The sequence below is a fragment of the Macaca nemestrina genome, chromosome 9 (genome assembly GCF_043159975.1).
Source record: "Macaca nemestrina isolate mMacNem1 chromosome 9, mMacNem.hap1, whole genome shotgun sequence".
Lineage (NCBI taxonomy): Eukaryota > Metazoa > Chordata > Mammalia > Primates > Cercopithecidae > Macaca > Macaca nemestrina.
In genome coordinates this window covers 137,903,541-138,020,526 of record NC_092133.1, presented here as the reverse complement: position 1 = coordinate 138,020,526, position 116,986 = coordinate 137,903,541, and the positions used below count along the sequence as shown (strand labels likewise).

At 47.5% G+C, this 116,986-nt stretch overlaps 2 protein-coding genes across 6 annotated transcripts; one reads left to right on the top strand and one right to left on the bottom strand.

Moving 5' to 3' along the window:
• Positions 1-32,097: 32,097 nt before the first annotated feature.
• On the bottom strand, positions 32,098-52,936 carry LOC105494367 (ankyrin repeat domain 16). 5 transcript variants are annotated; one of them, XM_071070511.1, is made up of 8 exons: positions 51,961-52,927; positions 50,788-51,008; positions 48,667-48,709; positions 47,215-47,323; positions 46,252-46,413; positions 43,067-43,145; positions 40,561-40,751; positions 32,098-32,288 (listed from the first exon to the last, which is right to left on the bottom strand). In XM_071070511.1, exons 1-7 carry the CDS (start codon positions 52,272-52,274, stop codon positions 40,594-40,596), a joined length of 1,086 nt encoding a protein of 361 aa, XP_070926612.1. In that variant the 5' UTR covers positions 52,275-52,927; the 3' UTR covers positions 32,098-32,288; positions 40,561-40,593. The 5 variants fall into 5 exon arrangements, with proteins under 5 accessions (XP_070926612.1, XP_070926613.1, XP_070926614.1 ...); XM_071070512.1 differs by lacking the exon at positions 40,561-40,751 and having other exon boundaries at positions 51,961-52,933; XM_011762722.2 differs by lacking the exon at positions 32,098-32,288 and having other exon boundaries at positions 40,011-40,751; positions 51,961-52,928.
• Positions 52,937-56,267: 3,331 nt separating this feature from the next.
• FBH1 (F-box DNA helicase 1) lies at positions 56,268-104,414 on the top strand. The gene is given in 24 exon segments (XM_011762724.3): positions 56,268-57,465; positions 58,012-58,043; positions 58,045-58,064; positions 58,066-58,142; positions 65,831-65,986; positions 68,919-69,520; positions 71,815-71,945; positions 72,047-72,182; positions 74,098-74,288; positions 77,196-77,288; positions 77,630-77,721; positions 78,853-79,021; positions 79,678-79,900; positions 83,675-83,762; positions 83,845-83,931; positions 84,596-84,732; positions 88,113-88,212; positions 88,303-88,424; positions 90,457-90,532; positions 91,145-91,342; positions 92,185-92,310; positions 94,266-94,372; positions 103,277-103,408; positions 103,931-104,414. Coding segments are annotated over 24 exon segments (3,288 nt in total). The 5' UTR covers positions 56,268-57,443; the 3' UTR covers positions 104,102-104,414.
• The last annotated feature ends 12,572 nt before the right edge of the window (positions 104,415-116,986 follow it).

The window sequence follows — 116,986 nt, the reverse complement described above, 5'->3', positions numbered from 1 at the left end:
AGTAGAGATGAGGTTTTGCCATGTTGGCTAGGCTGGTCTCGAACTCCGCCCACCTTGGCCTCCCAAAGTCCTGGGATTACAGGCATTAGCCACCACCTCTGGGCTAGAAAGAGCTTCTGCTGTGTAGCCTGGAGAGGGCTTTGGCTGACCTTGTTTGGGTCACATCATTAAACCCATAAGGGAGCATTTGATGACCCAAGTCTGGCCAATGACCACTGTTGGACAGCCCCACCTGAACCACACAGAGTCAGCTTAAGCCACTCTGCTCTCCATGTCATTGCCTGTCAAGTCCACCTAGTCCCTGCACCAAGCCCCAGGGCCCAGTGCTAAGAGTTGGTGCGGGTAGGAGAGAATGCAATGAACGCTGTGGGTGAATCCCATTTTGCATCACAAGATCACCTAACAACTAGTATTTATTCATGCCACAAATTGTTTTGCACACATTACTTAAGCTACGCTCTGGGCAAGGCACTATTCTAGGCCCTGGGACTAGCGATCTTTTGCGGTTTTTTTTTTGTTTTTTCAAGACGGAGTCTCGCTCTGTTGCCCAGGCTGAAGCGCAGTAGCACGAACATGGCTCACTGCAGCCTGCCAGGCTCACTCAACCTCCTGGGCTCAAATGATCCTCCTGCCTCAGTCCCCTGAGTATCTGGTGCCACAGGTGTGCACCACCATGCCCAGCTAATTTTTAAATTTTGTGTGGAAATGGAGTCTCACCATTTTGCCCAAGGTGGTCTCAAACTCCTGGGCTTACCCAGTCCTCCCACCTCAGCCTCTGGAGTAGCTGGAATTACAGACACACACCCCTATGCCTAGCTAATTTTTCAGATATTTTGTAGAGACAGGGTTGGTCTGGTCCAGTCTGGTCTGGAACTCCTGGGCTCAAGCAATCCTCCTGCCTCAGCCTCTCAAAGTGCTGGGATTACAGGCATGAGCCACTGCTCCCAGCTTCTAGAGGTTTTTGTTATTGTTGTTTGTTTGTTTTGAGATGGAGTCTCTCTCTGTCGCCCAGGCTGGAGTGCAGTGGTACAGTCTCGACTCACTGCAACCTCCACCTCCCGGGTTTAAGCAGTTGTCTGCCTCAGCCTCCCAAGTAGCCAGGATTACAGGCACCCACCACCACGCCTGGCTAATTATTTTTATTTTTATTTTTGTATTTTTAGTAGAGATGGGGTTTCACCATCTTGGCCAGGCCAGTCTTGAACTCCTGACCTTGTGATCCACCCACCTCGGCCTCCCAAAGTTCTGGGATTACAGGTGTGAGCCACTGCACCCGGTCTGTTTTTTTTTTTTTTGAACAAGACTTTATTTATTTAGGTATTATTTATATTCAATAAAATGCATAAATCTTGAATATTCATTTTGATGAGTTTTGATTTGTTTTTTTTTTGAGACAGAGTCTTGCTCTGTCACCCAGGCTGGAGTGCAGTGGCGCCATCTCAGCTCACTGCAACCTCTGCCTCCCAGGTTCAAGCGATTCTCGTGCCTCAGCCTCCTGAGTAGCTGGGATTACAGGCATGTACCACCATGCCCAGCTAAATTTTTGTATTTTTAGTAGAGACAGGGTTTCACCATGTTGGCAAGGCTGGTCTCAAACTCCTGACCTCAGGTGATCCACCTTGGCTTCCCAAAGTGCTGGGATTACAGGCGTAAGCCACTGAGCCTGGCCTGTTTTTGTTTGTTTGTTTATTTAAAAAAGGCCCAGGCCCTGCTCTTAAGGAACTCCCTGTCTAGTGGAGGAGGGAAGCATTTGAAAAATCAGAATGTGGTAAAAACAGCCGAAGCCTATGAACTCATTCATGTATAAAGAGCTCTTATAGGCCAGGCGCAGTGGCTCACACTGTAATCCCAGCACTTTGGGAGGCCGAGGCGGGCAGATCGCTTGAGGTCAGGAATTCAAGACCAACCTGGCCGACATGGCGAAAACAAAAATACAAAAAAATTAGCGAGACGTGGTGGTAGGTACCTGTAGTTCCAGCTACTCGGGAGGCTGAGGCAGGAGAATCACTTGACCCCGGGAGGTGGAGGTTGCAGTGAGCACTTCGGGAGGACGGGGTGGCAGATGGCTAGAGCCCAGGAGTTTGAGACCAGCCTGGGCAACATGATGAAACCCTGTTTCTACAAAAAATACAAAAACTTAGCCAGGCATGGTGGTGCATGCCTGCAGTCCCAACTACTTGTGGGGCTGAGGTGAGAGGATCCCTAGAGCTCAGGAGGTCAAGGCTGCAGTGAACCGTGATCACACCGCTGCACTCCAGCTTGGGGGACAGAGCAAGACCCTGTCTCAAACAAACAAACAAACAAACAAACAAAATCATTCTATAATCCAGCATCCCACTCCTAAAGAATTGAAAGCAGGGACTCAAACAGATACTGTGCACCAATGCTCATAGCAACACTGTCAACAGTGACCAAAAGGAAAACAAGCCAAATGTGCATCCGCGGACGAGCAAAGAGAGAAAGTGTGTCCATCCATACAATGAAATAGGATTCAGCTATAAAAGGGAGTCGAGCACTGAAGTATGCTACATCATGGATGAACCTTTGCAATATATATATTTTTTTTTTTTTTTTTTGAGACGGAGTCTCGCTCTGTCGCCCGGGCTGGAGTGCAGTGGCCGGATCTCAGCTCACTGCAAGCTCCGCCTCCCGGGTTCACGCCATTCTCCGGCCTCAGCCTCCCGAGTAGCTGGGACTACAGGCGCCCGCCACCTCGCCCGGCTAGTTTTTTGTATTTCTTAATAGAGACGGGGTTTCACCGTGTTAGCCAGGATGGTTTCGATCTCCTGACCTCGTGATCCGCCCGTCTCGGCCTCCCAAAGTGCTGGGATTACAGGCTTGAGCCACCGCGCCCCGCCACCTTTGCAATATTAAAATAAGTAACAGAAGCCAGACACAAAAGGTCACATATTGTGTAAGTCCGTTGATATGATATGTACAGAATAATTAAATCCGCAGAGACAGAAAGCAACTTGGTGGATGCCGCAGGGACCTTTGTTTGAATCCCAACTGCCATTTATTGGTGGTCTAACCTTGAGCAAGGTATTTAACCTCTCAAGATTCCAGTTTGTTCATCTGGAGAAGGGGGATGCCTGCGAAGCCCACCTCAGCAGAGCACTGTATGGGAACTCTGAGCTTGGACCCGCTCAGAACTTTTTTTTCTTTTTCTTTTTTTTCTTTTTTTTTTGAGACGGAGTCTTGCTTTGTTGCCCAAGCTGGAGTGCAGTGGCACGATCTTGGTTCACTGCAACCTCTGCCTCCTGGGTTCAAGTGATTCTCCTGCCTCAGCCTCCTGAGTAGCTGGGATTAAAGGTGTGGGCCACCACGCCTGGCTAATTTTTGGATTTTTAGTACAGACCGAGTTTCACCATGTTGGCCAGGCTGGTCTTGAACCCCTGACCCTTCTCGGCCTCCTAAAGTGTTGGGATTACAGGCGTGAGCCACCGCGCCGGGGCCCTGCTTAGCACTTCTGTCATAGGCTCCTGTAACGGGTGCCATTTCCAGTTGTTTTGTATCTGGATGTCACGTTAGACTGGACCCCACGTTGGCAGGGACTGCAGCTGCTGTGTTGACCACTCTACCTCTGCCCTGATCACAGTCCCTGGCACGTTGTCGTCACACAGGCTGGGAGGGGAGAATGGAGAGTGACTGTATTTGGGGTGAGGAGAACACTTTGGAGCTAGATAGCGGTGGTGCCTGCAGAGCACTGAATGTTTTAAATGTCACTGAATTCTTCATTATATTTTATTTTATTTTTACTTTTTTTTGAGACAGGGTCTCTCTCTGTTACCCAGGCTGGGAGTGCAGTGGGACATTCATAGCTCATTGCAGCCTCAACCTGCACCCCCAGGTTAAGCCATCCTCCCACCTCAGCCTCCGGAGTAGCTGGGAACACAGGTGCACACTACTATGCCCGGCTAATTTTTTTTCTTTTTTGGGGGACAGCATCTCACTATGTTGTCCAGGCTGGTCTCAAACTCCTGGGCTCAAATGATCCTCCCACCTTAGTCTCCCAAAATGCTGGGATTACAGGTGCGAGCCTCTGCACCCGGCCTGAATTTTTCTCTTTAAATGATTCATTTTACGTTACTTGAATTTCACCTCCGTAAAAAACAACAAGGCATCTGAAGTCGTCCAGAGGCTGCACACAGCATGTGGAAAGGTGGGCCGGGGTGACTCACCCCTCTGGGGGTCAGGAACGCTGTTCTGGATAACTTGGATCCCCCTGGGGATATGAGTCTGAACTGCCCCAGCGAGTGCAGCTGTGTGCAGGGCCCGCAGTTCCTGTTTCCTTCCAGCCTACAGCCCAGAGAGGCGTGTGCTTCTCCCCACGGAGGTGGGTCTTCATTTCAGGGTCAGACCTGAAAGCATCAGTTGCATTTGCTGGAGTTGTCAGTATGTTTGCAGCTTTGATTTAGAGGCCGGGATAAAGGGCGATTATCAAAGGGCTGCATGTTCCCGGCATGGCCACGATGGGCCTGGGCAGTGTCCCTGGAGGCAGCAAGCTCACTGGCCAGGAACAGAGGTGCCATTGTGTGTGGCTAAAGCAGCTGGGAAGTCAGTGCTTCCCTGCTGCACTGGGAGGCAGGAAGAAGATGTATTTCCACCTCGCGGGGCACCTCGTGTCCTGTCTGGGGGGTCTGTGGGCACCGGGCTCCACCTAGGTCCTGCTGCAGAAAGTGGGGAGGCCAGTGGCTCTGGAGCCTTCATTTAGATTTTTCTAGGATTCCTGCCTCCATGCTTTGTCCAAAGCTCTCCTGAAAACCCCTTGGAAAGTCAGGCACAGCATAGTGGAGGTGCTGTTCCCACGGTTCATGTCACGCGGCCCTGGAAGGTCTCACTCGCTGCAGGTGACTGGGCAGGAGGACATACAGCAAGGCTTCAGCACCATAACTGCCCTGGTGACACGGGCCATGTCCTCACCCTCACGCCCCCTTGTTGCCCCTTTATTTCTGGCATTTCCTTCCTCGATGGGAGACTCCCTCTCTGGTGCCCCAAATAAACACCAGACCCCGCCTGTCAATCACACCCCTTCACTAACACAATGTCACCCTTTCTGTGCATCAGTGCCCTGTGCTGTCAGAGCTTCGTGACACAGACTCAAACTGTCTGGGGATTCTATGTTGGCCAAGCACTGCCCAGGTATTTGACGTGCATGGATTCTTTTAACCCTTGTAATTACTGCATAGAGCAGGTGTTACTAAATCCATTGTACAGATAAGGGCACTGATCAGAGAGATTGGGATTGGCCAAGGCAAAAAGCTGGTTAGTGGTGGGGCAGGATTCAAACGTCTGAGTTACTGTTTTTTAAACTGTAACTCCAAAAAACAACAATAACAAAAATCAAACAAACAAATAAAAATAAATAAATAAACTGTAAGTTCAATAAGCTGGCCCTATAAATAAACCAGTTACTGGAGGCATTATCCCTCCAGAGCAAAAATAAGAGGTTTCTGTGGCAGCTGTCATATATTTGTAGAGATGGCAGTGATTTGGATAGATTTTTTAAGGTAGGGGCGGGGTCTTCGCACAGCCCCTAAATCACCAAATATGACTGCCTGGTCTACCTGCACCAGAAGCTGCTATTTGACAGCTTTACTTAGCGAATGGCTTAATCATGGCATTTCCCCCTTGAATTGATGTAAAGGTGACTCCAAGAGCACAAATTCATTGAAGGTGTTTCTGCCACTGTCCCCTTCATGTATACATATCAAAGAAAATCAAGAGTAGGACGCCCTGGAGGCCCTGGCGTGAGCTGGAATGCTCTTCTCCAACTCATGGTGCTGTCTTCTGTATTAGTCTATTCTCTCATTGCCAAAAAGAAATATCTGAGACTGCATAATTTGTAAAAAACAAGGTTCAATTGGCTCACGGTTCTGCAGGCTGTACAGGTAGCATAGCACCGGCAACAGCTTCTGGGGAGGCTTCGGGAAGCTTCCAATCATGGCGGAAGGCGAAGGGGAGCAGGCAACTGACATGGCGGGAGAGGGAGCGGTGGCGGGGGGCGCGTTTTTGAACAACCAGATCTCATGACAACTCACTACTGTGAGGGATCCAACCCCATGACCCAAACACCTCCCACCACGCCCCACCTCCAACACTGGGGATTACAATTCAACGTGAGATTTGGTGGGGACACAGACCCAAATTATTTCATCTTCTGTGAAGCCCAACCGGATCCCTCATCCCTGACACAAATTGCTCCTTCTTTGGTATTTCTCACCTCCATTAGACTGTGAGAGCCTTGAGCTCAGGCACTGTGTTTTAGCTTCCTTTTCAGTGCTCTTTCAGTGAGAAAAACATTAAAGAATGAAGAAAGGGAGGAAAGAGGAAAAGCTTCCAGAAGGCTTACAATTCAATATTAAAAAGATAATGTAGGGCCGGGCGTGGTGGCTCACGCCTGTAATCCCAGCACTTTGGGAGGCCAAGGTAGGCAGATCACGAGGTCAGGAGCTCGAGACCAGCCTGACCAACATGGTGAAACCCCTGTCTCTACTAAAAATACAAAAATTAGCCCAGCATGGTGGTGCACACCTGTAATCCCAGCTACTCAGGAGGCTGTACTCTCTTGAACCCGGGAGGCAGAGGTTGCAGTGAGCCAAGATAGCACCACTGCACTCCAGCCTGGGTCACAGAGGGAGACTGTCTCAAAAACAAACAAAAAGACAAAAAACACAATTAAAAATAGGCAAAGAATCTGAATAGACATTTCTCTAAGCAAGATATGTAAATGGTCAATGAGCTCATGCAAAGATGCTCAGCTGGGCGCAGTGGCTCATGCCTGTAATCCCAGCAATTTGGGAGGCCGAGGTAGGTAGATCACCAGAGGACAGAAGTTCAAGACCAGCCTGGTCAACATGGTGAAACACGCTGCTACTAAAAATACAAAAGAATTGGCCGGGTATGGTGGTGCATGCCTGTAGTCCCAGCTACTCAGGAGGCCGAGGTGGGAGAATTGCTTGAACTCAGGAGGTGGCGGCTGCAGTTAGCCAAGATTGCACCACCGTACTCCAGCCTGGGCAACAGAGTGAGACCCTGTCTCAAACAGAACAAAACAAAACAAAAAACTGTAAGTCACTTATTTTAGCTGTCTTTTTTGGGTGGTTTTATTTTAAAATCTAAATCTTGGAACTTGTGATAAAGTTGAGGCTTACACACATTAAATTTTAAACCAGAACTGTATTTAGCTTTGTTTTAGCTTCGAAGAAGTTATCTATCTTTCACCATGGAAAGAGAAGCTATACTATCAAAATAGCTCCTCCCCGCTCTCCGCTAAGTGAAAATGTGAAATCTCCCAGCTGACTATTTTCATCTGCATAAGTAATAATTTCCTGCTCTCCTTCTCTCTTCTCTCCTTTCTGTGTAGGGGGACAGAAGCTATATATATATATATACACATATATATATATATACACACACACACACATACAGTTTAGCTGTGTTTTGTAGTCAGAAAGAATACTGACTAACTTCAGAGGAGATAAAATAAGAAGCTCTCATATCTTTAAAAAAAAAAAAAGTCAAATGTGAGTCTTGATTGTCCTAGGAAACCCCCATTTTCAAGTCGGTGGTTTCTAATGATCTCCTCATCTTCCACGAAGCTCGGCCCAAAGGAGCCACGTCGCTCAGGACTTTTGCTCTTCCCTCTTTGGAGACAGAAGCAAACAAAGAGACTCTGATTTCTTTTTTTCTTGAGGGACCACCTTTTACAATATTTGCTCTAAATACATACTCTAAATCATAAACCTCAAGCCAGGCACAGTGGCTCATGCCTGTAATCCCCACACTTTGGAAGGCTGAGGCGGGAGGATTGAGTGAGCTTGGGAGTTCAAGACCATCCTGGGCAACATACGGAAACCCCGTCTCTACTAAAAATCAAAAAAATTAGCCAGGTACAGTGGCATGCGCCTGTAGTTCCAGCTACTGAGGAGGCTGAAGCAGGAGTATTGCTTGAGCCCCAGAGGTCGAGGATGCTGTGAGCCGTAATTGCACCACTGAACTCCAGCCTGGCCAACAGAGTGAGACAGTGTCCCGAAAAAGAAAAACCATACACCTGGTCTAATTTTGATCTAAGGTAGTTTTGAGCCTCACTATAGGAACAGGCATTCCATTTGTTATATAACATATCATTGAAGATCTTTCCTTGCCTATCTGCCCAGGAGGACAATCTGTGTAGTCATTTGCCCTGTGGCGACACAGGCAGCCTGAAATGTGCCTGGTGGAAGTGCTATGCTACAGAATGGTATTTTGCTGCTTGCTGAAAATAACTTGTAAAGAAGAAGAGCTGGTCCCAGATGTTTGTGGGTGAAACACGTTGAAAGACCTCTCTGAAAGCCTGCAAAATGATTTGCCTGTGAAGTGGACCACTTCATCTTTGGGTGAAAAGAGGAAATTATTATTTACCCCTAAGGCCTGGCAGGAGTTCTTATTTCAGCTTGTCTCATTTTTGGATGCTGGCAGATGGGAAAAGCCAACAAAATAAATTGGTCGAGGGTGTTGCAATAGGTCACAGAGCTGAGGACGTCTGAGGGGTGAATTCATGTCACTGTCAGTTGCTTCTCTCCTTGACCACTCCTGTCACTTGGAAAACTACGGTAAAGATAAATTAACCCAGGCAGTGAAGAGCTGGCCATGTAGATCTATAGTCCCAAGAGCTCAGGGTCTGCTGCTGGCTCACTGCCATTTCAGCCTCTTTAGTAACTTCTTTTTTTTTTTTTTTTTTTGAGATTGAGTCTTGCTCATCGCCCAGACTGGAGTGCAGTGGCACGATCTCCGCTCACTGCAAGCTCCACCTCCCGGGTTCACGCCATTCTCCTGTCTCAGCCTCCCGAGTAGCTGGGACTACAGGCGCCCGCCACCGCGCCCGGCTAGTTTTTTGTATTTTTAGCAGAGACGGGGTTTCACCGTGTTAGCCAGGATGGTCTCGATCTTCTGACCTCGTGATCCACCCGCCTCGGCCTCCCATCTTTTTTTCTTTTTTTTTTGAGACAGAGTCTCGCTCTGTCACCGAGTCTGGAGTGCACTGGTGTGATCTCGGCTCACTGCAACCTCTGCCTCCCAGGTTCAGGCGATTCTCCCATCTCAGCCTCCCGAGTAGCCGGGACTACAGGTGTATACCACCATGCCAGGCTAATTTTTGTATATTTAGTAGAGATGGGGTTGTACCATGTTGTCCAGGCTGGTCTTGAACTCCTGAGCTGAGGCCATCCGCCCACCTCAGCCTCCCAAAGTGTTGGGATTACAGGTGTGAACCACCACACCCAGACTAGTTCTTTTTTTTTTTTTAATGGAGTCTCGCTCTGTGGCCCAGACTGGAGTGCAATGGTGTGATCTCAGCTCACCGCAACCTCCGCCTCCTGGGTTCAAGTGATTCTCCTGTCTCAGCTTCCTGAGTAGCTGGGATTACAGGCACCTGTCACCATGCCCGGCTAATTTTTGTATTTTTATTTTTTATTTTTTATTTTTTTATCTTTTTATTTTTTTTGAGACGGAGTCTCGCTCTGTCGCCCAGGCTGGAGTGCAGTGGCGCGATCTCGGCTCACTGCAAGCTCCACCTCCCAGGTTCACGCCATTCTCCCGCCTCAGCCTCCGGGTAGCTGGGACTACAGGCGCCCACCACCACGCCCGGCTAGGTTTTTTTTTTTTTTTTTTTTTTTTTTGTATTTTTAGTAGAGACGGGGTTTCATCATGTTAGCCAGGATGGTCTCGATCTCCTGACCTCGTGATCCACCCTCCTCGGCCTCCCAAAGTGCTGGGATTACAGGCTTGAGCCACCGCGCCCGGCCTGTATTTTTAGTAGAGACAGGGTTTCACCATGTTGGCCAGGCTGGTCTCGAACTCCTGACCTCACGTGATCCACCTGTCTTGGCCTCCCAAAGTGCTGGGATTACAGATGTGAGCCACTGGGCCTGGCCCCCGCATTTTTTTTTTTTTTTTTTTTTGCAATGAAGTCTTACTCTTGTCACCCAGGCTGGAGTGCAGTGGTGCAGTCTCAGCTCACTGCATCTTCTGTTACCCAGGCTCAAGCAATTCTCCTGCCTCAGCCTCTTGAGTAGCTGGGATTACAGGCGGCCGCCACCACGCCCAGCTAATTTTTGTATTTTTAGTAGAGACGGGGTTTCGCCATATTGTCCAGGCTGCTCTCAAACTCCTGACTTCAAGTGATCCATCCACCTGCCTCCGCCTCCCAAAGTGCTGGGATTACAGGTGTGGGCCACCACACCTGGCCTCTGTTTTTTTTTTTAGACAGGGTCTTGCTCTGTCACTTGGGCTAGAGGGTAGTGACACAATATCAGCTCAGTGCAACCTCTACCTCCTGGACTCAAGCAATCCTCCCACCTCAGCCTCCCAAGGAGATGGAACTAGAGGCAAGCCCACCACGCCCAGCTAATTTTTGTATTTTTTGCACAGACAGGGTTTCGCCGTGTTGCCTAGGCTGGTCTCGAACTCCTGGGCTCAAGCGATCTGCTCACCTCAGCCTCCCAAAGTGCTGGGATTACAGGTGTGAGCCACCATGCCTGGCCAGCAAGTTCTTTGGTCATGGCAAAATGAAACCAAGTTGAAAACTGAAAAACAACGCAGGGGAAAATGTGGTCCTTGCCGGTGATTTGTTCATTGTCATTAGCAACCCACTTTTGGTCCAGATTGATACGGAACAGTACAAGTGTCTGGTTGTTATTGAACGGGGTGCTTTGTGTGTTGGAAAATGTGAGTCAGACCCAGAGGGGAAATTCAGCCCCACTGAGAAGTCAAGCATGGCGTCAAGCCAATGAGAAAAGGTCAGTAAATTTCTAGAGTTTTCTTTCACTGTACTCTCTTCAGGAAACTGGAATGGGAAATTAAAATTCCGGTCTAGGCATAATCGTCACTGATATTTAAGAGGCAGAAAGAAAATTTCCCAACTCTTTGAAAGAAGTTGCAAACGCAGCCTGATCTCTTTATGTCAAAATGGTCCAGGTGACAGTGTGAGAAGGTGACACTGTGTTTACTAAGAGGGCAGGGGGCCAGGTGTATTTTAGGATCCTCATCTATGTGATCTCAGACAAGTCACTGAGCTTTGTTGAGCCTCAACTGCATTGGACGGTTTTAGGTCTTAAATCATTTTTTTTTTTTTTTTTTTTTGAGATGGAGTCTCGCTATGTCACCAGGCTGGAGTGTGGCGGCACAATCTCGGCTCACTGGAACCTCCGCTTCCTGCCTTTAAGCAATCCTCCTGCCTCAGACTGCCGAGTAGCTGGGACTATAGGCGCATGCCACCGCATCCGGCTTATTTTTAGTAGGGACACGATTTCGCCATTTTGGCCAGGCCAGTCTTGAACTCCTGACCTCAGGTGATCCACCCGCCTTGGCCTCCCAAAGTGCTGGGATTATAGCCATGACCCACCTTGCCCGCGTAGGTCTTAAATCTAAGATACAAAATAATCTGATACTACTGTTACATGTTCCTATTGGGTAAACCAAGACCCCCCCCTACCAGCAAGCCACGGAATTACCTTTAATGACAGATTACAAACAAAATAATACTACAGTAACGACTTGTCATCATGTACCTTCTCTGTGCCAGGCTTTCCTCTCATAGCCACGTGGCAAGGTAGGTATTGTGACCTTTTTACAAGCGAGAAGATTGAAGGTAAGGGGCTAATCCACCTGGGCTGTGATTTATTTGTTTATTATTAGTTTTTGGACACAGGATCTCACTCCTGTCGCCCCAGGCTGGAATGCAGTGGCACGATCTTAGCTCACTGCAGCCTCAACTTCCTGGCCTCAGGTGATCCTTCCTCCTTAGCCTCCTGAGTAGCTGGGACTACAAGCACACACCATTATGCCCAGCGAATTTTTGTTTTGAGACAGAGTCTTGCTCTGTTGCCAGGCTGGAGTGCAATGGTGCGATCTCGGCTCACTGCAACCTCTACCTCACAGGTTCAAGCGATTCCCCTGCCTCAGCCTCCCGAGCAGCTGGGATTACAGGCGGGCACCACCATGCCCAGCTACTTTTTGTATTTTTAGTAGAGACAGGGTTTCACCATTTTGGCCAGGCTGGTCTCAAACTCCTGACCTCAGGTGATCTCCCCACCTCAGCCTCCCAAAGTGCTGGGATTACAGGTGTGAGCCACCGCACCTGGCCTAATTGTAAAAGTTTTTGTAGAGACAGGGTCTTACTGTGTTGCCCAGGCTGGTCTCGAACTCTTGGGCTCAAATGATCCTCCCTACTAGGCCTCCCAAAGTGTTGGGATTATAGGCTTGAGCCACCACGCCAGGCCAGGCTGTGATTTAAACACAGAGCTCTCTGGTGCGGTCCATCCATTCTGCCAACCTATCCTTTACCACCCAGAGCCCTGTGGCATTTTTTTTTGTTTTGTTTTGTTTTGTTTTGAGACAGAGTCTCCCTCTGCCGCTCAGGCTGGAGTGCAATGGCACGATCTCGGCTCACTGCAACCTCCACCTCCCGGGTTCAAGAGATTCTACTGCCTCAGCCTCCTGAGTAGCTGGGATTATAGGTGTGTGCCATCACGCCCGGCTAATTTTGGTATTTTTAGTAGAGTCGGGGTTTCACCATGTTGGTCAGGTTGGTCTTGAACTCTTGACCTCATGATCTGCCCACCTCAGCCTCCCAAAGTGCTGGGATTACAGGCGTGAGCCACTGTGCCTTGCCAGATTTGTTGTTTTTAGAGGCCACATATGAGTGAGATCTTACAGTGTTTGTCTCTCCGTGCCTGGCTTGCCTCACCCTAACATCACATTCTGCAGCTTCATCCACGTTGGCACAAGTGACGTGACAGGAGTTCAGGAAGGGTTTTTAGAGCGGAATCAGCGATGGTGCCTGTCCAGGGAGAGACATTTAGGCTGGGGGCAAGAAGAATGAACAGGAATCAAACTCATGACAAGTCGAGAAAAGAAATTTCCAGGAAGACACTGAGGTGGAAGGAAATTGGCTTGGTCTGTTTTGTTTGAGGAACTGAAAGGAGGCCTGGGGCGTGAAGAAAGGTTGAGTGAGAGGCGTCTGTGGCAAGAGACTGGGCTGTCCGCCTGGCTTCCTTGGTGGTTCGACCCTGAGAAGTAAGAGGCAGGGAAGGGCACAAGCTAATCTGTTTCTGGTTTTCCCAGGCTGCTCTGTGAGAGCCACAGAAAGGGAAGTACAAAAGTAGAAGTAGGCTGGGTGTGGTGGCTCACGCCTGTAATCCCAGCACTTTGGGAGGCTGAGGCGGGCGGATCACTTTAGGTCAGGAGTTTAAGACAAGTCTGGCCAACATGGTGACCCCACCTCTACTAAAAAATATACAAAAATTAGCCAGGCATGGTGGCAGGTGCCTGTAATCCCCGCTACTCGGGAGGCTGAGGCAGGAGAATCACTTGAACCCAGGAGGCGGAGGTTGAGGTGAGCCGAAATCACACCACTGCACTCCAGCCTGGTGACAAAGCGAGACTCTATCTCAAAAACAATAACAACAACAACAAAGTGGGACTGGGCACGGTGGCTCACGCCTATACTCCCAGCACTTTGGGAGGCCGAGGAGGGCAGATCACCTGAGGTGGGGAGTTCGAGAACAGCCTGACCAACATGGAGAAACCCCGTCTCTACTGAAAACACAAAATTAGCCGGATGTGGTGGTGCACACCTGTGATCCCAGCTACTCAGGAGGCTGAGGCAGGAGAATCGCTTGAACCCAGGAGGTGGAAGTTGCAGTGAGCTGAGATAATGCCATCATACTCCAGCCTGGGTAACAAGAGCAAAACTCCATCTCAAAAAAAAAAAAAAAAAGTGTAAGTAGCAAGGCCAGTGATGAGGCCATTCCAGTAACTCAGGAAAGAGAAACATGGCAGAGCCCATGTCTGAAAGGTGCTCCCACATTTCCACTCCCACCTCTTCTTGCAGAACTTTACCGCTCCCATCAAGAGGTAGAGTCTACTTCCCTCCCCTTGAACCGTTTGACTGCCTTGACAAATGAATGTGGCAAAGGGACACTGTATGACTTTCTTTCTTTCTTTTTTTTTTTTTTTGTGGAGACAGAGTTTCACCAGATCTCAGCTCACTGCAATGTCTGCGTCTGGGTTCAAGTGATTCTCCTGCCTCAGCATCCCAAGGATGTTGGGACTACAGGTGAGAAAATAGTAGACCTCACCATGGTTCCACCACGACTTGAACCCAGGACCTTCTGTGTGTAAAGCAGATGTGATAACCACTTCACTATAGATCCACATGCCATGTGAGTTCCAAAGCTAGGCTATGAGGCTATGAGGCTGGGCACTGTAGCTCACTCATGTAATCCCAGCACTTTGGGAGGCCAAGGTGGGTAGATCACCTGAGGTCAGGAGTTCAAGACCAGCCTGGGCAAAATGGTGAAACTCCATCTCTACTAAAAATACAAAAAAAAAAAAAAAAATTAGCCAAGCTTGGTGGCACGTGTCTGTAGTTCCAGCTACTTGGAAGGTTGAGGCAGGAGAATTGATTGAACCAGGGAGGCAGAGGTTGCAGTGAGCTGAGATTGTGCCACTGCACTCCAGCCTGGAACAGAGCGAGACCCTGTCTCAATAAATAAGTAAATAAATAAAAAAGTAAGTTAGGCTATGACAGGCAATATGGCCTTGCCAGGCTCTGCCTCCCTCTCTCTCTCTCAGCTCACACCAGCCGACATGGAGAGACCCAGGGAGAGGCCCACATGAGGAGGAACTGAGGTTGTCAGCCAGCAGCATCTGCCAGACATGGCTGATTTCAGGCTTCAAATCTTCTACTGGCAATCCCCAATCCCGGGGAGCAGAGACAAGCCATCACTGCTGGACCCTGTCTGAATTCCTAGCCATAGAATCCGTGAACATAACAAAGGGCTGCTTTACACAGCTAGATTTGGGGGTAATCTGCTGTGCAGCCACAGTACCTGGAACAAGAGGACCATGACTGGAGCTTGCCTGGTGGCGGTTGGGGGGCTTGCTGAAAGTGGACCTATTTGAGATGCTGAATAGAACTTGAATTAACAACATGTAGCCATGAAAGGGACAGAAAATGTCTTACTTATAAAAAAATTATAAAGACCCATCCGGGTGTGATGGCTCACACCTGTAATCTCAGCACTTTGGGAAGCCGAGGGGGGTGGCTCACCCGAGGTCGGGAGTTTGAGATCAGCCTGACCAACATAGTGAAATCCCGTCTCTACTGAAAATGCGAAATCATCTGGGCGTGGTGGCAGGTGCTTGTAATCCCAGCTACTCAGGAGGCTGAGGCAGGAGAATTGCTTGAACCCAGGAGGCAGAGGTTGCAATGAGCCGAGATTGTGTCATTGCACTCCAACCTGGGCAACAAGAGCGAAACTCCATCTCAAAAAAAAAAAAAAAAAACAAATATAAAGATACAGACTGGGCACGGTGGCTCGCGCCTGTAATTCCAGCACTTTGGAAGCTGAGGCGGGCGAATCACTTGAGGCCAGGATTTAGAGACCAGCCTGTCCAACATGGTGAAACCCTGTCTCTACTAAAAATACAAAAATTAGCTGGGCGTGGTGGCACACACCTGTAATACCAGCTTCTCAGGAGGCTGAGGCATGAGAATGGCTTGAACCCAGGAGGCAGAGGTTGCAGTGAACCGAGGTCGTGCCATGCACTCCAGCCTGGGTGACACAGAAAGATTATGTCTCAAGACAAAAAACAAATACAAATAAAGATATGAAGGAAGGCCCAGTTAGAATACATTTTTGAAAATACTTCTTTACATTTTTAATGATGCATGCATTTCATATTGAAAGCTTCATTCTTTTGGTTTAATAATTTGATCCTTGATAAAATGCAGACAATTGGCTGGGCATGGTGGCTCATATCTTTGGGAGGCTGAGGTGGGCAGATCACTTGAGCCCAGGAGTTTGAGACCAGCCTGGGCAACAGGGTGAAATCCGGTCTCTACTAAAAAAATACAAAAATAATTAGCTAGGTATGGTGGTGCATGCCTGTGGTCCCAGCTACTTGGGAGGCTGAGGTAGGATGATCGCTTGAACTCGTGAGTCAGAGGCTGCAGTGAGCCGAGATCACGCCCTTGCAATCCAGCCTGAGTGACAGTGAAATCCTGTCTAAAAAAAAAAAAAAAAAAAAAAAAAGCAGACAACTCAGGGATTGATAAAATTTGAAACTTTCATTAACATGAAATGAAGACTGAAATCTAGTGTTCTTTTTGATAAAGACAATGGAGGCACCCAAGGGCTAAGGACATACATCCCCAGGGAGGGAAGGAGAAAGAGAACAGTAGGAAAAAGGGCTATAAATGGTGCTTGTCTCACTGCTTTCTTCAGTTGAGCTCTTCTTAGTCTTGGACTGATGCTGACTTGATGATTTTCATTCGCCTTTGATGACTCAGTCCATTAAGTCAAAGAGGCTCACCTGGTGCTACTGTTACTAACAATGGCTCACGTGTGTTGGGTGCGTGTGCTTGGCCAAGCATCATGCACACTGTAAGGCACCATAAGGTACCTGGATGTGCTTTGGTCAAGGTAGAGGCCAAGGCAGATATCCAGGCCTGCACGACTCAGGGAGTTTGGTGCACAGGCGCACACCTCCACTTGTTACATAACCTGTTTGTGTAAGTTCATACTTGGCTGTAAGGCACTATTGTCTGTAAAAGGTATAACTGCCCCGCTGACGCTATACAGGTGCTCTTGAGGTTCGGCTCGGCTCGACGTGGCTTAATGTGGTGGTTGTGCTTGTGCCCAGAGAAAGGGAGACAGCCAAAACTGTCCATCTTGTAGACAGACAGGAGAGAGCCAGGACACAGCTCTGCTTGCTTGTGCCAGAGAGAGAAAGAGTTAAGCTGCTGACCCTGAAGGCAAGGGAGAGCCGGCTGTGCAGCTGCAGGCGTGGGGGTCGCAGGAGCTACAGAGTGGAAGCAAATAGCCGAGGTAAAGGTGGAGAGGGCGAGAGAGCTAATGTGAGTAAGCTGCTAATGAAAAGCCACTGATGAGAACTGCTGCTGAATAAAACCATATTCACCTGCCTAGGCCCCCCTGCCCAAAAGCGTATCTGCTTATCTGCTCATCCACCCACTCCCCTCGGACTTCAGCATCGGCTGGCCCTGGACCGGGATCTGACACACGCCAACTCAGTTAATCCTCACAGTAAATCTGGGAAGGAGGCGCCATTTGGCTCATCATTTACCAGGACACTGAGAGGCAGAGGGAGTGTGACCTGCATGAGGTCACTTGGAGCGTCATTGCGGGGGACTAACACCCTACATGTTCTCTGCTCCGAATGCCATCTTCACAGATTGTTCTCATGTCCCTTACAACTGCATGTCTATAAATAAGTGGATTTGCTCTCTGGCCTCTAAAACTTTAAAATCTAAGGTTAAGGAATGTGTGTGTTGGGGGAAGGCTGGGGACAGCAGCAGACTTGCACGGATCATTGTCCCCAAATAGTCTCAAGGAAGGCACCTCTGATAAGGGCATATGGCAAAGCCCTGTACCGTCCCTAAATTTCAATTTTCTTCTAGCAGTCATGTGACTGATCTATGGTCAGTAGGATGTGAACAGAAATGATCTATGTGCCTTCTGAAAAAAAGGGGGCATGCGTGGCCTCCCCTTCATTCTTTTTTTTTTTTTTTTTGAGACAGGGTCTCACTGTCTCCCAGACTGGAGTGCAGAGAGGCAATCTCAGCTCACTGTAACCTCTGCCTCCCAGGTTCAAGTGATTCTCCTGCCTCAATCTCCCGAGTAGTTGGGAATAGAGGTGTGTGCCACTATGTCCAGCTAATTTTTGTTTGTTTGTTTTGAGACAGAGTTTCGCTCTTGTTGCCCAGGCTGGAGTGCAATGGCACGATCTTGGCTCACTGCAACCTCCGCCTCCCAGGTTCAGGCGATTCTCCTGCCTCAGCCTCCCGAGTAGCTGGAACTACAGGCATGCGCCACTGTGCCTGCCTGATTCTGTATTTTTAGTAGAGACGGGGTTTCTCCATGTTGGTCAGGCTGGTCTCCAACTCCCAACCTCAGGTGATCCACCCACCTTGCCCTCCCAAAGTGCTGGGAGTACAGGTGTGAGCCACCATGCCCAGCCTAATTTTTGTATTTTTAGTAGAGACAGGGTTTCACCATGTTGGCCAGGCTGGTCTTGAACTCCTGGCCTCAAGTGATCCACCTGCCTCAGCCTCCCAGACTGATGGGATTACAGGTGTGAGCCACTGCGCCGAGCCCTCCCCTTCATTCTGTTCCCCTCCACAGGTTGGGGAGCAATCCTGGACCAATGGAAAAGGTCAACCTACTCAGGACAGCAGAACAACCAGTAGAAGGAGCCTGGGGGGCTGACACGTGGGGCTGGTTGAGCTCATCTGTAGTTGGCTATGCCCAGACTCTTATATGGGAAAGAAAATACTTTGGTTTAATCCGTTGTTATTTTTTGGTCTTTATTTAGAGACAAGGTCTCCCTCAGTCACCTAGGCTGGAGTGCAGTGGTGTGATCATAGCTCACTGCAGCCGTGAACTCCTGGGCTCAAGGCATCCTCCAGTCTCAGCCTCCCAAAGTGCCGGGATTACAGGCGTGAGCCACCCCACCTCCATCTAATTTTTTTTGGTTGGTTTGTTTGTTTTGAGATGGAGTCTGGCTCTGTCGCCCAGGCTGGGGTGCAGTGGCGGGATCTCGGCTCACTGCAAGCTCCGCCTCCCGGGTTCACACCATTCTCCTGCCTCAGCCTCCCAAGTAGCTGGGACTACAGGCGCCCGCCATCACACCCAGCTAAGTTTTTGTATTTTTAATAGAGACGGGGTTTCACCATGTTACCCAGGATGGTCTCGATCTCCTGACCTCGTGATCCACCCACTTCGGCCTCCCAAAGTGCTGGGATTACAGGCCTCAGCCACCACGCCCCGCCACCATCTAATATTAAATCACAAAATGGAATTATCTAAGTCTGTATCAGCTGGAAGACAGGAGAGGATGTGGTAGACCCAGGGCTCTGTGTTCAAGGGGCAGGAGGAGCCTGCCTAGAGGTGGAAGCTCTAGAACTCCGAGAGCTGCTTTAAAAGTACCACATACTATAATCTAAATAGAAACGTCCTATTATATCCAAGGAATCTGTGCCATCCCACTCCCAGCATTTTAGTTAGTGCCTGTGTTTGCTTGTTCACAAGAGCCTTTTTTTTTTAAGGAGCTATAAAGGGGATTATTTCTGCTGTGCTGCAGTCTGCTTTTTTTTTTTCACTTATAAATGTATAACCCAAATTTTACTGTCATTATTTGAAGTTATGTGTAGAGCTAATTAACTCAATATAAAAAGGACTCTTAAAAATCAACAAGACAAAACAGTGGTCAAAAGATAACGCAAGAACTGGTTTCATTAATGACCCCAGTCAATGGCCTCTGTGTCCAGTCCTGTGGGTTCTGCCCCCCTACACTAATTCTGGGCATGACCATGCCTTGCTTTGGCCAGTGGGATGGAAGCATCTACACAAACAGAGCTGAGACTGGAAAACACATTCAAGTCTCTGTCCTCTCTTGAATCTCTGCCACTGTCATGAAAATCAGCCTGGGCTAGCCTGATGGAGAGACCATGGGGAGCAGAGCCAGCTGGATCCACCCAAGGCCATCCTATACCAGCTCAGCAACCCACTAGCTGACGGGACACAGGAGTGAGCCCAGCTGCAAGCAGCAAAGCCACCCAGATGCCCTACAGACTCCTGTTTCAACCCACTGAGCTTTGGGGTGATCTGTCATTTAGTAACAGCTAACTGATACAGGTAAAAATAGGAAAAAGAGCTATAATGGCCAAAAAACAAATCTAAAGATCTTCAATTTGATTAAGAAATGCAAGGCCAGGTGTGGTGGCATATGCCTGTAATCCCAACACTTTGGGAGGCCAAGGTGAAAGGATTGCTTAAGGCCAGGAGTTCGAGACCAGCCTGGCCAACACAGTGAGACACCCTACAAAAGTGGGATCTCTACAAAAATTTTAAAAATTAGCTGGGTGAGCTGGTGCGTGCTTGTGGTCCCAGCTGCTCAGGAAGCTGAGAAGGGAGGATTGCTTGAGCCCAGGAGGTCGAGGCTGCAGTGAGCTATGGTCACACCACTGCACACCAGTCTGGGTAACAGAGCAGGACCCTGCCTCTTAAAAAAAAAAAAAAAAAGAAAAGAAATGCAAAATTAAAATCATGAAGTATTATCTCAAGTTAGTGGCCATTAAAAGTGTGATACCGTGGCTGGGCACAGTGGCTCACACCTGTAAGCCCAGTACTTTGGGAGGCCAAGGCGGGTGGATCACCTGAGGTCAGGAGTTTGAGACCAGCCTGGCCAACATGGTGAAACCCATCTCTACTAAAAATACAAAAAATCAGCCGGGGGTGGTGGTGGGCACCTGTAATCCCAGCTACTTGGGAGGCTGAGGCAGGAGAATCACTTGAACCCAGGTGACGGAGGTTGCAGTGAGCTGAGATTGCGCCCCAGCACTTCAGCCTGGACGACAGAGTGAGACTCCGTCTCAAAAAAAAAAAAAAAAAAAAAAGGAGTGATACCACACAGCTTTGGTGATGGGTATGCCTGGGAAGAAACCTTGGCAAAAGCGAGTGACGTGGATGTCTGTGGCGCTCGAGACCCATCCCAGCCTCCTGGGCATGTGAGCCCCACACTGCAGACACAGGGAAGTTACCAGCTACATGCCCCGGGCTCCCGTAGGTTCGGATTTTGAGATGTGACTTGGATTCTGCTAATTGCTTGAGTTTCGGAAGGCAGAAGCGAAAGCCGTATTTCTGCTTCCACTAACAATGGCTGCAAATGATTTTCTGTGCAGCGTTCTGATCATTTTGGCCTCTCGACTGCAGCAGATGAAGACAGCAAGCTTCTGGAGTTGGAAGCGGAGGCAGCAGCTTCCTAGACTGGCAAAGATTTTCCTGATTGAAAAGGAACTTCTTTTTGAGGCCCAGGTCTGAAGTACAGCCCTTGATACCGTCCCTGAAAGTTCAACGAGATTTGTTTTCCAGCCTTCCTGACAATTCTGTGCACCATCAGGACCCTGTAACAAATCTCCTCCTGCATAAGCTGGCTGCAGTGAATGCTAGTCGCTGCTAACTGAACTGTAACTGATACAGTTGGCAACCTAAAAAAAGGGACAGATCCTCTGATCCGCTTCTAGGAATCTATCTTTCAGTCATTCCCAGAAGGACACAAAGATGTATCCATGCCACTGCTCTTTATAATAACTTAAAAAACCCTAGAATGTCCTACAATGTCCAGAACCAGGGAACAGCTTAGAAAGATTGTGGCACATCTGAAAGATGGAATGTCAGAAAGAATGCAACATTATGCAAAGTTAAAAAGAATGAGGTAGATTGTTAAGAACTAATGAGAACATGAAAATAACAAAACAAAAAGAACTAATGAGAAACAATGCACTCAGTTTAAAAAGTTGCAAGAGTATTATATGATCCTATTTGGAATAATCTTTATTTGTACTGTCTGAATTATTTTTCACCAGGAGTAAATATTTTAGAATATAAACTCACTAAAAATGAAATAAAGCACATGAGTGTTACATCATATATAACCTTATTCAAATCCATGGGTAATTCCTTGAAGGTGTACCACGTGCAGGAGCTGTGTGCAGCCTTCTGGGGTTTGTAAGGTAAGATATAGTAACTGACTCAGGCTGGGTGCAGTGGCTCACACCTGTAATCCCAGCACTTTGGGAGGCCGAGACAAGTGGATCACCTGAGGTCACGAGTTTGAGACCCACCTGGTCAACATGGCAAAACCCAGTCTCTACTAAAAATACAAAAATCAGCAGAGCGCGGTGGTGGGAGCCTATAATTCCAGCTACTTGGAAGGCTGAGGCAGAAGAATCACTTGAACCCAGGGGGTGGAGGTTGCACTGAGCCGAGATTGTACCACTGCACTCCAGCCTGGGCGACAGAGCCACTCTGTCTCAAAAAAATAAATAGTAACTGACCTCCAGGGATGCATGACTCAGTGGCCTTGACTACCACTTATATAAATAGTTCTAACATTAGACAAACCATGTGGTAATTGCTACAAAGTGCAAAGCAGGAACAGGGGTGGAGAAATTAATTTTTGTGAATCTGGAAGACGTCTGAGGCTCTGCTGGGCGAGGATGAAGAGATTATGCCAAGAGCTAATTTTTATTAAATGCTTTTTCTACTCCTGGGTTCTTTGAGAATCATTGACATTTATTATTTATTACATGCCAGACACGGTGCTAAGTGGCTTAGATGCAATGTCTTTTTTATTTATTTTTTTTTTTGGTTATCAGATAACCCTTTGTGAAAATATTTTCCTTTTCACTCTTTAACCACTGCTTCACTGTTGGTATCATCTGTGATACCATGAACATTGCAGCTCACAGACTGGGCAGTCCATGACCAGGAATTCTTTTTTTTTTTTTTTTTTTTTTTTTTTTGAGAGGGAGTCTCACTCTGTCACCCAGGCTGGAGTGCAGTGGCGCGATCTCCGCTCACTACAAGCTCCGCCTCTGGGGTTCACGCCATTCTCCTGCCTCAGCCTCCCGAGTAGCTGGGATTACCCGCACCCGCCACCACGCCCAGGTAATTTTTTTGTATTTTTAGTAGAGATGGGGTTTCACCGTGTTAGCCAGGACGGTCTCGATCTCTCTCGATCCTCTCGCCTCAGCCTCCCAAAGTGCTGGGATTACAGGCATGAGCCACCGCGCCCAGCCCCCAGGAATTCTTTAATGGTTCCAGAGAGTTCTCTGGCTAAAGACTGGTGCTGCATCTGTTGGGCAATGTTGACAATCTCCTCAAAAGTGGTGCTTCCACTGTGTTTCATGTTTTTGTGTTTCTTTCTGTCTGTTGGTGGTTCCCGAAGGTTGTGACGATCAGGGCAGAGGCAGAAGGCACCACCTCAGTCTGGGCCTGTCTGTTGTGGCTGGTCAGTTTCACTGTCATCCTCAGACTCTTCCAGTCAATGGTTGGTGATGTCATCAGCAACCATTTTTGGAGACAGACCTAGGGAGCTGACCTTGGGGGCCAGTGCAGATGTGGCACCGACTTCGCCACTGACACACCTCAGATATACGACTTGGATCTCACTGGGGTCAAACATAGGCGGCAGCAGTCGGTTGAACTCAGGTTCAGGATGACTGAAGCAAGTTGCACTTTGCCTTCTCTGAGCCGAAAAGCAAAAGGTGCTCAGGCTCCCGGCAACTCTGTGAAGAAAGTTATTATCATCTTAGTTTACAGATGAAACTGAAGCTCAGAGAGGGCAAGCAGCTAGCGCAAGTCCCCACAGCTGGACTCAGGGCTGCTGGCCACAGGCCCTGGCTCTACATGCTGCACAGTCAGAGAGGGAGGGTCCCATGCGCGGTTGGAAGGCAGGAGGGAAGGTGAGGCTGGCGCTAGATAGTAACAAGCTGTTTGTTTTGGGCATTTCCCCCGTACCAGACACTGTGCGAAGCGACCCTTCTGCTTTGTTTGCCTGGAAAAGTCCCCATCTTAGTGAATTCTGACTTTCCACCTACTGTCCCGGAGCAGCTGAGGGACCGTGGACCCTCAGCTGCCCCATACAGCCGGTGATACTGCCATGTCCCTGACTCCATGGGCTTTCAACACGAGGCCTCCCCAATGCAGTGTCCACACCAGCATTACCTGGGAACTTGGGAGACAAGCAGATCCCATAGGAGAGGGAAAGGGGAGCTGCCCTCAATTCAGATCGTTTCCCCTGTGCCAGAAGAATCAGTCCTCCAGATGGGTGGGCAGCACGAGGCCTGCAGTGAATGTTACTGTGCTGTGCGCTCACAAAGTTAGAAGGCAGAGCTCATATTAAAGGTTCATACTGAGAGGTGAAGCCAGCTGGACTTCCTGGGTCCAGTGGGGACTTGGAGAACTTTTCTGTCTAGCTAAAGGATTGTAAATGCACCAATCAGAACTCTGTAAAAATGTTGCCGGGCGCGGTGGCTCAAGCCTGTAATCCCAGCACTCTGGGAGGCCGAGACGGGCGGATCACGAGGTCAGGAGATCGAGACCATCCTGGCTAAAGCGGTGAAACCCCGTCTCTACTAAAAAAATACAAAAAAAACTAGACGGGCGAGGTGGCCGGCGCCTGTAGTCCCAGCTACTCGGGAGGCTGAGGCCGGAGAATGGCGTAAACCCGGGAGGCGGAGCTTGCAGTGAGCTGAGATCCCGCCACTGCACTCCAGCCTGGGCGACAGAGCGAGACTCCGTCTCAAAAAAAAAAAAAAAAAAAAAAAGCACCCATCAGTGCTTTGTGTCTAAAGGATTGTAAACGCACCAATCAGCACTCTGTAAAATGGACCAATCTGCAGGACGTGGGTGGGGACAAATAAGAGAATAAAAGCTGGTCACCCCCAGCCAGCAGCAGCAACCCACTCGGGTCCCCTTCCACGCTGTGGAAGCTTTGTTCTTTCGCTTTTCATAATAAATCTTGCTGCTGCTCACTCTTTGGGTCTGTGCCAACTTTAAGAGCTGTAACACTCGTGGTGAGGGTCTGTGGCTTCCTGAAGTCAGCAAGACCACGAACCCACTGGGAGGAACGAACTCTAGATGCGCCATCTTTAAGACTGTAACACTCACCGCGAGGTCCGCGGCTTCATTCTTGAAGTCAGCGAGACCAAGAACACACCAGAAGGAATAAATTCTGGACACATTTTGGTGACCCCAATGGGAAACACTCAGGCATCAACAGGCTCACCCTTGAAATGCATCCTACACTGGGACCAATTTGACCCACAAACCCTGAAAAAGAGGCAGCTCATTTTTTTCTGCACTACAGCCTGGCCCCAGTATTCTCTCTCTGATGGTGAAAAATGGCCACCTGAGGGAAGTATGAATTACAATACTATCCTGCAGCTTGACCTTTTCTGTAAGAGGGACGGCAGATGGAGTGAAATACTTATGTCCAAGTTTTCTTTTCATCAAAGGAGAATCCACAACTATGCAAAGCTTGCAATTTACATCCCACAAGAGGACCTCTCAGCTGACCTCCATATCCTAGCTTCCCTATAGCTCCCCTATTAATGATAAGCCTCCTCTAATCTCGCCCGCCCAGAAGGAAACAAGCAAAGAAATCTCCAAGGGACCACAACCTCCCCCACCCCCACTATCGGTTATGTCCCCTTCAAGCTGTAGTGGGAGGGGAATTTGGCCCAACCCAGGTACATGTCCCCTTCTCCCTCTCTGATTTAAAGCAGATCAAGGTAGACCTGGGGAAGTTTTCAGATGATCCCGATAGGTACATAGATGTCTTACAGTGTCTAGGGCAAACCTTCAATCTCACTTAGAGAGATGTCATTAGATCAAACCCTGGCCTTTAATGAAAAGAATGCGGCTTTGGCTGCAGCCCGAGAGTTTGGAGATACCTGGTATTGTTGGAACCGAACTGTCGATTCCTTCCTGGGCAGGGGTCGCCGCGAAGGATCACCGACACGAGATTCACAGCAGAGAGTTATTTATTACTAGCGCACTAGGGTCCCAAGCTCTAAGTTGGCCCTGGGACCCCGACTGCTTGTTACAGGCTGTTTATATAGGCAAACACAAGTTCAAACACAGCTTATGGCGCGAAATTCAAACAAAGCTTAAGGTGCAAAATGATTGGGTCTAGCTATGGCCTGAGCAAGGTGTCTTATGCTAATTGGTTAGAGCAGGACCTTATGAGGTTTTTTTTTTCTGGAGTTGTTGATTCCGGGAACTTCGAGGCAGGGTGGGACCCCCGGAATTGGCAGGGTGGGACCCCATGAGGTTGTTTCCCGGAATTGGCAGGGTGGGACCCTATCAGGGTGGGACCCTATTGAGGCAGGGTGGGACCCTATCCAGAGCCACCTGGTGTTAATTTTTTTAAGTTCTTTTTTATGAGGCCTAGTTTCTAAGTTTTATGCGGCCTAGTTTCAGTATCTTAGTCAAATAAATGACAGAATGACAGCTGAAGAAAGGGACAAATTCCCTACTGGTCAGCAAGCCGTCCCCAGTATGGATCCCCACTGGGACCTCGACTCAGATCATGGGGACTGGAGTCATAAACATCTGCTGATCTGTGTTCTAGAAGGACTAAGGAGAATTAGGAAAAAGCCTATGAATTATTTGATGATGTCCACCATAACTCAGGGAAAGGAAGAAAATCCTTCTGCCTTCCTCGAGCGACTAAGGGAGGCCTTAAGAAAATATACTCCCCGGGCCGGGCGCGGTGGCTCAAGCCTGTAATCCCAGCACTTTGGGAGGCCGAGACGGGCGGATCACGAGGTCGGGAGATCGAGACCATCCTGGCTAACACGGTGAAACCCCGTCTCTACTAAAAAAATACAAAAAACTAGCCGGGCGACGTGGCGGGCGCCTGTAGTCCCAGCTACTCGGGAGGCTGAGGCAGGAGAATGGCGTAAACCCGGGAGGCGGAGCTTGCAGTGAGCTGAGATCCGGCCACTGCACTCTAGCCTGGGCAGCAGAGTGAGACTCCGTCTCAAAAAAAAAAAAAGAAAATATACTCCCCTGTCACCCGACTCACTCGAGGGTCAATTGATCCTAAAAGATAAGTTTATTATCCAGTCAGCCACAGATATCAGGAGAAAGCTCCAAAAGCGAGCCCGGGGCCCTGAACAAAATCTGGAGGCATTTTATTAAACCTGGCAACCTTGATGTTCTATAATAGGGACCGAGAGGAACAGGCCGAAAAGGAAAAGCGAGATCAGAGAAAGGCTGCAGCCTTAGTCATGGCCCTTAGACAAATAAACCTTGGTGGTTCAGAGAGGACAGAAAATGGAGCAGGCCATCACCTGGTAGGGCTCGTTACCAGTGTGGCTTGCAAGGACACCTTAAAAAAGATTGTCCAACAAGAAACAAGCTGCCCCCTCGCCCATGTCCACTATGCTGAGGCAATCACCGGAAGGTGCACTGCCCCAGAGGACAAAGGTTCTCCGGGCCAGAAGCCCTCAACCAGATGATCCAACAACAGGACTGAGAGTGCCCGGGGCAAGCGCCAGCTCATGTCATCACTCTCACTGAGCCCAGGGTACATTTTGAGGGCCAGGAAATTGACTTCCTCCTGGCCACTGGCGTGGCTTTCTCAGTGTTAATCTCCTGTCCCGGACAGCTGTCCTCAAGGTCTGTTACCATCCAAGGAATCTTGGGATGGCCTATAACCAGGTATTTCTCCCACCTCCTCAGTTGTAATTGGGAGACTTTGCTCTTTTCACATGATTTTCTTGCTATGCCTGAAAGTCCCATACCCTTATTAGAGAGGGATATATTAGCCAAAGCTGAAGCTATTATCTACATGAATATGGGGGACAAGTTACCTATTTGTTGTCCCCTGCTTGAGGAGGAAATCAACCCTGAAGTCTGGGCATTGGAAGGAACAAACTCAAGCTCCAGCCTTAAGCCTCCCCACAGGACAACACTTCTCTTTATACATCACTGAGAGAGCAGGAATAGCTCTTGGGGTCCTTACTCAGACTCGTGGGACAACCCCACAACCAGTGGCATACCTAAGTAAGGAAATTGATGTAATAGCAAAAGGCTGGCCTCACTGTTTACCGGTAGTTGCGGCGGTGGCCATCTTAGTGTCAGTGGCTATCAAAATAATACAAGGAAAGGATCTCACTGTCTGCACCACTCATGATGTAATGGCATACCAGGTGCCAAAGGAAGTTTATGGCTATCAGACAACCACCTACTTAGATACCAGGCACTACTCCTTGAGGGACCAGTGCTTCAAATACGTATGTGTGTGGCCCTCAACCCTGCCACTTTTCTCCCAGAGGATAGGGAACCAATCGAGCATGACTGCCAGCAAATTATAGTCCAGACTTATGCCACCTGGGAGGATCTCTTAGAAGTCCCCTTAGTTAATCCTGACCTTAACCTATATACCGATGAAAGTTCATTTGTGGAGAATGGGATACGAAGGGCAGGTTATGCCATAGTTAATGATGTAACCTTACTTGAAAGTAAGCCACTTCCCCCAGGGTGCAGCGCCCAGTTAGCAGATCTGGTGGCACTTACCCGAGCCTTAGAACTGGGAAAGTGAAAAAGAATAAATGTGTATACAGAGAGCAAGTATGCTTATCTAATGCTACATGCCCATGCTGCAATATGGAAAGAAAGGGGGTTCCTAACCTCTGGGGAGCCCCCATTAAATACCACAAGGAAATCATGGAGTTACTGCATGCAGTGCAAAAACCCAAGGAGGTGGCAGTCTTACGCTGCCGAAGCCATCAAAAAGGGGAAGGAGAGAGGACAACAGCAGCATAAGCGGCTGGAAGAGGCAGGGAAAGACCAGCAGAAAGGAAAGAGAGAAAGAGACAGAGAGAGAGAGAGGGAGGAAGAGACAGAGACAAAGGAGTCAAAAAGGGAGACAGAGAGAGGAAGCGACAGAGAGGCAGAAAGTCAAAGAGAGGAGAGAGAGGAAGAGACAGAAAAAGAAGAGTCAGAGAGAGAGAAAGAAAGTCAAGAAAGAGAGGAAGAGATAGACAAAGAGGGAGTCAGAAGGAGAGAGGGAGACAAAGAAGTCAAAGAGAAGGAAAGAGAGATGGAAGTAGTAAAGAAAAAACAGTGTCCCCTATTCCTTTAAAAGCCAGGGTAAATTTAAAACCTATAATTGATAATTGAAGGTCTCCTCTGTTACCCTACAACACTCCAATACCACCTTGTTTTCAGTGTAAGCAAGGGCGTAGCCTGAAAGCACTGAGGCCACTGACAACCCATTGCCTTCCTATCAAAAATCATTAACCCAGCAGGTTTCCTCACAAGGGATCTAAATCTTAACTAATTACCATACAAAGGTCCAACCGGACCTAGGAGGAACTCCCTTCAGGACAGGATGATAGATGGTTCCTCCCCAGTGGTTCCTCCCCAGAGATTAAGGAAAAAAGACACAACGGGTATTCAGTAAGTGATAAGGAAACTCTTGTAGAAGCAGTTAGGAAAATTGCCTAATAATTACTCTGCTCAAAAGTGGGAGCTGTTTGCACTCAGCCAAACTTTTTTTTTTTTTTTTTTTTTTTTTTTTTTTTTTTGAGACGGAGTCTCGCTCTGTCGCCCAGGCTGGAGTGCAGTGGCCGGATCTCAGCTCACTGCAAGCTCTGCCTCCCGGGTTTACGCCATTCTCCTGCCTCAGCCTCCCGAGTAGCTGGGACTACAGGCGCCCGCCACCTCGCCCGGCTAGTTTTTTGTATTTTTTTTTTTTAGTAGAGATGGGGTTTCACCGGGTTAGCCAGGATGGTCTCGATCTCCTGACCTTGTGATCCGCCCATCTCGGCCTCCCAAAGTGCTGGGATTACAGGCTTGAGCCACCGCGCCCGGCCCACTCAGCCAAACTTTAAAGTACTTACAGAATCAGGAAGGAGCCATCTATACCAATTCTAAGTTACTATGGACTGAACGAGGTTTTATTAATAGCAAAGAAAAATTAAAATCCCAAACTTATAAGTTTTTCAACAAAAGGAAAGTTTGCTAAAAGTTAACAGTGTAAGAAGTATTATCCTAACTTCTAATCTTATGGAAATCAGACCCTATCAATGCCCCTCCAAGCTCAACTCCTTCAGCTCAGAGCCATACAACTAATACCCTTACTTATAGGGTTAGGAATGGCCACTGCTACAGGAACCAGAATAGCAGATTTATCTACTTCATTATCCTACTACCACACACTTTCACAGGATTTCCCAGTTTGCAAGAAATAATAAAATCTATCCAGTAAGAATAGTAACTACAATCCCAAATAGACTCTTTGGCAACAGTGACTCTCCAAAACCACTGAGGCCTAGACCTCCTCACTGCTGAGAAAGGAGGACTCTGCACCTTCTTAGGGGAAGAGTGTTGCTTTTACACTAACCAGTCAGGGACAGTACGAGATGCCGCCTGGTGTTTACAGGAAAAGGCTTCTGAAATCAGACAATGCCTTTCAAACTCTTTTTTTTTTTTTTTTTTTTTTTGAGACGGAGTCTCACGCTGTTGCCCAGGCTGAAGTGCAGTGGCGCGATCTCGGCTCACTGCAAGCTCCGCCTCCCGGGTTCCCGCCATTCTCCTGCCTCAGCCTCCTGAGTAGCTGGGACTACAGGCGCCCGCCACCGCGCCCGGCTAATTTTTTGTATTTTTAGTAGAGACGGGGTTTCACTGTGGTCTCGATCTCCTGACCTTGTGATCCGCCCGCCTCGGCCTCCCAAAGTGCTGGGATTACAGACTTGAGCCACCGCGCCCGGCCGCCTTTCAAACTCTTATACCAACCTCTGGAGTTGGATGACATGACTTCTCCCCTTTCTAGGGGAGCCAGCTTGCTATTACTCACCTTCAGGCACTGTATTTTTAACCTCCTTGTCAAATTTATTTCCTCTAGGATTGAGGCCATCAAGCTACAGATGGTCTTACAAATGGAACCCCAAATGAGCTCAACTAACAACTTCTACTGAGGACCCCTGGACCAACCCGCTGGCCCTTTGTCTGGCCTAAAGGGATCCCCTTTGGAGGACACTACAACTGCAGGGCCCCTTTGTCACCCCTATCCAACAGGAAGTAGCTAGAGTGGTCATTGCCCAATTTCCAATAGCAGCTGGGATGTCCTGTTCAGAGGGCGGATTGAGAGGTGACGCCAGCTGGACTTCCTGGGTCAAGTGGGGACTCTAGAAAGAGAACTTTTTTGTCTAGCTAAAGGATTGTAAATGCACCAATCAGCACTCTGTAAAAAATGCACCAATCAATGCTCTGTGTCTAGCTGATGGATTGTAAATGCACCAATCAGCAATCTAAAAATGCACCAATCAGCGCTTTGTGTCTAGCTAAAGGCTTATAAACGCACCTATCAGCACTCTGTAAAATGAACCAATCAGCAGGATGTGGGCGGGGACAAATAAGGGAAAAATAAAAGCTGGCCACCCCCAGACAGCAGCAGCAACCCACTCTGGTCCTCTTCCATGCTGTGGAAGCTTTGTTCTTTCACTCGTCATAATAAATCTTGCTGCTGCTCATTCTTTGGGTCCACGCCACCTTTAAGAGCTGTAACACTCACCACGAGGGTCTGCGGCTTCATTCCTGAAGTCAGCAAGACCACGAACCCACCAGGAGGAATGTACAACTCTGGACATGCCATCTTTAAGACTGTAACACTGTGAGATCTGTGGCTTCATTCTTGAAGTCAGCAAGACCAAGAACCCACCAGAAGGAATAAATTCCAGACACAATACCACAAAAAGACAAAAAAAGTGAAGGGGTGAGAAGAAACTTTTGGACAAGTTTGTACAACTTGTGGCCCAGGTGGCTTTGAATGCGGCCCAACCCAAATTTGTAAACTTTCTTAAAACATTGAGATTTTTTGCGATTTTCTTTTTTTTAAAGCTCATCAGCTATCCTTAGTGATAGTGTAGTTTATGTGTGGCCCAAGACAATTATTTTTCTTCCAATGTGCCCCAGGGGAGCCAAAAGATTGGATATCCTGTTTTTGGAGGTGAGGGATGTGTTTACTGCCTTGGCTGTGGTGAGAGTTTCCTAGGTGCACAAATATGTCTGAATTAACTGTACATATCAAGGATGTGCAGCTTTGTGTACCAATTATACCTCAGTAAAACCATCACAAAAAGGAAAAGAACAAAAGAAATGCAAATTCCTAGACTCCACCCTGGACCTACAGGCCCAACCCTCTGGGGCTGCCCAGCCACCTGTCTCCAGCAAGGTGGGGGCCTGAGAAGCACTGCCCAGACCTTTGCTTCCCTAACAGACTATTTCACATCCTTCGCTAACTCCTCAGACCTCTTATACCGTGTCCTCACTCTCGGTCAATCACCTGCTTTCCTATTTCACTGAAGAGTCCAAGCACCTAGAAGACAGCTCGGTGTCTCCCAGCACCAAGTACCCCAGCTCCTGCTCAGCGCCCTTCTGCTTGGCTTTCCCTCTTGAGGCTGGAGAGGAACTGGCAGGGCAAACACGAATATTTGCCCTTGTGCACAAGAAGCTATTCAATGCAGCAGCCATGGCCACCCCTGGGAACTAGCTGGAAGCAGCTGGGGGTTGCCGGGGCGGAGGGGTGGGTGGGTGGGAATCTGCATCTTTAAAAGTTTCTAATTTCAACTTTTATTTTAAATATAGGGGATACATGTGCAGGTTTGTTGCCTGTGTATATCATGTTATGCTGAGGTCTGCAGTAAGGATCGCATCACTCAGACAACACGGTATCCAGTAGATAGTTTTATTGACTGGCCCCCACACCCCTGGACTCTCTCCCTCTGAGAATCTGCATTTTTCTTTTTTTCAGGATCCCTACATTTGAAGGAATCTGCATTTTAACAAGACTCTAGATGCTTCATAGGGACATTAGACTCATTCCTCCTCCTCACTTCCTGTCTGTTGGACCATTTTCTCAGCAATCTGTAAACATTAAAAAAAGAAACATTAAAAGAAACATTTAAAAAACATTAAAAAAAGAAACATTAAAAAAACATTAAAAAAAAATCTGCTCCATTAAAAAAAGAAACAAAAAACATCGATCCACATCCCTCTCCACTGCTTCATTTTCCAGCTCCAGGTCCTGCCTTCCCATTCTCTCTCAAACCTGCTCTGATCTTTGTCCAGCTCCTCACTGACCCCTTCACAGAGGCCCCCAGTGCACCCATGCGGTGAGATCAGCTTTGCAGAGGCCCCCAGTGCACCCACACAGTGAGGTAAGCTTTGGCTCTGGGCCTCTCCTCCCTGCGACTCTACCTGGGCACCAGCCAGCCCTCATTCCCTCCCTACTGCTTTTTTTTTTTTTGAAACAGGGTTTTGCTCTGTCACCCAGGCTGGAATACAGTAGTGCAATCATAGCTCACTGCAGTCTTGACCTCCTGGGCTCAAGCAATTCTCCCACCTCAGCTTCCTTAGTAGCTGGGACTACAGGCACACCACGCCCAGCTAATTTTTTGTATTTTTTGTAGAGGCAGGGTCTCACCATGTTGCCCAGGCTGGTCTCAAACTCCTGACCTCAAGTGATCCGCCCGCCTTGGCCTCCCAAAGTGTTGGGATTACAGGGGTGAGCCATGGTGCCTAGCCATTGCTATTTTTAAAATGTTGTTTCAAATACCCCCATGGTGTCACTCCCCTTGAGGATGCGTTGGGCCTTCCAGAGTAGGAAGAGGGAAAAAGAGACCTGGTTCACTTATGGTGAAGCCAGGAGAGGTGTCATGTTGGTCAAAATGCCTGCAGGCCCCTCCTGTTGCTGTGCTCCGGCCAGAAGCTGCACAGGGCATGGGCTCATAAATGCATCCACTCCCCGTGCTTTCCCAGGAGCGCCCAGGCCTGTCCTCAGTATCAAGTCAATCACGTTTTCAGCATGGTGGAGGGAGGCAGGTTCTGCGAATGCCGCAGGGTAGGTTAATCACACAGGCCAATCAAGTCCCTGTCGTTACCAGGATTGGCAGTGGCCAGCCCTCACTCCCATCTCGTTTCATTCTCGATAAAAATCACGTCACGTGGCCGGGCGTGGTGGCTCACACCTGTAATCCTAGCACTTTGGGAAGCCAAGGTGGGTGGATCACCTGAGGTCGGGAGTTCGAGACCAGCCTGAGCAACATGGAGAAACCCCGTCTCTACTAAAAATAGAAAAATTAGCCGGATGTGGAGGCGCGTGCCTGTAATCCCAGCTACTCAGGAGGCTGAGGCAGGAGAATCGCTTGAACCCGGGAGGTGGAGGTTGCTGTGAGCCGAGATCGCACCACTGCACTCCAGCCTGGGCAACACAGCTAGACTCTGTCTCAAAAACAAAACAAACAAACAAAAAATCACATCACTCTTTCCAACTGAAAGAGTATAATTTTAAAAAGTGTAAAAACTGCCAAATATAAGTCTACATTATTATCCATTGAACGTGCTCCACAAATCCCCCACCCTCCAAGATACTGGCATTCAATGAGGCACCCATGTGGGCTCTGCCTTGGACTTCTTCTTCCTCCTTGCCCTGCTTCTTTCCTCCATGCCTCTGAGAAGGAAATGCTCCTTCTTCATCTGGAACTGAGCTTCCCAAGGGCTTCTAAGCCTACTTTCCACGCCTTCCAAAGGGCCTTCCCACAGAGCCCTCCCTTCCTCCCTGCTGGCTTCCTCCCTCTCTGGGCTCATTTCCCAGTCTGTAAACATGCCACACGCTCATCCCCTCACTCATCCTCTCGGAGAAAACTACTGTCCTGTCAAACCGCTTTCTTCTTTCCTTTCCTTCATCACACAACGCAGCCAAGGGCGCAGAGTTGCTCAGGTCCCCGTGCAGCCCATGTCTCCCACCCACTCGCGCGGCCCAACCTCCGGTAATCAAATCCAACAGCCGTTTCTGTCCTCAACCTGCCACCCTTGCCTCCAGTTGAATTTGACAGAGCTCTACTGATTACTCTGTCTACATCTTAAAAACAAAATGGAAACCAACGAAAGAGGCAACACACACGACTCAATACGGACAGCAATACGATGGAGCATAAGACGGCCATGAAACACGACATTCACAAAGTTTTTTTTTTTTTTTTTGAGACGGAGTCTCGCTGTGTCGCCCACGCTGGAGTGCAGTGGTGCGATCTCTGCTCACTGCAAGCTCCACCTCCCGGGTTTACGCCATTCTCCCGCCTCAGCCTCCAAGTAGCTGGGACTACAGGCGCCCGCCACCTCGCCCGGCTAGTTTTTTGTATTTTTGGTAGAGACGGGGTTTCACCATGTTAGCCAGGATGGTCTCGATCTTCTGACCTCGTGATCCACCCGCCTCGGCCTCCCAAAGTGCTGGGATTACAGGCTTGAGCCACCGCGCCCGGCCAACATTCACAAAGTTTTAAAGAGCATTAGGATTTGCTTGTAATGTAAAGTTAGAAAGCCAAGCATAGTGCTCACACCTGTAAACCTAGCACTTTGGGAGGCTGAGGTGGGCCGATCACTCGAGGTCAGGAGTTCGAGACCAGCCTGGCCAAAATAGTGAAACCCTGTCTCTACTAAAAATACAAAAATTAGCCAGGCGTGGTGGAGGGCGCCTGTAATCCCAGCTACATAGGAGGCTGAGGTATGAGAATTGCTTGAACCCAGGAGATGCAGGCTGCAGTGAGCCGAGATTGTGCCACTGCACCCCCACCTGGGTGACAGAGCAAGACTGTCTCCAAAATGAACAAACAAAGTTAAGTGAAAAACTGCATATACAGCATCAGCTCAACTGTATGCATTTTATTTATTTTTTATTCATTTATTTTGAGACAGAGTCTCACTCTGTTGCCCAGGCTGCAGTGCAGTGGTGCAATCTCGGCTCACTGCAAGCTCTGCTTCCTGGGTTCATGCCATTCTCCTGCCTCAGCCTCCTGAGTAGCTGGGACTACAGGTGCCCGCCACCACACCTGGCTAATTTTTTCTATTTTTAGTAGAGATGGGGTTTCACTGTGTCAGCCAAGATGGTCTCGATCTCCTGACCTCGTGATCTGCCCTCCTTGGCCTCCCAAAGCGCTGGGATTGCAGGTGTGAGCCACTGCACCTGGCCCCACATTTTATTTTTTATTTCTTGGACGGAGTCTCACTCTCTTGCCAAGGTTGGAGTGCAGTGGTGTGATCTCAGCTCACTGCAGCCTCTGCCTCCTGGGTTCAAGCGATTCTATGCCTCAGCCTCCCAAGTAGCTGGGACTACAGGCGTGCCCCACCACACCCGGCTAAATTTTTTTTTTTTTTTTGGAGATGGAGTCTTGCTCTGTTGCCCAGGCTGGAGTGCAGTGGCATGATCTCAGCTCACTGCAACCTCCGCCTCCTGGATACAAGCAATTCTCCTGCCTCAGCCTCCCAAGTAGCTGGAACTACAGACACATACCACCACGCCCAGCTAACTTTTTTGTATTTTTAGTAGAGACAGGGTTTCACTGTGTTAGCCAGGATGGTCTCGATCTCCAGACATCATGATCCGCCTGCCTCGGCCTCCTAAAGTGCTAGGATTACAGGCGTGAGCCACCGTGCCCAGGATGGCTGGCCACTTTTTGTATGTTTAGTAGAGATGGGGTTTCACCATGTTAGCCAGGCTAGTCTCGAACTCCTGACCTCAAGGCCTGCCTCGGCCTCCCAAAGTGCTGGGATTATAGGTATGGGCCACTGTGCTCAGCCCTATATGCATTTTGAAAGACTAAGGGGAAATAAGAGTGGTTCCATCTGGCTGATGGAACTATAGATTATTTTTGTTTTCTCCTTTACTATCTTCTGTATTTTACAATAGGCTTTACAAACAAAAGTCAGAGATTAAAAGGGACATTTTTCTGGTCTGCCACCTGCTGGTGAATTCTAGCAACGTCCCAGGTTAAATTCAATTCAGTGCTTGCTCCTCCCTCTTCTCACTGTCTGAGCACCCTCCCTATAGTTCCCTCAGGCTTTAGCCTGACTTGCCATCTCGTTTCCATTCTGTGATCCTTTCCATCTTGTCTTGTGTATTTTCTGGTATAAATTGTTGTGGTAATATATGTTAGGTCCTCGCTATTTTCAAGTCATTACAACTTTTACCTCTTTCCATCTCTTTTCAGCGACTTTTTTTTTGAGGCGGAGTCTCACTCTGTTGCCAGGCTGGAGTGCAGTGGCGATCTTGGCTCACTGCAACCTCCGACTCCCGGGTTCCAGCGATTCTCCTGCCTCAGCCTCCCAAGTTGCTGGGATTACAGGCGTGTGCCACCACGCCCAGCTAATTTTTGTATTTTTAGTACAGATGGGATTTCACCATGTTGGCCAGGATGGTCTCGATCTCCTGACCTCGTGATCTGCCCGCCTCGGCCTCCCATAATACTGGGATTACAGGCGTGAGCCACCGCGCCCGGCCGAGACTTCTGCTTTGATTGAGCTTCTTTTAATAACACACACTCACCATGGGAGCGGGTGTGCTTTTAGGACCAGCTGATAGCCCTGGCAGAAGTGGGCGTTAGTTGAGGCAATCAGAAATCCTGGCAAAAGTGTAGTACGTGCTCTGGGAGGCACGTTAAGCCACAATTGGCAATCAATGCCCTTGGTCACATTAGTGAGAACGCCCTGGCAGCCGTGTGGAGGGTGGATTTGAGGACGTGGAGAGGCGTGTTTAAGACATGGCTGCCACTCTCTAGGAGTGACAGTAGGGATGGTGTGGAACAGGCAGATTAGAGAGCCGCCCAGCAGCAGGCCTCCGCAGGGACCCCCAAAGAGGGAGCAGTCATGACTGACCCCCAGTTTTCCAACACGGTGGGGTGAGCTGTGGTGCCATCAACCAAGGCAGGAATGCAGGCCTGTACGTCAGTGGGTTGTGGGGAAGGCTGGGTTTTGAATAAACTGAATATGAGACGGCCTCAGAACATCCATGCAGAAATGTAAACAGGTGGTGGAAAGTAAGGGCTCGAGAGATCTGAGTGTTACTGACATTAGGGTGTCGCTGAAACCCGAGTCCTGGACAACAATGCTTCAAGAGAAAACCCAGAATGAGGGAGATGCTGGAGACAGAAGCTGGTACACATGAGCATGGAGGGTCGGCCTGACAGAGGAGTGCAGAGGCAGAGATGGAAAAGGCAGAAGGAAAAATCCAGGAGTGCATATTGCATGTGGCAAGACTCCAGAAGGGGGCAGTGATCAGTAAGTGAACTGAAAGGGTCAGTAACCTAAGGGCTAAAAGTACATCACTTGATATGGCAATTAGGATGTCGCTGGTATCTGAAAGGAAGAGTCTGCACAGAGCAGCAACAATGACGCAGGACTGCAGGGGGGTGGGTGGTGCCTACGAACTGAGGGTATCAAGTAGAGACTCTTCCTGAACGTGTGTATGGGAAAAGATGCTCCAGAGGGAATAACAATGAGAAGGGGCTGCAGGGTGCAAGAGTCAGAGGACAAAATGAGACAATCTAGGTAAGGGTTTAGCACTATCTTGCATATAGTAAGTGCTCGATGCACACAAAGGGCTTTTATCGCACATTCATTAACTATATAATACTTTTAAATTTAAAAGACAAAAATCAGTCCAAGGAGCCTGCATACCAGTGGGGGAGAAAAACAATGAACAAAATAAATAAATTATATGGTACATTTGCTAATAGCAAATGCTAAGAAGAAAAAATAAATTGGGGAAAGAAGATATCAAATGTTGAAGAAAGGATACAATTTTAGATAGGGTGGCCTGGGCAGGCCTCACTGAGAAGGTGAGGTAAAGACCCAAAGGAGGTGAGGAAAGTAACTATAATCAGGGAGTAATAGAAAAATATTATCATCATTGTCAGAGCATTCTTCATATATTATTGTTACGGAAACATCTGGTTATTATTCTATTATTGCTACTCTCTTTGCTGCAATTAATTTTTTTTTTTTTTTTTTTTTGAGATGGAGTCTCGCTCTGTCACCCAGGCTGGAGTGCAGTGGTGCAATCTCGGCTCACTGCAACCTCTGCCTCCCAGGTTCAAGCGATTCTTCTGCCTTAGCCTCCCAAGTAGCTGGGATTACAGGCGACTGCCACCATGCCAGGTAATTTTGTTTTGTTTTGAGATGGAGTCTCGCTCTTGTCGCCCAGGCTGGAGTACAGTGGCACGATCTTGGCTCACTGCAACCTCCCCCTCCTGGGTTAAAGTGATTCTCCTGCCTCAGCCTCCCTAGTAGCTGGGATTACAGGTGCATGCCACCATGCCGGGCTAATTTTCATATTTTTAGAAGAGATGGGGTTTCACCATGTTGGCCAGGCAGGTCTTGAACTCCTGACCTCAGGTGATCCACCTGCCTCAGCCTCCCAAAGTGCTGGGATTACAGGCATGAGCTACCATGCCCAACCCACGATTAATGTTCTTATAATCACTGCCATCTCTGGGTGTCTAGTAGTTTCAGCAGTGGCATCCGGTAACCATGGTTTCTATTACAAAGGTGCATGGAATCTCGGAAAACCGGGGACAACAGTGTAATATGCTGTGTTGTCATCATAAGCTGTTTGTAAGGGCAGAAGCAAAGCCAAATGGAAACTGATAGTGCATGCAGCTGCTGCAAACGCAAAGCTGCTCATGTGTGTGCTGAGGGGAAAGAGGGCAGCCCCAGACTGATCTTTCAGTCCCATCTGTACACGTGAAATATCCACACAACAGAACCATCTTCAGCCCCAGAGGGCATTGACGCAGGCATCTCTGGAACAACAGGAAAGTGGTAACTCATCTCAAATCAGTGCAGATGGAGAGTGTGTGTAATTTAGAGGTCACAAGACAGGAGTGTTTCTACCAGAACACTGATTTGGTGGTTAGAAACAGGAATCTGCTGATACCATCTGGGAATAATTAAGACGAACAGGAAATTCTTGCTCTGTGCCAAACCGAGCCCAACACTGAGAATAAGGTGGGTGTGCAATAAGCACTTGCTGGATCACACTCAACAAGAGGGTTCAATGTTGCTTGCGACTGATGCATACAATGATTAAGAAGCCTGATCTAAAATAATAATTATTCTTTGCAATTCAGAGAAAAGGATCAAAAAAGGAAAAGAAAAGGAAAAATGTAGAAAAAGAATCTAAATGCCTGAGGACTCATCCTATCTTTACTCCATTTAAGAGGCTACAATATCTTTTAAAGCTAAATGTCAAGTGTTTCATTCCTTAACAGTCAGAGGCTTCTGTGAGTGGACAGCACAGGACAGAAAATGGGTTTTAAAGACAAAACCCCATTCTTCAACTCAGTTTAACAGAAATTTTGTAAAGATCTTAGTTACATTTTCTTTCTTTTTTTGAGACGGAGTCTCGCTCCGTTGCCCAGGCTGGAGTGCAGTGGCGCAATCTCGGCTCACTGCAACCTCTGTCGGCTGGGTTCAGGCGATTCTCGGGCCTCAGCCTCCCTGGTAGCTGGGCCTACAGGCATGCACCAGCACACCTGGCTAATTTTTGTATTTTTGGTAGAGATGAGGTTTTATCATGTTGGCCAGGCTGGTCTTGAACTCCTGGCCTCAAGTGATCTGTCTGCCTCAGCCTCCCGAAGTGCTGGGATTACAGGCACAGGCCACCATGCCTGGTCCTTAGTTACATTTTCTACATGTATTTATTACTTGAAGGGGGCCACTACTGAATTTATCTATTAAAACAAACAAAAACCCTCAAGATTAAAACTTGATAGCTTAACGAGCAGTGCTTAGAATATATAAAAATCTTTATTAAATTTCTTGTAAATGCCTGTGTAAACAGATTATAAGTATGTCTTTCTTGGCTACGAAACCAAAAGTGAACCATTGTAACGGCCAAGTAAAAGCTTATGAAGGAAGAAATTAAACAGGTCAACTACATTTTATGGCTCAAGGTAATAGCAATGTATGTGATATTTTTGTTATTATTATCATAGCCTTACCATGCAGCAGTTATTATATTTCATATATTTGTGAAAGTGTGCATACTATATTATATTCATTATATTCATGCATGGTGCATGCTTCTCTAAGGATCCCACAATCTGATCTCACAAACATTATCTATTCTACTTTAAGAATACAAACAGTGAAATATGGACTACGGGAAGATTATGACTGTGCCCAGGACTCCATAATGTGCCTGTCATGGAGCTGGGAATTCAGCCCCCTGATCACTGGGAACTCCTCAGCAGGAGGGGAACATGCAGGAGGAGGGAAGGGAGGAAGAGGAGGAGATGGAAAACTGGCTTCCAACTCGTTTCGCTGAATCTGTGACTGACTTAAGAAGCAGGGTATGAATTACCATGCGCTTTATTGCCTCCTCTTGGAAACATCCTTATGTCATTGCGCTGTGGCCAGAGCCCTGAAGGACATCTGCTCTCCTTGGGAGCTGCTGAGCCAGGGTGCCCGTGACGTCTTCAGAATCCTTTAGTCCCGACTGTAGGAGAAACTTGGCACAGGCCAAATGCTGACCTGCACAGGCCAGATGCAGGGCTGAGGGGTGACAAAAATCATGTGGACTTAAAAACACAACCCCTGGAGCAATACTGACCTTGTGAGTTGATAGTGCCCAATAAGAATATCGATTCTTTCAATATCTTCCATAATTCATTTTCACAACTTCACCTACACTAGATCAAAATATTTTTCTTTTTAACCTGATTGGGTTGAAAATAGTTTTAAAGATAACAAAACCAGTTAGAGAGGATTTAAGAAATTGATCTAGGCCGGGCGCGGTGGCTCACGCCTGTAATCCCAGCACTTTGGGAGGCTGAGGTGGGCAGATCACGAGGTCAAGAGTGTGAAACCAGCCTGACCAACATGGTGAAACCCCATCTCTACTAAAATTAAAAAATTAGCCAGGCGTGGTGGTGCGTGCCTGTAATCCCAGCTACTCAGGAGGCTGAGGCAGGAAAATCACTTGAACCTGGGAGGTGGAGGTTGCAGTAAGCACTGCACTCCAGCCTGGGTGACAGAGCAAGACTATCTCAAAAAAAAGAAAAAGAAAAAGAAAAAGAAACTGATCTAAAACAAGAAGCAACAGAGCAAGTTAACAAGATATAGGAGACATCCTCTCCATACTCCGGAATGCTCTAGAAACACACTTAAAATGGTACAAAAAACTTTCTAAAAGGTTTATTGAATTTGCTTTGTAAATAAAACTATCACCACAAATAATCATGTAACCAAAAAAACACTGTTGAACAAGCTTCCCACTCTGGGTATAGAAATCAATACTGAGGTTCCTGGTGTGCTGAGTTCAGGGGCACTGGTGGTTCTGCTGCCTTCCCTCCAGCAGAGAAGCGGTGTCCCTTCCTGGGCAGAGCAGCTGCCCTTTCCAGCCCTAGAGGGACTAGGTAGGTTCCTGCAAGTCTTTGAAGCATCAGAAAGATCTCACTAGGCCAAGTGCAGTGGCTCATACCTGTAATCCCTGCACTTTGGGAGGCCGAGGTGGGCAGATCACTTGAGGTCAGGAGTTTGAGACCAGCCTGGCCAACATGGTGAAACCTTGTCTCTACTAAAAATACAAAAATTGGCTGGGCATGGTGGTGGGCACCCGTAGTCCCAGCTACTTGGGAGGCAGAAGAATCGCTTGAACTTGGGAGGCAGAGGTTGCAGTGAGCCAAGACCATGCCACTACCCTCCCGACTGGGTAACAGCGTGACAAAAAAAAAAAAAAAAAAAAAGATTCCACTAAACCCTTGCAAGATGGTCTTTGGCTCACAAAATGTTAGAGGGTTTATTTTAAAGTCCCAGTCTAAAGAATTCGCTCTCAGAATGTTTCTGAATATTCTAAATAAAAAAAAAATAATAGTGAATATAGTTCCTAAATATACTCCAAAATGGATGACCTGCGAAGAACTGATACAATACCTGGCTAGCAAGTGTCATCATGGATTAGAAAGAAACTGCTTTTATGACGCATATATTGTTATGGTTTAAAATAATAACAAAGGTTAACAACAGCAGTTGTAATGAGTGGCAGTCATCATCACTGCTATAATAACAATTATATGAAGAGAAACAGATATTTTAAGGAAAAGTAGCTGAGCTATTAGAAGAATAATATTAAGGCTGGTCGCAGTGGCTCATGCCTGTAATCCCAGCACTTTGGGAGGCCAAGGCAGGTAGATTGTTTGAGGTCAGGAGTTCAAGACTAGCCTGGCCAACACAGGGAAACCCTGTCTGTACTAAAAATACAAAAATTGGCCAGGCATCGTGGTGCATGCCTGTAATTCCAGCTACTCAGGAGGCTGAGGCACGAGAATCACTTGAGCCAGGAGATGCACGTTGCAGTGAGCTGAAATGGTGCGCCACTGCACTCCAGCCTGGGCAACAGAGGGAAACTCTGTCTCAACAATACCACCATACGGCCGGGCGCGGTGGCTCAAGCCTGTAATCCCAGCACTTTGGGAGGCCGAGACGGGCGGATCACGAGGTCAGGAGTTTGAGACCATCCTGGCTAACACGGTGAAACCCCGTCTCTACTAAAAAATACAAAAAACTAGCCGGGCGAGGTGGCGGGCGCCTGTAGTCCCGGCTACTCGGGAGGCTGAGGCAGGAGAATGGCGTAAAAACCCGGGAGGCAGAGCTTGCAGTGAGCTGAGATCCGGCCACTGCACTCCAGCCTGGGAGACACAGCGAGACTCCGTCTCAAAAACAAACAAACAAACAAACAAAAAAAAACAATACCACCACAAAAAAAAAAAAAAAAAAGGAAGAATATAAAATCAATGTTTTAAATATAAAAGTGTATTGGTTATACTCAGTTTACTAATTTCCAAGGCATATACAAAATTAAACGGTACCTGATCGATTTTTTTCATCTTTAGAATTGATGTCAGCTCCCAAGGATAAGAGAGTCTGAATTGTACTTGTATGTCCTTCCTGAATTGAAACAAATTTGTTATCACTGTGAGGGGGATAAAAGAAAACCTTTTGCAAACCAAAAAGTATCTGAGACAGGCCTCAATCAATTTAGAAGTTTATTTTGCCAAGGTTAAGGACATACCCGAGAGACAGATCTGTGTCTCTCTCCAAAGATGATTTTGAGGGCTTCAATATTTAAAGGGGAAGAGGGCTGGAGTGAAAAGGAGGGGAGGGTACGGTCACATTACTGAATCCACGCTGCAGGATAAAAGGAGTAGGTGGGGGGAATAGGCAACGATACATTAAATATCTCCTTCTGCTCAGTAAATTGGCACTTTACATAAGATAAGGTGAATATAAAATAGCTACCTGTGGAAATATTTAACCCTTTATCTGTAGCTATCTGCTTAGGAACAAAAGGAAAGGCAGCTTTCCGTATGACTCAGCTTTCAGTTTAATTTTTTTTTCTTTTGGCAGAGTGACTTGGGGATCTTAAGTTTTTATTTTCCTTTCACACTTTAAACCCAGACTCTGACATACATTAGGCACCTTTTCTAAAACAGTCAACTGCTAAAAGTGAATTTTCATATCTTTTTTCCCCTAATTTATTATTTTTTTTTTTGTAGAGACAAAGTCTCACTATGTTGCCCAGACTGATTGCAAACTCCTGGGCTCAAGGGATCCTCCCACCTCAGCCTCCCAAAGTGTTGGGATTAGAGGTGTGAGCCACTGTGCCTGGCCAAATTTTCATATCTAAAGTAAGATAGTGTATCATTCTCAATTCTAGTATAAATCATTAAATAAACATTTTGGTGACATTTAATTATTAGAATATAGATGATCAACTCTGTGGGCCTAATTACTGACCCAATGCAGTTAGTTTCCATCATTGTGAGCAGTACAAATCTTGTGATTTATACAGAACCCAAAACTCTAAAATTTCCCAAGCAAATACACTCTTCGTTAAAATCTTTTTTTTTTTTTTTTTTTTTTTGAGACTGAGTCTGGCTCTGTCGCCCAGGCTAGAGTGCAGTGGCCGGATCTCAGCTCACTGCAAGCTCCGCCTCCCGGGTTTACGCCATTCTCCTGCCTCAGCCTCCCGAGTAGCTGGGACTACAGGCGCCCGCCACTTCGCCCGGCTAGTTTTTTGTATTTTTTAGTAGAGACGGGGTTTCACCGTGTTAGCCAGGAGGTCTGGATCTCCTGACCTCGTGATCCGCCCGTCTCGGCCTCCCAAAGTGCTGGGATTACAGGCTTGAGCCACCGCGCCCGGCCCTTCGTTAAAATCTTTAGGGCACAGATAAACTAGAAAAGATCATAACCTCTCATAAATGGGAATTCCTATTACAGCTAGTAGGAATTATTATATTTTGTAAAATAAAATATTATTTATAAAATAAATAAATATATATATTTGAGATGTAGTCTGGGTGGGGTGCAGTGGCATGATCTTGGCTCACTGCAACCTCTGCCTCCTGGGTTCAAGTGATCCTTCTGCCTCAGCCTCCTTAGTTGCTGGGACTACCGGCATGCGTCACCACACCCAGCCTAAATTTTTTTGTAATTTTTTTAGCAGAGACAGGGTTTCACCATGTTGGCCAGGATGGTCTTGATCTTTTTTTTTTTTTTCTTGCTCTGTTGCCCAGGCTGGAGTGCAGTGGCCGCAATCTCGGCTCCCTGCAAGCTCCTTCTCCCAGGTTCATGCCATTCTCCTATCTCAGCCTTCCTAGTAGCTGGGACTACAGGCACCTGTCACCATGTCCAGCTAATTTTTTGTATTTTTAGTAGAGATGGGGTTTCACCATGTTAGCCAGGATGGTCTTGATCTCCTGACCTCATGATCCACCTGCCTCGGCCTCCCAAAGTGCTGGGATTACAGGAGTGAGTCACCACGCTCGGCCTATGAAATAATTTATACACTCTTTGTCTAGTCAGTTAGTCTGCTACTATGTGATGAGACTACAATTAAGGTTCCAGGTTCACTCTTCCTATGGGAGGACCCTGTGGCCACAGAGCACATCCATGTGTATCTACCCAGCTGCTCGAAAGCAAGACATCAGGCAGGAGAATGCAATTGATTAGAAAAACAAGTAGGCCAGGCGTAGTGGCTTACACCTGTAATCCCAGCACTTTGGAAGGCCGAGGTGGTTGGATCATGAGGTCAAGAGTTCAAGACCAGCCTGGCCAACATGGTGAAACTCCGTCTCTACTAAGAATACAAAAATTAGCCAGGCATGGTGGCACGCACCTGTAATCCAGCCTGGGCAACAGAGCAAGACTCCATCTCAAAACAAAAGCAAAAACAAAAACAAATAAACAAAAAAACAAAAAATAAGTAAAGGCATAGAGCCAATAGATAATGTTAAGGATAATATGCAAAACGCTCCTAGCATTTAAAATAGCTACTTTTCCACTGAAAATGTTTGTTTATCTTCAATATTTCACACCCCAGAGAGCCTAGTAAATGCAATTCTCTTGCCCTGGCTGAAGAGTTCTTAACTTCTGGAATCCAGTATAAGAACGGAGAGCCAAGAATTTCATACAATGGGTATTTATGGCTTCAAATAACATTATTCCTGAAAACAAAAACCTGTGTGTGAGCGGGGAGGCACTTTATGGAGTAAAAGTTTTTTTTTTAAGTAAGTTTTTGCCTAGAAACAAATTCAAGTTAGGTTTCTGTTTTTTTTTTTTTTTTTTTGAGACGGAGTCTCGCTCTGTCGCCCAGGCTGGAGTGCAGTGGCGCGATCTCGGCTCACTGCAAGCTCCGCCTCCCGGGTTCACGCCATTCTCCTGCCTCAGCCTCCCGAGTAGCTGGGACTACAGGCGCCCACAACCGCGCCCGGCTAATTTTTTGTATTTTTAGTAGAGACGGGGTTTCACCGTGGTCTCGATCTCCTGACCTTGTGATCCGCCCGCCTCGGCCTCCCAAAGTGCTGGGATTACAGGCTTGAGGGTTTCTGTTTGAAGAGATAAACTGCTTCAGAATCCTGACCATTTCAGAAGAATATCATGGGCAATTTCCTCCACAGAGATGGGGCCAAAGAAACCAGGCTACGGAGCTACCCATCAATGGAGTAAGGCAAGCCTTGGGGAAGCTGGGACAATGTTTTAAGAAGTAACAAACCTTAGCTGCATAATGAAGTGCTGTGAGGTGGGTTGATGTGGCTCTCACATCTACATCGATGCCAAGTTCAGAGACCAAGAATCGGATGGCTTTGTTCTGCCCTGTGACAGCTGCCCTGTGCAGAGCGTGGGCACCCAGGCTGTCTTCTGCTGAAAGGCAAGCCTAGTGGGCAGAGGAGAGAAAGGAGAAAAGGTCAAAGATAAGAAACAGGGCAACTCAGATCTGGGCACCTGCTGGCGCTTCAGCAACACTGAGCTGTTTACGGATAGCTCTCTGGGTGGAGGATATGTAGCTTTTGTCTCATCCTCAAAGGACTCTTTTTTTTTTTGAGACAAAGTCTCACTCTGTTGCTCAGGCTGGAGTGCAGTGGTGCAATCTTGGCTCACTGCAACCTCCATCTCCTTCATTCAAGCAAGTCTCCTGCCTCAGCCTCAGGTGTGTGCCACTACACCTGGCTAATTTTTATATTTTCAGTAGAGATGGGTTTTAACATGCTGGCCAGGCTAGTTTCAAATTCCTGACCTTAGGTTACCCACCTGCTTTGGCCTCCCAAAGTGCTGGGATTACAGGCATGAGCCATCGTGCCCTGCTCTCAAAAAAGGGCTCTCTAATCAAAAAGATGGTTATGATTCAATGTTCCAGGCTATGGTGCCAAAAGCACTCTCAGCAGAGACAATTTGTTGTTATTATTGCTATAAAACAGCTACCATTTACTGAATATTTTGCCAACTGCTTTATGTACATTATATTATTTAATCCTCCTACAACTTTCTGAAGAAACTAAATTTCTCTCCATTTTACAGATGGGAACACTGGTGCTTAAAGAGGTCACCAAGTCGCAGAGAGAGTTTGGAAGGGCTGGGGAATGGAACCTGGGATCTGAGCAACGATGTGCTCTGTTTATCCTGTGACCTAAAATGTGTAAGAAGAACCAAAAGAATAAAAACACAACCATTTTTATACCCCATGTTCATCAAGGAGCAGCCTAGCGACATCGATGTGACCACACTGGATTGCATCCATCAAGGGGGTGACGCCACAGTTGTCTCTGTAGTCTGGTTCATATTGGCACCTAGAGCCAAAACCCCAAGTAAGAGCTGAGAAAATTCACCACCTCAAACCCAAGGGACAGTTGACACCTGATCATCTGCAGGTGGACTGCATGTGTGGAAATGGCCTGTGAGCGTGGAGCTCTCTCTATTCTCCCCCACCTTAGTGTCTGAACTGAGCGCTAAGCCTTCAGGAGCATGATAGTCTTCCCCAGCAGACCCGTTGTTCCTCTAACCTTCTCCATCCCATTTGACAGCACTTGGTCTCTTCAGCTTCCTGCACCAGAGGCCCTGAAGTCATCCCTTGCCACTACCTTTCTCTCATCCTTCCTAATCAATTGATTACCCCCATCCCTCAATTCCACAGCCAAAATATTTAAGACATCTGTGTCCAAGCTGGGCACGGTGGCTCACGACTGTAATCCCAGCACTTTGGGAGACCGAGGTGGGTGGATCACCTGAGGTCAGGAGTTCAAGACCAGCCTGGCCAACATGGTGAAACCCTGTCTCTACCAAAAATATAAAAAATTAGCTGGGTGTGGTGGTGTGCACCTGCAATCCCAGCTACTTAAGAGGTTGAGGCAGGAGAATCGCTTGAGCCTGGGAGGTGGAGGTTGCAGTGAGCTGAGATTGCGCCGCTGCAGTCCAGTCTGGGCAACAAGAGGGAAACTCCATCTCAAAAACTTAAAAAAAAAAAAAAAAAAGGGAAAATCCTCAATGTGGCTGATAGCATTCACCCTCCCCTTCAATGTTCAGGCTTCAGCATATTCTAGGCGTCTTTCGGTTTCTTCAATCTACCACACTTTTTCCTGGCTGGGAGCATCCGTGGGTGCTGTTATTGCTGTCTGGAATGCTCCCTTGCCTCCCGCTTTCAGCTAATTTCTTTTTCTCCTTCAGGTCACAGCTTAAACACTGGCGCTGAGATTCTTTACTCTTAAGCCAAATTGGGTCTTCCCATTATTTGTTCTGTAAGGATCCTGCAAGTCCTTGTAATGCACACCGGACTTTCGGGACTCCTTCATGGTGCGTCTTTCCTGCCAGTCTGTGAGTTCCAGGAGGGTAGAAACTACATGAGTCTTGTTCTGTTGTGGCCCCCGCACCTGGTACAGGGCTTACTTTATATTAAGCGCTAAATGAATTTGTATAAATGCTTGTTGAAAAAAATAGAAAAATGGATGATTTTGCCACTGAAAACATTTCCCCAGATCTTTATTTTTTATATTCTTTAACTGCTTATGTCTTTTATTTTTCTTTTGAAAGCCTAATTTCTTTCTTAAAAATGTGTCTGAGCTCTTTACATAGCACTGATAATAACTCTTTGTCATAGTTAGCAAATATTTTCCCCAACTTGTTGTATTGTTCTTACCTCTTAAGAAGCACCTTGACTGCCTCTAAATGGCCATGCATTGCTGGGAGGAGAAAGCTGACAATTAGAGCTTTTTAGTGCACACATAAAATACTTCCTGCCTCCTCGCTTTGCTCTCTGCCCCATTCTATTAGTGATAGCTTACAAGAAGGAGTCATTAAATATGGTACACTGTTACTGCCCTACACAAATAAATATTTAACTGGATAAAGTGGTAAACAATAATGTTTTCACTTTATATGTATGCAGTCAACACTTGATTATCTTATCTTTACGTGCACTTTCACGGGAAACTTTCAATCCTAAACTTACGCTTCTGTGCTGCTAATCCCCAAGGCTAGTCCATTTTTGCCCAGGAAATGCAAAATATTGTAATAGTAATCCATGACAAAATAGCCTGGATTTAATTCCCCTACCAAAAGTAACTATACTCAAAGGTTATGACTATTTGTCTTCCCCTACTTTGGGTGAATGATGGAGTGCTGATTGTTTCTCCAGGGGAGAAACTGGTCAAATAATTTATGAGCTAAAAAAAAGTTTTCTACTTACTTGCAAAGCTTTAGAAAGGATTCCTTGGTCCCTAATTGCCAACTGTGGCTCATGCCTGTAATCCCAGCACTTTGGGGGGCCGAGGTGGGTGGATCACCTGAGGTCAGGAGTTCGAGACCAGCCTGGCCAACATGGTTAAACCCGTCTCTACTAAAAATATGAAAATTAGCTGGGCGTGGTGGCACGCGCCAGTAATCCCAGCTACTCAGGAGACTTAGGCACGTGAATCACTTGAACCTACAAGGCAGAGGTTGCAGTGAGCCGAGATCACACCACTGTATTCCAGCCTGGGCGGCAGAGCATGACCCTGTCAAAAAAAAACCAAAAAACAAAAAACAAAAAGCAACACTATAAAATGTCACAAGTGATGATTTTTAGAGAAACTAAAAGCCCTGTATCCTAATCAGTGTACTATCTAGAAAGCTACAAGTTATTTTCTGAATTTTTTGATCTAGACTCTTGAGCTCCTTAATATCTAATTTCTGAAATTACAGTAGTTTTACTTTTTACTAATTGCTTTTCTTTTTACTTTCTTCAAACAAATGAGCAAATAGAAACTTTTTACTAATTTAAAATAATCTACAAATAGCTAATTCAGAGTTAAGAATCACTACTCCAAATTATAAAAACTGTAACCCAAATTTACATTAGATGTTATTGGGCCAAGGCATTTAATTATGAGTACTATATTTATTTAAATGTATAGCACTATGGTAGAGTAACGATGTAAACATGATAAAGAAAATAGCACTAACCTTCAAGAGTAACGATGTAAACATGATAAAGAAAATAGCACTAACCAGTTACTTCGTGCTATGTGCCAAGCATCTTCTAAAGGATTTACAAATATCACGCTCTTTAAACTCTACCACAACCCTGAGACATACCATCACTGACATTATTTGGTGGATGAGGAAACTTGCTCAAGAGAGAGACTGATTTCCTTGCCCAAGGCCAAAGACTATGTACCACAGAACCAGCTCATGGGCAAATAATCTAGGGAGGATAACAACAGATACATATGAAAAATAAACTAATACAACAGCATGCTAGCCAAGTTATGTTAGTTTTAGAAATTGATTATATGCCAAAAGGCCCCTAAATGCTCTTTTTTTTTGAGATGGAGGTTTGCTCTTATTGCCCAGGCTGTAGTGTAATGTAGTGCAATCTTCGCTCAGTACTACCTCTGCCTCCTGGGTTCAAGTCATTCTCTGGCCTCAGACTCTAGAGCTCCCGAGTAGCTGGGATTACAGGGAGCCGCAACCATGCCCGGCTAATTTTTGTATTTTTAGTAGAGATGGGGTTTCACCATGTTGGCCAGACTGGTCTTGAACTCCTGACCTCAGGTGATCCACCTGCCTCCAGCATCCCAAAGTGTTGGGATTACAGGCGTGAGCCACTGTACCTGCGCACCCCCCACCCCCTCCTCCACCCAGATGTTCTTTTTCTCTGCCTTCTGTTTTCCAAAATCCTCTTTTCCCCAGAAGGTAACCTGAACAAGATGAGGTTGGGCAGTGCTGGGTGAAGCAGCCACATGTGTGTACTGCACGCCTGCAGAGCTGTAGGCTGTACCTGCAGTGTGCAGAGGAGTCCTTCTAATTTTGCTCTCTGTCTTCCAGGCATCTGGGCAAACAGTGAGCAGGTACTGGAGAATCAGAGGGTCGCCTTCTCGACTGGCAATGTGGAAACTGTTCCAGCCATCTTTGTTCTTCAGGAGTGGATTGGCGCCATGTTCCACCAGCTCCTGGATCACCCCCAGGTTCTTCCTTGTGCAGGCCATCATCAGAGGAGTCCTAAGGCCAACCAGGAGAAGCTGTCAGATGGAAGCAGCTGAGACATTAGAAGCCAGGGGCCAGGTCTTCAAAACACACACATCCTTGGCACAGATAGGAAACCTAGAGGGTTGGGGCTCTGGCAGGCAGGAAACAGCTTTGACCGGCGACCTCTGTGCCTTCTGTGAGGACCCTGGGAGAAATAATAAGGGGAAAATGATTGTAACGAATGTGTACCTAGAGGAGAGGGTGCCTGGGAGACAAAGCTGCTTATGAGCTAGTTCACAGGAGAGCAGTGAATTGGGGCAGAGCTAAGAAAACCCACAGACAACCCTCAAAACAACCGGGTCTATTCCCCTGCCCCAGTGGGGAAGACGTACTTCCCCATGTTCCTAAAGAGGTTCACACCCTCTAACGAACCTGACCTAGTGAGTACTGAAATCAGCGTCAGTCTAACAAATGAAATGCAATTGGCTTGTGTGATGGTGTGGTTTGACTGTGGTGGTTATCCAAGGCTGCACGTATGTGATACAGCTGCACAGTGCTCTACACACACAAGTGCGTGAATAACTCAGGAATTCTGGATATTGATTGGAGCAATGTCAACTGAAACCATGCATTGATGCAGAAGTAACTGAGCTAAATGTCTCCAGAACGTCGCATCCAGGAGCTATCTGTACAGTGCACACACTTCATTGTTTGGTAACATTCTGTTTGGTTATATTCTACATTATTCTGTGCTCTAGAAAGGGAGGTGACTGGCCGGGTCAGTTAACCAACAAGGGCAAGAACGACAGACTCTGCAGGTCAACTGCGTTTTAAGGGAAAGTTGGGCAGGAGGTCCCTGCCGCTGGGCAGGCCTGGGGTGAGACTAGGAGCTGAAAATAGCTATGGTGTCCGAGGGGATGGAGAAGCACAAGGAACTCGCTACGACTCTGCGGGTAGAGACGAGGCTGGGTGTCTCCACACCTACCAGTCGGCCTTCTTCAGGCAGTCGACCGCTGCCCCCTGGCCCAGCAGGTAGCGCACGCAGTCTCGGTGGCCCATGGAGGCCGCCTCGTGCAGAGGCCTCTTGTAGTCTCGATTGGTGGCCTCGATGTCCATGCCCCAGGCCTCGGCCAGATAGGCTAGCACGTCCCGATGCCCGTGGCGCGCGGCGCAGTGCAGGAGGGTCTCCCCGGCTGGCGCCGGGCAGCCCCCGGCCGCCTGCAGCTCCTCCTGCAGGGCGCGCAGCCGGCCCTCCTGCACCAGCCTGTAGAGGCGCCGCGGGTCCCCAGGCTGGGCCATCGCCGCGGGTCGGGCCAGGCTGTGCGGGACGGCGGCGGGCGGGACACCGGCGGCCGGGCAGGGAGAGGCCGAGGGCGAGTGGAACTTTCCGCCTCTTCGCGCAACCTGCCCCGCGCGCCGCGGACCCGGCAGAACCGCCTCTCACGCCCCCGGCCTTGTCCCCGGCAGACCTGCCTCCTCACGCCCCCGGCCTAGTCCGCAGGCCGGCTGGCCCCTCACAACCCCGGCCTGCCCCGCATGGGAGAAGCCGCGGTCCCGGGCACCGGGCGGTTTTTCTTCAGGGACGGGGCGGTCCGGGGTGAGCGCGGAGGGGCCTGGGGATCCGAGAGTACTCGAGTCCGCCGTCCTGGAGCTGCCGGGGCCGATTCAGGACTGAACACGTGAAGGAGTGGGACGCGCCGTTACACCGCAAAGACCCGAAGCGGAGGGTCCGGCAGGGCGCGCACAGCCTAGCCCCGCGCCGGGCAGGGTGGCTCCTGAGGCAGCCGGGCCAAGCGTGACCTGCCCCACGCGCGTCCTCAAGGCCGCCCTAGCCTCCAGCCACTGGGGACCGGCGTTCCTGCGCTCCGCCCCAGTCCCCGCCCTTCGACAGCCGCGACTCCGCGGGAACCCAGGCAGCTCGAAGGAACTCTGGGAAAGTTTCCCCGCTCCGCCCCGGCCCGAGCGGAAGCGCAGATGGGGCGTGGCCCGGTAGCAGTGGCCGCGCCCCCATCGATTGCGCATTTCGATTGGCCTTAGGGGCCGTCTGTCAGCACGCCCCCTCCGGTCTCGTGTCCCGATTGGTCACAATGGCCGTCTGTCTGGCTCCGGCGGCGGGCGCTTCCCGGGACTGCGGCGGGGCGGAGCTCGCGGAGGAAGTCGGCGGGCGTCTCGGGTTCCAGGTCCCGGCCAGAGGAGGAGCTAGCTACTGGGGGACGCTGGGCTGGGCGGCCGGCGGCGCGGGCCCGGCGGCGGCGGCGGCGGCGGCGGGGCCCGGGTCCGGAGCGCCACAGTGCGTGAGGCAGCAGACGTGGCAGGGAGTGTGGGAGGGGCTCCGCCGTGTGGAAAACTTAACCTTCGGGGTGTCCTGCGCTGGGGGTCCGGGCCCGGGGTGGGGCAGCGGGGGTCCGGGGGGCGCGAGGCTGGGCTCGGGCAAGCGCGGGCGTGGGGGCTCTGCCACCCGGGCCGTGGGCAGGTGGAGGGCACGGCGGGGGTGCGTGGGGGAGGCCAGGGCGCTCACTGAGCTCGTTCGGGAGCGGCCCCCGCGCTGCCCCCCAAGGCCAAGAAGGCTCAGCGTGTGGGTTCTCGGGGCTGGAGGGGCACGCGCGAGGACGTGGCCTCGGCTGCTGGCAGGCCAGCTTTCCCGTCTACTGTGACGTTTTGACCTTGGGCAAGTCATTTTTCGCTGCCCTCTGCCCCTGTGTCATCGGTAGCCTCTCTGTCCCTCACCTGAGCATGGGAAGCCTAAGGCGATATGGGAGGTCTGGCGCTGGTGGAGGGCACGGCGAGAGCTGGGTAGGCTGTGGGTGATGGAAGAGATCAGTAGGTATTGGGTTCCTTACCCGATCTGATTAGGTGCCAGTCACTTAACCTCTCCGTGTTTTCAATTCCTTTAGGGAGTAGAATGGGAGTCGCTCCTATTTGCCAGGCCTAAAAACGAGTACCATTTACATTTTTTATTGCACTTTGTGGTCCAAAGACAACCCCGTAAGGCATCAGTAGGGTTTTACAGGTGGGGAAGTGGAGGCCTAAGGAAGTCAGTGACTTTCTTACAGAATTACAGGTGATAAAGTCTTCTGGAAAGCAGGATGGTAGCATGTGGTGAGCGTCCGTCAGCGTCTGCCCCTGTGGTGAAATGAGCGGAGATAAATGAAAAGACTTCTGGAATGGGCCCATGAAGATAAGTCCGTTTTACTCCTGAGCAGATTGAGTTTCGTTAAGGTAACAGTGATGCGGATAAGCCGCTGGAGACAGAACTAGTCCAAGCGTCAGCTTTGCTGAGGTTATTGTTCTATCGTGCCTTGTCACTCAAAAAAATAAAAAAAAAAAAAAAAAAAAGAAAAAGGCATAAAAGTTGTTTGAAATGCACAAAAGTGTAGGGCGTGCCAAGCAAGGTTCTGACTGCTGCCGTTGAAGTTAGTGCAAATTGGAAGTTGAGGCATCTGGTAGTTTCATACTTTTTGCTTTTACCCCCACCACCCTCCTAGTTTCAGATGACTCTATCTTCTCTTGCATTACGTCTCTAGTTTCCCTGTTTTTTAAACATAGTTGAGATACATGGGTTCACAATAGGTTGGAATATATATATATTTTTGAGACAGAGTCTTGCTCTGTTGCTCATGCTGGAGTGCAGTGACACGATCTCGGCTTACTGCAACCTCTGCCTCCTGGGTTCAAGTGATTTCTCCTGCCTTAACCTCCCAAGTAGCTGAGATTACAGGCGTGTGCCACCATGCTTGGCTGATTTTTTTGTATTTTTTTGTATTTTTAGTAGAGACGGGGTTTCACCATGTTGGCCAGGCTGGTCTTTAAACTCCTGGCCTCAAATGATTCACCCAGCTCAGTCTCCCAAATGCTGGGATTACAGATGTGAGCCACCATGCCTGGCTAGGTTGGAATATTTGAACCCAGGATAATTGGTTACTTCATTGGTGTTGCACATTCAGTTTGCCTCTTCTGTCTTCTCTATGAACTTATTTTGGTCTGTATCCCCCTTTGGATAACTAAATGATAATGTATGTGAATCTGTCCCGCAACTCCTGTAATTTTCTGGGGCAAAAGCTTGGTCTAGAGGGGTGGGATCTGAACAGTAAGCTAATGGATGGAGCTGTTTCCTGGGTCTTGCTGTTTTCCAGTTGGGCTGCTCATTTCTTTTGTGCAGGCTTTTGGAGGTTGTGGTCTGGCCTTTACTGTCACAACACACATAATGGTCATTGGCACTGACTTGCTCCCTGGCTCGCTTTCCTTTTCCTCCTGTTGTTTTTCATGAGTATGCTATTCAGCATGCCCATCGGTACACTGATCATTTGACAGGTTTCCTGATTTGTGAGTGTGTGTGGACACCACTATTGGTATTAGATTTAGAATTCCAATTTTGGGTTTGTTGCCATCATCGTTTCTCTGCTTGTCTCATTCCTCTATCCCTCGTAGGCTGATTTTATTTGGAAACTGAATTTGGATTCTGTCTTTGCCTTTCTGGCTGTGAAATTACCTACTTTTAGAAAGCATCTCAAATCTTATATCTGTAACTGTCATTCACATGCCTTTTGAAGACCAGTCTCAGATTTCAGAGGACCTCCTGGAGCATAAACATGGTATTCCACAGATAACTTAAAAAATTATTTTTAAAACTGGGACTTTCGGCCTCCCTCTCACTCCAGGGGGAAAAAGTGATTAAAACACAAACACTGTTTGTCTTTTATTCCTTAACATGGTTAATGACATTAACATCTTTTTTAACATTCTACTAGAAATGCCAGTTATCCTTGTTGCTTTTTATCTTTTATGTTTCTCTTTCAGTCTTGTCAAACAAAGCTATGCTCTTACTCATCTGTCCTCTGCCCAGGGTCTGCTGCTCTCAGGCCTTTGCCAGCTCTCATATAGGTTGGTATGGGGGCTTTCTGACTTGTTTTCCTGACAATCTCCATGTCTCTCCACCTTCTATCCTCTTTCCCAAGTCACTGCCCTAAAGTGTAAATTTGATTGTGTAATGACCCTGCTTTAAAAATTGGATGAGGCCGGGTGTGGTGGCTGACGCCTGTAATCCTACCACTTTGGGAGGCCAAGGCGGGTGGAATCCCTGAGCTCAGGAGTTCTAGACCAGCCTGGGCAACGCGGTGAAACCCTATCTCTACTACTAAAATACAAAAAATTAGCTGGGTGTGGCGGCGTGCACCTGTAGTTGCAGCTACTGGGGAGGCTGAAGCAGGAGAATCACTTGAACCTGAGAGGCAGAGGTTGCAGTGAGTGGAGATTGTGCCACTGCACCCCAGCCTGGACCACAGACAGAGTGAGCCTCCGTCTCAAAAAAAAAATAATAATAATAATAATAATTGGATGATATCTTGAAGCTCCTACCGGATAAAGTCCAATTTCTTTTTTTGAAGCCCAGTTTCTTTATCATTATGTGTAAGGACTTTTGTAGTCTGTGGCTCCAAATTCCTTTTCCAGCCTTGTCTCCTGTCATTCCTCATCAGGGAACCTCTTGTTTTGATGAAGCCCAGCTTTCCTGCCACATGCCTCTGTATTTTTGCACACATTGTTTTCTTCCGCCTTACTGAATCCCACAATTCTTTCAAGGCTCAACTCTTCATAAAGCCTTTTTCAACTTGCCTAACTCTGTTTACGTTTCTTTACTATCACAACACTTCATGCATGCATTTATGTGGTTGTTATATTGCTTGATGTTTAGTAACTTGTGTTTGTTTTGGTAGCCGCCTTATGGGTAGGCTTATTCAGTTTTGTATCACTAATGTCTAAAATAGCATTTAACACCAAGGATACCACAAGACAAAGCCCTCACAGAGTTTATAATGAATCTGAGACATAGCAGATACGTAAAAGTAGTTGTGGAATGAATTGACTGTAGAAAAAACCCTTCAAATATATAAAATTATATTCTAGACCATAAGTAGTGATCTTTCTCATGTTTTTCACACATTCCTTCCTTTCCTTAGGAAAAACATAGACTGGAAAGCCCCGCCCATCCTTGTTGGCTGTCACACACGAGTGCTGTCTCCAAGGGAGTCATAGGTGTCTCAGATGTGAGAGGATCCCGGGGAGATTGAGCTTACTACCTGGGAACTTGTGGATTTCTGGAGAAGCAGGCTGTGGTAGCCTGGCTGTGCGTCAGTGAATACCCGGGAAAGGAGCTGGAGCTCTATTTTGCTTGCTTTCTGTATTTGTTTCTTTTAGAGCTCATGGGGACACAATATTTTGAAGTTTTTCCATTTCAGGTCTATGGCATTTAGTGGTATTTTCCTTATAGTTATGTTTTCCAAATACTTTTCAATTTCTTTGGTTCTGACATTTCACAATGATTTTTTAAAAAATGTAATATGGAAATTAAACTTGACGTTTTCAGAAGCTGCTTTCAAGGTTTCTAGATGCAGAGAAAAGAATATCACCGTAGGAAGTGCACTGGACTAGGGGAGTCAGGAGACCCGGGTTCTTGCATTGGCGCCGTCACTCATGAGCTACGAGATGAATTCAGGCGAGTCCTCCCGGAGCCCCAGTTTAATCATGGCACAATTATAGGATTGCTTTGAGGCTCAAATGAGAATATAGGAAAGAACTGCAAGAGCTGTAAAGCACTTAGGAGCTATCGGATAGTGGAGAGCTTCAAAACCAAGGAAGACAGCCTACACTGTAGAAGAAGTGCTGCAGCTGTGCATTTATTCGTTTAATCAGCAATTATTTATGAAGCAATGTATGTTGCATGCTGGGTGTAAGTACCTCTGTACTCCTTCCCACTAGAACAGAGAGCTTTTAGTCTGGGATGGAAGATGTATTAAATACAGACTTATACAAATAATTGTTACTAATATAAAATGTAATACATCGCAATTATATTAAAACAATAATTTGTATAAGACATGTTAAATGCACACTTAGCCAAAGAATTGTTACAAGTATCTCGGATGTGTGGGGTGGTTTTATTCCTGCGAAGTGCTTCCTGCCTTGAGTGAATACTTTTATGGTGCTGGAGTTGAGAGATAACACAGTTAACTGTTGAAACTGGGCCATTCCCATTTCACAGGCTGCCATTGGACCTGTGGAGTGCCTGAGTCATTGTGATAATGGGCCACATTGCAGGACCCCTGGGCCATCTCCACAGGAGATGCCAGAGGACAAGTGCCCACTTGCTGATCTTCACGGAGCACCCTGAAAGTAAGAGGCATGTGGGAAACTGACCAGGGTGGTTAGCTGACTCCGAAATTGTCCAGAGGGCAACACTGCCCTCTGTGGATATTTGTTAAAGTTGGGTATGGTATTATAGCAGTTTCTCCAGTCAGGTATCTTGTACTAGAGAGTCAAATTGATTTTTTTTAAAAGCAATTATTTAATAACAATTTTTTCCTTCCAGGAATTCTAAGTACTTATTGTCTTCATCTTGTCCATTTAGGTCTGTAATCTATAAGTTTTAAAGGACCTTTTGGTATGAATGCTGACTAGTAAAGGTAGGGGAAGAAAGGAAATTATTTGGTATCCATTTCAAATGATCCTGAATGGTTAGGGTAAGCTTTGCTGCATTAACAAATAGATCCAGACATGTAATGGCCTCACAGTAGAAGTTTATTTTTCAATCCCATAGCAATCTAAGGAGGTTGCAGGTCATGGTGGTGGTTGGAGTTTGTGTGTGTAGGTGTGGGGAGGGTTCTCTTTAAAGCAGTAGTCCGAGGATTGAGGCTGCTGGAGGCTCTTCTATTTCGAACACCCGGCTTCTAAGGATGTCCTGGGAATCAGCTTCCCAGTTAAGAGGAAGAGGAGAAGAGTGAAGGGCAGGTCTGGAAGAGGTGTGCACTGCTGCTGTTCCCAATGCATTGGCTGGCAGCCGGCGGTAAGGCAACGTCCACCTGCACACAGGACGGGGAAGTATGGCCTGGCTGTGTGCTCAGGGAGAAGAGCAACAACATGCTTTGCAGCAAAACCTGAAACACTCAGTTTCACTTTCTGTGACTTGTTTTGTAAGTTGTTTTCAATAAAGAAGATTAAAAAAAGAAGGCAGGCAAATGAAAGCATAGGAGAGGAGTGGCAGACACGCAGTTCTCGTTCCGTGAGTGCGGGAGTGTCTCTTGTTTCCCGCTTGTGCACTTAGAGGGATGAGGGGATAGACGTGGTTCCTTCCTTTCAGTTCCCAGTAGTAGAGTTCTTGTAAGGACTCATTCAGGGGAGACTGATAAGGGTCTCCTCTCCATCGGGGACCTCACCAGGGCGTGGAGTGGGTCAGCGTGGGCTGGAAGGGGATAGGCTGTCATCAAGGTGAAGAGATTTGAGGGGTGGTGGAGGGCTAAACTCCACATCTGACCACTTCGAAGTCAGCAAAGGCCAGGAATTGCTGAGGTAGGGCTAAAAGCTGAGGGTTAGCAAAGAGGTGGGTCCTAGAATGGGGACCCCTGGGATGGAGGACAGAGAAGTCACACAGTTAGAAAGCCGTCTCAGAAAAGGCAGTGTGGGAATGAGCTTACTTAAGCCTGGGGAATATTCGTTTGACAAAATGGTTTGTGTATGTTCTGGTTTTTCTGCCGTGACACCTGAGGGCTCTAACACGTTTCTGTTGGTAATTGTGGAAGACAGTGTCCAAGGGTGGGGGCACAGATGCCCAATTTGGTGTGTGGGAGACCAATTTCAACAACTCTGGGGGCCTTGTAGAGTTTGCAAAGCCCCATAAGTGATTCTAATCTCTCTGCACCCACAAGAACCCCTAGTTTAGACACAGCTTCCCTTTATCTGTGGTTGTTCACAACAGATAACTTCACTCCCTAAAGAATCACAAGCAGCTTCTAACAGTAAATGCCCTTTATGGGAGGTGTAAAGTGCACTTGCTATGTAGGGAGGGAGACATACCATGAGCTTTGGGTGACTCAGGGAAGGAGGATTTTTATGGAAGAAGTAGCATTTGAACATCTTTATTTTGATAAAATTATTTTTGAACTGCTTTTTAAAAAGGTATATTAGGAAGAACAGAATAGAAGGGTGATTAGAATTCCAGTGTAGTGTTTTGGTTTTATTTTTAACCATTTAGCAAGAACATTCATGCTGTTAAAACTGATGTGCCTTTTAGGAGACACTCAGATTGGTGTGGTAGTCACACAGTTCTTCTGACGCTTCTGTTGCTAGGTGTTGACATAGATTTAGAGATAGGTGTTGTCACCCTCAATGTGAGTGGCTCGAGTACTTACATATATATTGTCTCATTCTCTGAATTCAGTGTGGCAGGTTATTATAATCCTCATTTTCATAAGCAAGGCTTTGGCGATGAATATACCTGCCAAGTGTGTGTCTTCTCCTGCACCCCACAGCCTCGGAGGGGCTTTAAGGGAACATTAAGTGTAATGCCTGCAATTGCAGAGGAGGTGGACACAGGGCTCCTGACTCCCAGTTCAGGGCATCACAGCATCTGTCTCTGAGACCAGAGATACAGTTTAGTTTTCCTGACCTCCAGCTGACGTCAGTAAAGTGATTTTTGATACATATATCCAATAAGTCCAAGGGGTGGGGGATCCAATAAAAGTGTTAATAAAAATCCAATGAAAGTACCAGCTCTTCCCCCAGCCAAGCTACTGGAATATACTGGAACTCCCTCGAAGCAGAACACAGTGTTCCAACGCTCCCATTAGCGCTTTCTGTTACTCCTGTGTCTTTGTTGGATTTTTGCAAACACTTAATCTTTGCAACAAGCATTTTGGATTCAGATGTATTTTCTGAGATAAATACATAAATAAAAATCTATCATGTTCATATTACCTTTTCCAAAGCAGTTCCTTTTGGGACTGAACATTTTTGATGTTCTGTCATCAGTCTGTTGTGAGGTACCAGGGAGGTCTCCCTGTGGGAGCAGTTCTACAATATATGCCTAGGGATTAGAGTATAGGCTCCTGGACCTCCCAGCTGAACTCTTCTCCCTGCTCCTCACCCTCCTTGACCCACTCAGTATTCACAGAACGTGTGCTGCCTCAGTCCATTCGGGCTGGTATAACAAAATACCATAACTGGGCCGCTTATAAGCAGAAGTCTGTCTCTCCCAGATGTGGAGGCTGGAAGTCCAAGATCAAGGTGCCAGCAGATTTGGTGTCTGGTGAGGGCTGCTTCCTGGTTCATAGACGGCACCTTCTCTTTGTGTCCTCATATGTTGGCAGGAGTAAGGGAGCTCTCTGGGACCTCTCTTATAAGGGCACTAATCCCGTTTGTGGGGACTTCACCCTCGTGACCTTATCACTTCCTAGAATCCCACTTTTTTTTTTTTTTTTTTTTTGAGACACAGTCTCTCTCCATTGCCCAGGCTGGAGTGCAGTGGCACAATCTTGGGTCACTGCAGCCTCCACCTCCCAGGTTCAAGTGATTCTGGGGCCTCAGCCTCCTGAGTAGCTGGGGTTACAGGTGCCTGCCACCACACCTGGCTAATTTTTATATTTTTAGTAAAGATGGGGTTTCACCGTGTTGCCAGGCTGGTCTTGAACTCTAGACCTCAAGTGATCCACCTGCCTTGGCCTCTCAAAGTGCTGGGATTACAGGCATGAGCCACCATGCCTGGCCCAGAGCCCCACCTCTTCATGCCATCACCTTGGGGGTGAGGATTTCAGTGTGTGGATTTTCAGGAACATGAACATTGAATCCATGGCACAGACTATGTGTCTGGCTCCACGCTGTCTACATACAGAGTTACGGCAGTGAACAAGGTGGGCTAGCTGCTTACCTTGGGGCATGCGTACTGTCTTTTTGACTCTCAGGCATTTGATTGAGACATCTCCATATAGTTGATGGTCATTATCAATGCACTGTTGTTACAGTGAGGTGGCTGCAGAAGGCTTCAATAAAGCCATTCTTACATACTTCACGAAAAACGTTCCAGGGTTCACCCTGCATGTGTAAGTACCTCTTCTATACAAATCTGCCAGCCTCTGTTTGTAGCTATTTCCAAAAGCCAAGTGTAGAAGGCCGTCATAGATTTGGGTGGGCGTCAGACCCTTCAACTGAGCCTAATTTTCTCGCTGGTTATGTGCCTTTTCATTGACTTTCAGAAGCCTTCTGGGACCTGACACACCATTCAGCTAAGCAGGCCTGCAGCCGGCCTGAGGTCCCGGGTCTCAGATTTGAGTGGTTTGACGTTGATCTTGCTGCTTTGTGATTTTTTTTTTTTCCTTCATGATTTTATCCATGAAAGCTTTTCCTCTGCAGGCCAGTTTGGCAGTAGATGTTCACCTCCTATTTAAGTGAGATATTCACTATTGGTAACTTTCTTTAGTGAGTGTCTCCAGTTATTTATTTTATTTTATTTTTTCCTTTTTTCCTTACCCTTCAGCAGGACACATAGTGTCTCCAGTTCTAATTATAGATACTGTACTGACCAGCTCTGAAGCAATTGGGACTGTTTGAGGAGAGAGAAAAGCAGGCATGAGTCCAGTCTCTTGGATCTGTAGGGCCTGTGGATTTGCTGCTGGGAATCCTGCAGCCACTCCTGCTGTTGAGCCGTGTGCGGGACACCTCACCCAGGATTTTCGGGTGTTCTAGAAGCCATGTTGCTGCTGTCCCGTATTTCTTTTGCCGATATGCCCAGAGGTCCCCATTCAGGCAAAATAGTCCTTGGGATATATTTGTAATACGAAGGGTTTTGAACAGAGGAAATAAAATTTCATGTCTTATTTTTTAAAAAGAGAACAATAAGACTTTATGTTTTCTTTCCAATGTAGAAAACTTCAAATTTGGTTTTTAATGTAGAAACACTTCACATTCATAGTTTGTTACTGTGTGAATAAGACGATGTGCTGTTGTTTTACTCTAGATAAACTGGTCAGCAACATTACAGAACCAGCACAAACCAGCACAAAACCATCAAAGTGGAGGGGTGTTTGGTTTTCTGTCCATAATAAGCGAGCCATGTTACTGGTTAGTTTAGAAGGGTGTTTCCAGTAATACAGAATTGGCTGTAATTGGGCTGCTAGTACACTTCCTGCTTTGCCATTAGGCGGCATCTTTATAATTTGAAAGATATTTCAACGTCTTATGCAAGCTACTCACATAAACCTCATTAAATAGAGGGAACAGGTAAGTTTGTGTGCCTGCAGTTGGATAATTTGACAGACAGTTTTGAGCATTTTTTCTCATCTGTTCCTGGTGACACCTCTCAGACTTAGACGAGATCATGCACGTTCAGGGTGGGATGGCCGTAGACCTATCAGACTTAGAGACCTGAAGTGCCCTGAAGCCATAGAGCTACCAAGTGGCCAGCTGAGGGCACCAGCCCAGCTCTCTTGCCAGGCCCTCCGCCCACTCACCGCGCTGTGCTGTGCTGCTTCGTGAGAGTGAGCGCATTTGTGAGTGCTGCGGCCTGACACTCGTGGAGTTGCACCCAGCTTCTAAGGTCAGGTGGTTAGAAGATCTCCAGCATCCTTTCCGAGGGGCTCGCAGAACTGGTTTTGTGTGTTGAATTGATTTTGGAAAAGTCTTAAAATATGAAGTTTTTTTTAAAAAGCTGCTATTAAACCTGGAAAAAGTTAACTGAAATTTGGAAGTGTGATTTCTGAATTAGCTAGGGAGGAATAATGAGAAAATATTGTAAACGGTATCAACTAAACTCACTGGGGTCTTGGTTTTATGTATTTTCAAGCTTAAAGGAAATGTTGAGCTGGGCACAGTGGCTCACATCTGTAATCCTAGTACTTTGGGAGGCCGAGGTGGGCGGATCACTTGAGGCCAGGAGTTTGAGACCAGCCTGGCCAACATGGTAAAATCCTGTCTCTACTAAAGATACAAAAGTTAGCTGGGTGTGGTGGCGGGGGCCTGTAGTCCCAGCTACTTGGGAGGCCGGGGCAAGAAGATCGCTTGAACTTAAGAGGTGAAGGTTGCAGTGAGCCAAGATTGTGTCACTGCACTCTAGCCTAAGCAACAGAGGGAGACTCGGTTTCAAAAAAAGAAGAAAGAAAAGAAATGTTGAGTGAGATTCTGGCATTTGATACCATAGTTTAGTGGTGGAGTATTCTTTTTTTTTTGAAACGGAGTTTCGCTCTTGTTGCCCTGGCTGGAGTGCAATGGCATGACCTCGGCTCACTGCAACCTCTGCCTTCCGCGTTCAAGCGATTCTCCTGCCTCAGCCTCCTGGGCGCATGCCACCATGCCCAGCTAATTTTTTCTATTTTTAATAGAGACGGGGTTTCACTATGTTGGCCAGGCTGGTCTTGAACTCCTGACGTCACGTGATCCACCCGCCTCAGCCTCCCAAAGTGCTGGAATTACAGGTGTGAGACACTGTGCCCAGCCTAGTGGAGTATTTTTAGGACCTGTGAAAATATGATACCGATAGAACCTGATTTTATTCTCTTTTGACCATCTCCTATAAAGGCTAACTTTAATTCTTTTTTTTTTTTTTTTTTTTTGTGATAGAGTTTTACTCTGTTGTCCAGGCTGGAGTGCAATGGCACAATCTTGGGTCACTGCAACCTCCACCTCCCGGGTTCAAGTGATTCTTGGGCCTCAGCCTCCTGAACAGCTGGGGTTACAGGTGCCTGCCACCACACCTGGCTGATCTTTATATTATTAGTAGAGATGGGGTTTCACCGTGTTGCCAGTCTGGTCGTGAACTCTAGACCTCAAGTGAACCACCTGCCTTGGCCTCTCAAAGTGCTGGGCTTACAGGCATGAGCCACTGCACCTGGCCTACTTTTTATTTTTAAGAAGTACATCTTTATATTTTAGTGTTTAATGCCATAAGGAGGCTCCTGCATCTGTTACTGCATGTTTAATGCCACATGCAGGAACAGATGCAGAAGCATGGAGAATCTTGGTTACACATGGACAAGAATTACCTGAAAGAAGATGAGTACTACAAAACCAAGTATTTCAGAACCGTTGAAACAAAATTCTAGGCTTAATTGCTGCTGTAGTGTTTTGCTAAGGGAAGATATGAAGTTTTCTCCTCTAAAGGTCCTGAAAAGGAATTGGCTTCTCTTGCATTTGGGGCTGGGGGAGTCGCTGTTGTCCTTTCAAGTCTGTTCTCAATACTGAGGTGCTCGGGGGGGCTGAGAGATGTGTGCCCTTTGGTCCTTCTCTCAGGGAAATTGCAGCCTGTATTATCACGATGTTTTGCTTCTGGTTATGTGCTTTTCATGTTATATGCTTTTTACTATACTTAAAAAATTTTAACAATTTAACAAAAAAAGTTATAAAAGTTTTTTGTTACTAAAAAAAATAGCCTATTCTTAAATACTTTTGATTATTATAAAAAAATATAAATGGCCTGGATAAAGTTAAGGAAAAGATGCCAAACCTCAGTATATCCACTAATGACAACTTCTTTTTTTGCTGTGTTGCCCAGATTGCAGTGCAGTGGTGCGATCTTGGCTCACTGCAACCTCCACCTCTTGGGTTCAAGCTACTGTTTCGCCTCAGCCTCCTGAGTAGCTAGCATTGCAGGCCTGCACCACAAGGCCCAGCTAATTTTTGTATTTTTAGTAGAGAGAGGGTTTTGCCACGTTGGCCAGGCCGATCTCCAACTCCTGGCCTCAAGTGATCCACCCACCTCTGCCTCCCAAAGTTCTGGGATTACAGGCGTGAGCCAGTGCACCCAGCCACAACTTTTTCTTAAATGAGCATTTCATGACCAAAGCTTCTAGAAAGTGTAAGTAGAAAAAAAAATCTTAAGATCTTAAAATGTCACTTAGGATTCTTCAATTCTAAGAAAGAAAAATGCTAAGAAACGGAAAGGACAAAGTTGGTGGGCAAGGGAAAGGGAGAAGGGTTGGCTGGGGTGTTGACAAAATTGTGTCACTATACAGAAACATGAGTATAATGTGTTGGCTAGCTTGTAGAATCTGCGATAACTAATGAATATCCCCTTTCTTCTACCTGCTGGTATGAAACAGTGAGACGGTTTAAGCGGAAGCATCTTACTGCCATCGACTGCCAGCATTTGGCTCGGAGTCACTTGGCTGTGACCCAGCCCTTCGGTCAGAGATGGACAAACAGAGATCCGAACCATGGTCTCTATCCTAAACCCAGAACAAAAAGAGGGAGTAGGGGTATGTCTCCTCCAAAACTCTTGCATTTCAAAACCTGTAGTGTGTGGGTCCTTTGAATATCTCCTAGTTTAAAAGTATTTGTAAATGTTGCTGCTGTGACTTTGTAGTCTTGATGCAATAGCTTGACACTTTCTTTATTATTTGTGACTTTTCCATGAAAAAAATTTTTTTTTTTTTTTTTTTTTGAGACGGAGTTTCACTCTTGTTGCTCAGGCTGGAGTGCAATGGTGCAATCTCAACTCACTGCAACCTCTGCCTCCTGGGTTCAAGTGATTCTCCTGCCTCAGCCTCCTGAGTAGCTGGGATTACAGGTGCATGCCACCATCCCCAGCTAATTTTGTTTTTTTTTAGTAGAGACGGGGTTTCTCCATGTTGGTCAGGCTGGTCTCGAACTCCTGACCTCAGGTGATCCATCCGCCTCGGCCTCTCAAAGTACTGGGATTATAGGCATGAGCCATCGCACCCCGCTGAGTTTTCCATGAAAATTCTGTCCTATTATCATAGTTCCTAAAAGCTCCAGAAAAGTGTGATGGAATGAATCCTATTAGCTTGTGTAAAGTGATAGAAGACATGGGCCAGTGTCACTCCTATTCCAATCCAGAAACATTGAGATTAGTTGACTCTTTGTTCATCTTCTCTGTCCAATCTGTCACTAGGTCCATGTGTCATTATTTTTCCTCCAAAATGTTCCTTCATCCTGAGCTCTTTGTCACCTAGTACCTGGACTACTACAGTAACCCTGCTCCTTGACTTCAGGTTTTATCTCTGCTGAATCAACTGGAATGTCCCCCCTAGGTACCAAATGAATTCCCACTTTAGTTAATAAATCTAGATTGCCTTATTTCCCTTTGATAGAACTAATTTCAGAATCCAACTCAAATATTATCGGTTGTCCTTTTTTTTTTTTTTTTTTTTTTGAGGCAGGGTCTTGCTCTGTCATCCAGGAGTGCAGTGGCACCTTTTCAGCTCACTGCAGCCTCTGCCTGTCACCTCAGCCTCCCAAGTAGCTGGGACTTACAGGCACGTGCCACCATGCCCAGCTAATTTTTGTATTTTTTTTTTTTGTAGAGACAGGGTTTTGCTATGTTGCCCAGGCTGGTCTCAAACTCCTGGGCTCAAGAGACCCACCTGCTTCCACCTCTCAAACTGCCAGGATTACAGGTGCGAGCCACCTCTCCCAGCCTGGTTGTCTTTAACTATTGTATGTTTCCTGCTGTGGGAGCTACTATAACCAACTCTATGAGGCAGTTTGAAACTTACTTATATCCTGTTTGATACTGAGTTTGTTCCATATACAGAAGTCTGTTTCTTCTCTATTTTGAGTTCTTTACTGACAAGGACTTGTGAGGTGGCCCTGAGCAGGTGGTAAGGTCTCAATGACTGTGGGTGTGACTGGATTCAACAATTGGAAGATACCAGGATTTGGCTGGGAGCAGTAGCTCACACCTTATTTGTAATCCCAGTACTTTGGGAGGTTGAAGTGGGAGAATTGCTTGAGCCCAGAAGTGCCAGATCAGCCTGGGCAACATAGTGAGACCCCGTCTCTATTTAAAATAATAATAATAATATTTTTTTAAAAAGAAATTTTTAGGATTTAACCCTGATCATATGGATTTAACCTATAGTAATAGTGATGTGAAAACTCTGGGTTTCTATCAAATTGCCCAAGAAAGAGTTAACAGTTTTACATATATATATATATATATTTTTTACTAATATAGAAAAATATCTGTTTCAGTTTCATAAATTTTGTTCAAGGCTAAACCAAGTTTCAGTCCATTCTCTTCCAAAGTGAGTATTTTGGTTACAGCCATTTAGAAGGAACTATGTATTATTGATAAGGTGTTTACTTCTTTGGCATTTAAAAATTATTTTTAGGAGTTTGAAAATGCTGTGGGATGTATGAAATCACCATTTAGGCTTCCCTATGTTCCTGAAAAATCTGTGAGGTCAGGAAATGTAACCATTTTTCACTTTACATTTGTCTCAGAATCATTGGTGCTTAGTAAATGCTCACTGAACAAACATGTAGAAGAGATTAGGTACCATTCTAATACTATAAAGAGAATTCTGAGTCCTGCCTTTTTATTTTAAAATAAATTAATGTGTCACCTTCACAGGAAGAAATATGAATAAAAGCTGGGCACAGTGGCTCACACCTGTAATCCCAGCACTTTGGGAGGCCGAGGCGAGTGGGTTACTTGAGGTCAGGAATTCTAGGCCAGCCTGGCCAACACGGCAAAACTCCATCTCTACTAAAATACAAAAATTAGCCAGGCATGGTGGCATACGCCTATAGTCCCAGCTACTTGGGAGGCTGAGGCAGGAGAATAGATTGAACCTGGGAGGCGGAGGTTGCAGTGAGCCAAGATCATGCCACTGCACTCCAGCCTGGGCAACAGAGCGAGACTCCATCTCAAAAATAAATAAATACATAAATAAAAAAGAAATAAAAAAAAAAGTTTTAGCACTGTCAAATGAGAAGAGTGAGATTTTCAGAATCCTGATAACCCCAAGCATGTGAATTTCTGCTTAAGCACATGTAGGCTTTCTGTTGTGAGTGGGAGCGGGGCACTTTGTGAGTGGTGGTGTGGTTGTGAGCAGTCACCTCCTTTTTGTCTGTACATTCAGATGTTCCCTGCGTAGCCTGTTTCTCTGTACTTGTATTTACTGCAGGGAGTATTGTTGGCCATCACACCATGCGAAGACTGGTCTCTATCTCTTTGCAAATGTGTGTCTGGTTATATGATAGAGCCAAATATAAATATCGTTTGAATTAGTTATTCATATAATCAGCTGGCCCATACATGTGTTTTTATCTCTTTCCTCTGTTAACATAGATAATTGAAAATTAGTGTGTCTTATTTGGGTTAATAGCAGGTCAACAGTCATCGTTCATTTCTTGTCCATCCTGTTTGGGTTATCTCTACAGGTCAGGGACGTCAAAGATGTATCCCTGAGTTCTTCCTAGCAGGCAAGCGGCCGTGCACCAATGACATGGCCAAAAGCAATTCTGTTGGCCAGGACAGCTGTCAGGACTCTGAGGGTGACATGATCTTTCCTGCAGAGAGCAGCTGTGCACTGCCTCAGGAAGGCAGTGGAGAAGCATGGCTGGGCTCATCAGGGTCTGCCCCGCCCTCCAGGAAGCGGTCTCGGTCCTCTGAGGAAGAGAGTAACCAGGCTACCGGAACCAGCCGGTGGGATGGAGTTTCTAAGAAAGCTCCGCGGCACCATTTGATTGTGCCATGCACAAGGCCTAGGGAGGCCAGGCAAGAAGCAGAGGACAGTACGTCTCGACTCTCTGAGGAGTCTGGAGAAACCGACCAAGATGCTGGGGACATGGGTCCTGATCCCATTCCTGACTCATACTATGGGCTTCTTGGGACCTTGCCCTGCCAGGAAGCACCAAGCCACATTTGTAGCCTGCCTAGTGAGGTCCTGAGGCACGTGTTTGCCTTCCTCCCGGTGGAAGACCTCTATTGGAACCTGAGCTTGGTGTGCCACCTGTGGAGGGAGATCATCAGTGACCCTCTGGTGAGTGAGTGCTGGAGTTGGGAGATGTTTCCTCTAAAAGCATGTAACTTTGCTTAATGTATGCTTCTAATCAGAGGATCTTTTCAGAAATGGTTTCCATTTGCCTTCAGAAGACATTCAAACTCCTTAGAGGCATTTAAGGCCTTCCGTGTCTGCCCCACCCTATGACTCCAGCCTCTTTGCTCACTTCCACTCAACACGGCTTCCCTGGGTTCCATCTACAGCTCATCTGCTGTGTCCTGACCACAGACTGCACATTCCTTCCCCTCCCTGGGTTGCTCTCATCCTCCCACGCCGCCCACCTGGAGGGTTCCTTCCTCATATCTCCCTTGACTTCGTGTTTTTCTTTTTTTTTTTTTTGAGACAGAGTTTCCTGCTGTCGCCCAGGCTGAAGGGCAGTGGCACGATCTCGACTCACTGCAACCTCTGCCTTCTGGGTTCAAGTGATTCTCCTGCCTCAGCCTCCCCAGCAGCTGGGATTACAGGTGTGCACCACCACACCTGGCTAATTTTTGTATTTTCAGTAGAGACGGGGTTTTACCACGTTGGCCAGGCTGGTCTCTGAAACTCCTAACTTCAAGTGATCTGCCTGCCATCAGCCTCCCAACTGCTGGGATTACAGGCGTGAGCCACTACGTCCAGCCCGTTTTTGTTTGTTTGTTTGTTTTAATGTAAGCATTTATAGCTATAAACCGCTCTCTTAAAACAGCACAACAGCATTCATTGCGTTTCATAAGTTTTGCTATGTTATGTTTTCATTTTCATTTGTCTCAAGATATTTTCTAATTTTCTTTGTGATTTCTTCTTTGACCCATTGGTTGTTTTAAGAATGTGGTTTTTTGTTTGTTTGTTTCTGTTTTGTTTTGAGACAGAGTCTCTGTCACCCAGGCTGGAGTGCAGTGGCTTGATTTTGGCTCACTTCAATCTCCACCTCCTGAGTTCAAGTGATTCTTGTGCCTCAGCCTCCCAAGCAGCTGGGATTACAGACACGCGCCACCATGCACGGCTAACTTTTGTATTTCTAGGAGAGATGGGGTTTCACCTTGTAGTCCAGGATGGTCTCAAACTCCTGGCCTCAAGTGATTCGCCTGTCTTAGCCTCCCAAAGTGCAGGGATTATAGGCATAAACCACCGTGCCTGGCCAAGAGTATGTTGTTTAATTTCCATGTATTTGTGGGTTTTTCAGTTTTCCTTCTGCTGTTGATTTCTGGTTACATTCCATTGTGATTTAAAAAGATACTTTGTATAATAACTTAAGTGGTTTTTAAGTTTGTTGAAACTTGTTTGGTGGCCTAAAGGGTGATCTATCCTGGAGAATGTTTCAAGTGTCCTTGAGAGGAACGTATATTTTGCTGTTGTTAGGTGGAGTATTCTGTATATGTTTGTTCAGCCCACTTAGTCCATAGTGTTGTTCAGATCCTCTGTTTCCTTATTTATCTTCTGTCTGGTTGTTCCATTCATCATTGAAATGGCGGTGTTGAAATCTCCTTCTGTTATTGTGTTGCTGTTTGTTTCTACCTTCGGTTCTGTCAGGGGTTGTTTCCTATATTTAGGAGCTCTAATGTTTGCTGCATATATATTTATAGTTATTGTACCTTCTTGGTGAATTGACCCTTTTGTTATGTCCTTTGTCTCTTACAACAGTATTTAACAGACAAAATTGACTTACAATCTGTTTTGTCTGATATTGGTAGAACCACAGCTCTCATATTATTTTGTTCTCATTGAAACTCTGAGCTATGTGTACTAATGTTTCAGATAGGGAAACTGAAGCTATAGCTTTTCCCAGATTCTATAACTATAACAAGTTAGTGTTAGAACCAAGATCAAGACCCAGTTCTCCTAGTTTCCAATAAAAATGTCTGTACCATTTCTGGCTGATTTGCCTGGCTTTTGAATTGTGAGCTGTGATTGCTTTTCACTGGTAAAAGGTTATCTCTATGTTTGTGGCTTAATCTGCTTTTTCTTTCTTTCTTTTTTTTTTTTTTTTCCTGAGATGGAGTCTTACTCTATCACCCAGGCTAACGTGCACTGCAGTGGCTTGATCTCGGCTTACTGTAACCTCCGCCTCCCGGGTTCAAGTGATTCTCCTGCCTCAGCTTCCTGAGTAGCTGGGACTACAGGCGTATGCCACCATGCCTGGCTAATTTTTCTATTGTTTTTTCAGTAAAGACAGGGCTTTGCCATGTTGGCCAGGCTGGTCTCGAACTTCTGACCTCAGGTGATCTGCCTACCTCATTAATCTGCTTTCTAATGGCCTTTGCCTCATGTTATTTTGTTTTTTAACTACATAGTTCATTCCTTGGAAGAAGCTGTACCATCGATACCTGATGAACGAAGAGCAAGCTGTCAGCAAAGTGGACGGCATCCTGTCTAACTGTGGCATAGAAAAGGAGTCAGACCTGTGTGTGCTGAACCTCATACGGTGAGCTTCACCTGTTGTAAGGAAGGCGTCTTTGAAGTCTTCCTTGTACATCAGTGCTTATGGTCACCCTACTCATGGCCTCTCCCATGAATGTCTTACAGATACACGGCCACCACTAAGTGCTCCCCGAGTGTGGATCCCGAGAGGGTGCTGTGGAGTCTGAGGGACCACCCCCTCCTCCCTGAGGCTGAGGCGTGTGTGCGGCAACACCTCCCTGACCTCTACACTGCTGCCGGGGTAGGTCTGGAGGCTGCGGGAGAGGGCGGCATCTTATTTCACTGGAGGAAGCTTCAATTGAGGATGACTTTATATTTATTTTTAATATCTGTATTTAATCTCTGAATGCTTTGAAGCATTCATGTTGTCATCGTTCCCAATGGAGAAATAAAAGGCCATATAATTATAGAGTCTTAGATTTACAGGAAATTTTAAAAAATCATTTAGTCTGATTTCCCATTTGGTTGAGGAATCCTCTCTGAAATATTTCTGAAAAGTGGTCATTTAGCCTCTGAACACTTTTAATAATAGGATTTCTTTACAAGACAGCCCACCCCATTATTGACAACTTGGCTTATTTGAAAGGGACAGAAAAATTAAGGGTCTTGCTATAGTCACACAATGAAGTAATGAGAAGCTGGAAATAACCCTCAGTCTCCTTGAATCTCAGCCCTGTTGCTCGTCTTCCAGTTCAGGGGTTCCCAGATTTAATCTTCGAGGCTACGTGCAACCTCTGCGTGTGTTTTGCTGGCCACAGAGCGCTGGGAACCCAGGCAACTGCATTTCTCTTTATCTTGAAGAAGATGATTGCTGATGATGGTGGAGTGGGTCTTCTTTCATAGGATGGTTGAAGTGAGAGGGGATGGGACATTCCTTTCTTGGAATGTGTTCTTTTTTTTTTTTTTTTTTTTTTTTGAGACGGAGTCTCGCTCTGTCGCCCAGGCTGGAGTGCAGTGGCCGGATCTCAGCTCACTGCAAGCTCCGCCTGCTGGGTTTACGCCATTCTCCTGCCTCAGCCTCCCGAGTAGCTGGGACTACAGGCGCCCGCCACCTCGCCCGGCTAGTTTTTTGTATTTTTTAGTAGAGGCGGGGTTTCACCGTGTTAGCCAGGATGGTCTCGATCTCCTGACCTCGTGATCCGCCCGTCTCAGCCTCCCAAAGTGCTGGGATTACAGGCACCCGGCCGGAATGTGTTCTTTAACACAGAGACGTGTAGTAACTTAAGAATGGTAAAGGCTGGGTGTGGTGGCTCACACCTGTTATCCCAGCACTTTGGGGGGCCAAGGTGGGTGGATCACCTGAGGTCAGGAGTTCAAGACCAGCCTGGCCAACATGGTGAAGCCCTGTCTCTACCAAAAATAAAAAAATTAGCCGAGCATGGTGGCATGTACCTGTAGTCATGGCTACTCTGGAGGCTGAGACAAGAAAATTGCTTGAACCTGGCCAGCGGAGGTTGCAGTGAGCTGAGATCGTGCAACTGCACTCCAGCCTGTGTGAGAGTGAGACTTCATCTCAAAAAAACAAAAAACCTGTGTCCACTATTAACTTTCTGTGTAAGTGAACATTTATGGAGACATTGCTAAGAGGAGCATGCTGTCTTCACAGAATAAACTTTCCGTAATTTCACATTTATTTAACTTACCATGAAAAGTTATTACTAATAATAAATAGCAAGTTAACACCATCATGCTGGAGAATTGCCAGACTTTATTTCCCCTACAGCCTGCGAGCAGCCCTCTCCTGTGTCTGCGTCTCTCTTGCCTCTTGGGTGGGCGCCCCCTGCTGGCCGTTTTTCTCTGGCCCCGCCAAACGTTATGGGCCTGAGAGCCCCCGTGGCCTGGAGAGTAGGGTGGTGAGATGACAGGGAGCTCATATTTTTAGACTGTCTCTCTATCCAAGGTTCTATGTTAGATACTTCATCCATGTTATTTAATTAAAGAAAACTAAGATCTCAAATCCGAAAGTGATGAGAAGGAGTCCAGGGCGAACGGAAGGGCTCCTCTGTTTCCCAAATAGCACTTGGAAAATTTGGATTCAATCCAGACATTCTGTAGCCAGCAGCTGGACCCCCGGCTCGGCTCCTTCCTGCTGTGATTCGTATTAACCATGGCCTGTGTTTGGGCTGTCCCTCCTTCCCTGTGCACCTGGCTTGCAGGGTGTCAACGTCTGGGCCCTGGTGGCGGCTGTGGTGCTCCTCTCCAGCAGTGTGAATGACATCCAGCAACTGCTCTTCTGCCTCCGGAGACCCAGCTCCACGGTGACCATGCCAGATGTCACCGAGACCCTGTACTGCATAGCCGTGCTTCTCTACGCCATGAGGGAGAAGGGGATTAACATCAGCAATAGGTAATGCCCCGGGAGGAGGGGAGGGGATGCTGTGATAACGGGAGAGTCCCAGATGCGGCAGCAGGTCCAGCCCTGCCACTTAGCGGTATTAGCAGGCGGCAGGCTGTGGGACCCACCCTGCTCCACCTCAGTGTCATCTTCTGCAGGAGCCAGGGGTGGAGAGTTTGATGTGGAAAGGCTGGTAAGAGTGCGTTATGAACGTACAGTTCTAGGTGGCTGCAAGATACCACCAAGGCCGATTTTACCATCATGGGTCCTGCAGCCTTAGGGGAAGCCCCTCGCCAAGAGAAGCCTTCCTTATTCACCTGTGGCCTCGCTTCCCTAGGAAAATGTTAGGCTCTGCTTCCTCCGTTTCCCACTTGTGGGATGGAGAAGACTCGTCCCTCTTATCACGTGGGAGAGGCTGTTGCGTGTGGGCTGCTGATTCACAGGGGCCCCGATGGTTTCCTCAGCAGGGTGGGGAGTGCCTGGGGAGTCGTGTGCATCTGACAAACACTGAACACCTGTGCATGTCCGATAGTTGTCCACGAGCCGGTCCACAGCTTAGAGCAGATTCCTGATCTAGTGAGGGAAGACAGGTCCTGTGTAAGTGAATGTGTGAAAAGGCATTTTAGTGAGTAATGAGCACTGCAGAGAAACTAGAACAGAGTGCTATGGGGGGAATGCTGCTTTAGAGGGGTCGAAAAAGCTTCTCTGAGCAGGTAGTGTCTGAGTGAAACCTGAGTGTGGAGGAGGAGCCGCCGTTTCACAACTGTGGGGAGAGCAGTTTAGGAGAAGGTGTAGATGCCTTAAGGGCCTGAAGATGGGAATGAACTTGGGACATGTGAGGAAGAGAAAAAGTGCAGTATGGCAAGGGTGGGAGGGAACACAAGATTGTGAAGGACGGACAGGAGCAGTTGAGGGATCTTATAGGCCCGGATTAGAAGGTAGAATAAAGCCAGGCTCGGTGGCTCACACCTGTAATCCAGCACTTTGGGAGGCGAGGCAGGCAGTTCGCTTGAGGCCAGGAGCTAAAGACCAGCCTGGCCACCAAGGAGAAACCCCATCTCTATTAAAAATACAAAAATTAGGCCGGGCGCGTTGGGCTCAAGCCTGTAATCCCAGCACTTTGGGAGGCCGAGGCAGGCGGATCACGAGGTCAGGAGATCGAGATCATCCTAGCTAACATGGTGAAACCCTGTCTCTACTAAAAAATACAAAAAAACTAGCCAGGCGAGGTGGCGGGCGCCTGTAGTCCCAGCTACTCGGGAGGCTGAGGCAGGAGAATGGCGTAAACCCAGGAGGCGGAGCTTGCAGTGAGCGGAGATCTGGCCACCGCACTCCAGCCTGGGCGACAGAGTGAGACTCCGTCTTAAAAAAAAAAAAAAAAAAATTAGCCGGAAATTTTTGGTGGTGCGTGTCTCTATTCCCCGGTTACTCGGGAGGCTAAGGCACGAAAATCACTTGAACCCAGGAGGCAGAGCCTGCAGTGAGACGAGATCATTCCACTGTACTCCAACCTGAGCGACAGAGTGAGGCTCTAAAAAAAAAAAAAAAAATGTAGACTAAAACTCAGGGTGTGCTGGGCAGCTGGGGAGGGCCTTGTCCCTGAGTTGGAGTGATGGGGACAGGTAGCTCGACTGTGCAGCCATCTGGAGAAGCAGAAACCGTCGGGGGTGGGGCGGGGGAGGGGGTGCCTTCTCCAGGGAGACTGGTCCCTGGAAGTTGCAAGCCCCGAGAGGAAGGTGGCTGGTGGCACCAGGGGAGTGACTGGTGCCCAGGCATCAGTGGCAAGGTACCAGGAGGGAACAAGATTCCCCAGAAGTGTCCAAGAGTTTGCTGGTGGCTGCCTTCTTGCCGCATCCCCACAGGGTGGAGAGAACACTCTGGCATCTCCTCTTAGGAGGACCCTAATGCCTCTGGATCAGGGCCCTGCCCTTGTACTCTCACCTAACATTAACTACTTCCTTATTGCACACACCACATTGGGTAGCGCTTCAACACGGGACTTTCAAGGGACACACTTCAGTCCATGGCAGTATGTATGTTGATCTTTGTTGCGTTTCTATGTGTCTTCCTGTTTTTTTCTGGGAGATAATATAATCACATCTGAAATGTTGGATTATTAAAGGTATTTGTTGCATTGGAGAGGTCGAGGCTTGGAGACAGGCTCTTCTCGCTCTGGGGGTGGGGAGCAGTGCACTCGATTGTTGGGGGAGTGAGTCCAGGCTCACCCCCTGGTCTCCCCCACAGTCGAGAGGAGATTTGGAGAGGCTTTGGAATGGCATGTGCCGGCTGAGTCTGACAAGTCTGACAATGTCCTGTGCCTCTGCTGATTGAACTTTGTCATCTTTGGTCCCTCTTGGTGACTTGGAGGCTGTTGTTTTCAGGTCCTTAGTAATCAGATCTTGTTATCCGTAGCGTAGTCCCTTTTCTTGGGACCTTAAAAGATAGAATGCGTTCATGCTTCTAAAGCAATGTCATGTCATAAGAAGTAGACAGCAGAGCCACTGAGGTTTAGAAAGAGGCTGGTGTTTTTATCTGCAGGTATAGTGAGTATCATTCAAACAAGAGTCTCAGTGCTAGGAGCAGTGTTTCCCTTTGCCTTCCACTGGTCCTTACAGCTTTTCTGGTTGTTTAGCTCTTAAAGTCACCGCTGGTGCCCGTCATTCCCTGAAGAGCCTGTCCTGGTCTCTTCCTCCTCTTGGTGATATACATAGAAACTACACCTTTCCCAGGACTGTGTTATCTGAGAATGCTTTGCCAGCCATAGATATATTTAAATCCTTTTCTTTCTTTTTTCCATTAAATGGTGGTAGGTATTTTCTTTTTAGAAATGGGAAGGAGTTTAAATCCATCTGAGGAAAAATAAGATACAGATTGTGACTTGAATTTGAAACTTTCTAAATCTACTTTTTTTTCTGTTAGGATTCACTACAACATTTTCTATTGCCTATATCTTCAGGAGAATTCCTGCACTCAGGCCACAAAAGTTAAAGAGGAGCCATCTGTCTGGCCAGGGTATGTGTATATGTCGGTCAGCATGTGTTTTGTCTTCTGTCCTTGACTCTTCCTTATACTTAGGGAGGGAGATGTTTCGCTTCACTTTAGCAACGTCATTGAGGCATAATGTGCATTGCGTAAAATTCACCCATCCTAAGAGTGCAATTCAGTGAAATTGCCTGAGTGTGCGTCAGCATTATAATCTAGCTTTAGAACATTTTTATTCCCGTAAGGGGAGGCCTTTTTCTGGTCAGCTTTTGTATATCGTATTTGTCTGTCTGGTTTTTGGACAGCCTATCCATCCCCTGGACTTTTCATGTCTTTCTGTTTTTCTCATTTCTCTTCTGTCATGATTATAGCAAGAAAACCATCCAACTTACGCATGAACAACAGCTGATTCTGAATCATAAGATGGAACCTCTCCAGGTGGTGAAAATCATGGCGTTTGCAGGTGAGGGCGCCCACATCAGGCTCCCCAGGCGGTGGTTTTCCGCCTTTTCTCCCTACAGCCCCTTCCCGCTACCCGCCAGGGCATCTTTGCTCTGATAGGTCATCCAACTAACCATTTGATAACAGATCAAATAATCAATCTCAAAAGCAATTGACCAAGGAATCCTTGCTTCCCCGGACCACTCCATGAACATCCACAGTAGAATTCCTGTTGACGGGTCGTTCACAGCAGTTAGTTGGTGGGGTAGATGCCCCCGGGATTGAGCCCAGCATTGTGATGTTTGCTGAGGCACTGACGGCTTCTGGAGAGGGAGGGCATGTTCATCTCCAGCCCAGGGTTTCAGTAACTCCCTAGTTTTGTGGGGTGACGTCTAGAGGGTCTGCCTTGGATTCAGTTTTAACGTACATTCATAAATATATTATCTACAATTATCCTGCCTCAGTCAGCCACACCGATCCACTTACAGCCTCCTGAAGTACTTGCTTATTCTTTCATCACAGCCTTTGTTCATGCTATTTGCTATTTTTTTCTACCTGTAATCCCTTCCTGCTCCTTTTGTGGCTAAATACCCTGCTAACAACAACGACAATGTATTAAATGCCTGCAGTGTGCCTGGCATGGTGCTGATCCTGATAGCATTCCATGAGGTTGCTTAGTTATTCTTATTTTATAGAGGAAGAAATTGAAGCACAGAGAGCCTTGCCCCAGGTTGAATAAGTGGATTCGTGGTGGAGGCAGAATTCAAAGCTGGACTTGTCTCTCTCTGGAGACATGCTTTCCCCTCCCTAACCCTCGCCTCCTGTCCTGAGGGGCATTTTTGCCCTCAGGAACCCTACCTCTAAGGGATACCCACTTATTTCTGAGAAGCAAACTGAAGCTCATGAGGTCAAGGGGTCCGCCTGTCCTTTGTCCCTAGGCTGGAGCCTACCTAAGCTGAGATCCCAGCCCGCCTTCACCCAGCTTCAAATCTGCTGCTCTTTTTGTGGCACTACTTTTATCAGCACTGAAAAACTTGTCACTGTCCTGCTGTCAAGACAGAGGTGTGATAAGCCTGGACAAGGCCTGATTGGGGATCCCTGGGCATGTCTTGTCTGGTCAGAGGGTCACCTCCTTTCCTCCTGGCTTCCCCAGGTACTGGGAAGACCTCAACCCTGGTCAAGTACGCAGAGAAGTGGTCTCAGAGCAGGTTTCTGTATGTGACGTTCAACAAGAGCATCGCAAAGCAGGCCGAACGCGTCTTCCCCAGCAACGTCATCTGCAAAACCTTCCATTCCATGGCCTACGGGCACATAGGGCGGAAGTGAGTACTGCTGTCACTAGTGGCGCCGTTGCTGCTGGCACGGCCGCATCTTACTGTTTTCCCCTGACGATTACATGTGAACTTACACCACAGTGACCCTGAGAAGTGTAGCGCTGTTATCTCCACTTACAGGCAGGAAATAAAAACATAGGTTTAGTCTTTTGTACTTTTATCCTGTAGCAACATATTGTTTACATATAATGCCGTCTTGCCGAGAGGGGTGTTGTCATGGAACTGAGGCACAGAAAGTCAGAATTACTCGCTTAAAGTTCAGTCTCACAAATCCTGATCAGTTGTAGGCTTTCCTTGGAAGGGAGTGAGGAAGACTTGTCCGAGGCACACTTGCCTCAGGTCTCCTGGATGTAGAGGCATGAGGGAACTCCGAGTGTCCCTCTGGGGACCTCCTGGAGCCCAGCTTCATGGTGGAATAGCAGTGTCTGCTGTAAGCTGGTTCCTCTTCTGGTTTGGTACATGGGAGTCCTGAAAGCGGTTTCCAGTCAGAAAAGGACCATGCAGAACTTTCTTGCTTTAAAACATTTGGTCTCGCCTGTGCGTGGCACTTGAAGCTACCTCCTGGTGACGTTAGAGTGGAGGAGATGTTAAATAGCACCGAGCCAGGAAAGCCACGTGCTGTTCGTTGGGGATGGGTATTGCAGGTACCAGTCGAAGAAGAAGTTGAATCTCTTCAAGTTAACACCTTTCATGGTCAACTCCGTCCTTGCTGAAGGGAAGGGTGGATTCATAAGAGCCAAGCTCGTGTGTAAGACTCTGGAGAACTTCTTTGCCTCTGCTGACGAAGAGCTGACCATTGATCACGTGCCTATTTGGTGTAAGAACAGCCAAGGACAGAGAGTCATGGTTGAGCAGAGTGAAAAACTGGTGAGTGTCTAAGTGTATGAAGTGTTAGGGATCTGAGAATGGGGGAAACGGGAAGTGTTAGGGATCTGAGGATGGGGAAACGGAAAGTGTTAGGGATCTGAGGATAGGGGAATAGAGGAAGTATTAGGGATCTGAGGATGGGGGAAATGGGAAGTGTTAGGGATCTGAGGATGGGGAATCGGGAAGTGTTAGGGATCTGAGGATGGGGGAAACGGAAAGTGTTAGGGATCTGAGGATGGGGGAAACGGGAAGTGTTGGGGATCTGAGGATGGGGAAACGGGAAGTGTTAGAGATCTGAGGATGGGGGAAATGGGAAGTGTTAGGGTTCTGAGGATGGGGAAACGGAAAGTGTTAGGGATCTGAGGATAGGGGAATAGAGGAAGTATTAGGGATCTGAGGATGGGGGAAATGGGAAGTGTTAGGGATCTGAGGATGGGGAAACGGGAAGTGTTGGGGATCTGAGGATGGGGGAAACGGAAAGTGTTAGGAATCTGAGGATGGGGGAAACGGGAAGTGTTGGGGATCTGAGGATGGGGAAACGGGAAGTGTTAGGGATCTGAGGATGGGGGAAATGGGAAGTGTTAGGGATCTGAGGATGGGGAAACGGGAAGTGTTAGGGATCTGAGGATAGGGGAACGGGAAGTGTTGGGGATCTGAGGATAGGGGAACAGGGGAAGTATTAGGGATCTGAGGATGGGGAAACGGGAAATGTTAGGGATCTGAGGATGGGGAAACAGGGGAAGTGTTAGGGATCTGAGGATGGGGCACAGGGGAAGTGTTAGGGATCTGAGGATGGGGAAACGGGAAGTGTTAGGGATCTGAGGTTGGGGGAAATGGGAAGTGTTAGGGATCTAAGGATGGGGAAACGGGAAGTGTTGGGGATCTGAGGATGGGGGAAACGGGAAGTGTTGGGGATCTGAGGATGGGGAAACGGGAAGTGTTAGGGATCTGAGGATGGGGGAAATGGGACGTGTTAGGGATCTGAGGATGGGGAAACGGGAAGTGTTAGGGATCTGAGGATAGGGGAACGGGAAGTGTTGGGGATCTGAGGATAGGGGAACAGGGGAAGTATTAGGGATCTGAGGATGGGGAAACGGGAAATGTTAGGGATCTGAGGATGGGGAAACAGGGGAAGTGTTAGGGATCTGAGGATGGGGAACAGGGGAAGTGTTAGGGATCTGAGGATGGGGAAACGGGAAGTGTTAGGGATCTGAGGTTGGGGGAAATGGGAAGTGTTAGGGATCTAAGGATGGGGAAACGGGAAGTGTTGGGGATCTGAGGATGGGGGACACGGGAAGTGTTGGGGATCTGAGGATGGGGAAACTGGAAGTGTTAGGGATCTGAGGATGGGGGAAATGGGAAGTGTTAGGGATCTGAGGATGGGGAAACGGGAAGTGTTAGGGATCTGAGGATAGGGGAACAGGGGAAGTGTTGGGGATCTGAGGATAGGGGAACAGGGGGAGTATTAGGATTCTGAGGATGGGGAAACGGGAAATGTTAGGGATCTGAGGATGGGGAAACGGGAAGTGTTAGGGATCTGAGGATGGGGAACAGGGGAAGTGTTAGGGATCTGAGGATGGGGAAACGGGAAGTGTTAGGGATCTGAGGATGGGTAACAGGGGAAATGTTAGGGATCTGAGGATGGGGAAACGGGAAGTGTTAGGGATCTGAGGTTGGGGGAAATGGGAAGTGTTAGGGATCTAAGGATGGGGAAACGGGAAGTGTTAGGGATCTGAGGATGGGGGAAACGGGAAGTATTAGGGATCTGAGGAAGGGGAAAAAAGGGAAGTGTTGGGGATCTGAGGATAGGGTAACAGGGGAAGTATTAGGGATCTGAGGATGGGGAAAGAGGGGAAGTGTTAGGGATCTGAGGATGGGTAAACAGGGGAAGTGTTAAGGATCTGAGGATGGGGAACAGGGGAAGTGTTAGGGATCTGAGGATGGGGAACAGGGAAAGTGTTGGGGATCTGAGGATGGGGAAATGGGAAGTGTTAGGGATCTGAGGATGGAGAAACAGGGGAAGTATTAGGGATCTGAGGATGGGGAACAGGGAAAGTGTTAGGGATCTGAGGATGGGAAACGGGAAGTGTTAGGGATCTGAGGATGGGGGAAACGGGAACTGTTAGGGATCTGAGGATGGGGGAAATGGGAAGTGTTAGGGATCTGAGGATGGGGGAAACGGGAAGTGTTAGGGATCTGAGGATGGGGGAAATGGGAAGTGTTAGGGATCTGAGGATGGGGGAAAAGGGAAGTGTTAGGGATCTGAGGATGGGGAACAGGGGAAGTGTTAGGGATCTGAGGATGTGGAACAGGGAAAGTGTTAGGGATCTGAGGATGGGAAACGGGAAGTGTTAGGGATCTGAGGATGGGGGAAATGGGAAGTGTTAGGGATCTGAGGATGGGGGAAAAGGGAAGTGTTAGGGATCTGAGGATGGGGAACAGGGGAAGTGTTAGGGATCTGAGGATGTGGAACAGGGAAAGTGTTAGGGGTCTGAGGATGGGAAACGGGAAGTGTTAGGGATCTGAGGATGGGGGAAATGGGAAGTGTTAGGGATCTAAGGATGGGGAAACGGGAAGTGTTAGGGATCTGAGGATGGGGAAACGGGAAGTGTTAGGGATCTGAGGATGGGGAAATGGGAAGTGTTAGGGATCTGAGGATGGGGAAACGGGAAGTGTTAGGGATCTGAGGATGGGGGAAGTGGGAAGTGTTAGGGATCTGAGGATGGGGGAAGTGGGAAGTGTTAGGGATCTGAGGATGGGGGAAACGGGAAGTGTTAGGGATCTGAGGATGGGGGAAATGGGAAGTGTTAGGGATCTGAGGATGGGGGAAGTGGGAAGTGTTAGGGATCTGAGGATGGGGGAAACGGGAAGTGTTAGGGATCTGAGGATGGGAAACGGGAAGTGTTAGGGATCTGAGGATGGGGGAAGTGGGAAGTGTTAGGGATCTGAGGATGGGGAACAGGGGAAGTGTTCGGGATCTGAGGATGGGGAACAGGGAAAGTGTTAGGGATCTGAGGATTGGAAATGGGAAGTGTTAGGGATCTGAGGATGGGGGAAGTGGGAAGTGTTAGGGATCTGAGAATGGGGAAACAGGGAGTATGGGACAGCATTATTTCTTCTTTCACTTTTTCAGAGCTGTTCGTAGGAGGTTGAGGGTGGGAGGGTGAGGCTGTGGGCCCATGGGGATGGCTGTGAATTGTTGGATATTTTCTCCTGTGGAGGATACCGGTGACCATCTCACTTAAGCCTCAGAATAGTCCTCCCATTTAACGAGAAGGCAGACATGGAACGACCTGCCTGAGTTTATAAGAGCTTGTCACTGGGGTTTCTGGACCTCAAGTCTGATCTTAACTGAAGGCTAGAATCTCTCTTCTGATTTTCTTGGGTTATTGGTTCTATGGAGTAGATTTTGCTAGTGGGAAAGTCTGTTTCTTATTTTTATCAAGTCTTTTTCATTTGCCATTGTTTTTATGAATTAAGAATCAGTCATAAATCTAGAAAAACAATTTGGCCTTTTCTGGTTCACCTAACTGTTGTGACCTCTGCCCTGTCATGGGCGTGGCATGGCCCGGCTGCTTCCTGTCTCAGCACTGGAGACCCTCTGTGGTGTGGAGAGGCTGTTGAGGAGACCCAGGAGGTTAGAGAGGTGCCTGCGGTCCCCCTTCTGTGATGATGCCCTGGCTCCACTGCTGTATAGGAATTGAAAGTGTGACTGCAGGGTGCTGCCTTTGCCAGGGTCTCAAACTCTGGGTTACCATATACCTTCCTTCCTAGAATGGTGTCCTTGAAGCAAGCCGCCTCTGGGATAACATGCGGAAGCTGGGGGAGTGCACAGAAGAGGCGTACCAGATGACTCATGACGGTAGGCAGCTGCCGGATGGCGGGGACTGGCAAGTGGGACTGCCTTCCTGGAGTTACAACTCCCGCCTCTCTCCTTATTTTAGGCTACTTGAAACTCTGGCAGCTGAGTAAGCCTTTGCTGGCCTCTTTTGACGCCATCTTTGTGGATGAGGCTCAGGACTGCACACCAGGTGATACGCTGTTCAGGACATCAGTAGTCTCAAATACGTAGAAACAGCACTATGATTATGTAAGAGGACACCTGTGTGAACTAAGTTGATTATTCTTATTTGTGATAAAGAAGAGGATCTTCTTAATCACCTTAGGATTTCAAGCTGCCCCTTGCCCTCACCCAAGCAGATTTCTCTGTCACCATAGGTTTTACTTAGGTTATTCTTAACATGTTGACCAAGTTGTAGACCCGCAGACGATAGGGACCTAGATTCATGCTCAGTGGGAAGAGATCGTCCATTGAGAGGGAGAAGCTTGTGTTGTTTGTTTCTCAAGTGGCTAAGAGAGAACAGACAGTGTTAATGAGTCTGACTTTGTAGGTCAATTTCGAGTGCTGTAACATTAAAGACAATTTGCCTCATTTTAGATTTGCCTGTGTAGTTTTCTTAGGTTCCAACAGTTCATCCAGGGCGAAACATAATCTGCATTCCTAGGACCAGAAACTGTTTCTTTTGTCCATTATAAAATAGCTGCTTTTGATGGAGTGTGCCTGTCCTGCAGGAAAAGGCGACCTTGAGGTCCAGGGTGCCCTGGCTTAGCTTCACGGAAGTGTTTTGTCCTTTTCTTTTTGCTGCCTGGGGTGGAGGCCTCAAGGTTTCTCACTTTTCCTCTCATTGGTTACAGCTATCATGAACATAGTTCTGTCTCAGCCATGTGGGAAAATCTTTGTAGGGGACCCGCACCAGCAGATCTATACCTTCCGGGGTGCGGTCAACGCCCTGTTCACAGTGCCCCACACCCACGTCTTCTATCTCACGCAGGTAAGTGCACGCTCTGCATCGGAGCCATTTCTTTTCCCTCCCAGTGTCTTACGTGCTGGGCCCTGTGCAAGGTGGTATGCCAGGCTCACCAGAGCTAGCAAATCCTTGCTTCTAAGTAGTGGTTCTCAAAGTGTGGTTCTCGGGGTCTGCCAAGTCAGACTGTTTTCATAAGAGGTGCGTGCACAGCGGTCATCTGAGGAAGAGCTGCTGCGGCTGAACTGTGAACTGACGGCTGCTACCGCCTTGTATGTTTGTACTTAGAACAGTTGTTAGACCAGCGCTGGTTGTTCAGACTTGTGTATTTGGCACTTTTTCAAAGACGAATGAAACAAGCTGCGACTTCAGGGAAAATAACTGACAGTGTTTGTTGTCAAAAATAACATCTTTGCTTTCAAGTGAAATTAAAATTTTGGCAAACTCTCCCATAATGAACATGACAACTCACAGTGTCCTCGATTATGCGAAAAGTTTATTATGCGCGCCTTCCTTTCCAATCACATGTCTGCGTGGGGTTGAATTTTCTTCATGTGTGTCAACCAAGACAGCATATCACAGCAGACAATGCAGATGTGAACACAGGAAGCCAGCAGTCTTCTGTTACGCCAGGCATTGAAGAGATTTGCAAAAATGGAACATGGTGCCATTCTTCTTGGTGAATTTTTTTCTTTGTTCTGGGAAATATATTTCAAAAAATATGTTCTTTATGTCGTCACATAAGAGGCTTTTGGCTGGGCATGGTGGCTTATGCCTGTAATCCCAGCATTTTGGGAGGCCAAGAAGGACAGATCACTTGAGGTCAGGAGTTCAATACCAGCCTGGCCAACATGGTAAAACCCTGTCTCTACTAAAAATACAAAAATTAGCCAGGCGTGGTGGCTCACGCCTGTAGTGTCAGCTACTCGAGAGGCTGAGGCAGGAGAATCACTTGAACCCAGGAGGTAGAGGTTGCAGTGAGCCGAGATTGCACCATTGTACTCCAGCCTGGGCGACACAGTGAGACTCTGTCTTTAAAAAAAAATAGTTTTGAATCGTTATTTTTAAATGAATTAAAATTTCTAATATGATAAATATAGATAGATAGAGCTCACGTAAATAAAAGCTCTTTGGAGGCTTTTTAAGTGTGATTTTTAATTGTGAAGCATCCTGAGACCAGAAGTTTGAGAACCACTGCTTTTAAGAAACTCATTTCTACTTAGAAGAGATGTCTCGGCTGGGCATGGTGGCTCACGCCTGTAATCCCAGCACTTTGGGAGGCCGAGGCAGGCGGATCATGAGGTCAGGAGATCGAGACCATCCTGGCTAACATGGTGAAACCCTGTCTCTACTAAAAATATAAAAAATTAGCTGGGTGCTGTGGCGGGCGCCTGTAGTCCCAGCTACTCCAGAGACTGAGGCAGGAGAATGGCGCGAACCTGGGAGGTGGAGCTTGCAGTGAGCCGAGATCGCGCCACTGCACTCCACCCTGGGCGACAGAGCGAGACTCCGTCTCTTAAAAAAGAAGAGATGTCTCACTTGGATGAAAGTATCAACTGTGCTGTGTTTTGTGATGTTATTGAAAGTTCCGTAGTTGCCTCTGTTACGCTTCCCTTGAGCTCCTGCTGCTGTGGTGATTTAGGGTAGCATCAGTGCAGAAGTGTTTTGTTCTTTTAATAGACAATATTTTTTTAGAATAGTTTCAGATTTCCAGAAAAATCGAGAGGAGAGTTCTCATATGTCCTGTACTCAGTTTCCCATTACTAACATCTTATCATCTTATATTCATGTGGAACACTTGTCACGATAATGAACCAACATTGATACATTATTAATAGGCTGAAGTCCATGGTTCATTTGCATTTCCTTAGTTTTGAAATAATGTCTTTTGTGACTTCAGGATCCCATCCAGGATCTCACATTACATGTAGCCATGTGTCATAAGGCTCTTCTTGGCTGTGACAGTTGCTCAGACTTTCTCTATTTCTGATGTGACTTTCACAGTTTCCAGAAGTTCCAGTTAGGCATTTGTAGGCTGCCCCTGTGCTGGGATTTGTCTAATGTCTTTTCTCATGGTTAGGCTAGAGTTCTGGGTTCTGGGAGGAAGTCCAGAGGTGAAGCTCCATTTTCATCACATGCTGTCGAGGTGCATGCTGTCACCATGGCTCATGACTTGAGGTTGACCTTGACCACCTGGCTGATGTAGTGTTTGTCAGGTTTCTCCACTGTAGAGTTCCTCTTTTTTTTCTTTTTTTTTTTTTTTTTTTTTTGAGACGGAGTCTCGCTCTGTCACCCAGGCTGGAGTGCAGTGGCCGGATCTCAGCTCACTGCAAGCTCCGCCTCCCGGGTTTACGCCATTCTCCGGCCTCAGCCTCCCGAGTAGCTGGGACTACAGGCGCCCGCCACCTCGCCCGGCTAGTTTTTTTGTATTTCTTAATAGAGACGGGGTTTCACCGTGTTAGCCAGGATGGTCTCGATCTCCTGACCTCGTGATCCGCCCGTCTCGGCCTCCCAAAGTGCTGGGATTACAGGCTTGAGCCACCGCGCCCGGCCTCCTCTTTTTTTTCATCCTTTCCCTACTGGATGCTTTGGAAGGAAGTCTCTATACACTCAAGGAGTAAGTGTCCACGAATCTTCATAAATTATTTGGAATTCTTCTGCAAAGGAGATTTGTTTCTTCTATCCCATCTATTTAAATATTCAATCATTTATCTAAATATGAACTCATGGATATTTATGTTATAATTTCAGTTATGGTTCACTCAGAGTAGTTTTATAGTAACAAAGTAGTGTTTGTTTAAAGTCTAGTTTTCATTTGCTATTCACCAAAGCACCTGAAGTTGTGTGTGCATGAAAACAGGCCATACACACTCTGAGTGTAGGGAAGAATGATATCTTGTCAGCTGGAGGGGTGAAGGAAGCAGGGTCTTGGGCTGAGTTTTGAAGGTTAGGAAGTGACCTTGGTAGATGCAAGTCAGACAGAAAGCAGCGTGGGCTGAGGCAGGGCAGCGTGGGCAATGTGCAGGTGCTAGTGCTTCTGCCATGGCTGGTTGGTGCAGGGCAGTGGTTTTAAAGGTAGTATGGAGAGGGATCTCAAAGGCAAGGGGAGAAGCCCTCCTTACCCTATCTTAATCTTTTGTATGATTTAGACTTCACTAGATTTGATTTGGAGAAAAGGGTAGATTTGCTTAAAAGAAAACTTTACTATTTGTGTTGAGAATAACGGAAAATAAAGACTGCCGGGTTGTGAAGGGCCTAGAAAGTGAGCCTGTGAAGTTCGCTTTCCGTGCGGGGGGTCAGGAAGAACTTGTCGGGTCTGGCCTGCCCGGGCTGTGGTGGCAGTGATGGAAACGCACGGACACACCGCGGGGCGGGCTTCTGACTCCCTCTGTCTTGCTGTTTTCCAGAGTTTTCGGTTTGGTGTTGAAATAGCTTATGTGGGAGCTACTATCTTGGATGTTTGCAAGAGAGTCAGGAAAAAGACTTTGGTTGGAGGAAACCATCAGAGTAAGGCTTTGAGTTACTTTTCTCTTTTACGTTACAAAAGTTTTCGTCTTTATTTCGATTTGCCATAGAGTTTGTGCTCTCTCCCTAAAGGTGGCATTAGAGGTGACGCAAAGGGGCAAGTGGCCTTGTTGTCCCGGACCAACGCCAACGTGTTTGATGAGGCCGTACGGGTGACGGAAGGGGAAGTCCCTTCAAGGATACATTTGATTGGGGTAAGAGTACATTTCTGTTGACCACTTCATGCACAGAAACGTTGTAGATGAACATACCCAGTGAAAATGTTCGCCCTCATTGGGATTATCATGCAAGAAAGCATTTGGGTTTTTGACTCTTTCCACCGGGCTGCACCATGGCTGGTCTGTATCCCAGGCCATTCCGATTATGACAGTGAAACATTCCTGGAAAGGCAGACACAAGAAGGGCTGGGGACCTTAGTTTCCACTCTTTAAACAATGAATGCCCTTCTTCCCTTGACAATGCCAGTGAGGCCGCGGGTTACTGGAAGCTTTTCTGGTTGTGTGTTGTCGTTAGTGTGAGAACAGTTGAGCTGACAACACGCGGAGTACACACCTAGGCTCTAGTTCTGACTGGTCACTAACCGCGTGTGGCTGGGGGCAAGTCACAGCTTCTGTGTGCCTCATTCTCTCCACTCTGAGGTAAAATAATGCCTTGCCTTACCTGTTTCACAGGGAGTTAGAAGGATTCAGTGGCATGTTTACAGCATTTTTAACCCTGAAGCAAAGTTATATGACAAAAAGATATTCCCTCATTCATTTATGGAAATGTTTTCAAGAGCCTACTATGCATTAGGCACTCAATGAATATAGCAATGAATCCTAATCAAAAGATGTTTTAAGTTTATTTATAAAGACTATATAACAATGGTATAGAAATTTTGGAACCTAAAAAAGAACACATAATCCCAGTATTTCATATTATAGTTCTCATTTTTGCTATTTTTGTCTTTGTCCTTATAGATGTGTATTTTTGCATAATTGCAAGTATAGGGTACCTAGAAATGGATGCTGTTTTTCACTCAACACATAGGCATATTTTCCTTCATTACTGTTTTAATGACCTTGTAGTATTTGGTGTGGTAAATAATAACATAATTTAGCCATAGTCATTGTTGTAAGAGAGTAGTATTTTTGGAATATCATCCACACTGGCATGATGTAAAGCGAGTGGTTCTCGCTACCTCTCTTAAATCCACTTATCACCTGTACCATGTGTCATTACACGTGACCACACATCTGATTGTGGGTTATAATGTCAACTGTGTTATTCTGCCCGCTGTTTTATGTGAGTGTTTTACGTGTCCCTCCCTAAAAGATGTCAAGCCTTTGGAGTGTGAGGCCCTGGTCGTATCTGTCTTCTGTATGGGGCCTGGTGCTGTGTGAGTGCCAGAGCCCAGCCAGTGCTTAGCGTAGATCTGGGCTAAACAGGGCACAGTCAGGCTGTCTCCTCCAGGAGCTGACCTGTTAAAATGTAGAAGAATCTGGACCTAGAGACATTCTGTAGTTTCTTTTTTTTTGAGACAGAGTCTTGCTCTGTCACCCAGGCTGGAGTGCGATGGCGGGATCTCGGTTCGCTGTAACCTCCACCTCCCAGTTTGAGAGATTCTCGTGCCTCGGCCTCCTGACTAGCTAAGACTATAGGTGTCTGCCACCACACCCGGCTAATTTTTGTATTTTTGGTAGAGACGGGTTTCACTATGTTGGCCAGGCTGGTCTTGAACTCCTGGCCTCAAGTAATCCACCCACCTCAGCCTCCCAAAATGCGGGGATTACAGGTGTGAGCCACCGTGCCCAGCCTGTAGTTCTTTTCTCACAAGAAACAGTGGTAAATGTGCATGCCAAGCACTTTGTATTCAGGCACCGTTTGTATTCTTTAGAATCGTCTCATGTTCCTGGAAGGTGCTTAACTTGCCTTTTTATTGATGCGAAAGCGTGCAGCTATAGATCTTGCCTTTTTAAAAAGAGTAGGAGGAGTTTGAGGTAGCAGCGGTATCTTAGAATGTGGTCCCTGGGAGTGTTCAGGCCACGTGGCAGCCTCGCGCTTTCTGCTTCATGAAGTTTCCTGCTTGCCGCCTGTGCTTTGGGTGTAACTCAAGATCCATTTCCAAGAAACCATCTCATTTCAAAACCCCATCCCTGTATTTGCTTTATTTTGTTTTGTTAAAGCAACAACAAGCAAAACAAAACACAACAAAAAAACAAAAATCCCACCAAAAAACTTTTTCAGGGGATTAAATCATTTGGATTGGACAGAATCATTGATATTTGGATCCTTCTTCAGCCAGAGGAAGAACGGAGGAAACGTGAGTACCCGCCTGGCCTTGGTGCATTGGAAGGAAGCACCCAAGGGACAGGGACGAGAAAGAAGCAGGCCCGGTCTGAGTCAGGGACTCGTTTCCCTCCAGAGAAGGGAGAGCTAGAGCTCTCTTCCCATGAAGAGGGGGGTGCCTCAGGCCTCCTGTTTTCATAGATACTGACAGACTTTTCCAGATCCTCCCCACAGGAGCCTCAGTCTCTTTCCAACACTGGTCCCATAGGCTGTTTTCCCCTGCATCTTTCTGTCTGCCTGGGCCACTTTATACGTTGTACACTTCCACGTGGGCCCCAAGTGATAGTGTCAGACATTTCTAGAGCGCTTTTCTTTTCCTGTTGACTGCGCTATTTCAAATCCCTGTGAAGTAGGTGAGGATCTTGAGCCTAGAGTTTTGCTCCTCAGTCGGAGACGGAGAGGCCACCGCACTGCACTGACTTGCCCAGGGACACACAGCGAGTTAGTGATGCAGTCAGGCCTGGAACCTGGGTCTCCCCACTTTAAGACCGTCCGCTCTTGTGCGGCTGCTTAGGAACGTGCAGTACCTGCCACCATCTGTGAGTGGAGCTTGTGTCACCTTAACCTGTGCGTGTGTTCTCCTTAGAAAACCTCGTCATTAAAGACAGATTTATCAGAAGATGGGTGCACAAAGAAGGCTTTAGTGGCTTCAAGAGGTATGTGACCGCTGCTGAGGACAAGGAGCTCGAAGCCAAGATTGCAGTTGTTGAAAAGTATAACATCAGGATTCCAGAGCTGGTGCAAAGGATAGAAAAATGCCATATAGAAGATTTGGACTTTGCAGGTAAGGGAAACAGTTGGTTTTTACCTTCCCCCTAAGAGGAGGAGCAGACGGTCTGCTGCTGTTTTTTTTTTGTTTTGAGACAGAGTCTTGCTCTGTTGCCCAGGCTGGAGTGCAGTGGCATGATCTTGGCTCACTGCAGTGTCCCCCTCCTGGGTTCAAGCAATTCTTCTGCCTCAGCCTCCTGAGGAGCTGGGACTACAGGCGCCCGCAACCACGCCTGGCTAGTTTTTGTATTTTTAGTAGAGATGGAGTCTCGCCATGTTGGCCAGGCTGGTCTCAAACTCCCAACCTCAGGTAATCCACCCACCTCGACCTCCCAAAGTGCTGGAATTACAGATGTGAGCCACCGCGCCTGGCCTCTTCTGCTGTTTTCTTCCCTGTGTGAAATATCTTTGAGCAAAGATGGCTTTATTGCTTAAGGGAGAGGGGAGCAGGGTTCTGGTTCTTCCTCAGGGGCTCTTTATTTCTGTTCTACTTTCAAGCCCGTAGAATGCGATTTTCTAGTCCCAGGTCTGCCACGTGTAATGTCAGGCAAGCCGTGCAGCCCTTTTCTGGGCTCTGTCCCTTCATGTGTTAGATCCAGAGGGTGGGTAGAGCCACTCTGGCCTCTGGGGTGTGATTCTGAGAGGCACTAACTCCTGCAACTAATTTTCAACTTCTCTCCTCGTCTTTTTCTTTTTTCTGTTCCCGACAGTTGTTTCCTCTTTCCCCCTTTTCCCACAAAACTGCACTTAGGCAAGAACTGTTCGAGTTCAGAGTCAAGTGGGAAGCATGTATGTTTTTGTCATCTCGTTTCTTTGCCTTTGAAGCCCCGTCTAACGTGTGCTGTGTTTTTATCCTAGAGTACATTCTGGGCACTGTGCACAAAGCCAAAGGTCTGGAGTTTGACACTGTGCATGTTTTGGATGATTTTGTGAAAGTGCCTTGTGCCCGGCATAACCTGCCCCAGCTTCCCCACTTCAGAGTTGGTAAGAGGTGGCCGGGTAGTGTCAGGTGCTGTTGTAGTGAGTGGTGACTGAATTGTTCCTTTTCACTGCCTTGTTGTTTGTTGGATGCTGTGGCCTCCTGGTAGGGCACTTCTGGAAAAACAAAACCACAAAACACCTCCTAGTCTTAAACTTTTGATTCTTATACTGTGGTTTTTTAAAAAACAAAACTTCCCCAAGGCGCACCCCTCTGGGGGCTGCGTGTGGGGTGATGATGTTTGTGGTGGCCCTGTGAGCCCCGCGCTGCTCTCAGCTCCACCTGTGAGCCCCACGCTGCTCTCAGCTCCAGGTTTTTCACCATCAGGCTTTGAGTCTCCAGCCTCATGAAAGCTTTAACGTATAGTTTACTTGCTTACCAAGTAATTCCTTTAATTAATTCCTCTTCATTTATTAAAGAGATAAGAAAGTCACAAAAGGAGAAGTAGTAAGCATTCTGTATCATTTGTCTGTTTTTTTTTTGTTTTTTGTTTTTTTTGGTACAGACGGGGGTCTCACTATGTTGCTCAGGCTGGTCTCAAACTCCTGGGCTCAAGCAATCCTCCCACATCAGCCTCCCAAAGTGTTGGGATTGCAGGCGTGAGCCACCACAGACATTTGTCTGCTTTGTTGTTGTTGTTGCTATTGTTGTTGTTATTATTATTTTGAGATGGAGTCTCACTCTGTCACCCAGGCTGAAGCGCAGTGGTGCGATCTCGGCTCACTGCAATGTCCACCTTCCGGGTTCAAGCGATTCTCCTGCCTCAGAGTAGTTGGGACTACAGGCGCGTGCCACCATGCCCGGCTAATTTTTGTTTTTTAGTAGAGACGGGGTTTCGCCATGTTGGCCAGGCTGGTCTCGATCTCCTGACCTCAGGTGATCCACCCGCCTCGGCCTCCCAAAGTGCTGGGATTATAGGTGTGAGCCACCGTGCCTGGCCTTGTCTGCTTTGTAATAAATTTGTACTCAAGGCTGCTTTGTAATAAATTTGTACTCTGAGCATCAGTGCTTTTGCTTTGATTTTAAATCTTAGGATAAAACCGTTTGAAATTTATGTACAAACAAACAAAGCTGTCTGTTAACTGTAGGTTGGAAATTTGGGGCCTAGCACACATTGGCATGCTGAAAATGGAAACCACAGCATTCGTGACTGCTGGCGAATATAGAACATGATTTGGAGTGGAGAGAGGAAGGGAGGCGGCCATGGAGAAGTTTACTATAGTACCACCTTTTTCGCCCTTCTGGTTTACATGTTTACAAATGTAATTTTTTGGGGAACATGTAATTTACATGCCACACAACCCCCCCATCCAAAGTGTACAGTTCCGCAGCTTTTTGCACGCCGTTGGATCTGCTGCTCTTTGTTGAGTTCCTGCCATTGTGTGGTGAATCGAGATGGAAGATGAGATGTGCGGTTGGGCAGCACAGACACACAGCACACAGCACACCTGTGTGTCTTCCTTGTTGTCCCGTGACAGTGTCAGGCATTTCCAAATGGGAGTCTGGTAGTCCAGAGGCAGTGTAAAGAAATGGAAGGAGACAAGCAGACTCGGTCCAGCTCCCAGGCCCTTGATTAGCCAAGGTCTTGTTTGTAGGAGTGACTTAACCTGTCTAAGCCTCGGTTTCCCCAGCTGTCTCATGGGTTTTTTGTGAGAACTGGCATAATGACTGTAAACAGCCATCTGGCACATTGTGGGTGTCGAATAACCAATTAACACATTCCCAGGATTTACGTAGCAGGACTAAATAAAACCCAGTATTTTGTGCCACTAGTCTGCTGGGATTTGGTTTGTTTTTGGAACTGGCATTTGTAGGAAAATTTTGTATTTACAGCCAACAAATGTTGAGTGGTTTTCTGCAGGGAATGGATGGGGGCTAGTAAACATTTAGATGAGACATAAGGTTTTGTAAGCTTTTGTAAGGCTTTTTAGTTGAATTTTTTCCCCTTTACTTTGTTTAGAGTCATTTTCTGAGGATGAATGGAATTTACTGTATGTTGCAGTAACTCGAGCCAAGAAGCGTCTCATCATGACCAAATCATTGGAAAACATTTTGACTTTGGCTGGGGTAAGTGGAACGGGCAGCATGAGCTAACTTGATGCCATTGAATGTTATTTAGTCTGCATGAGGGGCTGACCTGGAGCCTTCAGAGGCCTTTGGATCAGGATCCTGGGTTGGAAGAGAAACGCTGCTTGCATGTGCAAAGGCCGACGACCAGTATAAGAAGTGTTCTAACCAAGGAAACAAAAATGTGGTTCTTTTCTAAGTCATTTCCTAATTCAGTTTTAAAAACTCTGTTTAAGATACCAGCAGTGGGCCAGGCACAGTGGCTCACGCCTGTAATCCCAGCACTTTGAGAGGCTGAGGCGGGCGGATCACTTGAGGTCAGGGGTTTGAGACCAGCCTGGCCAACATGGTGAAACCCCTTCTCTACTAAAAATACAAAAATTAGCCAGGTGTGGTGGCGTGCATTTGTAATTCCAGCTACTCGGGAGGCTGAGGCAGGAGAATCACTTGAACCTGGGAGGCAGAGGTTGCAGGGACCCAAGATGGCGTCACTGCATTCTAACCTGGGCGACAGAGCGAGACTCTGTCTCAAAAAAAAGATACCGGCAGTGGTCATGTATTTCTTAATTTCTCCCTTACTCAATTAGTTCTTTTTTTTTTTTTTTTTTTGGTCTGAGACAGGATCTCACTGTGTCACCCAGGCTGGAGTGCAGTGGCACAGTCATCACTCACTGTAACCTCGTCAAACTCCTGGGCTTAAGTGATTATCTTACCTCAGCCTCCTGAGTCACTGGGACTACAGGCGCATGCCACCACACCTGACTAGTTTTTAATTTTTTTTCTAGAGATGGGTTCTTGCTATATTGCCCAGGCTGATCTCGAACTCCTGGCTAACGTGATCCTTCTGCCTCAGCCTCCCAAAGTGCTGGAGTTACAGGTGTTAGCCACCTTGCTTGGCCCCTATACTCAATATTCATAGGGAAAAAATGCCAGGAAGGTTTTGTGCACCCAGCCTTCCTCCCTCTCACTCTTTAGTCCGTTTTGAAATGGCATCTGCTGCTGCTACCAATAGACTTTCCAGAAGAACACATCGTTGCCGGGGAGAGTAAGTGTTCAGGTACCTGGCCTTTGTCACAGACATGTGGAAAAGTGAGCTGGTCAGCACTCACTCTTTACCCTTCCCACACACCACCTTCTCACACTCTACTTATTTTTATCTCTTTTTCTGCCTAAACAGCTGGAGTATAAACCATTTAGTCTTTTCAACCCGTCAGAAACTAGAACAGAAATTTGAGCTAATAGTTACTACTTAGTCCATCTGTCCCTGAACCCAAGATATTTAAGCCTGAAACCTAAAACTTAAGTGTAAAAGTTAATATAAATACTCTTTCTTGCTTAGCTGTCTCCAAAACAAAGATTGTGTGTAGCAGGATGGTTTATTCTCAGTTCCATATTGCCTACTGTCATGGGGTGAGCCATGCCGTACTGCCGTACGTGCTCTGGGGTTGAACCACAGGGTGCAGGCAGGGTGGGCGGTCACCACTTTTGAGTAAATGATATTCAACTCTCAGAGGTATTAAGTGTAGTAGATCCCTGATGCTCATAATGGAATATTTATCGAGGGCCTAACACTTGCCAAGCACCTTTCTGGGTACTGGGTCATAACAGTGGGCAGGGAAATTCCTGCCCTCATAGAGCCCATCCAGGTGGGGAGACGGACAAGAAAGTGAACAAATAGGATTTCTCTTCACATTTTTGAGGAAGATAATATCAAAACTTAAAAGGGAGAAGCTTTGCAAATAAATACTCTACAATGACTCATCAGAGGGCAGAAGCTTCTTGCATAAAACTGATTAGCTTGCATATTTATCACATTTTTTGTGTCTCCTTTGTCATTTTTCCTCCAGGCCTCTGTTAGGTAGACTGACTTGGCCATAGGAATGTTTCCAGAATTTGAAATCTGATGCATTTTTCCCAAAGCAACTTTTTACCTGGGCTTCACTGAGTGCAACAGCTTAAGTGTCAGAGCTTAGAACTGAAGCCCTTTTTCTTTGGTTGCATCTTTACTGGCACATGGATCGTCTGTAGACTTTTCTGCAAAGGGCTAGGCAGCAAAGATTTCAGGCTGTGTAAGTCACATGATCTCTGTTGCAGCTACCCAGCCCCGCTGCTGTAATGCGAGAGTCCCTGTTGACAGTACATTAGCGAACAAGTGTGGCTGTGTTCCAATAAAATGGATTCACAGAAACGGGCATTGTTTGGATGTGGCCCATGTGTACTTTGCTGACCTCTGATTTAAAGAAAAGTGTGACCTTAAAAAATCTCTAAACCAGTATCCCCAGGAGTTAAGCATAATAAATCATTATGTACAAATGAACTCTACCTATACAAACATTTTTGCATAAACTTTGATTTATAAGTGCTTTTTTAGACCCTCTAGTATGGTTTTCTCATGGAAGTCGTGTTACAGAAGTGGTCAGGCCTGTAACAAAACCATGTTGTCAATTGGTAGAAGTGTGCGGGGTATTACCGAGCAGTGATACCATCTCACAAACATGGGCTACACGGGACTTTTCATTTTTGCTTATGAAAATTTTAAGACATTAAAAAGTAAAGAAAGCAACACACTGAACACTCATATACAAATACTCATGTACATATACCTATATGTACACATCTCCAAGAAATAGGTACTTTTTTTTTCCATAACTACCGTGCCATTTTCATATTTTATATTATAATATGTGGCCTCTACTACCCAATCCATACTTATGCTTTTATGATTGTCTCAGAAATGCTTTTTTACAGTTGATTTGTTCAAGTCAGAGTCCAAACCAACATTTGATCGCTTGTCTCTTAAGTTACTTAATAGAGAGCTGTGCAGGACTCCCTCCCCACTTCTCCCATGCTCTTGTCTCATTGCAGAAACTGGCTCATTCATCCTATAGAGCGTTCCCATTCTTAGTTTGCTTCCTGGCGTGGCTGTGTAACTTGTTCTGCCATTGCCTGTCCTGGCTTTCCAGTAACTGGAAGTTAGCTGTAGAGGCTTGATTAGATTCAAGCCTGCGTCTCTGGCAGGCTTACCTCCACAGGCCGGAGCGGGCTGTGTGCTTTGCCACATAAGGAGGCTCCCGGGAGCGGGTTAGTTTTTCACTGTTAGTGATGCTGATTGCTCATCTTTTGAAGAGGCACAGCTAGGAAATGTGTCTTTTTGAAAAGAAAGAAAAAAACCAGTGATTCATACTGATAATTCCAATCCCAGTTTTTAAACTTTGTTTGAAAGAGACAGGGCCTCACTCTGTTGCCCAGGCTTTAGTGCAGTGGCACGATCATGGCTCACTACAGCCTCAACCTCCTGGGCTTAGGCTCAGTCCTCCCACCTCAGCCTCCCAAGTAGCTGGGAACACAGACGTGCACCATCACACCTGGCTGGTGTTTGTTTGTTTGTTTGTTCTTTTGTAGAGACAGTGTCTCACTATGTTGCCCAGGCTGGTCTTGAACTCCTGGGCTTAAGTGATCCTCCCGCCTCAGCCTCCCAAAGTTCTGGGATTACAGGTGTGACACCAGGCAAATTTCAATATTTTGTTGTTAAATATAACACAAATATAAAAAACAGCATAATGCAGTTTAAAATGATGATGTTGCGAGCATCCACCAGATGAGAAGATGGGATCTGCTAGCCATCACAGAGCTGTCCTGGTGGCCCCTGGCCATCGTAGCACCCCCCCACCGCCCCCGCTTTCTGAGGGTAACTGCCATCTCAACAGATAGGCACTACCTTGCTTTGTTGCACAGCTGCGCCTTTGTTATTTATTTTTTAACCAGGTATGCACTGCCATCAGTAAGTGCTGAAAAATGATACTTTTTACACATGTTCTCTTCATTCTCCTGGGTTTCAAAAACTGCACTGTATCTGCATTATCAGAGGCTTTAGCCCTTCACACGTTCAGCCCTCATGAATTGTGTTCCATAATCTAGTTCACATTTAACACAAAAGGAATTTTACTTTTCTTACACTTGAATCTTTTCTCATACACTGAAATCTTGGTTCATAACAGTATTTGTTAATTACTTATTGATACTATTCCATGTATTTAAAAATAATCTTCAAAATAATGCCGGTATTAATGGAATACTGACTGGACTTGAAGATTTCCTAACAGCTCCATTTCTCCATTAATGATTTATTTATCATGTTCTGAAGCTACTTAAAGTAAGTCCTTTTTGCTTTTGTGGTTTTATTACCAACTTAATTTGCAGTTAGAAATGTATTTTATTTATAATATCTACAGAGATTGCTTTGCTTCTTTTTGATTTAATGGTCTTTTTTGATGTGTAAGGCCTGTTAATGTTTTCAAAGTCAAAACCTTGTGCCTGAGCATGGTGGCTCACTCCTGTAATCCCAGCACTTTGCAGGGCTGAGGCAGGCAGATCACTTGAAGTCAGGAGTTAGAGATCAGCCTGGCCAACATGGCGAAACCCTGTCTCTACCAAAAAATACAGAAAAATTAGCTAGTCGTGGTGGTGCACACCTGTAGCCCCAGCTACTTGGGAGGCTGAGGTGGGAGAATTGCTTGAACCCAGGAGGCAGAGATTGCAGCGAGCTGAGATTGCGCCACTGCACTCCAGCCTGGGTTACAGAGTGAGACCCTGTATCAAAAAACAAAAACAAAAAACAAAACAAAACAAAGTCAAAACTTTGTGCTGAGAGAAGTCTCATTACCCCCTCTTCACTTCAGACTGTTCTCTGCCTCCACCATTGGTAGTTATTTTCAACAATTAGCGATTAATCCTTCAGTGTTTCTTTATGCAAGTATTAGCAAATTCGTAGGTATTTTCGTATTCTCCTTTTCCACAAAAGGTAGCATTTCAGATACACTGTTGTGTACTTTGCTTTGTCACTTAGAAGCACTCATGGGAATCACTCTTTTATTTATTTTTTACTCTTTTATTTTTTGGCCTTTTATTCTTTTATTTATTGTCCTACCCAAATCAAGAAATCCCTCTTTATCAGCTCACAGAGCTCTCTCGCCCTTTCATCAGCTGCGTAGTGTTCTGTGTTGATGCACCGTGATTTATGCCATCCTCGCTCATGGACATGGTCACTTCCAGCCTTTTGCTTTCATTAATAATGCCGCATTGCGCAATCTTATGCACAGGTCATTTATGTTTTTGCCAGTGCATCTTCAGCATGCATTTCTAGAAGTGGAATTGCTGGATAAAGATAAATGCAAGTGTGACTTTTCAGTTGTTGTTTTGTTTTTGTTTTGTTTTGTTTTTGAGACAAGGTCTGGCTCTGTCACCCAGGCTGGAGAATGGCGGCACAATCTTGGCTCACTGCAACCTCCGCCTCCCAGGCTCAAGCCATCCTCCCACCTCAGCCTCCCGAGCAGCTGGGACTACAGGCATGTGTCACCACACCTGGCTAATTCTGTATTTTTTTGTGGAGACAGGGTTTTGCCTGTTGCCTAGGCTCTTCTTGAACTCATGAGCTCAAGTGATCCGCCCTGCCTCGGCCTCCCAAAGTGCTAGGATTACAGGGATGAGCCACTGCACCTGGCCAAGTGTGACTTTTCTAGATATGGCCAATTTCTTCATGGAGATTGTTACCACTTTAGAGTTCCACCAGTTGTATGCATAAGAGTGAAATAGGCCCAGTGCAGTAGCTCACACCTGTAATCCCAGCACTTTGGGATGCTTAGTAGGGCGGATCACTTGATGTCAGGAGTTCAAGACCAGCCTGACCAACATGGTGAAACCCTGTCTCTACTAAAAATACAAAAATTAGCTAGGCGTAGTGGCGTATGCCTGTAATCCCAGCTACTCAGGAGGGTGAGGCGGGAGAATCACTTGAACCGGGAGGCAGAGGTTGCAGTAGGCTGAGATCGTGCCACTGCACTTCAGTCTGGGCAACAAAGCGAGACTCTGTCTCAAAAAACAAAAACAAAAACAAAAAGCGAAGTAGACTTTTTAAAGCTAATTGGAAGGTTGTCAGTTGGTTGCTGCGTACATTTTGTTTTCCCCAGAGAAGAAAAGAATACAGAATCTAGAGAAATACTTCCGGGTTACTGAGACTGGGCTGGGCTGTCTGGCCTCAGGCGTCCTGCGAGGAAGTCGCAGAAAAACTGTTTATTTATGGGAACAGATTTTTTAAGGCTTTAAGACCTTGTGAGAGGTGGATGCACTCTGCTTTTTAAAAAACAAGCAAACCAACAACAAAAAAAAAAACAAGAGTCTCACTGTGTCGCCCAGGCTGGAGGGCAGTGGTATGATCTTGGCTCACTGCAACCTCTGCTTCCTGGGGTTCAAGTGGTTCTCCTGTCTCAGCCTCCCCAGTAACTGGTAGTACAGGTGTGCACCACCATACCTGCCTAATTTTTTTTTTGGTAGAGACGAAGTTTCACCATGTTGGCCAGGCTGGTCTCGAACTCCTGACTTAAAGTGATCCACCTGCCTCAGCCTCCCATGGGATTACTGGCGTAAGCCACCATGTCCGGCCTTTTTTGTTGTTGTTGATCACAGCCTGTGAATAAATTTGGGGATATTCTGTTTTAGAAGTGTTGAATTCAGTCTGTCCAGGAGGGAAGGCCATGGGGATAATGAAGATCCCGAGTTGGGCAGTAGTTCAGGGGCTAGGAAAGCGTGTTGAAAATAGTGAAGCCGTGGGTGGGGGTGTTTTGGAGATAAAAAGCGAGCCATTGCTTCCTGTGCTGCCTAGAATGCTGTCTCTTCATCTCCCAAGAACAGGGCAACCTTCTTTTTCTCTGACCCCTCCCCCTTAGAAAATACAGCTAATAGAATCACCAGAAGCCGTTTTGTTCATTTGTTTCTTTAAGTTTTGGGAAAGTGAAGGAAATTATTACATTGTTGAGGTGTTAAGTGACATGAAGTTATGTTTCAAAGACAGCTTTTTTTTGTGTGTGTGTGACGGAGTCTCCCTCTGTAGCCCAGGCTAGAGTGCAATGGTGCCATCTTGCTCGGCTCACCGCCTCCCGGGCTCAAATGATTCTCAGGCCTCAGCCTCAGAGTAGCTGGGATTACAGGCGTGCACTACCATGCCTGGCTAATTTTTGTATTTTTAGTAGAGATGGGGTTTCACCCATATTGACCAGGCTGGTCTCAAACTTCTGACCTCAAGTGATCAGTTCGCCTCGGCCTCCCAAAGTGCTGAGATTACAGGCTTGAGCCACTACATCTGGCCAAAGACAGCTTCTTGGTCTCACAGAATCTTAGATTCTTTTTGTTTGTTTGTTTAGATATAGGGTCTTGCTCTGTTGCCCAGGCTGGAGTGCGGTGGCACAGTCTCAGCTCACTGTAACCTCAGCCTCCCCAGAAGCTGAGACTACAGGTGTGCACCACTATGCCTGGCTAATTTTTGTATTTTTGGTAGAGACAGGGTTTTGCCGTATTGCCCAGGCTGATCTCGAACTCCTGGGCTCAAGCGATCCTCCCACCTCAGTCTCCCAAAGTGCTGGGACTACAGGTGTGACCCCCTACCCCTTAAATTTATATAAATAAAAACAGTTAATCTAGTGGGTTATGAGAGGCTTAAAAAGAGTGAAATGGCATAAAATCTAAAGAAATCAGAGAACACTGCATGTTAGGTTAAATCATGTTTTGTGAAACTTTTCTTCCATATGTGTGGAATAGCATTATATGTGTATAGCATTATAATGGTAACTGCATCAAAAACGGTTTGAGAGCCCAGCCCTGGAGAAACTTCTGGAATGGACAGGGAGTCGGGTACAAGGATGTTCATTGTTGCATTGTTGGAAATAGTTTGGAAACAACCGAGTAACCACAGCAAGGGAATGGGTAAATAAAATACAAGAGAGTGCTGTGACTGAGTCCCCTACAGCATTTTAGAACAACTAGGTGAGGAGGAAGCCAGAAGTGTAACATTCGTGTAAATAGACACCTGTAAAAGGAGACCTGTGTCCTTGGACACGTGTGTAAACAAGAAGCTATTTCACAGTGGGTTGGAGGCACCTCGCCAGGTTCATGGTCCTGGCTGTCCCTGGGGAGGGAAATGGAGATGACAGTCGAAGGGACTTCTGCAAAATCTGTGACTTCAGACATGATTTCACTTCGTCAGCTGTTAGTACTTGTTGGCCATAACTTGATTGTTTGCATGGTGGTTTTCGGTTCTTTTTCATACCTAGTAGGCAGGCCCTCTAAGAGTAAAGACCAAAGAAATCAAAATGTAGGACACAGATTGTAGAATAATTAGATCAATAGCCGGTCGTAATCCAGAAAATACGAAACTGTCCTTTGCTGGGCAGCAGGTGTGTGTGGTCCTGCTAGCGGATCAGCCGGTGACGTGGAGCCCCACGGGGCAGCAGCGAAGCTGACAGTGCCCTGTCCTTGTGGTGTTTCCAGCCCGGGAGGTCACTAGCGCTTCCTCTGGGTGCTCCTTTCCTGCCAGGCATGAGTGCCTTGCATGAATTGAGGGGTGTCTTCTCAGCAGCCACCTTTAGCTGGCACCGTGCCATCTGCATTTATGGATAAAGACAGGCTTAGCGAGGGTGTCATTTGCTCACTAGCACAGCCAGTACACGGGATGGTGGAAATGTACAGGGATGTTTGGGGCAAGTTTTCTTCAGGTCCTCTGTGTTGCCTACCTGGGTTGTAATGTGAATATACAAATAATTTTCTAAAGATTGAGCTGGGGATGCCTTAGCATAAAATAAAATCCAGAAATATTCTGGAAATGTCATTAGAGGCAATAGTTTTGCATGTTTATCCGTTAAATATATATATATATTTAAAAAGCAATCAGACTGTCAGTTGGACTGTTGGTAGCTTTGGAGGCAGGGAAAAGTTAGAGAAACTAAGGGAGAACAGGGCAGTCGGTGTTTTTCTCTTTCTGGGACTTAGAGCGCATCTAAAGGGTTCTCACTGTGTTTCCAGCAGACCCTAGCGGAGGTATCGCCATGATTCTCTTTCTCACTCTTTCCTTCTCAGGAGTACTTCTTGCAAGCAGAGCTGACAAGCAACGTCTTAAAAACAGGCGTGGTGCGCTGCTGCGTGGGACAGTGCAACAATGCCATCCCTGTCGACACCGTCCTCACCATGAAGAAGCTGGCCATCACCTATGTATGTCTGCTGTCTGTGGAACTTAATTCAGCCATTTGCGTGTTTTGCTAGTGAGCTTTATGCTTCTCTGGGTTGTAGGTGGGGAGATAAGAGAGAGCTGTGTGATCCTTTATTAGGGGCTTTTCATACGAGAGGCACGAGAAGTGTGCGGTCGGCCCCGGGGTCAGAGGTCAGGGCACGTGATGCTGCCTGGCCGTGCTGAAGCCATAGGTCTGGGAGGCTGGGTTGTGACACACGCTTAGAGGGAGAGCTGTTCCCTGGGGTCCCAACACAGCTTTTCTTGGTTGTTTATCTCAACTGGATAAATGGCTGTTTCTGCACTCAGGGAATTTGGGGGTGTTGAGGCCACCTAGATGGTGGTGCTGTGGGAGGTGTTATTCTGAGGGTGTGCACCCCTTTGAAAACATCAGAATTCAAATGCGTTGTCCCTGGGCAGCTGTGATGGTAACTCCATGCTTTTTGCTGGAAAATCCATGTTCTTTGGTGGTTCTCCTTAGCTCTCTTTCTTGTCCATCACCACAGAGCAACAGGAAGGAAAACAAGGGGGGCTACCTCTGCCACTCCTGCGCGGAGCAGCGCATCGGGCCCCTGGCGTTCCTGACGGCCTCCCCGGAGCAGGTGCGCGCCATGGAGCGCACCGTGGAGAACATTGTGCTGCCCCGGCACGAGGCTCTGCTCTTCCTCGTCTTCTGAGGCCAAGGCGCACGTTCTCCGCAGTGCAGAGCAGCTTGCCGAGGACCCCGCGTGAAGAAAGCCAGCGAGGGGGCTCCCGCTCCCTGAGACTCTGGGTTCACCCACAGCACTTTCTGAGGAAGAGGACACCAGCCCAAGCTGGACCTGCCATTTCTCCACTCCCTACAGACAGCCAGTCTCCACTTGCCTCCGCCCCAGACGTATCTGGTCGGGGAAGTGGGGGATGTTCTTTTGATAAAAAAAAAAAAAAACATTTTATGTATTTAAACTTTTATTACAAGGTTTCAATTAAACAGGCATCATAGCACTGGCATACCGCTGTGTGATGACTGCGTCAGCACTGTTGTTCTGAGCCTGCCCTTTTTCCCGTTTACTGTTTCCTACAGCACTGTCACCGTTCACATGACACAGGAAGCAGAGTACGAGACGTGACGTCTTGGGTGGGAATTGGGGCATCAAAATTGAGACTTTGGCCGGGAGCAGTGGCTCACGCCTGTAGCCCCAGCCCTGAATCCAGCCAAGGCAGGAGGACTGCTGGAGCTCAAAGTTGAGGCTGCGAGCTGTGGTCACCTTACAGTTCACTGTACTCCAGCCTGGGTGACAGAGCGAGACCCTGTCTCAAAATAATATAATAATAATAATAATTAATAATAATGTTTTAAGGAGGTCAGATAAATTACAAGGCTAACAGGATCATAATCTCAGCAAGAAATGACTCCAGATGGGCTGGACCACAGCACCTGTGGGGCCTGGTGAGGAGGGAACGGATGTGAGGATTGGTGGTTCTCAAAGTGTGGTTCCAGTAAGCAGTGGCAATATCGCCTGGGAACTTGTTAGAAATAAAAATGTCCAGTCCCCACATCAGGCCTGCAGGATCAGAAACTTCAGGGTTGAGGCCCAGCTGTTGGTACCTAACAAGCCTGACAAGTGGTGCTCATGCATGCTAAGTTTGGAAACTTTTGCTCTCGATGTTTAGAAGGTAGAATCGGTCGGATTTCTGGAGTACTGGGATCATGACAGGGACACTCTGTGGTAGAGGTCGTCTTCCTTGAGACAGGGAAAATGGAAACTAAAGCAGGTTTGTGTAAACGCAGTGATGAGTTTGTTTTTCAGCATGTTGAGTGGAACCATCCATGAGGCTGTTGGGTGAACACATCTGTCCTGCAGCAAAGGGCCTGGCTGGACCTGGGGACTTCAGAGTTGTCGGTGTGTGGGTGGTGGTGCAGTTTGAAGGGTTTCGCCGAGTTAATCCGGGAGAGGATAGAGAATGAGAAGAGCAGAGGTCTGAGAAGCAAAGCCGGCACACACGAGGCTTGGGGTGAAGAGAGGAAGAGGGTTTAAGAAGAGCGACAGCTGATCCAGAGGAGCCTCATGGTGGAGCACCACTGAGCTCCGGAGAGGGGGAGTCCAGGAAAAGGGGATCTTCAGCATCCAGTGCAGTAGAGACCAAATAAACAAGGGTGGGCAGGTGTTTAACTGGCACTGTCAAGGTCAGTTGACATTAGCTGATCAGTTTCAGTGAGGGGAGAAGCCGACCACTGTGGCCTAAAATGTGAGTGAAAAATTTGAGGGCTAAGATGTGTGTGTTCATTTATGGTTTCTTTCTGAAACCATACTATAAGGGCAGTAAAAGGTTTGTGTGTGTGTGTGTGTGTGTGTGTGTTTTAACCCTTAAGGGCAAAGACAACAAGAAGGAGGTAGCAGCCATCCTGGGGAGCATCAAACATCTGAAGATGACCCGGCCCCTAAGATGAAGGCTAGAGGTCAAAACCGAAGAATCAACTTGGAGCAAACTGTCTATACAGGGAGAAGAAAACATCTAAATATCTTTAACACATTCTGAGAATGAGAGGAGGTAGTGCATTCCATGGAGTAGCAGGATAGATACGTATAAAAGAATATTTGGGGCCGGGCGCAGTGGCTCGCGCCTGAAATCCCAGCACTTTGGGAGGCCGAGGTGGGTGGATCGTCTGAGATCAGGATTTCGAGACCAGCCTGGGCCAACGTGGTGAAACCCTGTCCCTACTAAAAATACAAAAATTAGCCGGGTATGGTGGTGGGCGCCTGTAATCCCAGCTACTCAGGAGGCTGAGGCAGGAGAATCGCTTGAACCTGGGACGCACAGTAAGACTTCATCTCAAAAAAAAAAAAAAAAAAAAAAAATTTGGAGAAAAAAATATGAAAGAAAGCCAGTAGAACTGTTACAAGAATAAGCTGAGAATCTAGAAAGTAGAACAAAAACAAAGATTGAGAAGTAGTTAGAGGCTGGACGTGGTGGCTCACGCCTGTCATCCCAGCACTTTGGAAGGCTGAGGTAGGTGAATCGCTTTGAACTTGGGAGTTCAAGACCAGCCTGGCCAACATGGCAAAACCCATCTACAAAAAATGAGCTGGGTGTAGTGGCGCGCGACTGTGATCCCAGCTGCTCGGGAGGCGGAGGCTGGAGAATGGCTTGAGCCCGGGAGGTGGAGGTTGCAGTGAGCTGAGATTGTGCCACCGCACTCCAGCCTCGGTGACAGCGAGAGCCTGTCTCTAAAAAACAAAAACAAAACTAGGGAACCAGTTTAAGAAGCTGAGCATCTGTAAATGGCAATTGCAGGAAAAGAAAATGGACAATGGACAACAGAGTCAATTTAAAAATTTTTTTTAGATGGCATCTCTCTCTGCCGCCCAGGCTGGAGTGCAGTGGCGTGATCTTGGCTCACTGCAGCCTCCACCTCCCGGGTTCAAGTGATTCTCATGCCTCAGCATCTTGAAAAGCTGGGACTACAGGCATGCCACCACACCTGGCTAATTTTTTGCATTTTTAGTAGAGATGAAGTTTCACTGTGTTGGCTAGGATGGTCTCAATTTTCCAACCTTGTGATCTGCCTGCCTTGGCCTCCCAAAGTGCTGGGATTACAGGCATGAGCCAGCGCGCCTGGCCGAAACATTTTTTTAAATTATGAAAATTACCTGAAACTGATGGTAAGGGTTTCTGGATTGAAATGACTCATTAAATGCCCAGGATAATGGGTGAAAATAGGCCCACATTGGCCAGGCGTGGTGGCTCACACTTGTAATCACAGCACTTTGGGAAGCTGAGAGGGGAGGATTGTTCAAGACCAGCCTGGGCCTCATAGGCAGTCCCCATCTCTACAAAAAATAAAAAAAAATTAGGCGTGGTGGCACATGCCTTGTTCCCAGCTCCTTGGGACACTGGGGTGGGAGGATGGCTTGAGCCTGGGAGGTTGAGGCTGCTGTGAGCCATGATTGCACCACTGACCTCCAGCCTGGGTGACAGAGTGCGGACATAGCCTGGGGGGAAAAGGCAGTGATTAGGCCTCTGGAAGGCAACAAGTTGTATAGGAGAGAACTGTAGTTGACCCCCGACCTCGCCAACTCAGTGGAGTGTGCCTGCTTTTGTGGCCTTCATAAGGGTGAGCATGCACTGCAGGTAGGAGCTGTGTGCACATGTGGCGTGAACGAGCCGAATCTCAGCCTCAGTGGCAGGAAGTCAGTTACAGCGCCTGAAACTCAAACATGGAAGCAGAAGCCCACGCAAGCCCATCATTTAGAGACATCTCGGAGAGACAACACGCACTGAGACACTCAGCAGAAAGATTTCTAAATGTTTCCTTTTGGGAGAGGGAATGGGCAGGTGGAGGGGCTTTTTGGTAGGTGTCTTACATGACTATTGGCTCTAAGCGATGTGTCTGTGTGATAGAACTGTAAAATACCAGTGGGAGGGGAAGATACGGACACTGCGTAGACTAGTTCTCACTCAGGAAGCAAGGCTGGCCAGAGGCAAGAAGTGGGTAGGGGATGATGTGGACTTAGGGAGGGGTTTTTGCTTTTAAAACGAGAGAGGTTTGTGCAGGGTTATGTGTTGAGAGGAAGCAAATTCAGAAAGGAGAGATGGAAGCCAGGTGAGAGGGATTGGGACGGGAGAGATGAAGGAGAAAGGGGTACATTGTAAGTGGTAAGGGAACAAGTTTAGGTTACTCTCACCCAATAATTTTGTTTTTTTGAGACAGGGTCTTACTCTGTCACTCAGGCTGGAGTGCAGTGGTGCAATGACAGTTCACTGCAGCCTTGACCTCCAGGCCCAGGTGACCCTCCCACCTCAGTCCCTCAAGTAGCTGGGACTACAGGTGCATGCCACCATGCCCGGCTAATTTTTGCTGATTTTTTGTAGAGATAAGATCTCGCTCTGTTGCCCAGGCTGGTCTGAAACTCCTAGGGTCAAGCTGCCCTCCTGCCTCAGTTTCCCAAAGTGCTGGGTCGAGCATTTGGGATGGACATAGAAGGTAATGGAGTGGAAAGTGAGGGAAAACACAGATGTGCTGGGCAGCACCCTCCCAGTTGAAATCAAACACCATCCTTTTAGTTGGTGTTTTTCCTTTAGCAGCCCAGGCTTGAGGGCAGAGACGTCACATGGTGGACTCAGACACAGCTTAATCAACCTAAGGCAGTGCAGCAACCCTATGGGACCTTCCTGCCTGGGAAGCTGGTTACCGTCACGCTGCCTGCCCAGCTTCCTTCCTGCAGTGGTGTCTGGTCTGGGTCTGGGAGCAACTCACTGGATCACAAAGGGACTTTGATACCTCTAGAATCAGACTATTAGCAATTTAACATGTATCTTCAAGTCTGACCCCAGCCCTTCAGTCCTTCCTAGTCACCCTGAACCCCTGACTTTAGCAATGTGGGGTACACTGAGAGCCTGGAAGCTGATCACTCTAGATTTGCAGTGAGTGGGAGCGGTAGAGACGTCTGAACCGAGGCAGGCAGGGTTCCTCCAGCTCCTTGCCCAGACATGAAGATGGTGCTACACACACCCCTCACCAAGGCACCTCTGCACAGCTGGGTTGGTGTGGGGGCAGGGGTCCCTTAGCCAGCAGGGGCTCTGCCTCTGCCCAGCCTACTTAAGGACAGGTTCTCCAAGAGGGCCCAGGGGGTGTCGTCCCCTGTGTTCCTCCTTACCGGGGACCTGTGTGTGTTTTATCCCTAGCGGCCTGGCCTGAGAGGTAAGTTAGATGGAGGGACGGGGGCTTCCCGCTCAAACGCCAAGGTCGCCAATCGATCACTCCATTTGCTGTCTTCGTGACATCTCAGCCCTGCCATGTCCCAGACACAGGCCCTGACTTCCTTCCGAGCTCTGCTGGCTCCTCCATGCACCCTTCCCCGCCTCCGGAAACGGCACCATCATCTGGCTGATACTTTTCTTCATGCCAGTTCACTGGGAAGCTCTCTTCACGCAACCTTCAGAACGCACCACCCACCCGCCCGCGACCCTCCACCGTTCTGCCTCCTGGACCAGTTGTGTATGTTGCCATGTGCCTCTGCCCCGGCCCAACTCGCTCTCATGTAGAGGGACCTGCAGTCTTACAATGAAGACTCACCCCGGCCACACTCCTGCCTCAACCCTGCAGGGCTCTCTGGCTGCCATGAGGGCGTCAGTCCAAGTTGGACCACAGCGGAAAGGCTGGGGTTTCCTGTCCACTTCCAGGCTGGCCTCTGTCACCCTACGCCCGTCTTTTAAAGGAACTCACTGAGGGCCCCAGGAAGCGGCCAGCACAGTGCTGACATCCTGAATTTTTCTCTTCTTCCTTTTTTAAATGTACAATTCAGTGGTTCTGATTGATTTTTTTTTTTTTTTTTTTGAGATGGAGCCTCACTCTGTCACCCAGCCTGCAGTGCAGTGGCGAGATCTCCGCTCACTGCAACCTCCGCCTCCTGGGTTCAAGCGATTCTCCTGTCTCAGCCTCCCGAGTAGCTGGAATTACAACCATGTGCCCCCACACCCGGCTAATTTTTGTATTTTTGGTAGAGATGAGGTTTCACCATGTTGGCCAGGCTGGTCTTGAACTCCTGACCTCAGGTGATCCACCTGCCTCAACCTCCCAAAGTGCTGGGATTACAGGCGTGAGCCATTGTGCCCTGCCTGAATTTTTTTTTGTTTTTTAAGTAATCATTTTCCTAATACATGTCTTCCTAATCTGGACCCCACAGATTAGGAAATGCTTTAGTTTTTAATACCCACGGTATTTCCACTACCACTAGTGAAGAGTTGTAGTTAAAACTCTTCCAAAGGACACATTAAAAAAAAAATAGCATCAGCCTTTGGAGTCCAGGATGAACAATAAAATAAAAAGTAAGTAGCTTGGAGGTCACATGGAGAGAGCTTCCCCATGAATTGGCAACACCTGGTGACAGGTAACACTTTAATCATGGCCTCACACACACACAATGGGGTCGGCCCCACGTCCTCGGCCAGCTCCATGTATTTTAGACTCTCTTACAACAACCCCACTTAATTGGCTGTGAGTGGCCCCAGAGCAAGACTCTCAGGGGCGGGGCGGGAAACAGAAAGTGCTGATTCCGCGGGCGTGCGGAGGAGGCTGGTGGCAGGGGCTCAGCTCAGCTGCTCCCAGGCGTTCCTTCCTCCTCTGCTCATGTTTGGTGCCTCAGCGTCGCTGGGCAGTGTCGCTGGGCAGGCTTCTCCTGGCCAGCCACCTGCAGCCCTTGGAAGGAAGACCTTATTATAACTCTGAGGAATATACAAGTTAAACATGGAAAATTGGAGAAACTGGTGCCTTAGGACAAAGGCTAGAGTGTAAAAACAAGTCCATTAAGACCCCGCCTGGGCTTTCTCCCAAACCTTAGAGTTTAATTAAAATAATGGAGGCGTTCTTGTACACCTTGTACCAGGATCCACTTTAAATGAAGTAATTGGGCCAGGAGCAGCGACTCACGGCCACAATCCCAGCACTTTGGGAGGCTGAGGGAGGAGGATTGCTTGAGTCCAGGAGTTCAAAGACCAGCCTGGGCAACATAGTGAGACCCTGTCTCTAAAACAAGTAAGAAAAAAATGAAGTAATCATTCCAAGGCTCTGAAGTAATTTTCCAGACCCCAGACCCTAGTGACAGATTAAACAGAGGAATATACCTCAGCTTGGAGGTGTACTCCTGCACAAAGGTATATGGTTTAAATGTATATAAGCACTGAAAAAAAAAACCTTACAACTTTAAATTAGTATGGTGAGTTACTCTGACCTTCTCCCTGTAACTGGCTACAGAAATCAACTCCCTTCTTCCCCACTCTGCCTGCAGCTTGTTGTTGGACCATGAGAACAAGCAGCTGGACCTGGTTTTGTCTGGGAACGGGAGCAAGAAAGCCTTTCCCACAGGCTTCTCCAGCTGACTCACATATTGTTGGTCAGAACTGGGCGACCTGCCCACTCCTAAGCCAATCATCGTAAGGAAGAATGGCTTCAAATCATCAGGGTTTTATGTCCTGGAGCTTGGGATGAGGTCAGCTTTCCATGATGCATACGGCTGGATGAAAGAATAAATCCTAAAAAAGTGGGAATGTATTCGAGAAGGAAGGGGCAGGTGCTGATTACCCTGTAAGTAAATAGATCTCATTTAGGAAGTGAAGTCAATGTTTATTAGGAGCCTCCTGAAGGTAGATGCTATCGGATCTTTGTGTATGTGAATTCCTTCAGTCCTCACAGCAAACCTGGGAGGCAGATGACAGCTGCCTTGTGCAGATGAAGAAACAGGCTCCGAAGAGTCACTGGGCTGGGCCCTCTGTGCTCAGTATCACAGAGCAGAGCTTGGATGAAAACTCAAGTTCAATCTCAAACCCATAGCTATGTGAAGAGTTGGAGTTAGAATTCTTCCAAAAGATCACTTTTTTTTTTCTTTTTTTAAAGCATCTGCCTATGGAGTCCAGGATGAACAATAAAATAAATATTTAATAGCATGGAAGGCTTTCAGATGTTCTTAGCCATAGAATTCTTTAGGCCTAATTTTACTTCCAGTTAACAAATGCAGCTGCTGTGATCACTCAGGATGGGGATGGGCACCCAGAGTTCCTTCTCCGCTCCCCACCTGTGCTGGCCCCTCAGGCACCTCTGGAGCCACCAAGCCTTCCCGGAACACTTGGAAAATACCCGCAGCCCCTGCAGCCCAGGAAGGCTGGCAGCAGTTTGAGTACCCTCTGGGTGGCATTGACTCCAAGAAGATTACACCCCATTTTAAAATTATTTTGGAGACAAGAATCCCAGTCTGTCGCCCAGGCTGGAGTGCAGTCACACAATCACTGCTCACTGCAGCCTCACGCTCCTGGGCTCAAGCGATCCTCCCACCTCAGACTCCTGAGTAGCTGGGACTGCAGGTGAGCCATGGCACCCAGTTACACACTTCTGTAACTAGGACTCTTGGCTCTCTGCCCAGAGGAATGAAGACACAGCTTTGGAAAGAGAAGCACTGACCTTCACGGTGAGGGCGTCCACCAGGAGGGAGCGGTTTTGCCGAGCGGAGACTTGGGGCTGACGGCCCTACGGGACCCTTGCTCTTTTTCAGTTTCATTTTCCTTCCAGTTACTGAGCAGCCCTCCCAGGACCCGAGGATGCAGGGTGTGCAGGGGCGGCGCGGTGCTTCCCTGGCCAACCCCTGCCTTGCCGCCGGTTGACCTGGCTGCCCAGCGGCCATGCTCTGTCTTTCCTGAACATGTCGCTCAATTTCCTGTTTGTGTTTTTGTCTCCATCCCTCCCCTATTTAGAATGCTCCCTGCCCATTTATTGAAATTCCACCCATCCTTCCAGCTCACGTCCTGCATTCCTCAAGCCTCCAGGCCTTGGAGCCATCTCTGCCTTTATGGGGCTCGTGTCCCATTAGTGTGTGTGCTTGTGATTATCTACTAGCTTGTGGCATAAGGTTTTGCTTCATGTTTGTTCTGGTATGCTTCTCTTTTTGACCAGGCTGTGAGCTTCTTGAGGATTAGTACCAGGCTTCACTGTCAGGATCTCTAGTGGCTAGTGAGGGGAGAGACTGACGCCAGGGTCTCCTGTAACCCTCACGCCTCTGGGAAGGGAGTGCATGTGCCGTCATCCCCACTGCGAAGACGAGGCAATGTCAGTGCACGTAGTGCCTCCAAGTGACAGGGCCAGCAAAGGGTAGAATGGATGTTCGACACTCAGGCTTTTAAGTTCTATCCTCTTTCCACTGCACAAAGACAGTATTTTGCAGATGCCACATGCATAGAGCAGATAATAAGTGTTATGAAGGCTCAGAGGCAAATGATTTTGTATAATTGAGTCATTGGCAGAGGCTCTGGGGCTGGGTACGGTGGCTCACGCCTGTAATCCCAGCACTTTGGGAGGCCAAGATGGGTGGATCACTTGAGATCAGGAGTTTGAGATCAGCCTGGACAACATGGTGAAGCCCTGTCTCTACTAAAAATGCAAAAATTAGACGGGCGTGGTGGCACGCACCTGTAGTCCCAGCTACTCAGGAAGCTGAGGCAGGAGAATTGCTTGAACTCGGGAGACAGAGGGTGCAGTTAGCCAAGATCGTGCCACTGCACTCCAGCCTGGGCAACAGAGTGAGACTCTGTCTCAAAAAACAAAACAAAACAAAACCCAAAACTGAAAAAACAGAGGCTCCTGGAGAAGGTAAACTTGATCTGGTTCTGGAAGGTGAGTTGGCTGTAGGAGACTGTGAAGGAAGGACAGGGGCATTGGGCGTTGGCTATGGGCTTGGCCTGTGAGGAGGCCGCAGGTGGGACGTGGGGGTGGAGGTGCTTGCAGCAGGGCCCAGCCCAGCCTTGGGAGCTGTTGTTCCCACTGAACGGGCTGAATCCTGGGATCCTGAGGGTCTAATTGGGATTCTCAGCAAAGTTTCCTCCCCATGCGGAAGGGGCAGGGGGAGAAAATCGTCAGCAGAACAGACTTCCTTTTGCAAGATGACCCCCCGAGCAGGAGGAAATGTTGCAGCACTCAGAGGCAGAACAGAGGGCTGCTTCTGAGGGCAAGGGAGGTTGGGGGATCCTATCAGTCCTCCCAATGTCCCCCTACGTTTTTAATCCAGTACAGGAACCTCACCCTTCTCCAATCAGTGCTCTCCCTTCCAGCTAGGAAACATGCTGGGGCCATGGATTCAGCTAATGTTCTTCAACTTGACAGCTTAGACTCTTTTTTTTTTTTTTTTTTTTTTTTTTTGAGACAGTGTATCCTCTGTTGTCCGGGCTGGAGTGCTATATGGCATGATCTCGGCTCACTGCTACCTCCTGGGCTCAAGCAATTCTCCCACCTCAGCCTCTTGAGTAGCTGGGACTACAGGCATCTGCCACCACACCTGGATAGTTTTCGTGTTTTTTGTAGAGACAGGGTTTTTCACCATGTCGTTTGGGCTGGTCTTGAACTCCTGGACTCAAGCGATCCACCTGCCTTGGCCTCCCACAGTGTTGGGATTACAGGCATGAACCACCGCACCCAGCGAAAGGCTCAGACTCTTAAGACGGGTTTTCAGACATCCTGGCCTTGCATCTGTAAGGGATGAAATTCCGTGTTGTTCTAGGAAGTCTTTAGGTTTCAGTCTGTGGCTTGAATTCAGACTTTAGAGATTTGAACTTCTAATTCTCTAAGTTTTTCAGCGCCATTAAAAGCAGTCACCCGCCTATGGCCTCAGATTTCTCGTAGCCATACGATCTCAGGATGGAAGCAACAGTCTCCAAGAGCCGGGCTTGCAGCGGGCATGACAACCCAGGCACCTCTTGGCGAACTAATTACCGAACTTCCTGGGCTGCTCCGTCCCTGTCTCTGCATATCATCAGAACATTTGCTCTTTTCTCTCCTCTCTAAGGCAGATAACCAACCGCAGACGTTCCTTATCTCCCCTCTTCTCCATAATTTGCAATACCCACTCCTGGTACCGAATTTCATATCAGCTAGGAACTTTTCAGTGACAAGTAATGAAAACCGAATCTGTTACAAAGAAAAAAGAAACGTATTGGAAAGATACGAGGGGCTCATAGAGTCCCGGGAAATGGGAGGCTTAGGTTTGGAAAATGGTTAGGACCCAAAGTCGCCTGGAGAGCCCAGGAACAGGAGGCCCAGCAGCCGGTCAGTGCTTCTGAGGCCACTGCTGGGCACTGCCCTGTGAGCACTGTGCTCTTCATTCTCTGTATTCAACAGCTTTGTAGTCTAGCTGAGAGGGCCTGGAGGCCACGCCCAGGCCAGGTGCCCACGTGCGGCGGGAGCAGGGAGAGGGGAGGTCAGCCCCTCTGTGTCAGTGCATGATAAGGCACCCCAACAGGATAGAGGAGCCCCAGTGGAATTCTGCATTCCCATTCTTTCTCCTCCTTTGTGTGGAACATTTCTCCTTGGTGTTTTTTGTTGTTGTTGTTGAATTGGAGTCTCACTCTGTCGCCCAGACTGGAGTGCAGGGGTGTGATCTCGGCTCACTGCAACCTCCACCCCCAGGGTTCAAGTGATTCTCCTGCCTCAGCCTCCCAAGTAGCTGGGATTACAGGCGCCCACCACCATGGCCGGCTAATTTTTGTGTTTTTAGTGGAGACGGGGTTTCACCATGTTGGCCAGACTGGTCTCAAACTCCTGACCTCAGGTGATCCACCCGCCTTGGCCTCCCAAAGTGCTGGGATTACAGGCATGAGCCACTGTGCCCTGCCATCCTTGGTGATTCTTTTAGTGCATTTTAGCCTTGTAATTGACAGAGGGCCTTGGGTATGGCACTTTCCTCTGTGAACTGCGAGTCAGGATGAGGGACGGAAGGTTTCAGGAGAGGAGTGGGTGTTTCATCCTGAATAGCTAAGAACAGTGCCATTAGAATGGGTGGATTTACAGTCACTGAGGGGAGTAAAGTGTCAACTAAACCCCGGGTAATATAGTGCCTAATATTCCCTAAAATATGCACACATTGAGTTTAGATTAGTGCCCGGCAGTGTGAGGTGTGGGGGAGGCTGTGATTTGTGTCGGGCTGGTCCTGCCTCAAAGGAGCACAGCCCCGTGGTGAGGCAAACCCGCAGTACTCGGGACTCCGCTCTGCGCTGTGCAATTCCGAGCCAGCAGGGGGCAGCCTCAGCCAAGAGGAAGAGGTCCTTGTGGACGACAGGGGTGGAAAGTCAGAAACGGGGGTCTTTCCCTGTGTCTTTTGGTCCCTGCTCTCCCACTTCCTAATGTCTGGAGAAGGGTTTAAACAGGGAAAGTCACACCACAAGATATATGTTAAAAAGTTAGACAGGCAGGAAGAAAATGGAAGTCTGCATCTATACAAGGGAATAAAGAACGTTGTAAATGGTTAAAAAAAAAAAAATGAAAAGGGGAAAGTTAAGAGTCTTATTTCTTGGCCAGCTGCGGTGACTCAAGCCTGTAATCCCAGCACTTTGGGAGTCCAAGGCGGGTGGATCACCTGTGTTCGAGACCAGCCTGGTCAACATGGTGAAATGCTGTCTCTGCCAAAAATACAAAAATTAGCCAGGTGTGGTGGTGCACGCTTGTAATCGCAGTTACTTGGGAGGCTGAGGCAGGAGGATCACTTGAACCCAGGAGGTGGAGGTTGCAGTAAGCTGAGATTGGATTGCACCATTGCACTCCAGCCTGGACAGCAGAGCAAGACTCTGTCTCAAAAAAAAAAAAAGTCTTATTTCTTGATCAAGGAAAATCAAGGCAAAATATAAAAGGCGAAGAGCAATCCATTTTCTTCAAGGCAAACGTGTAGGGCAGGGAATGAGGGAAGAGTGGGAGATGTGAATCATTTAGATTTGTGGCAGCTGAAGACATGGGGACTGAAGGTCAGGTGTGTTGGCTCACGCCTGTAATCCCAGCACTTTTGGAGGCCGAGGCAGGCAGACTGCTTGGACTCACAAGTTTGAGACCAGCCTGGCCATCATGGTGAAACCCCGGCTCTACTAAAAATACAAAAACTAGCCAGGCATGGTGGTGTGCACCTGTAGTCCCAGCTACTCCAGAGGCTGAGGCATGAGAATTGCTTGCGGTGGAGATTGCAGTGAGCCAAGATTGCACCGCTGCACTCCAGCCTGGGCGACACAGTGAGACTCTGTCCCCTCCCCCACAAAAAAGAAGTCAGTGAAAAATGGCA

What these genes read in the sequence shown, in the direction of transcription:
- LOC105494367 (XM_011762722.2), bottom strand. Translation starts at nt 52,274, where the DNA reads ATGGCCCAGCCTGGGGACCCGCGGCGCCTCTACAGGCTGGTGCAGGAG. An exon ending in GACTCCTCTGCACACTGCAG is followed by an intron (nt 48,710 to 50,787) that starts GTACAGCCTACA and finishes TTCTCCTCCCAG; the next exon opens with CAATGCATGGCCATTTAGAG. An exon ending in AGATGAAAAAAATCGATCAG is followed by an intron (nt 40,752 to 43,066) that starts GTACCGTTTAAT and finishes GTCACCCCTCAG; the next exon opens with CCCTGCATCTGGCCTGTGCA.